Source organism: Pelodiscus sinensis, chromosome 3 (assembly GCF_052426305.1).
Source record: "Pelodiscus sinensis isolate ZL-2025 chromosome 3, ASM5242630v1, whole genome shotgun sequence".
In the NCBI taxonomy this organism is placed as follows: domain Eukaryota; kingdom Metazoa; phylum Chordata; order Testudines; family Trionychidae; genus Pelodiscus; species Pelodiscus sinensis.
Genome location: NC_143054.1, coordinates 156,169,562 through 156,313,740, shown reverse-complemented (window position 1 = coordinate 156,313,740; position 144,179 = coordinate 156,169,562). Strand labels below are relative to the sequence as shown.

The 144,179-nt window shown below is 43.8% G+C and overlaps 2 long non-coding RNA genes across 4 annotated transcripts; both read left to right on the top strand.

Annotated features, from left to right (window-relative positions):
* The first annotated feature begins 24,880 nt into the window (after positions 1–24,880).
* Positions 24,881–93,734, top strand: LOC142828028 (uncharacterized). Of its 2 annotated transcripts, XR_012902942.2 has the most exons (5): positions 24,881–25,185; positions 47,192–47,265; positions 54,005–54,178; positions 84,431–84,520; positions 91,962–93,734. It is a non-coding gene; the product is annotated as an uncharacterized LOC142828028 (long non-coding RNA). The 2 variants fall into 2 exon arrangements; XR_012902941.2 differs by lacking the exon at positions 24,881–25,185 and having other exon boundaries at positions 46,648–47,265.
* Positions 93,735–105,024: 11,290 nt separating this feature from the next.
* LOC142828027 (uncharacterized) lies at positions 105,025–128,347 on the top strand. Of its 2 annotated transcripts, XR_012902938.1 has the most exons (4): positions 105,025–105,194; positions 109,305–109,424; positions 125,425–125,559; positions 127,822–128,347. It is a non-coding gene; the product is annotated as an uncharacterized LOC142828027 (long non-coding RNA). The 2 variants fall into 2 exon arrangements; XR_016349259.1 differs by lacking the exons at positions 125,425–125,559; positions 127,822–128,347 and adding an exon at positions 111,513–115,813 and having other exon boundaries at positions 105,027–105,194.
* Positions 128,348–144,179: the final 15,832 nt, after the last annotated feature.

The following is a 144,179-nucleotide window of genomic DNA, read 5'->3' as shown; positions in this document are numbered from 1 at the left end:
GGCTATATTAAAATGCATTTTCTTTGAGTGGATCCAGGTTATCAAATGATCTAGATCACCATGGATGACTGCCCTAACCTCATCATTATTAAGCACTCTGCCAAACTTATTATTAAGCACTCAGCCACAAGTTTTATCAGCAGTGATTTTATAGTTACTTCTAGACCATAAAAATGTTGAATAGCATTGGGTTTAGTACCGGTCTCTGACGAACCCCACTAGAATCATCTGCAATTAATTATGAATCCCCACTGACAACTGAAAGTGATTATAACCAGTGATTTTAACATTCCAGTCCTGTGAATCATTCCACCGGGTTTCAGTAATGTTAATTATCAAGTTTCTTCCCCTCTGTGAGAATTTCCAATTCCTCTTGCTTCTCTCCCAGACTCCTAAGATGGATATTTAAGGCACTGAAAAGCCTCCAAGGAAGCAATGCAACTTCAAGCACGTGAGAGGGGCCTTAGTGCATGTGAGGGAAGGGCAGGGGTGTCAATCTAGGTGGAGCTATATCTCAGTCATGAGGAGGTGACCCCATGGTGAACAGAGGACCCATAACAAGATCAGGTAGCTGTGTCTAACCTAGAACATATCTCCTAAAAATACATTCAACATTGATTTAAAATTTTGAGTGATGGGGAATCCATTGCTGCCTTACGCAACCCTCGCTCTTTTGTTCAGGGGTTAAGATACTTGCCTTGGTTGTTGGAGGTCCTGGTTCAAATTCCCCAGGTGCCTCTTCAGCAGGGGTTTGCCCTGGGATTTCCTTCCTCCAAGGTGACTATCCTTTATGGTGGGCCATCCTTGTCAAGAGGCTGTTGTCTTCTAGGGACAGAGAGGGGATTCGGGCAGGGATTGCTCACCAGTGACTCTCCCCAGGAGCGGGAGCTCCCAGTTCACACTGCTCAATAGAGCAGGGGAGTGCCCTGGGGTCTGCCACAACCTGAGCCTGTATCATGGTCATGCAGGATGGAAAGGGGGTTACTGCCCAGCAGCAAATCATTTCTCAGGGAGTATAAATGGAATTTGAACCAGCACTATTCAAGAGGCAAGCTTCCAAATGCTTGGACTACAGGGAGACTCACAGGCTCCTTGTGGCTCAATGACAGTGGCCCATCCTCAAAAGGAAACACTGAGAGAGCCAGCATATTGGGTTGCCTCCTGGCCTGGCAGTTAGGCCAGACACTTGAGAGGTAAGAGAGCAACAGGCAAGAAAAGGATGTGAACCCCCAATCTGCAGGGCTCGCATCAACCAGTTAGCTACATGGGGCTGCCTCAGAGATAAACCCCTGCACACCGAGCCCTGAAGACTGGACTTAAGGTCAGGAGGGGACATTGCCCAGCCATAGACAGGGGGCAGCCTTGTGGTCAGCCATGATTAATTTAGCTTTCTCAGATCAGTAATAACTTTGTGGAGCTTTTAAATGCCTGTTTTAAAGGCTCTTATATAATGAGGTCATAGAGGAGCACTATTGGAGTTTCTGTAATCTAGGTACATTTATACAACATTTTGCCTTATTAATTTAGGATGAAAAGTCTCTCCTTAAGTAGATGCTGTGAGGTTGGTAGAGTAGTTGCCAGCTCATGCCAAGGTCTCCATGACTCAGTGGGACACTGACAGACACATACCTGGAGTCTGTCTGGCTCGTTTAGGGTTAATACAGTATTGCTAGAACAGTATAGGAACCGGGTATTGTAGGCAGGGGGAGGCTGGGCATCCCCAAACAGCCTAGTGTGGCTCCTCCCCCAGGCCAGTGCACTTCCCACAGGGAGTCGGGGTTGGATGCATTGCCTGCCCAGTGCTCTGGAGTCCAGAGCACTGGGGATGTGGGCACAGCAGCCGTGCTACCCAGGATCTGTGGTTGATGAAATTGCAGCATACTAGGGCTGGGGCCTTTCCTCTCAGCCCCAGCCAAGCAGTGCAGGAGTCCTGGGCCACAGCCGATATGTTTTGGGCTCCCGTGGGAGTGATGGTGGGGTAAGTGAGAAGGGCACAAAGGGAGGGGCCAGAGGGTAGCTTCTCTGGGCAGCTGGGTTACTGACAACCCATGGTAAGTGTTCCAGTGGCTAATTACCCTCACTGTTGAAGATTTATTTCTTGTCTTCATTCTCTAGCTTCTGCTGCCAGCCATTGAATTTTGTCTGCTAATCTGAAGAACATTTAATTGTCAAATTTCTGTTCCCGAGGCAGGTGATCAAATTACCCCCTTAACCTTCTTGTTAAATGTAACAGATTGTGTTCTTGAGTCACTTTCTATGAGGCATGTTTTCTAATCCTCTAGTCGTTCTTATGGCTTTTCTCTGAATCCTTGGCAATTTATCAACATCCTTCTTGAATTGTGGGGACCAGAACTGGACATGCTATTACATCAGCAGTCACACCAGTGCCAAACATAGAGGTAAAATAATGTTTCTCCTTTTACCTGAGTACCCCCTCTTTATGCATCCAAAGACTGGATTAGCCCTTTGACCACAATGGTGCACTGGAAGGTCATGTTCAGCTAATTATTCAGGACAGAGTTTTCCATCTTGTAAATGTGACCTACGCTCTTTGAGCCTAGCTATATAACTACTTTCAACCATATTAAAATATATATTGTTTGTTTGCACATTGCTCATCTAGGGTATGTCTACACTACCCCGCTAGTTCGAAATAGCGGGGGTAATGTAGTCATCCGCAATTGCAAATGAAGCCCGGGATTTGAATTTCCCAGGCTTCATTTGCATAAAGCCGGCCGGCGCCATTTTTAAATGCCGGCTAGTTTGAACCCCGTGCCGCGCAGAGTAGCTAGTTCGGATTAGGCTTCTAATCCGAACTAGCTGTACTCCTCATGGAATGAGGAGTACAGCTAGTTCGGATTGGGAAGCCTAATCCGAACTAGCTACTCCGTGCCGCGTGTAGCCGCGCGGCATGGGGTTCGAACTAGCCGGCATTTAAAAATGGCGCCGGCCGGCTTCATGCAAATGAAGCCCGGGAAAGTCAAATCCCGGGCTTCATTTGCAATTGCGGATGACTACATTACCCCCGCTAGTTCGAACTAGCGGGGTAGTGTAGACATACCCCTAGTGACCCAGATCATTTTGTATCTGTGACCTAATATTGTCACTATTTGCTGCTTCCTCAATATATGTGTATCATCTGCAAACTTGATCAGTAATGGCTTTATATTTTCTTCCAGATCATAGATGAAACACCTACTTCATGATGATTTCCCATTTACAATAACATCTTTAAAGCCATTAGTCCTGTGATGTCCAACACTTTAGCCACTAGCCACATATGGCTAATTGGCCGGTTGGCTAGTACTTTATAGCAGTTTACTGCTTCAGAACTGGTTGGACACCATGGTGTTAAACCATTGTTAATCCCTTTAATATGTGTTTTGTTGATTTTTTTTGTGTTCTAGTTTTTAATCAAAATATTATTACTAGGTCATACACTTTCCAGAAGTCTAAATATATTAGATTATATATATTATCAGTCAAACTTGTAATTTCATAAAAAAGTTAGTTTGTAAAGCTCATTATCCATAAACTCTTGTTGATTGGCATTAATTTTATTGTCTTCATTTCATTCTTTATCAATTGAGTCCTATAACAGCCACTCCATTATTTTGCCCGGGAGCAATGGCAGGCTCATAGGCCTATAACAACGCAGATCATCACTTTTACCCATTTAAAATATGAGCTTTTTCCTAGTGCTCTGGAAATTCCTCAGTGTTCCAAGACTTATTGCAAATCAACATTATGGCCATGTCTACACTACAGGGGAAATCAACACTGCCGCGGGTTCAATTTTTCAGCGTGCCCTTGTTGGCTCTGGTACACCTGCTCCTCATGAGGAGGAAGGGAAATCGACAGGAGCATTTGTTCCTGTCAATGTTCCGCTGTGTGGATGTCTCAGATACGAGTCCAGCTATGTAATTAAAACAATTGTAGTTGTGTATCTTAGGTTGACCTTCTGCTATAGCTTAAACCTGGCCCAATGGTCTTGTGAGCTTCCCAGCCAATTCTTGAATGGCTGCAAATTATCTGAAACTTCTTATTTTAAAATGTCTGTCTTTAGTATTTGCTGTTTATCCTCCGGTAGTCACAGCTGGAATTGATAGCATTTTATCAGCATACAATATTAACCAGAAGTATTTACTGGACACGTTAGCTTTTTTGCATTATTTTTGAAATTTTACTATTTCCATCTAGTAGTGAACTAATAATACTCTTAGGATTCCTGTTCTTCCTAATCTACTTTAAAAACCTTCTTTTTGTTATCCTGAACTCTGCTGACCATAAATTTCCAGTTGTGTCATTTTGCTTTCCTTATCTGTTTTCCTCCATTCCTCGCTTCTAATTCATAACAATGAATTGTCAAACATTATCTTTTTTTTCTATTTGCTATGTATTTTATTTACTTGTTTATATGGGTTCTTTCACTTCCCATCTATGACAGCCTGGCTTTTAACCAGTGTGGCCTTCTTTCTCAATTATAGAACTGTGCTTTTACATATAATTGGTTTGGACTTTACACTTGTGATGGGCAAATAGAGTAATCAGTGGCCAATGCCAAGTGCCTCAGAGGGGACTAACAGGACAGGTAATTCTGCTACGACTTTCAATCCTAGGCCTCTGGCATTTTTGTCACACAGTGGGAAATGGCTTGTTAATTTAAGTTGCTTGATACAGACTTTTTTTTTCATTAAACCAAGCACTTTTTTCACATGCAAAGGTATGTTTTTAAAGATATAACTCTATGAATTCAACTTATTTTACATCATCTTGTTAATAGCCAGGACTGCCTGGGTACATCTCTGAAGAACTTTCAGGAGCTTTGATTTTTCAGCTAAGTATCATCATGGGAAGAAGAGGCTCTAATGATTATGCCATACACTCTAAATTCCTGCTGGTGTATTTTTAGGTCTGCCATTAACACTGTAAGCTTAGCCTGTCATCTCTGCAGCGGGTGTTTAAGCTCTCCTGAAAATTGGTTGTGTGTTGGCTTCAGAAACCAAGTAAAGTAATTGGATTAATGCATTCAACTCCTGGGCCAGTCTGCCAAATTAGTCTGCAGTATGACTCTTCCCATGTGTTCTGACTGGCTTGTGATGCCAAGGTCTGCTGTTTCTACTTTGATGTAACCTACTGGCTATACCCAAAAATGGTGTGTAACTCAAAATACTCAACAAAAATATCCTGGGCTATACTAGATGACCTCTACCTCTGTCAAACACAGGCTGCAGTCAGGGGTGAAGGATGCTGAACACCCAAGATGCTTGGCCCTTTGCAAGGGACCCCAAAGATGCCCCATTCTGCCAATGGAAGGAGTGGGAGCAGTTTAATGAGTCTCCTTGTGCTCCCGGGAATGCAAGCTGGAGAAAACAGTGAGGCAACAACATGATGATAGGAAGTGGTGTTATTTACAAAGAGCTATGAAGGGCTAGGAGGAAAACGCTAGCACAGGAAGAGATTGAGAAATGGGAGGTAGTGGGTACATCTAGGAGATACTAAGGATTCAGGAAAAGGTTGGGGAAGAGAGATGGAAAGGGGGGGAATCAGATTTTCAGATAGGGTGATGAATGAGGGGTTCTGAGTCAAAGCAATGAGGTAACAGAGGAACAGAAAAAAGACATGGAGTAGCGGATGAAGGGAGGGTACAGAGAAAGAGATAAAAGACACAGAGGAAATGATAATAGGTAAAGAGGACATAGAAAAATGAGAATGGAGTGGGAAATGAAAAGAAAAAGAGAACAAAATAGAAAAATGGAAATAAAACATACAGATATAAGATTTTGTATTTATATTTTATTTAATATTTTGCTAAATACTAAAATGATTTTTTAGGAAATGTCTGTTTAACCTGTGGCACTCACTGACACAATATAGCATGTAGGCCAAGAATTTAGTTTAATCCAAAAAAGTATTGTGCCTTCATGTGTATGATGAGGACCTCCACAATCATATAAGATAGCAATGTGTTAAGCATATAAAGCAGGGAAGGGGAACCTTTTTTGGGTCAGGGCCGCTGACCACAAAAAAAAAAAAAAAAACAGTTGGCAAGAGACAAGTGAGAAGCACATAAAAACAAACAAAGCCTCACTGATGTGGCCCCCAACTGAGGAGAAAGTCACTCCCCAGATGCCCCTCGCACACCAGGGCCTAGAGGGGCCCAACCTTGTAGGTTGTGTGTGCTCCAGCTACAAGGTGGGGCAGCAGGGGTAGGGCCTGCAGAGCCAGTGCAGGTTCCTCAATGCTGGGTGGGGGGTATGAACCTCAGGGGCTGGAATCCGATCCAGGCAAGCTGAGGGCTGCATCCAGCCCCCAGGCCTGAGGTTCCCCGCACCTAATAGAAAGCCTTATGTATCAGGACCCAAACTAGCCATTAACTGACTCCGGTTAGGAAGAAATTCCTCAGCAGGCAGATTATTCCATCATTGCGATATGTTGGGTTTATTGCACCTCTCCTTAAGCTGCAATGGGTGGCTTCCCTAAATACAGTTGCTTCTGTGAGGGTATGTCTACACTACAAAGTTAGTTCGAACTAACGGACGTTAGTTCGAACTAACTTTCATAGGCACTACACTAGCGCTCCGTTAGTTCGAACTTAATTCGAACTAACGGAGCGCTTAGTTTGAACTAGGAAAACCTCATTTTACGAGGACTAAGCCTAGTTCGAACTTGCTAGTTTGAATTAAGGGGTCTGCAGCCCCTTAATTCGAACTAGTGGGAGGTTAGCCCTCCCCAGTTTTCCCTGGTGGCCACTCTGGCCAACACCAGGGAAACTCTTCTGCCCCCATCCCGGCCCCGGACCCCTTAAAGGGGCACGGGATGGCTACGGTGCCCGTGCCAGGTGCAAGCCTGCCAGCACCCAGCCAGCAGACCCTGCACCTGGTACGGATCGAGCCACCCACCCGATGCCCCCCAGCCCTCCCCCTCTTCCCGGGACCAGGCTGGCGGCTCCCGGGAGGCTGGCGGCTCCCGGGAGCTTGCCCGGGACCGCAAGAGGCGGGCACCCGCCTGGGCTAGTGCAGACATCGTGGACCTCGTCCACGATCTCCGCACTAGGCACAGGAAAGTAGCCGTCTAGGGCAGGAGAGCTGCCAGCCTGGCCACCCAGGAGCAGGTGTGCAAGAGAATCAAGGGGGTCCAGTGAGACCGCCGACCCTGAGCCCTGAGCTTACAATGGCCAACCTGGGTCAGACCAAAGGACCATCTAGCCCAGTAGCCTGTCTGCCGACAGCGGCCAACCCTAGGGACCCTGGAGGGGATGGACCAAAGACAGTGACCAAGCCATTTGTCTTGTGCCATCCCTCTCCAGCCTTCCACAAACCTTGGGCAGGGACACCACTCCTACCCCCTGGCTAATAGCACTCCATGGACCCAGCCTCCATGACTTGATCTCACTTCCCTTTAAACTCTGTTCTAGTTCTAGCCTTCACAGCCTCCTGCAGCAAGGAGTTCCACAGGCTGACTCTTTGCTTTGTGAAGAACAACTTTCTGTTACTAGTTTGAAGCCTGCTACCCATTCCTTTCCTTTGGTGTCCTCTAGTCCTTCTATTATGGGAACTAATGAAGAACTTTTCTGTATGCACCCTCTCCACCCCACTCATGCTTTTAGAGACCTCTATCCTGTCCCCCCTCCGTCTCCTCTTTTCTAAGCTGAAAAGTCCCAGTCTCTTTAGCCTCTCTTCATATGGAACCTGTTCCCAACCCCTGATCATTTTAGTTGCCCTCCCCTCTCCCAGCCTCTCTCTTCCCCTCTCCCACCTCCTTTTCCCAGTCTCCCCCAGTTTTGTTCGATAAAGACAGATTCCATTTTGGAAGACACGTTATCTTTATTTTGTACATCAAGAAGAGGGGCTAGGGAAGGGTAAGTGGAAGGAGGTGAGGGAGGAATGGGGCACGAGCCCCCGATGGGGAGGACTGGGCTGGCTCTGCGGGCTTCTGAGGGTGGAAGCTCTCCTGCAGCCCCCCAATTGTCCCCTCTCCCCAGATGGCAGCCTGCGGCAAGTGCAGCCGGGCTGATGGCCGAGTGCTGTGATGTGCCCAGTGTGGGCACTCAGGGCACTCCAAGCCAGGACTGCTTTGCAAGCGGGGCACCCCTGAGAACTGTCTGTCCGGGGTGGGGGTCGGGTCCCTTTAAGCACAGCTCTCGGCGAGCCTGAGACAGCAGCTCCACGCTCTAAGTCCTCCTCTGATGCCCTGCCGGCACTGCTTCCGGCCATCCTTAAGCCCGGTTCAGGGTCCACTTAATGTGGACATGCTAGTTCGAATTAGCAAAACGCTAATTCGAACTAGTTTTTTAGTCTGGATCCGTTAGTTTGAATTAGCTTAGTTTGAATTAACTAATTTGAACTAAGTTAGTTCGAATTAACATTGTAGTGTAGACATACCCTGAGGTATTTCAGTGTTACTGTCTTCTGAAATCCTTTCAACTGCAATGTACGGTTTATATCTGATCGTATTAAAAGCACGGATGAGGCATGGTGCATATCACAGTCATTTGGAATACAAAGTAATGGTCTAATTTAATTTAGCCAATCCTATGATATGGAAGAATTACATCTGCTACTTTAATCACGGTCAGGTATCATTGTTTCTGACAGGTGCTTGCAATCAGAGGATGCTATTGGAGATCCCAATGCTTTTGAGGAGGGGGTCCTATAGTAATAGTGACAAAACAACTTATATTCACCAATGTCTGGCCAAAAGGTGCAACCATTTCTTTAGGAAGTGCATCTTGTTTTTGGTATATATGCCTTTGTCACTTTTGAGATTTATTACATGTGGCTACATCTTACATCAGCACCGGCACAGTGTTACAGTCAGTTTGCTAAATGGAGGTTGTCTGTGAGTGCATGGTTCTAGTGAGCCATTGTCTGACTGTTTATTTCCAGGTAGAGTTGAATGTGTTAAATTTAGGGTAAGAATTTTCTGTCTTCTGAAAAATCCCAGTATTTCAGCTTGTGCAGTGTTTGAAAATGTTACCTCTGACCTATACAAAGGCTAAATGGAGTGTGCCAAGGTATTTGAGAGACCATCTTTCTTTCCCCATGCTACCAACCCAGTTTGGATCAGGAGAGACATATCAACTGGTATCCTTAAGTTTAGAGCATAAAGGACTGATGATGGCAGGGCTTTCTCCATAAAGACCTCTTTCCATGGTCTGGAAAATGTGTTGACCTTCAGAGGATGCTAAAAAGCCTTTCTCCATCTCTAGACTTCTGGTATGGAGAGCTATGCTCTTTGGATTGTAAATCCTTCAGGACAGGGATTTTCTATCTTCTGTGTTTGCATAATGGAGCCCCAGTCATAATTGGGGCTTCTGGTTACTCCCTTAATATAAACATTTATTATTATTATTATTAATAAATAAGGAGGGCTAAACTAAGGGCAGACTAGATTTTCTTCTTCTCCTTAGTGTGAGGAACACTGTTGAGCACACTTCATACAGTATTTTTAATATATGGAAAAGGTATCTTTGCCATAAAAGAAAGGCACATTTTTTATGTTTTGTATCAAATAAAATGAGCCGGTGGCTAAGCTTTAATAATCTGCACTCCCAACAAATCTGTTCTCTCTGATCCTATAGTCACTGTAGCCTCCTGGAGCAAGTGAAATTGTGCTGATTGGAAACTCTGATAAACTAGCTGCAGTCATCAGCTGACTATGTGCAGTTCTTCTGTTGGCATTAAGTTTCAACAATTTCCTGTGGTGACTTGGCCAAAAAGACACAGCCCAACAGTCTCACTTTCAGTGGCTCATCTTACTGAGGTCTTTTTGACCTTTGTTGCTTTGCTGTGATCTTTTTTTGGGTGTGGGTAGGTGGGGGGGGGCACATTGCCATCTTCATATTTTTACAGTCAAGTGAATTTGTCTCATTTACATATATGGCCCCTTTTTTTGACTAGTGAGAGATGTGTCCAATCATTCTCATGATCACAATAAGCTCTGCATGTTCAATGAGCTGCCCAGAGCTGGTAGAAAAACAGAGAAGAAATACTATGGAAGTTTTCTTGACTTTTTTATTTTCACTGAAACTTCAAAATGTTTTGAAATTTTCTAATGAGTTCTGGTCACCCCCATATCTGAAGGGTAGAGAAGAGATTTTCTCAGGCTCATGATTTCACTGTCAGGTTTGGGTTGTTTTTATTTTAAGTCAGTGCATCTCCTCGTGATAGCTCTGATTCATAAAAGTGTGTGGTTAACTTTAAGCACATGTTTAAATTACATTGACGTGAAAGGGACTGAAGCACATACTTAAATTCTTTCCTGAAGATGCTTTCCTGAAGGGAGGACTATATCTTAAAAACTGCTTAAAAACACCCAGTGCTAAATAACCAGGTACTGATCTGTTGTAAAAAAATAGCCCCCACCCCCAACCATTCCTCATTCATAACATTGGGGATGGGATCTTTTCTAGTCTTGTCTCTTATATGGCCCCTGCCATTGTAGTACGCCAGGTGGTACAGTCTCTCTATATATTTTAGAGTCTGTCTGGCTGTGAGTCTGTTTGTCTATTTGTTCAAGAAGTCCCCCTATACTGTAAGAGCTAGAATCACCATATTTGATAGGCAGCTTCCTTTGACCCTAACTTAAACCAAGGTTGGGTTTGGTTGTTCCTGGAAAATGGAAAATGCCAGGAATGGGACTATTTCCCACAACATTTCCCTCTGCCCTGAGTTCGGCACCTTCCACCTGCCTGGACTTCAGCACCCCCTCTCTCTTCCCTGACCCCTTCTCCCCACACCACCCTACCCTCTGCCCCTTTTCACCACCCAAACTCTCACTCCAGCCTTCATTTTCAAAAAATACATTCAGTGAAATAACATATGTGTATTTTTCATTTATTTAACCCCCCCCCCCCAAACCCTTCACTTACAGACCCAAGAAATGCCGGGTGCATCTGCTATTTACACTATAAAGTAATTAAGGACATTGGTCAATATAAAGATACACAATATGCATGCCTTTGTATATTCCCAAGGCACAGAATTTACTACAGGATCCACCCTTAGCTATAGATCTCTGCCCTAGCATCTACATTTAAAGTTTTTGTAAATAAAAACAAATCTTTATTTCAAATCCTTTTGGTTATGAGGATTCAAGGGAGATTTGCAAACTGGAGCCATTCTTTTTAGGTGGCAAATCTGAGGAATGATCCCAGAAAGAGGTGTCAGTAGAGGAGGTGTTGGAATAAATTGATGAATTGAATAGTAATAGCTCATCAGGACTAGTCTGTATTCAACCAAGAATTCTGAAGGAACTTAAATCTGAAATTACAGAATTACTAACTGTGGTATGTAACCTACCACTTAAATCAGCCTCTGTACATAGATGACTTCTGGATAGCTAATGAACTCTGATCTTTATTTTAAAGCTTCGGAGGGGAACTGGCAAAAAGGAATAATCTGGAACTGGCAAAAAGGAATAAATTACTTATTTCACAATTGAGAGAGGTAAATAGCAAGGTCACCCAAAGATCTATATTGAGGCATGCACTAAAGCTTCAGAGAGGTAACTGAGTTAGTCTGTAGGGCTATGTCTAGACTGCAGGCTTCTTTCGAAAGAGCCTCTTTCGAAAGATCGCGTCTAGACTGCAGGCGGATCTTTCGAAAGAGCAATCTGCTTTTTCGAAAGAGAACTCCCAGCGAGTCTAGATGCTCTCTTTCGAGGAAGCCCTATTTACATTGAAGAACGCCTTCTTTCGAAAGAGGAACTTTCGAAAGAAGGCGTTCTTCCTCGTGAAACGAGGTTTACCGCCATCGAAAGAAAAGCCGCGTTCTTTCGAAATAATTTCGAAAGAACGCGGCTTGAGTCTGGACGCAGGGGAAGTTTTTTCGGGAAAAGGCTACTTTTCCCGAAAAAAACCCTGAGTCTGGACACAGCCTAGCTGAAAAAAGTTAAAAAACAACAAAACTTAACAAAAAGCAAGACTATTTGTTGTTTTTTGAGACATGTGCTGTTCAACATATCCATGAGTCATTTGCCAAAGGGGGAAAATGATGAGATGGCAAAGTTTCCGGAAGATATAAAATTGCTCAAGATAGTTAAGTCCAAAGCCAATTGTGAAGGGTTACAAAATTGGGTGACCGGGGAAGAAAATGGGAAATGAAACATCATGCTGGTAAATGCAAAGAAATGCACATTGGAAAACATAACTGCAAATATACATACAAAATGATGGGATCTAAATTAGCTGTTACTGTTCAAGAACATGTCTGCTCAAAGTACAGTGGCAGTCAAAAAAGGTAATTAAATGTTAGGAATCATTAGGAAAGGGGTAAATAAATAAGTCAGAAAGTAACATAAGGTCACTCTATAGACCCATGTATACTCTCATCTGGAATACGGCATATAGTTCTGATCGCCACATTTCACAAAAGGTGTATTAGAACTGGAAAAGTACAGAGAAGGGTAACAAAAATTATTAGGGGTATGGAACAGCTTCCATATGAAAAAAGATGAAAAAGACTGGGACTGTTCAGCTCAGAAAATAGACAACTAAGGGGAGAGGAGGAATATGTTAGAGGTATATAAAATCCTGAGTGGAATGGATTTATTTACCTCTTCACATAATACCAAGGTCAGGGGTCACACAATGACATTAAGAAGCAGAACCTTAGAACTAACAAAAGGTAGCACTTCTTCACTTAACGCACTACCACAGGCTATAGATCAGTGAGAACACTGAATTGTTTCCTCAGCTCTGTTCCTGTGCGGCTAAATAAAGGTAGTGCACCATGCAGAGCTATGCACAGTCTATTCACCGGAGTTGTTTGACATTGAAACAATGTTTTGTTCCCCTCCTTTCTGTATATATTCAGTTCTACTTCCATGTTGCTTAATTGGGAATATTCCTTCACTGGAGTTGTTCCATTAGCCTGCCTACTTCATCTATAAACTCTAGAGCCAAACTTCTGCTCACCACCTTCTAGATGCCAAATGTTCAGTTTTCTATCTGGTCAATCACAGATAAGAACCTCATAAATGTCATTAATTGGAAAGCCTGCTCTGTAGCTACAAGTTTGTCCAGTTATGTGGGTCCTGCATCTATTTATACCTCAGCAATTTGTCATTGGGGTCTTTCAGCAGCTCTTTGGTACTTGCCATGTGAGTTGTAATGTAATAGCAGGGTCTGTTATAGGATTTCCTTCATCACATTTTAGAAACAGCAGGTGCAGTGTCAGCATACAACTTTAATAACAAAAGACAGGTAAGATTTTAAGTGCTTTGCACACCATACCCTACTCCTGGATATGTATCTGTTTTGCCAGATGATCTGACGACACTCAAAGGACAATCTATTTTGTGGTAATTTGTGTTAACTACATTTCAAATGGGATTGCTTACAGGAAGTATATTAATATTCATATACATACTATTATCCCCCTCTCCCTGCCAGTAACATCCCCTGATAAACAGAGTATGGTTATTAATTCAGCATTATCCATGATGATCATTCTCTTATGCTAGCCCCAGAATATGCAGTGTGATCATATGATCTGTAACCAGCACATGGACTACAGAAAGTTGGTACAATTGCTTCTCTGAGGTAAGGGAATGGAGGGTGTCTCACCTCAGAGGCTGTGTCTACATTGGTGTGATCTTGCACAAAAGCAACCGCTTTTGTGCCAAAACTTGCTGCCTGTCTACACTGGATGTGGGTTCTTGCGCAAGAACACTGACTTTCTAATGTATGAAATCAGGGCTTCTTGCGCAAGAACTATGATGCTCCCGCTCAGGAATAAGCCCTCTTGCGCAACTGTTCTTGCGTAAGAGGCCAGTGTAGACAGGCAACATGAATTTCTTGCGCAAGAAAGCACTATGGTTAAAATGGCCATCAGAGCTTTCTTGCGCAAGAGAGCATCTACACTGGCAAGGATGCTCTTGCGCAAAAGCACATCTCTTACACAAAGGCACATGCCAGTGTAGATGCTCTCTTCTGGAAGAGTTTTTGCACAAGAAATTCTTCCGCAAAAGAGTTCTTGTGCAAAATCATGCCAGTGTAGACGTAGCCAGAGAGAATAGCCTAGCTGCCAGACATGGAAGTCAGAGAATCTCCACGTGAACCTAATTAGGGTCTCGCTCACCTCAGAGGGAAAAACTGGCTTAGAGGAAATCATGAACTGTATGTTAGAATTTCCAGTTGCTCATTTGGGTCTTACTGCTCTCTTCCCAGGAACAGACCCCTTTATTTAAACTTGGAAAGATGAACTTTTAAAATCAGTAAATGTCTGTTTCAATCTGCACACACAATCCAATGACAAAATATTTTCATCAATATCAGCAGAAAATTACAGACAAGCAAAGTAAGAAAAACACTGCTTGAAAACATATTAAAGTCAAAATCCAGTTATTTAGACTTCTGAATTGGGATTGTTACAAATAGGCAAGCAAATGAATAGCAAAAACAGTTAAGATTTGTTGATCAAAGGCTATTTCATTCTGTATGTTTTGATGTGTGATGGAGACACTTAATGGCTATAACATTTAACTTGTTGAATGTCAGTATCATTTGTCATTATCTAACTATGTGATCCCCTTATAATTTCCTGCAATTTTGAAAATTTAAATTGACAGAAATTCTTAAAAATAAACATCATTGTTGCCGTTCATTAAAACAATAAAAGATTTAACCAGTCCTTTGAGGAAAGTGGAAGCTCGATCGCTTATCCATTTGGTATAAGGCTTTTTAATTATTTAGGAATCTAATACTGGACATGATGTTGGGTATGATTGTTGCTGAGTATGGTCATCTTCCATCAGAGTTGTGGACCCTTCGGTGGCTGATAAGACCGGTCCTTGAACCACAGATTTTATTACAGTGAGGACAGATTTTTCCAGGCACAGCAGGAGACGATTGACCATGACCAGAAGCCAATCGCTCCTTCCTCCCTGCGCCACTTCTCTTCAGTATGTTTGCGGGTAAATTCCAAATGAGTTACAAGTTTCTTACATTTTCAACTGCTGGGGTGGCGATCCTGCTGGATGCGGCTATCGAGCCAGGAGGAAAAGAGGCAAGATTATTTTTAGGGCACTTTTTCTAGCCCCTTCCCCATGTGGGCTGAGCAAAGTGGGTCCCAAAGAGGACTGCTCAGTCATGGGTGCAGCAGCCAAGATACTAAACCTGCCTCAGTTCTCGAGCAAGACGACTGAATCACATGCCCACTGCCTGTGTGTCACTTTGGGTATGTCCAGACTGCATCCCTCTTTCGGCAGAGGGATGCAGATTAGGCAGGTCAACATTGCAAATGAAGCAGGGATTTAAATATCCTGCGCCTAATTTGCATAAAAATGGCCACCATTTTTGCTGACTCAGCACTTTGTGAAGAGGAGTGAGCAGGAGACATAAGGGATCTGTTGAAAAAGGCTTTCTTTCTCGACAGATCTCCCTCTAGACGGCCGATTTTTGTCGACAAGATGCTGAGTTGGCAAAAACTGTGGCCATTTTTATGCAAATTAGGTGCAGGATATTTAAATCCCCGCTTCATTTGCAATGTTGACTTGCCTAATCTGCATCCCTCTGCCGACAGAAACACCCTGTGGATTTTCATTGACATATTTAAACCAATGTCATTTTCAAGTGTAGGTCCCAACTTAGACCTGAAAAGCTTGACATGGTTAGAGCCCTGCCTACCTGAGAAACTCCCTCTCTTTGATACCATAGCTGGTGAGGTCCGCTGAGGCACTTGGGCCAATAGCCCACTCACTCATATGGGAGTGATAAGGTGGCATGAGTTTTCATTAAGGAGTTCTCTGTTCTGGAATTTCCCCTTCTTCCTGTCAGAGTCTGGCTATTTGTATGTTCAGAGAATGTATAAAAGCGTGTCTGTTCTCCCAGGCTGTCCATGAGGAGGAAGATTGAAACATCTGAATGTGGGGGATAGTTCTGAGTGTGTGGAAAGGGGAGAATTTGGTTTGCGATGAAGTGGGTGTGTGTGGATATTGCTGAGTTTGAGTATGTAGAAGGGGGTGGGTATAAAATGCTAGGTGCATTGACAGGACACCTGTCACTTATGCTATTTAATTAAATTAATTTATTAAATCAGAATTACTGAGAGGCTGAACAAAGATAGTGATGAGACGCTAAGTAAAATGCATACTATTCCATTAGTAAATGGGAAGGTATTTAGGTTTTTCTACATGTGCACAATAGGAATGTACATGTTGAGATTGTGATGAAGTCTGGACTAGAGGGAAACAGTATATTATAATCCCCTTCTCAGCCCACGCTCCCACCCACAGATCTGACACAAGAAACCCGCTCAGTAATCCAAATAATTGTCACAGATACACTGGGCCACATTGTTTCCAAAAACTAGATGAAACACCCTTATATGTACCCAGGATGATTTACATGATGAACATCACATAATCCTGCAGCTGTTAACTCCACTTTGAATACAGCAGCAACACGTACTTGCTCCCAGGCATGATTATTTCCATGTCATGTCTTCTGGGTGCTACAGTCAACCAATAGGGTAAATGGAAGAGACGACTCACATTACTGCTGTAGGATCGAGTGATTCCCAGAAAACAAGCAGGAGAAATATTCATGCAATAGGATTATGTATATTACTATCATCAATGTACTGTTAATTTCCACTGCACCAGATATGCCTCTACCAAAGAGTTCAAGAAATGAATCAAGATATAGCCAATAGGTTTTATGGAAATTGCTCTAAACTCTGGTGCATTTACACAGCAAATTTGTGCTATGCAAATTATGTATCTTATTTCCATTCTGTTTTGAAATAGCTTATTTTGAAATTTGGCGCCTTTACCCAGCGCCAAATTTTGAAATAGCACTCTCTTTCAAGACATCCCTTAACCCTCATGGAATGAAGGTTACAGGGGTGCCAAAATAGTTCTCCCATTATTTTGAAAACTATTTTGAAATAGGCCTTCCTATTTTTTTTAAACAACCTAAAAATTTCTATACCAATGATACACATCTGTTTGCAGTTTTATTGGGCGCCAGATCTTCATAGAATCATAGAATCATAGGACTGGAAGGGACCTCGAGAGGTCATCGAGTCCAGCCCCCCGCCCTCAAGGCAGGACCAAGCTCCGTCTACACCATTCCTGACAGATGTCTATCTAACCTGTTCTTAAATATCTCCAGAGAGGGAGATTCCACCACCTCCCTTGGCAATTTATTCCAATATTTGACCACCCTGACAGTTAGGAATTTTTTCCTAATGTCCAATCTAAACCTCCCCTGCTGCACTTTAAGCCCATTACTCCTTATCCTGTCCTCAGTAACCAAGAGGAACAAATTTTCTCCTTCCTCATTGTGACACCCTTTTAGATATTTGAAAACCGCTATCATGTCCCCCCTTAATCTTCTTTTTTCCAAACTAAACAAGCCCAGTTCATGAAGCCTGGCTTCATAGGTCATGTTCTCTAAACCTTTAATCATTCTTGTCACTCTTCTCTGTACCCTTTCCAATTTCTCCACATCTTTCTTGAAATGTGGCGCCCAGAACTGGACACAGTACTCCAGCTGAGGCCTAACTAGTGCAGAGTAGAGTGGCAGAATGACTTCACGAGTTTTGCTTACAACACACCTGTTGATACAACCTAGAATCATATTTGCTTTTTTTGCAACAGCATCACACTGTTGACTCATATTCAACTTGTGGTCCACTATGACCCCTAGATCCCTTTCCGCCATGCTCCTTCCTAGACAGTCGCTTCCCATCTTGTATGTATGGAACTGATTGTTCCTTCCTAAGTGGAGCACTTTGCATTTCTCTTTATTAAACCTCATTCTGTTTACCTCTGACCATTTCTCTAACTTGCTAAGGTCATTTTGAATTATGTCCCTATCCTCCAAAGAAGTTGCAACCCCACCCAGTTTGGTATCATCTGCAAACTTAATAAGCGTACTCTCTATCCCAATATCTACATCATTGATGAAGATATTGAACAGTACGGCTCCCAAAACAGACCCTTGCAGAACTCCACTTGTTATCCCTTTCCAGCAGGATTTAGCACCGTTAACAACAACTCTCTGACTATGGTTATCCAGCCAATTATGCACCCACCTTATCGTGGCCCTATCTAAGTTATATTTGCCTAGTTTATCAATAAGAATATCATGCGAGACCGTATCAAATGCCTTACTAAAGTCTAGGTATATGACATCCACCACTTCTCCCTTATCCACAAGGCTCGTTATCCTATCAAAGAAAGCTATCAGATTAGTTTGGCATGACTTGTTCTTCACAAACCCATGCTTGCTATTCCCTATCACTTTATTACCTTCCAAGTGTTTGTATATGATTTCCTTAATTACCTGCTCCATTATCTTCCCTGGGACAGACGTTAAACTGACCGGTCTGTAGTTTCCTGGGTTGTTCTTATTCCCCTTTTTATAGATGGGCACAATATTTGCCCTTTTCCAGTCTTCTGGAATCTCCCCTGTCTGCCATGATTTTTCAAAGATCATAGCTAAAGGCTCAGATACCTCCTCTATCAGCTCCTTGAGTATCCTGGGATGCATTTCATCAGGACCTGGTGACTTGCTGACATCTAACTTTCCTAAGTGATTTTTAACTTGTTCTTTGTGTATCCTATCTTCTAAACTTACCCTCTCTCTGCTTGTATTCACTACGTTAGGCATACCTCCAGACTTCTCGGTGAAGACCGAAACAAAGAAGTCATTGAGCATATCTGCCATTTCCAAGTTTCCTGTTACTGCTTCTCCCTCCTCACTAAGCAGTGGGCCTACCCTGTCCTTGGTCTTCACAGAGGAATATTTAACTATAATAATTCAGAATATTTGTAAGTTTGCCCTCTTCAGCCCAAAGGACATGAAATCTACTTTAACTAATGTCTGAGACCCAGTGATAGGCTATCACAGTGCCTTTTGAGTCTACAGATTTTGTCTTGGTCTCTGAACTAATGAAAAGTTGTGTCAGTGTAGAGGTCTAGCACAAGTGAATTCTAATCCAAGCATGGAAGGGACTCCCAACTACAGCCCACCCCATTGATTTTTCTAAGGTGCATATTATTGTGGTGTCTGTGTGACATCATCAGGGTTGGAGACTAAAGGTCTGATGCCAGAACCAGACCTTTTGTCCTATTAATGAAAGAATAACCAAGAGAGGCAATGCACTTTCTCAGATCAGCCAGTAAGAAATTGACTTACCGTGTTGAAGTGTGTAGGGGAATCTAATTATATGAGGTGTCAGCTTGAGACTAGATCTATCTGACATATGAACCAAAAAGGAAAAAGTTCAAATCCTTTCCAAATGCTACTTGCAAAACATTGTGGGCCAGACTGAGCTCTCTTTCTTTGTGGAGTCATCATCTCAGGCTGCAAATAATCTTGTTGATTTATTACTCATGAGTTAAAGGAGCAAAGATCTGGCCCTATCCTCTTATCCTAAGAGAGAGTCTATCACCATGCATGCTTCTTTGTAAATACTTCTGGAAATGGCTCTATTTTCTGTGGAAGAACATGTAGAAATGCTAACGACTTAAAGCTAACTAATCCTGCATAATCTTCCCGGTGCTATTTTTAAAGCAATGGCTGTACATCAGGACATCTAGTCTCAGGGAGTTTTGCCATTTTATTATTCCCTCAGCCTTGCATTGCTGCCAATTCAGAGACTGTTCATGACCACTTCAAGTTGCTATTAAGACATTGCTTTATTCTGTCTTTCTGCTCAGTCTTTATAGACTATCAGTTCTGGAACAGGGTGTTTGCTGTCATCTGCCATCTGATAAACCCATTCACGGCTTACAAGATAAGACAACACGCTTGTATTTGAATATGAGGCTCTGGAGTTTTGCAGGATCAACGTTCACAGCCTATATCAAGAGAGTGATTGTCAACATGTTACAAAAGACATGACCTTCAATGGAGCATCAAACTTCAGCTGAAAAGCAGGCCCAACCGTGTGTCAAAGTACAGTAGCATAAATAAGATATTGGCCATAGATATGCTGATGACAGATGTAAGTATAAGTATAAAGTGTGTGTTCTAAAAATAGAATAAATATAGAAGGTGCTTGAAGTGCCAGCTATCTGTATAGTAGATGACCATTGGAATAAAATAGCAACATCATCTCTGTTCACTGTGAAAGTGCAGTATTTCAAGACAACCTATTTCCGAGGGATCAATTAGAAACATAGTGGCACTACATGCAGAGATACTTATTATAGCTCTTTGTGCAAAAACATGGTTTAGGACAGAAAGTGAAATGAGAGCTACCTTTAAAATATTGATGTGCTATCCATTTCCTGGGAGTGTGTCTGAAATACATTTCCTCAGTACAGTTTTCACCAGGGTTCAGAAACATCTGTCTTTCATCCTCTGGATCTTTTTAATAATTTTCCATTTGCTAATGAATTACTCTTTCACTTTTGTGTGGGATAGAAGCTGGAGTGGATTTACTGTTAAACAAAACTTGCGGTGGCACAGGGCCCCCCGACAACAGTGAGGCCCCCAAAGTGTGGGAGCGCAGCAAGGCTCTAGCAAGCAGTCTGCCTGCACGCCATGCCGCTGGCCCCACGTGGCTGCTGGCACGTCTCGGTGCACCCCTTGTGGGGAGGTGCACACTAGGTGTCCGTGCACTGCACAGTGTATTTAATGGTAAATCTCCTGCCCATACCCCTACTCCAGCCCAGAGCCTGGACCCAGCATCCAAGCTCCCTCCCAGGGTATGTCTACACTACAGCACTAATTTGAACTAACTTAATTCGAATTAGTTAATTCGAACTAAGATATTCGAACTAGTGCATCTAGACCTAAAAACTAGTTCGAATTAGCATTTTGCTAATTCAGACTAGCATGTCCACATTGAGTGGACCCTGAACCGAGGTTAAGGCTGGCTGGAAGCAGTGCCGGCAGGGCATCAGATTAGGACTTAGAGCATGGAGCTGCTGTCTCAGGCTAGCCGAGGGCTGCGCTTAAAGGGTCCCGGCCCCCAACCCGGACAGACAGTTCTCAGGGGTTCCCCACTCGCTTGTGTAACTCGATGAGGGACAGCAAAGCAGTCCTGGCTTGGAGTGCCCTGAGTGCCCTCACTCGGCACATCACAGCACTCGGCCATCAGACTGGCTGCACTTGCCGCAGGCTGCCATCTGGGGGGTCAATCAGGGGGCTGCAGGAGAGCTTCCACCCCAAGGAGCCCACAGAGCCACCGCAGACCTCCCCATCGGGGGCTCGTACCCCATTCCTCCCTCACCTCCTTCCACTTACCCCTCCCTAGCCCCCCTTCCTGATGTACAAAATAAAGGGCCCGTGTCAAACTGTCAAACCTGAAAACTCAAGCTGTTGTTAATAAGGGTCCTGCAGGAGATATTAGCTCTTCCTGCTGGATTTGCATGGCTGTAAACGATTGGAACCTAGTGAATAATTCCCTTGATGTTGTACATGAAGGAGTACAACCCACTCACTCTTTCGTAGGTACGTTGGCTCTGCAGGGCGCAGAGTAGTAAAGACAAAATCATTACTTTCATCACTGAAATCAGACATGAGTGTAAACAAACATAGGGAGCAAATTTTTGATAGGAAACGCTTCCTTTAAAATCAGCGTTTCCCAAACTATGGGCCGCGGCTCGGTACCGGGCCACAGGAAAAAAATACCGGGCCTCAGTGTGGCTGCCGGTAGGGGAGCAGAGCGGGGTGAGCTGGGAGGAGGTGGCAGCAGGGAGAAGGGAGAACAGGACGCCGGGAAGAAGAGTTGAGGGCAGCGGGGCTGTCCCGCGAAGATCAGGGCAGGCGGGTGGGCGGCCGGTGGAAGCAGGGTTAGGGGTAGCAGGGCTGTCCCGTGGAGATCCAGGTGGGTGGCCGGCAGAAGCAGGGTTGGAGGCAACGGGGCAGTCCCGCGGAGATGGGGGGGAGGGGGCAAGCAGGTGGTCGAAGCAGGATTGGGGGCAGCGGGACTGTCCTATGGAGATGGGGGGGCTGGCAGGGGGCGGAAGCAAGGTTGGGGGTAGGGGGGCTGTCCCACGGAGATGGGCGGGGGGCAGGTGGGCAGGTGGCAAAAGCAGGGTTGGAGGCAGTGGGACTATCCAGCAGAAATCGGGGAGGGCAGGCGGAGGAACCAGGGCTGGACGGGGGGCGGGAGGGTTGGCCAGGGGAGAACAGGAGGAAGAGGACGGGAGAACCAGCTATGGGAAGCAGCGCTGGACGGGGGCAGCTGGGCTGGTTGGGGGGGTCATTGGGGGAGCAGGGCTGACGGGGGAGATTGCTGGGAGGTGGGGGGAACTGGCCGCTGGAAGCAGGGCTGGACGGGGGCAGCAGGGTTTGACTGGGAGATTGGGAAGAGAAGGGGGGGGGGGACAGGACTGACCTGGGCACATGCAGACCCTACTTACCCTGGCAGAGGAGTGAGTCTGCCTGGGGATTCCATTTTGCCCCCTCCCCCCACATACTCTCCCTCCAGTAGTTGCAAACTGCATGGCAGGTAGACACACTCAGGCAGCTGGAGCACATCTACTATCCAGGCAGTTCCCAGCTAAGGGCTGATACACCTAATTATAATAAAACTTACCTAATTAGAAAATACCAGACATTTTATGTCTCGTAATTTCTAAATTTGTTTCTCAGACAAAACCCTCAAATACCACATTGTCCGGTACAAAACCAGACACCTGGCAACCCTACCCCTCCTTGCACCCTCCCTCCTAGACAGCTACCCCTCCCCTAGTCTGCTCCTGCTCCCACCTCCTGGAGTGCCCATGCGGCACCGGGTCCCCCAAGCCTTGGCCCAGGCTGGGCGGAGGATGCAGCCGGGTGAAAACTGAAAATTTATTAATTTTTCATTCTTTTTTTATATATGTTTATATTTTTGGGCTGCAAAAAACAGTACTGAAAAAAACGGGTTCCAACTAAAGTAAAAAGTTTGGGAAACCCTGATCTAGCCAGCTTTCTAGCCATCTTACAGTCCATTCATCCAATCCATATTCCCTTAACTTGCTGGCAAGAATATTGTGTGTGACTGTATCAAAAGCTTTGCTAGCACTGGCACTGGGAGCTTTGGGAGGACCAGAAACAACTTATTTGAATATTCATCGTTTGCTTAATGAATATGCAAATATGCAAATTAATGTTACTGGTCCCCCAAAAGCTTGTGAATGGATTTACTGGTCCCTGTGTCAAAAAGTTTGGGAACCCCTGCTTTAAAATAACCATATTTCAGAGTAGAAGCACATTGTAAGGACAATTTACTCAGACTGTGTCAGAAACATCAGGGAAGTGAATTAGAGCCATGGCTACCAGCATCGGTACCAGCTTCCATATGTTGTACCAGCTTCCAGCCTCCAAGGGTATGTCTACACTACCCCGCTAGTTCGAACTAGCGGGGTAATGTATGCATACCGCACTTGCTAATGAAGCCCGGGATTTGAATTTCCCGGGCTTCATTAGCATAAGCGGGGAGCCGCCATTTTTAAATCCCCGCTGCTTCGAACCCCGTGTAGCGCGGCTACACGGGGCTCGAACTAGGTAGTTCGGACTAGGGTCCTATTCCGAACTACCGGTACTCCTCGTGAAACGAGGTGTACCGGTAGTTCGGAATAGACACCCTAGTCCGAACTACCTAGTTCGAGCCCCGTGTAGCCGCGCTACACGGGGTTCGAAGCAGCGGGGATTTAAAAATGGCGGCTCCCCGCTTATGCTAATGAAGCCCGGGAAATTCAAATCCCGGGCTTCATTAGCAAGTGCGGTATGCATACATTACCCCGCTAGTTCGAACTAGCGGGGTAGTGTAGACATACCCCTAGTGACCTCAATTGCCATATCAATTCATGGCAGGACCCAAGCCATGTGAGGCTTTTTCATAGAATCCTAGGGCTAGAAGAGACCTCAGGAGGTCATCTAGTCCAGCCCCCCTGCTCAAAGCAGGACCAACCCCAACTAAATCATCCCAGCCAGGGCTTTGTCAAGCTAGGACTTGAAAACCTCTAGGGATGGAAATTCCACCGCCTCCCTAGGTAACCCATTCCAGTGCTTCACCACCTAATGAAATTTTTTCCTAATATCCAACCTAGACTTCCCCTACTACAACTTGAGACCATTGCTCCTTGTTCTGTCATCCATCACTACTGAGAACAGCCTCTCTCTATCCTCTTTGGAACCTCCCTTCAGATAGTTAAAGGCTGCTATCAAATCCCCCCTCACTCTTCTCTTCTGCAGAGTAAATAACCCCTCAGCCTCTCCTCGTAGGTCATGCACTCCAGGCCCTAATCATTTTAGTTGCCCTCTGCTGGACCCTCTCCAATGCATCCATGACCTTTCTCTAGTGAGGGTGGGTGGGGAGGGGCAGAACTGGATGCAATACTCCAGATGACGCCTCACCAGGGCCAAATCAAGTGGAATAATCACTTCTCTAGATCTGCTAGAAATGCTCCTCCTAATGAACAGCAATATGCCATTAGCCTTCTTGGCTACAAGAGCACACTGTTGACTCATATCCATATTCTTATCCACTGTAATCCCCAAGTACTTTTCTGCTGAACTACTGCTTAGCCATTTGATCCTCAGCCTGTAACAGTGCCTGGGATTCTTCCATCACAAATGCAGGACTCTGCACTTGTCCTTGTTGAACCTCATGAGAGATCTTTTGGCCCAATCCTCCAATTTTTTTAGTTCACTCTGGATCCTATGTACACTCCATCGTATCTACCTCTCCCCCAGCTTAGTGTCATCCACAAACTTGCTGAGGGTGCAATCCATCCCCTCATCCAGGTCATTAATAAAGATGTTGAACAAAACCATCCCTAGAACCAATCCTTGGGGCACTCCGCTTGAAACCGACCACCAACCAGACATCGAACCACTGATCAATATCCATTGGGTCCCACCATCTAGCCAGCTTTCTATCCACCTTATACTCTGTTTATCCAATCCATAGTTCCTTAACTGTACATCACTGTATGACAGCATAATGGGGATTCGAAGCCAGAGGCCTTTAACCTTGTATGTATGAGGTTGATGCACTTTGAGTTTTTCATTTTGGATGTTTAATTCTGCTCCTCTTTGATGTTTAGAAATAACTCCAGAGAAAACAACCACACTGGATATATTTTTCTTTTTAATATGTCAACAGATGATTATTTTATTTTCAGTGCATCCATGAACAAAATTAATATGAGGAGGCCTGAGGGTTGGCTGCTCTGCAGTATGCCTTTAAAATATCTCCACTCTGATAGCCATATGAGTCATCTTTCAAGGTCAGTATCCTGTTCACTCCAGCTGGTCTTTAAATAGTCCTTTTATAGGGCACATCAGTATCATAAAAGTAATCACCTGTGGGTAATGAAGGGCAAGCTGGCAAGCATGTAATCTAGGCATTTGTGTTCTTTTTTCATTACCGTGGTCTTATTTGTTTCCATGCACCTTCTAAGTCATAGACAGTTCCAGCTCGGGAGTCTCAGGCTGGAAGCACAGACGAATGACTACCTACATAAATGCTATTGATGCCACTGCTTAACCATCTGGATGGCTGATGTTTCTATATGTAACATCTGGGTAGCCTTAAGACATATTGTCTTCCCTGCAATGCATTCAGCAGTCCTCTTCAAGCCTGCAAGTGTATTCCAGGACATTGCTTTACTGATTCGTTCATCTGCAACATGCTACCACTGTCAAAAGGTCACCTTTCCCATTATAAATATGAAATATGACCTTCCTTTCCAGGGGCTGCCTTGGAGCCATCGCTGTAACATTTCTGGAGAAATTAAAAAGGAGAGAATGAACAGCCACAGCTGTGAGGTGCAATCTTTTTGACAGAGATGCAACAAACAGTTCTGTAATTGTTCAGATGGTGCTACAGTTGGGGTGTTTATTGCTCTGGGTATAGAAAAGCAGATATAATCTCTCTTCTTTACAGTGTCATTTGCTTTCCTATTTGGATGAGCTTTGTGATACTCAGTTCTCCCATAAACAGACCTCTTACAACACAGGAAAACATAAGGAAAAGAGAGCTAGGAATGACCACAGATTGTGCTTTTATGTGGTTAGAATTGCTGAAAAATTAATTTCCTTCCAATATTTTCATGCTGAGTACATTTGTCTTCATGGAAAGGAGACGATCTTATTGGGGCATCAAAATGACTAGAGAAAGCAATGTTTAAGCAAATGAACAACATAACTGAGAAACAAAAGCATAATGACCTTTCCCCCTCAGAGTGCAAAAAGCAACATAACTAGAGAAAATCTTGACAAAATATATTTGTAAAAAGTTTTGTTATCACTGGCATAATATAGGTCTCTAAAACAACATTTAGAAGGTGCTGAAGTTCTCTATGCACAACATTGGTGTAACATGGGCAATGTTTCCCTCCAAGCTACCCTACTCCTGATGGCAAGACAATGAAAGACAAGATAATGACGCTGTCAATCCTTGGAATGATAAGGTCAAAGAGGATGTTTACTGTGGTGCATTTTTTTGACAAGGACACCAATGGTAACTGGACCAATACCACCAACTTTTAGTCAGCACCAGTTAGAACTAGATTTCAACAAGCACCACGAAGGTGAACAATTCTAGTATAATCCCCTGTTCCTCAACTCTTCTGCCCAGACAGTCTTTTGAAATAAGGAGTCTTGTTATGTCATTCTAGCTAAGTTTCTTCTTTAAATTTCCCTAGTCTCTGTTGTTTAGTTATCTAAATGGTCAGTGATAATACGTGTGGTAAGACTTTCCTGTAGCCAGCCTGCTGACTGATAAGTGAGGTGTATAACTCAAGGTGCTGGAAACTTTCAGAACTTGTCCCAGCACCAGAGTACAGTATGCTGTGTAGTTTAGTTTGCAGTGTTTCAAGGAACTTTCACATTGCTCTGTCATGCAGACATTGCTGTATAAATGCTCTGCCAGTGTTGAGTTTTCCTTTCACTGCCATTCCCATTTAATAAAATTATGCAAAGTAAAATTATGCACTAAGTATTTACAACAGATATTAATGAAACATAATTTGGTGAACCTACCAGATTCTCTCTTGGGTACAATAATCCCAACCACCTTCATGCAAATTTAATACCATCTTTTTGGAGCGTGGAGGGAAACCCCAGACAGGCTCAAGCTATACAACTTAGAACCAGATTTTGCTCTCTTATCCTTCCACTTAAAAAAAAAAAAAAAAAAAAAAAAAAAAGTTTGGAGGTGCTGAAATGGAAGGGTTTGGTTTAATCCATTGCAGAGCTGCAACATTTGGATCTGGCTCTTGATTTGGGTTCAGAACTTCTTCCTCCCATCTATTTAAGCCAAAGTGGTGTGTTCATAACTGTGAAATTCTGTGCTTCTCCCTGTGGTATTTGAGTGTCAATAAAAGGACACAGAGCTAGGATCAGGCCGAAAGTCTGTATTCTCTGCTCTTCTCTAATACTGTGCTTTCAAAGGACAGTTAATTTCTTCCACGTTAAAACTGTTTTTAAATATTAAGTGATGCACTAGAGTAAGCTGGGACGTATTGCTGGGCCACACCAGGAAAATTTTATTTTGAGACAGTTGTGGCAAAGAGATGGTGTAACAGGCCGGCAATTCTTGCCTGGAAGCCTCTCCCTTTTAGTAGGTGATGATCTTGATGGGAAGTGTTAAGTGGGCTTTGCTGACTCACTGATGCAGCTGATTCATTATCTCATTCATAAATACGAGACTTAGGACGAGCTCTTGGGCAGATGAGTGAGTGTGGGTTTGGGACAGATAGTCTGGTGAGGGGGAGTTAAGTCATAGGGGCCGCTAGGGAGATTGGGAGGTTGGAAGTACATGTGGTATTTATTTTCTATGTGGATGCGTTTGGTAGAGCACTCTCAATGTATATATTGAACTGGCTCTGTGAGTGTATAGGATTTGTTACGGCTGTCACCGAGGTGTGGGGAGTCTCTGCACCCTGCATCCCCATTCACAGCCAAATGCGACTCTCAGCCAGGACGTAGACCCGAAGGTTTATTAGTCAACGGGGACACAGTGTAGAACAGATTTGTCAGCACAGTACCCAGAAGCAGCCAGTATACTCCATCCTAGAGAGAGGGGGCTCAGGGCCAAAGGCATCCCAAGCAAGCTGAGACTAAAGGTACGTCTAGACTACATGCTTCTGTTGCCAGAGGCATGTAGATTAGGCTACCAGGCATAGGAAAATGAAGCGACGATTTAAATAATCGCCGCTTCATTTAAATTTACATGGCTGCCGTGCTGAGTCGACAAACAGCTGATCAGCTGTTTGTCAGCTCAGCGCGGTAGTCTGGACGTGCGGGTGTCGACATCAAAGGCATTTGTCGACCACCCAGGTATGCCTCCTGGGATGAGGAAGGGTATTCCTATCGAAGGGTATGTCTACACTACAGCACTAATTCGAAATAGTTAATTCGAACTAAGCTAATTCGAATTAGTGCATATAGACCTAAAAACTAATTTGAATTAGCGTTTTGCTAATTCAAAATAGCATGTCCACATTGAGTGGACCCTGAACCGAAGTTAAGGCTGGCCGGAACCAGTGCCGGCAGGGCATCAGGTTAGGACTTTGTTACCCACCAGCTCTGTGATTCTTGGGGAACCAGAACATGGTCGCCTGTCAGCCTTGTGCTCTTGGGGAGTCAGGGAGTGACATTCATGGAAAACCATCCCCCCCCCCCTCAGGCCTCTGCTAGAATCAAAGACAAAGCAAAGAAAAGGCCGGGGAAGACACACCTAAACTGCTTCAGACAAGGGTGATACAATTAAGGAAACACCCCAACCTCATTTACATTAAAGATGGAACAGAGGGACATCTCATTAGCATACAGAATGGAGAGCAGCTCTTCCAAGGCAGGAACCGCACTGAACTATGGGACACCGAAAGCAGAGAAGCACTGCCTGATGGGAAATCCCTGCTCCAGATGCTAATGAACCTAAGCCTGCTCACACCCAAATTAGTCATTATCAGACCAATTCTAGTAATGATCCTATTGACATCTAAAATACTGAAACTGCCTAGTTGCATTGTGAGCTCGTTCAAGGAACATCGCCCATAACCAGGTGTGATCAGTCTCTATTGTCTCTCCTCTTTCTCTTTGAACTATCTCTATAAAACTCCTATCCTTGCCCCAAGAAAACTGTTCTGATACCTGGACTTAAACTGCATCAGTTCCATTGAGACTTCTTCATCTCCTGTCTGATCGTGCTGGGGGCTCTGTTCTGCTTCTCTCCTGCCCTCTGGACCCCCGGCTACCATCATCATCTGGGAACCCCGATCAGTGCAAGCTCCGTGGAGTGGTGAGGTCTCTCTCTCTCTCTCTTTCTCTCTCTCAACTCTCTCTCTAAGCATAGCCTCCTGACCCTGCCCTGTGTAAACTGTTATATGGTTACCTAACATTTGTAATCAGCTTCAGTTTAGATTTAATATTGTAATTGTTAGATTTAATATTGTAACTGTTTGATATCTATTCACTACTCAGAAATAAATCACTTTCATTGTTAAACTGGTTGCTTCTCTCTCTTTCTTTCTCTTTTGCTCACTCTTCCTTAAGGGGTGTTGTTTTGGCTTCCCCATTCGCTCTGCAACAACGCTTCTTGTACCCAAGCAAAAGATCCCTGTAGTGCCCAAAATCCTGTGGGGTTTGCTCATCGTGTGGTTTACCAGTGAATGACTGTGGTGTGAAAGTGGGGCTAGGGGGTGCTGAACCTGGGGCTTATGAGGATGGCAGCTTAAAGTGCTGTTTAATCCAGCCCACGGAGTCCAAAGGCACATGAGGGTGCAGTGTGGCATTGCTGTGAAACCCAGCCAGCTGAGTCCAGGGACATATGAGGGGGTCAGCTTGTGAGTGCTGAGTACCCAGTCCTCTCAGACGTGCTCTGATTAGTGGGTGTGAGTGTCTGTGTGTGTTGCTAAGGTGGGAAGAACCCCATTCTGAGGAACCTAGTTCCTGCAGGAGAGCTCCAGTGGGAGGGGGAATTGGCAGCAGGGAGAATTCAGCTCCATATGAGAGCCAAAGTAAGCACCAACAGCACACTGATAGAACTGTTAACCTTTCCCCAGTCCCATAAGGGTAACCCTGATAAATGAGCATACCCCAGAGTATTGGGCAAATCTGGTAACAAATTGGTGGAGGAACGTGGGCAGCACGTGATCCTGATCACGGGGTACTTGTTGAGTAGTTGCTGCAGAGTGGGGAAACTGAGGCACAGGTTTTTTTTTGTTTCCTCTTTTCTCTTTCCTTTTTGTTGTTGTTGTTGTCTTTTAGTGAGCTGCTTCTATCATTTCTATAGACTACTTGGTAAAGTTCTGAGTAGTTGCTCCAGAGTGGGGAAACTGAGGCAGCGGCCTGAGTCAGTTTTTTTTTCTATTTTTTTTTAATCCTTTTATTGAGCTCCTTGTATTATTCACATAGAATACTTGAAAAAGTTCTGAACTATGCTTGGAATTATTGTAGCTGAACTGTGCTTGGAATTAATGTGGTAACTGGTCAGAATTGTGCTTGGAATTATTGTAGAATTATTGCAGAGTTGTGCAAATAGGAATTAATGTGGTAAAGTTTCTGAATTGTGCTTGGAATTTTTGTAGAACTGGAACTAGGAATTAATGTGGTAAAGTTTCTGAATTGTGCTTGGAATTTTTGTAGCTGAACTATGCTTGGAATTATTGTAGAACTGTGCATTTAGGAATTTTTGTAGAACTGGAACTAGGAATTAATGTTGTAACAGTTCTGAATTGTGCTTGGAATTATTGTGGGACTGTGCAATTGAAAGTTAAATATTGGGCTTGAAAGTAAATGTTTATGAGTTATATTGACTGCAGGTAAAAGATAACTAGTGAAATAAGGAAAGTAGAGATGTCTGAGAGAATCCCTTTGGCTGCTCGCTTGAGACAGGAGAAAACCAATAGGTTAGAGAGATGGGTAATGAAGAAGGGGAAATGTCCCTGGGAAAGAGGATGTTTTAAGGGTGTGGATCCCCTGCTTGAAGCAAGTTTGAGCTTTGAGCAATACTGCACAACCATTAAACCACGAGGTAGTGCAAAAGATGCAGCTGCTGCATGGGCATTATTTTATGCATGTCTGGACATGGCCGAAATGGTAAAGGGAAGGCAGGAACTGGAGCTGGAGAAAAAGCAGTTACAACAGTGTTTGGATAAAAGTGAGATGGATGGATGTGAATTTATAGCAGAAAAGCTTAAAATGGTGACTTTACTTAGAAATATGCAAGAGGAAAGGGACAAGGCCAATATGGCTGCAGAACAGTACAGAAAAGAGTTGTCTCACACTAAAATGTTGTTAGAGGAAGCACGAGCAGCAACTCGCTTTCTAGCAGATGAAAACAAGGCAGCTAAGGCAGCAGCCAGCCATCAGAAGTGTGAGGCAGAGATCAGTAAACTACATGCCCAACTTAGTGCCCATAAGGGGGTGGTAGCAGCTGTAAGGTTAAGAGAGGACTGTGATTGGGAACCCCCTACAAAAATAGAAATACTCCCTGATACTGAACCCCAAGCCCCATTTAACCCCCAGTGGTCTCACAGGCACAATGTTGCCCCTGTTTCCACAAGGGAAGTTAAACACATAGTTGCAGGAACTGACCTTCCCACAACAGAGCTAGTCACCGATGTAACAAGGTGGTCTCCTAGCCAGGCCAAGGCTATTGCTGAGAGGCTGGGACCACTGAACGGTGACACAGCTGTGGCATGGATGGCTCGCATTTGGCAAATGTACCCCTCTGCTGATGGCATGGACCTTACCCAGTTGGCTCAGTTATGTGCTTCTCCTGGTGATGCAGATGCTCTGGACATAGGCATAGGTTCATGGGAGCGGACTGCCCCTGGGCCCCGGGAATGGATGATAAGTGCTCTCAAAATATTACTGCCTGCTTCTTCCCTTAAAAAACTCTATATTCTGGAAGAGCAGAAACCTGGAGAGGCCCCTGAAGCTTACCTAATTCGCAAAAAGATGCTGGCAGCTCTCTCTGATTCATTGCCCCAGACAGAAGAGAACGGAATTATCACTTACCAGTATCAGGGACATGAATTGGTACAGAGCACATATGCAGGTCTAAATTCCCAGACAAAAATGACCATGGGGGCTGTGGATTTGGAACACCTTACATGGAATGAGCTAGTGGCAAAAATTAAACAGGTAGGAGATTTGTTAAGAGAGACTGGTGTTTTAAAAAAACAGATCAGCAGAAAGACTAACTGTGAGCCTGTACAGGCTATTACTTTTGCAAATAATGGTCCCCATTCTGCCAGTCGCACTCCCAGTGGTAGTCCCCCTACTTCCCACCGTATTGGGCAGCGCCGACCCAAGGAGACCCTTAGGAATGTGATCTGGATGGAGCTAGTAAAGTTAGGGGAAGACATGAGAAAATATGATCGCCAGCCCCTCAGCACTCTAATTAATGCTTTGTCTCAGGTTACACGGAGAACAGAGTTGATGGAGGGAGCTCCACCTCGGCCCACTGCTCCAGTGAGGAGTGAGTCCCCAACACTCACTCCCTGTCAAAACCAGAATCCTGCCTCCTCTTCTGAGTGCAGGCTTTCAAGGGAGTCAGCTGATCAATAGGGGTGCCCTGTTCCCCGTGGGCCTCCCCAGCTGATTGCAAGACTTCATTGTGACAGGTGGGGGAGACCAACTGTAAGGGCTACAGTGGGGAATCCAGGGACGTTAGCCCAGCTGCTAGTGGACACAGGAGCCTCAGTAAACATTCTGAGTCCTCGGTGGATCTCGGGAGGGAGACCCACCACTAAACAGGCTCAGCTCAGTGGGTGTGGGGGAGAAATCCAGGAAGCACCTGTTTGGCAGGATGGTCCCTTGCTAGTGGACAGACTACAGGGACAAGTAGAATGCTGTGCTCAGGAGGGAAAGGACATGGAAAGAACTGGAGACACTTGGGTGATTCACACCAAGGGGCATCAGAAAAATCCCTCAGAGGAAGCACACGGGAACAACAGAGCTGATGCCTTAGCCAAAGCTGCTGCTATCAGTGACCATACCAAAGACACAGACCAGGTGGAACAAACAGAGGCAGGAACTACTCAGGGAAAACCTTTAGGCCACGGAATAGATGCCTTAGAGTTAGGTACTTTTCAAGATGGGGATACAGAAATTCAGTCCTTAGCCAGGAAAAGGAAAGATCACACAGGAAAATCCAGGATGGAGCAGGTTGAAGATGTCTGGTGGGCAGAGGGTGCAGGCAGTGAAAGGCACTGGATAGTCCCCAACCAGATACAGTGGGACCTGATTCAATTTGTGCATGATCAGGGACATAAAGGGAAACAAGACAAAAAAGTACATTGGGGAAAACCTCTGGTAGTATGGGAATTAGGCCAACCAGTAATGTACAGAAAGTTTTCAGCAAAACAGCATTCTCTGACACACACCCTCTGCAGGATTGTGAATTGGGCTAGCCCCAGTGTTGACCAGGTAGAAATTCTGAATTGGAAAAATGGGAAACCCTGGCAGAAATGGTTTCATTCTTCACAAATCAAAGAGTGGAAAGATAAACCACCTGACCTGCAAGGAATAGCATAACTGACTTCTCCACCCTGCCAGCCACCCTTCTTGACTAGCAAGAAGGAACAGCTTGGGGCTGTTAAAAAAAACAAACAAAAAAAAAAAACACATGTCAGCTAGGCTTGTCAGTGCCTACCCTGATGCTGAAGCAGGAACAGGCCAAAGAAGTCCTGGACTTATTATGGCCATTCTTATATAGGCCACTATTTCATGTTCACTCTTTAATAATAATTCCCGATTCTCCCCGTATATACGGGGGGAGTGTGGAGTTTGTTTTCTCTTTTCTGCCCTTTTACAGATCCTGAACAAGAGCCATGACAGCCCACTGTTGCCCCAGCACTATGCTGGCCCTAAGTATCTGGAGTCTGATGCTACCCAAGCTCTATGCTGGACCTGTGATCCCCCTGAATCTATGGAGGTGCCTGCCTGCTGAAATGGGAGCCACGCCCCGGCCCTGCAGTGTCACTATCAATTCCATGCTATTGGCAACTCCTCAGGGTACTCCTGGGAAAGTATGGCCAATTGTACACAGGTTGCCACTGGAAAGTCACTCAAGTTTTGCTATGAAACTAAGACCACGCCAGACTCCATCCCCTTATTCTGTAAGTTGTTGTGGTCTTGAAAGGGACACCTACCATCTGATGCCACTAATGACAGCCTTCCAGGTGGTGAAAGGTACTGAATAATCCTGGTTTCTTCAGAAGTTTGGGTACCAGCCATGCCCTTGCATGTCATCATTGTCACTGGCATCCAGACACCTCCATTACCCGCAATGGAGTTGCAGCGGTCTCTAATCACACCCACTGGCAAGAATATCACACGGTCCCTTGTAAACTGGGAACCACTGAACTGGACTGTAGCGGGGCATGACCTGATTCAGCAAGGTCCCCCAAACGGGGTTGTGGAGACCAAGCATTGGAGGAACATGATTGTTTCTTCCCACAACTGGGAAATAAAATCTCACTGTTCCTTTGATGTTATCTAGAAAGATGGGTTTGTTATTGTCTATTGTTAAAGCATGTGTGCGTGTAAAAACAAGATTGTACTAATTACATTTGTAATTATTGTACTATTGTATTAATTAATGGACATTGGATCCAACTCATGGTGCCTTACATTAATCGCAATTTCTGTGATATAACTACAATTGTTAGCTGCGATAGCAAGTTTACTGTGCCTATATGGACTGTACAGCATCTCAAAGCCTACCCTGAGTTATACAAAGAGCTCTCTCCCATTGCACTGGGAATGGGTCTCAATGTTATTAAGGTACTATTAAATCATCCCTCCTTACAGCATGAGCTTCAGAAGCTCCAAACTCTGGAGATCTCTAGGCTAGCAGCTACAGCTGCAGACACAGGCCATCACTCCTGGTGGGAGACATTGCTTGGGTGGAGCCCCAGTGCAACTGGTCTTTTAAATATTATGCTTCACCCCATTGTGGTGATCATTGGTTTCCAAATTATACTAGTAATTGGTCTGATTCTACTGGTTTGCTGGATCCAACGACTGATGCAACAACTACAATGGATTGAAGACCAAACTCACTATCATGGACTAAGGATGTGATGGGGATACTTGCTCAGCGCAAGCACCCCATCAACGGGGGGACTTGTTACCCACCAGCTCTGTGATTCTTGGGGAACCAGAACATGGTCGCCTGTCAGCCTTGTGCTCTTGGGGAGTCAGGGAGTGACATTCATGGAAAACCATCCCCCCCCCCCTCAGGCCTCTGCTAGAATCAAAGACAAAGCAAAGAAAAGGCCGGGGAAGACACACCTAAACTGCTTCAGACAAGGGTGATACAATTAAGGAAACACCCCAACCTCATTTACATTAAAGATGGAACAGAGGGACATCTCATTAGCATACAGAATGGAGAGCAGCTCTTCCAAGGCAGGAACCGCACTGAACTATGGGACACCGAAAGCAGAGAAGCACTGCCTGATGGGAAATCCCTGCTCCAGATGCTAATGAACCTAAGCCTGCTCACACCCAAATTAGTCATTATCAGACCAATTCTAGTAATGATCCTATTGACATCTAAAATACTGAAACTGCCTAGTTGCATTGTGAGCTCGTTCAAGGAACATCGCCCATAACCAGGTGTGATCAGTCTCTATTGTCTCTCCTCTTTCTCTTTGAACTATCTCTATAAAACTCCTATCCTTGCCCCAAGAAAACTGTTCTGATACCTGGACTTAAACTGCATCAGTTCCATTGAGACTTCTTCATCTCCTGTCTGATCGTGCTGGGGGCTCTGTTCTGCTTCTCTCCTGCCCTCTGGACCCCCGGCTACCATCATCATCTGGGAACCCCGATCAGTGCAAGCTCCGTGGAGTGGTGAGGTCTCTCTCTCTCTCTCTTTCTCTCTCTCAACTCTCTCTCTAAGCATAGCCTCCTGACCCTGCCCTGTGTAAACTGTTATATGGTTACCTAACATTTGTAATCAGCTTCAGTTTAGATTTAATATTGTAATTGTTAGATTTAATATTGTAACTGTTTGATATCTATTCACTACTCAGAAATAAATCACTTTCATTGTTAAACTGGTTGCTTCTCTCTCTTTCTTTCTCTTTTGCTCACTCTTCCTTAAGGGGTGTTGTTTTGGCTTCCCCATTCGCTCTGCAACAACGCTTCTTGTACCCAAGCAAAAGATCCCTGTAGTGCCCAAAATCCTGTGGGGTTTGCTCATCGTGTGGTTTACCAGTGAATGACTGTGGTGTGAAAGTGGGGCTAGGGGGTGCTGAACCTGGGGCTTATGAGGATGGCAGCTTAAAGTGCTGTTTAATCCAGCCCACGGAGTCCAAAGGCACATGAGGGTGCAGTGTGGCATTGCTGTGAAACCCAGCCAGCTGAGTCCAGGGACATATGAGGGGGTCAGCTTGTGAGTGCTGAGTACCCAGTCCTCTCAGACGTGCTCTGATTAGTGGGTGTGAGTGTCTGTGTGTGTTGCTAAGGTGGGAAGAACCCCATTCTGAGGAACCTAGTTCCTGCAGGAGAGCTCCAGTGGGAGGGGGAATTGGCAGCAGGGAGAATTCAGCTCCATATGAGAGCCAAAGTAAGCACCAACAGCACACTGATAGAACTGTTAACCTTTCCCCAGTCCCATAAGGGTAACCCTGATAAATGAGCATACCCCAGAGTATTGGGCAAATCTGGTAACAACTTGGAGTGTGGAGCTGCTGCCTCAGGCTAGACGAGGTCTGTTCTTAAAGGGACCTGACCCCCACCCCAGACAGACAGTTCTCAGGGTTCCCCGCTTGCTTGTCTAACTCGATGAGGGACAGCAAAGCAGTCCTGTCTTGGAGTGCCCTGAGTGCACTTGCCTCAGGCTGCCATCTGGGGGAGTCAATTGGGGGGCTGTCAGGATCCAGGAGGCCCTGCAGGAGAGCTTCCACCCCGAGGAGCCTGCAGAGCCACCCCAGTCCTCCCCATCGGGGGCTCGTGCCCCATTCCTCCCTCAAGTCCATCCACTTAACCCTCTCTAGCCCCCCTTCCTGATGTACAAAATAAAGGACACGTGTGTTCAAAAATAGAAACTCTCTTTATTTAACAAAACTGGGGGGGGGGGGAGCGATTAACCTCTGGGGAGACTGGGAAAAGGAGGTGGGAGAGGGGAAGAGAGAGGGGGGAAGAGGGGAGGGGGAAACCTGGGAGGAGGGAGCTGGAAGGGAGAAGCCAGGGGAACAAGGAGGAGGGAAAGTATAAAACTATGGTATGCCATATCTTCAGTACTGTGTACAGATGTGGTCTCCTCGCCTCAAAAAAGATATTTTGGCCTTGGAAAGGGTTCAGAAAAGGGCAACTACAATGATTAGGGGTTTGGAACAGGTCCCATTTGAAGAGAGGCTAAAGAGACTGGGACTTTTCAGTCCCAGAAAAGAGGAGACTGAGGGGGTATATGATAGAGGTCTATAAAAGCATGAGTGGTGTGGAGAGAGTGAATAAAGAAAAGTTCTTCATTAGTTCCCATAATAGAAGGACTAGAGGACACCAAATGAAATGAATGGACAACAGTTTTAAAACTAATACGCAAAAGTTCTTCTTCACACAGCACATAGTCAACCTGTGGAACTCCTTGCCACAGGAGGCAGTAAAGGCTAGAACTATAACAGAGTTTAAAGAGAAGTTAGATAAATTAATGGAGGTTGGGGCCATGGAGTGCTATTAGCCAGGGGGTAGGAATGGTGTCCCTGGCCTCTGTTTGTGGAAGGCTGGAGATGGATGGCACAAGACAAATTGCTTGGTAATTGTCTTTGGTCCATCCCCTCTGGGGTACCTGGTGCTGTCCACTGTTGGCAGACAGGCTACTGGACTAGATGGACCTTTGGTCTGACCCAGTACGGCCATTCTTATGTTCTTATGTTCTAAGCTCAGGGCTCAGTGTTGGTGGTCTCACTAGACCAACTTGATTTTCATGCAAACCTGCTCCTGAGTTCGCATGTGGCCTTTGGTGGCCAGGCTGGCAGCTATCCTGCCCTAGACAGCCACATTCCTGTGCCTAGTGCGGAGCTCGTGGACGATGGATGCCTCCCCCCAAACCTCGATGAGGTCCACGATATCCGCACTAGACCAGCCTGGTCCTGGGAAGAGGCGGAGGGCTGGGTGACAGCAGGTGGCTGGCTCATGCCATGCCAGGTGCAGGGTCTGCTGGCTGGGTGCTGGCAGGCTTGCAACTGGCATGGGCACTGTAGCCAGACCGTGCCCCTTTAAGGGCTCCAGGGCCGGGAGGGGGGTAGAAAAGTTTCCCTGGTTTAGCCCAGAGTGGCCACCTGTGCAACCTGGGAAGGGCTAGCCTCCAACTAGTTCTAATTAAGTGGCTACACAGACCTTAATTCAAACTACTTAATTTGAACTAGGCGTTAGTCCTCGTAGAATGAGGTTTACCTAGTTCGAATTAAGCACTCTGCTAGTTCGAACTAGCGGTTTACATGTGTAGCCGCTATTAAAGTTAATTCGAACTAACAGCTGTTAGTTCGAATTAACTTTGTAGTGTAGACATACCCTAAAAGAGATAAGATCCATGACCACCCTGTCTTTGAAATTCCATAGCTGAGGGTCCTATATAATGCTATTAACACACCAGTGTTCTACTGATCCTAACTGAAGTTGTGGATCATGAAGAGAATTGTGGTGGTCAGAACCATAATTTTCATTGGGGGGATGGCTTTAAAGCAAAGAAAGTAAATATCTGGATTCCTCATCTTCTCTCCTAATGCAATAACAAGCAATTTATATTCTGCTGGATAGCTAGTGTCACTCTTATTTTCTCTCTTGTTCTTTTCTTATGTATCTTACAAAAGTAGACAGTAGGGATTTTCTCAGTGCTGTTTTTTAATTTGACCTTCTGATTCAGGAATTTCTACATGTTGTTGTGCTTAAAAATGCAGAAGTATGACCCAAAGCACCACCCACACTCAAATCTCCTAGGTTCATTTGAGACACTTTAGTAAGATTTGATTAAAAGGGGAGTGAAATGGGAAGGTAGAAAATAGTGACTTTTGTGTCATTTTTAGAGGGTTAGAGAAAAGAAACAATGTTCTTTTTGTTGTAGGTGGGGGCAGGGGAGACCAGCAGCAGAGGTGATGTTCCAAAACCTTCACTTTATGAAGATCCTACAGACTGAGCTGCTGAGCAAATTGTATGCAAAATACACCCTGTAATCAGAGCCATCTACCCAAATGCAGAATATGCCTTGCATAGGGCACCCAACAATCTGGGGCACTACTTCATCTTAATGTCCAACACCTGCCTCTTCTTATCCCTATTCTGTGTTTCTGCTTTTTCCAAAGAGGATCTCATTAATTTAAAAGTGAAGAAGCCTGTCAGAGCTATTAGCAGAGCATTAAACCTGTGAAAGAGCCATTCAAACGATAATGAAGCCATTTAATAGGCATTTGCCAACCCCAGGTATATACTGTCAGTTTCTGAATTTACTGTGTTAGTCCACAAGACCTTACTTTAAAATTTGTTCTAAAAATATTTCGCTAGTGCGTGTTGCTGAAGATCATAAAATCACCTCTTTAAAAAGTTGTCATTCCCCCCATCCCCGCCGGCTGCCATCTGACACAGGGGCATCTGCTTAATAGTACCTCATAGGGTTCCATAAATACTAAATTTGGCAGTGTTTGTAATCTCAGCACTCCTCCTTCAACAGCTGTAAATCAGCATAGTTCATAGGTTTCAACGACATGGAGTCATACCAGAGGAATATTTGGCCCACACGGTCACCAGACTCAAACAGACATGTAATTCACTGCACTACAGTCGCACCAGCCTCGGAGAAGATCGTTAGTTCACTTTGTTAGCACAGCAGTTCTCAAACACTGCCCTGGGCTGAAGGCCTGAGGGTTTGGCTTCAGCCCCAGGCCTCAACAAGTGTAACGCTGGTCCTGGTGATTCCATTAAAATGGGATCACAAGCCACTTTGGGATCTCGACCCAGTTTGAGAACCACTGGGCAACAGCCTCCCTGTTGTACTTTCACTGCTGATGCAGTGGCACAGAAGGACTAAACTACATGTGTCAGGCCAGGCAGTGGGAAAGATCTCAGGTAGGTCCCTCATTTACATCAACGCTAGCTAATAAAGGAAGGCCTCCCTTTCACTTGTTAACCAATTGCTCACTCTAGACATGTGTATCAGCTGCTGTTGGAAGCCTCTCGTTGTGTTAACATGGTTGAATTTAATAATGATAGTTAGTGCTTATCCAGACCTTCACCCTATTCAAAGCATCAACATTAAGTAAGTCTCACGAACCCCTTGTGCTGCAACTCAAGTTGTCACTGTTGGAGGCAGGATACAGGTTTAGATGAACCACTGGACTGATCAAGTTCAGTAATTCACTCCATGTTCGAGGATGCAAATTACAGCATAGTAGTTCCTTTTACAGCTGGGGAAGTTGAGATACCGAGAGGCCGTGACTTGCCCAAGATCACACCTAGTCATCGGTGGAGCTGGAAGGAGAATTTGGCAATTTCTGGCACCTAGCCCCAAGAGTCATCCAGTGGCTGCCTCTTGAATGTGAATACAGATAGATGCATGGTCATTTTCCACCACCATCTTCTTTTGTTTTGCAGTCTCTCTTTGAGGTTCACGAGCTCCTCCCTAACTGAGTGCATTACAAATGTGAAGTTGTGTGTATCAACAGTGCAATACACAACTCTTAATAGCAGAAAAAGAGGTTCTGTTTCTATATGTAATGGCATATTTATATGACAAAATATCTCGAAGAACACAGCCTGGCCCTGCACTTAATCAATGGGGAAAGAGAGGCAAACAATTGACAGCTTTAATAAAACTTGCTGTCAGATTCCTGACTTGACCACCAGCAACTGTTTACATGGCCTCCACTTAATTACACTCTTGACATCATTTTCCCTTTCCTTTATTTTATGAAAACATACAGCCTCAGAACAATGCCATGAGGAAATTTAGGCGATACCTTCTAATATGGCTACAGGCTGAATGGCTTGCCCTGATCATGGTTTGCCCTGAACAGATGTGGAAGAGAAAAGCGGAGACCCTGAGTTATGTGCTAGTTACAATTCCAGTCCTTGTGCTCTCTGAGGGCACGGACTGCTCCAGAGTGACTGGCAACAGCGGTGCTAGTCTCCTTCACAGGGGACTGAATGGGGAGGATGAACTCTAGGCCTTGGCACTGCCCTCTTCTTTGCACTGGCCAGGAAGGAGAAGGAGGGGTAGGCTGCACACTGTTAAACCTCTGGCTTACATTCCCATGGGGGGACATCCTGACCACACTGAAGGCAGTGGCAAAGCTCCCACTGATTTCAATGGACCTAGGATTTCATTCAAAGCCCTTGAGGGAAGGACTGACTAGACAAACAGGTTGTGAGTGGCAGGCTATGCTGTCAGTCTGCCGATGCTAGCATGCTGCACATTCACTGTCCATATGGCCCCAGAGCATTTTGACCTACTCTTGGAAACAAGAATAGAATAAGGTGCACCTGGGAACTCTGCATGCACATCAACTTCATCTAGACAAGCCCTTATAGTTGCCTCTTGCTTATGCTGGATTGGACACTTGCATGATTTCATTGACTTCAGTACAGTTACTCTTGAGTTACACCAGTAGCGTGGAAGGAGGCTTAAGAAACAAACTGTCTCTCTGCTATTCAGTAAACATGTAGCTCCAGCAATGGGGGGTAAGAGGTGGGGCGGAGCTCACTTACCAAGCCCATGAATACAGTGGGACCAGTTCAGCTGACACAGACTGAACAGAGAACTATATACGTTGGAAAAAGAGGGTCGGTATGGTTGTGAGATTCCTGATGGAAATAATTGTAGAAGCTGTAGAAACCATTTCATATTTAGCTAGAAGCCATCTTGTATAACAGAAACCATTTCAGCTTTTCTCTTTGGCACATAGACCAGAGTGAACTTTCACCCCGTGAGAAGAGGCCTACAGAATGGGCTATTGGAATGTGTTAATTGGGCTGGTTGGGACAGGAGATGTACTCCCTCGTACCTGTCTGCCATCTTGTTGATAAGACTTTGTTTTTCCAAGTTTAATTGAGGATTTCTGTAATTGGATGCCCTGACGTCAGACTGTTTGGCTAAGGGGATAAAGATACTAGGATTGATTGTATTAGCCAGCCTTACTGGGCCCGGCTCTGCTGGGACCATGTTTGGCTCACTTGGCTTTACTGATCAATAAAGATGTCTGTTTAGCCATGTAAACTGAGTGAGGCTTTTGCTTTGACATAAGTATTCACCTGAGGAAATTCACAGGCAATGCTGTTTAGCTCCCAGAAAGTGCCCCCAATCTGCACTCTACATCAACCAAAAACTTTCAGAAACTTTCCAGACATCCTGGAAACATTAGGAGTCAAGGAGCAGAGAACTTGACCTACAGACATATGCAGGCTCCTTCTCACCAAGATATGCAAACAACACCCCACCAGATGGATCATTAAAAGACAAAGCTCTTTTACCATGACAGGGAGGCTTTAGGAGCCAGCTGGTTGCTATATCTGCAAGAAGGAAGCAACAGCCGCATTGTTACTCGGGTATTTGGAATGTGGTTGGCTTGGCAGCAGTTTATGTTTTGTAGTGTAAATTTCAAAAGCAGGTTATATTTTTCTCTCCATTAAGGAGAGGCAGTTTTTATTCTGTGTAATCAAGTGGCAGAAGGAAATGCTTATGTTCTCGTGTGATTAAATTTCATTCACTTTGTTTCAAGCCCTGTAAAAGATCTGATGCCTGGTTTTTTACCTATTTTCCTGTACTTCAAAGAAAAGGGCACATTTCTGCTGGAGATGGACAAAATGACTTGGCTGAACTGGAATAGAATGGTATTTAGAGGAGAGGTATTTATCTACTTCACATCCTCTGACATCCCTCCAAGGTAGTAGTGAGTGTGAATGCAGATCTCCTCTGCCAAAACAACAGACATTGAATTACTGTCATCCTGCCTTGTGCACCAGATCTGAAAAGACTGGAGGAGAGAATGTGTGTGAAGAATTAGTGGACGCACAGTCGTGTTCCTCATGCTAACGAAGAGACTGGACTTGGTTGTAATTAATACAAAGGGGATACTTTATTGAGATTGACGCATATTGGACTTGTAGTTCATTCTGGCTCTCTAGCTCTCAGACAGACATATTTTAGCATAGTTTATCTAGTGATGCCACACAAGAGAAGAAATACTGGCCCTACTAGAGTTGATGGCAAAACTTCCAATGTCTTTAAAAGGTCTGGATCTTGTCCAGAGTCTCTGTAAGTCCTGTCCAGGACTAAATAGTCGGGGGGGGGGGGGGTACCTCTTGATTAGAGATGGTTGGGCATTTTCCAACAAAAACATTTTTTCACCAGAAAATGTCAGTTTCTGAAAATGAAAACTTTGTGTGTGAAATAGTTGGTTTTGATGAGTCTCCTGATTCAACAATTATCTGCAAGTAAAAAAGAGTATAGAAATGTCTCATTTTTATACAGTTCTTGCCAGATGAAAAGAGTTTGTTTTTTCCATTTTGAAGGGATTGTGTTCTTAGAAAGTTTAAAAATTCAAAATATTTTAAAAGGTTGAAATAAAAAAAACCCTCGGAATTATCAAAGCAATATGTTTCATTTGCCAATGGGGGGAAAAAATCAGTCTTGAAACAGGATGGAAAGTTAAAAAACATTCAGGGTTTATCTAGACTGCAAGGCTATTTCGGGATACCTCTGGTATCCCAAAATAGCTACCCCGCGTCCAAGGAATGCGTCCGCTATTTTGAAATAATTTTTGAAATAGCAGTCACGATATTTCAGCATCCCGGTAAACCTTGTTCCACAAGGAATAAGGGATGTCTCAAAATAGTGCTTTATTTCTAAATTTGGCACCATGTTGATGTGCCAAATTTCAAAATAGCCTATTTTGGAATAAAATCTAAATAAGAAACGCAATTTGCATAGTGCAAATTGCGTATCTTATTTTGATTTTAGGGTGCAGTCTAGATGTACTCTCACAGTGTGAAAATTGCTCCTCCCCAACTCTGCTCTGGATTATACTGCAAGTAGTTTTCAGTGAGGGGCTTACCAGTATTTCAACAATGGTGGTACTTCTTTCACAAAAAACGTCCTCCTGAGATGGAGGTGCAATGGGAAAGCTGTGCAGGGACAGAGAAATCTACGTTAGTTGTTTTCATGAGTTATAAGGCCAAAAGGAACCACTGTGATCATCTATTCTGGCCTCCTGTAAAACAGAGATCATAGGAATTCCATCAATTCGAACTTCTTTGACTTATAGGATGGCTTTTAGGAACCCCCCTCCCCCCACATACTCTTGATTTAAAAATTGCCAGGGATTGGCACATTAATCCTGCCTGCTACAGATCCTCTGAAGTGCTTGCTTCAAGGCGCTGCACCAATTTCCCATCTTTCTCTGCAAAGTCTAGCCACCTATTTGAGGGCTGAGCAGCACGTGTTGTAAGTTTGGCATCAATTTGGAATCAATCGAGTAGCAGACTAGCAGTTCAGGTTTTGGCTGTTTGCCTCTTGAGAGAGGATGAGGGAATTCAAAATCCAAGCACTTGGTTGCAGCACTTAGAGGAAGGTCCTGGCCTGCATTCTGGTTTATCCTGGGGAACTCCTCCTCTGTCCCAGTCTCACCCTACTCTGGTCCCAAGCAAAGTCAGCATTGGTATTTCCTCCTGGCCCTGTCTTATTACTCATCTTGTCTAAATGGATAGTCTTTGGGGTGGGGAGAGTGAGGGTCTCCAGCAGGGCAGATAAGTCCTGATAGAGACTCTGCCCCATGCTCCAGTGCTAAATTACCCTCACTGTTAATAAGGATAGAAATGTAGCCGTGTTAGTCTGGGGTAGTTGAAGCAAAATGCAGGACAATGTAGCACTTTAAAGACTAACAAGATGGTTTATTAGATGATGAGCTTTCGTGGGCCAGACCCACTTCCTCAGATCAAATAGTGGAAGAAAGTAGTCACAACCATATATACCAAAGGATACAATTAAAAAAATGAACAAATATGAAAAGGACAAATCACATTGCAGAACAGGAGGGGGATGCAGAGGCGGGGGGAGGAAGGAAGGTAAGTGTCTGTGAATTGATGATATTAGAGGTAGGGAGAGTGGGATGTTTGTGAGTTAATGGTATTAGAGCTGATAATTGGGGAAACTGTCTTGGTAATGGTTGAGATAGTTCAAATGTTTGTTAAGTCCTTGTTGGCAAGTGTCAAATTTTAACATGAATGACAGTTCAGAGGATTCCCTTTCAAGTGCAGATGTAAAAGGTCTTTGTAGCAGAATGCAGGTGGTCAAGTCATTGAGAGAGTGTCCTTTCTGGTTAAAATGGCAAGAAACTGTTTTCTCTTTGTGATCTTGTCTGATATCTGTTTTGTGGGCATTAATCCTTTGGCGAAGTGTCTGAGATGTTTGTCCAATGTACATAGCAGACGGACACTTTCGGCACATGATAGCATAGATTATATTTCTGGATGCGCAGGAATATGTATTCTTGATCTTATAACTCACTTGGTTAGGTCCAATAATGGTATCAGCAGAATGAATATGTGGACAAAGCTGGCAACGGGGTTTGTTGCAAGGGAAGGTACCAGGGTTGGTATTAGTGTGGTATGTCCTGTGGTGGTTGGTAAGAATCATCTTGAGGTTAGGTTGTTGTCTATAGGAGACTATGGGTCTGTCTCCCAGAGCCTCTTTGAGTATGGTATCCTGTTCCAATATAGGCTGTAGTTTATTGATAATGTGTTGGACAGGTTTAAGTTGGGGGTTGTAGGTGATGACAAGTGGTGTTCTATTGTTGGTTTTCTTGGGTCTGTCTTGAAGTAGATTGTTTCTAGGTATTCGTCTGGCTCTTTCAATTTGCTTTTTTATTTCTCTGGGTGGGTAGTTGAGATTTATAAATGCTTGGTAGAGATCCTGAAGCTTCTGGTCTCTGTCAGTGGGATTAGAGCAGATGCGGTTGTATCGAAGGGCTTGGCTATAGACGATGGATCGCGTGGTGTGTTCTGGATGGGAGCTGGATGCATGTAGGTAACTGTATGAGTCGGTGGGTTTTCTGTAGAGAGTGGTGTCTAATTTTCCATTGTTGATTTGTACGGTGGTGTCCAGGAAGTGGATCTCTCGTGTATAATGGTCCAGGCTGAGGTTGATGGTGGGGTGTAGGTTGTTGAAATCTCTGTGGAATATCTCCAGTGTTTCTTGGCCATGCGTCCAGATCATAAAGATGTCATCGATGTACTGTAGGTAGAGGAGGGGTGAAAGGGGATGGGAGTTGAGGAAACGTTGTTCTAGGTCAGCCATAAAGATGTTAGCATACTGTGGGGCCATGCGTGTACCCATGGCTGTGCCGCTGATCTGGAGGTATATTATGTTAATAAGGGGCACATTATTTCCAGTCTCTATTTGTCTGTCTCTGTATTTAAAGAAAAATGTTTTCTCTTAACCAGTATTAAGGATAAGGCAACACAACTAAGCAAATAAAACCTCTTCGAGAGCCACTTAACTCTAGTTGCTTCTATTTTCTACTTGAAAAATACATTGAAGCTATACCACTGTACCAAGTGCATAATTCCAATTATGAGTGATGCAGAAGGCTTTTTAGCATGTAAAGGAGCCGTACCATAACTGAGAATGCGTCCCAAAGTGTTCAGTGCTTGCAAGACAAAGAAAAAAAGTTTATTTTTCATTTTTATTTTGCTAGATCATTTATGAATATGACCCTGAGCAACCCTTTTCACATGGTTATCATGAAAATGGAAATCATCTAAGATTTACATCTAAGAAATCATCTAGGAAATTCATGCCAAAGGTATAAACTTTCAACCAGTCTTGAGCCCACTGTCATGTTATCTGTTCTCTGGAACTAGACTTTCCACTTGAGTGGCGGATGGTACAGTTGTGCAATCATCACCTGCTGTTGGAAGTCTAAAATATTCATCTGGCCTATAAAGATAAAAATATCTTGATCACAATAATAAAACTTTTGTGGGCAATGAAAAATACCATAGCCAGAACCCAGTGTTTCAGGACACTTAAGCCAGAAGCAATGCCAACTGAAATAAGATGTGGAAAGTGCATTGATATTTGTATGGTGGTATTCTGTGCCCCTGCCTCCAGTTTCCTTCTTTGTTTTCCTGCCCAAGAGCTAGTTCAGTTATGAAGACAAAGACAAAGACAAAGCTGGGCCAAGTTCTCAGGTGAGATGCCACTGTCTGGGGACTGTGTTTGGTTACAAAGACATGTCATGTGACGAATTATACTGATCTAAATCTTTTGCCTCTTAGATCTCTCCTTTCAACACTAAATCCATCATGACATAAGAGCAGAAGCAATCATCCTGGAGATAAAGCCAGAGAAGGTAGACTACTATTATAAACAAATCTAATTTTCTGTTCATTAATTAGATATGATCAAAATTACAGACAAAACAAAGAGTGAAGCAAACTGGTATGATGCTCAAGGCATTTCATTCACAAGGGTCATTTTCAGATGGCTATTAGTTTACCAACATTTGGCACTTTTAGTTGGAATTTTAGTACACTTGTTGCTGGCATAGGAGTAAATTTTGGTGGTTGGGAGGCAGAAAGTTGAGCAATGATGGATTAGCTTTAGAGGATGAAAAATATTAACTTATTTCCCTCATTAGAAAAGTTTGCAAAGTTACCTTACAATACCCTGTAGTTGGTTTTAAATATTTGAATTGTAACAGGAACTTAGGGCCACATTTTTCAGCTGACATTAAATCAACATAGCCCAATTAAATGATGCCTCTTTACTCCAACTAAAGATCTGATCCATGGCTTTTAGACCATATGTGTTCTTTTTTGGTATGAAAACAGTGGCATTAATTTGGCTGCCTTACAAGGCTTCCAAGAAGGCTTACTCCATGTATGCAAGCAGGTTTTTGTTCGATCACAATGCTCCATCAACATACAATTGACCATTTGCATATATGTATATATAAATAGAGTGGACACATGCACTGTGGAGATGATCTTATAGTGTTACAGCAGATCTCCATAATCATCCACAAGAGACCTAAGTGAAAAAACATTCTTAAGATTTAGGGTTCTGTGTAACGTGGCCTGTGATGGTGCATGCAGAAAGAAGCTGGACTCTGAAGAAGACATCTCTCTGTCCATACAAAATGGAAACGTATATATGAAGTGAAGTGATATTTTTTTCCTTACTGACCGCATATAATTTGTAGTGCACAATATAGACCATTTTTCTGATGTCCAGCAAACACTATAACATATGGAATTTATTTGGCCCTTCATTTATCTTTGTTAAAAATAGGAATTTCCATGCAAAAAAACCATTCAGATTCCAAACTGAATCATTTAAGTCAAGAAATGATCCTGTAAATGGGGATTGTACAAACTTGACTCTGGAATCACATGTTTTTACACTGTGATAGAATCTTTAATCACAAATTTGTGGGCTAAGTTTTCCAGAGCCCATGTTTAGGAGGGCAATGCTTAGTGAACAAGGCAGCTGTTTACCGTTCATTAATTTGTCTTTGGTGTTCAATTTTTTGGCACTGTGCCTCAGATCCTATATACCATCTGTATCCTGCACAGAATGAAGCAGCAGTGCAGTGGGAAAATTGATGTGAAAATGTAATTAAAAGTCTTTATCATAATGCATATGCACAAGGAGTCTGAATTAATGTTGTGTGATAATGAGCATTGCTATAAAATCCTGAATGGATGAATGGATAGCAGGGTGTTCAGTTTATAAACAAGACAGCCAAAGAAAGACCTAACTTTCAAAGACCTAACTTGTACAGATCTGGTAAATGTGAGAGAAGCTAGCATCTTTTAATGACATTCTGGGACTTGGATCAATGGGAGCGTCTACACAGCAATTCCGTTATTTCGAAATAACTTCGAAATAATGGATGGCTTGTCCCGACTTCTGAAAACCTCATCCCACAAGGAATAATTCCTCTTTCAAAATCGGTATTTCAAAATAGCGGTAGTGTGGACGCTCCACTGCTGCTATTTCAAAATAGCTCCTCCCCAGGGCAATTCAGAGCAATTACTCTTTAGTGCTTCCTGGGGCTCTAAATCAAGGCAGTGCATCCAAAGTAGGGGAGCCTGCTTCGGACTAACTTTGAGGCTTCCCTGTAGTGTAGATGTGCTATTTTGAAATAAGCTATCTTGGAATATTTCTTCCACAATAGTTTATTTTGAAATAAGTGTGCAGAGTATACCTACTGTAGGAGAGCAGAGTGTGGCTTTTACTCTGTTACATTCTTCATCATCTCTGGCTGCTTAAATGGCCACTCTCTCTTCTGAAGGCCGATGCCTGTGAATGGTGTCAGTGGTTTGAAGATGGAGCCCTCCTTGTAATGGACTGGGACGCTAATTCGAACTAGTTTTTTAGTCTGGATGCGTTAGTTCGAATTAGCTTAGTTTGAATTAACTAATTAAGTTAGTTCGAATTAGCGCTGTAGTGTAGACATACCCTCAGTGTTTACTTCCCCACACTCAAAGCTATTCTGGAGGAACTGCCTTTATGATATCAGAAACTAGCTCAACACTCCTGGTCTTTAATCTTTCATCTCTCCGCTGAGAGTGCCAAAAGAAAGCCACATTTCTGAACATGACTGTTGTAATTCGAACATCTGTCTGGATGGAACCACCAACTGATTTCACATATGCATCTGACAGTTGTCAGATGGGAATAGCTTTTGGGTACTAGTACTGCCTTTGACCACAGTGAACCAGTTCATTATTCCCTTACTAATCTCCAGCCTAGACAATTTCTTCCTTCATGTCTTTTTGTCCCCACCCCATAATCAATTTTCCTTTTCCTAGATTTGGTAGCATGTTGAACTGTTTTGTTTTGATCTTTTTTAAAAAATGTATCTTTCTTTGTATAAGACAAATACAATTTATAAACAAAAAGTTGGTTCAAATCAACTCTCCCTAAACATTTGGTTTTAAAAATGTTGAAGCAGGATTATTTGACAATTCCTAAACATTCAATCACATGGCCAGGTGGCTGAAGCTCTTGAATTCTAGACCCACTCTGACATTCATTTTCTGCATAGTCTTGGGCAAGACACTCATAATACTCAGCTGCCTGTGTCAAAAGTTGTTGTTGAGGGGCTGTCAATGTTTATTCAACAGGTTGATTATATCAATCACTGTGGGTTTGGATTTTTATAAGTAATTATGGGTATGCCTACCCTGCAATATAAGTCCACGGTTAGTAGAACTCAAGTTAGCACTCCCTGGATTTGTTAACCTAGAGCTTAAGCATCTACATGTGTGTGTATCCCCAGTTTAGGAATTGTTGAACCCTGCATCCCGGTCTGGAGTTTCAGCATCTACACTGTTTTATTTGGACCTGAGTCTAGCCACCCATATCCCAGACTTCCTAGCACCTTCCCATGGGTAGCCCCTCTCCCCATTTGTTGGTGGTGCAGTGTGAGAAAACTCAATTATCCACTAAACTTGACTGTCCAGAAGACAAAAAATAGTTGTGCTGTGGAATTATGAAATACATTTCCAGACTCTCAGAGCACAAGTCCAGTAGGGCTGTGTCTACACTGAAAAGCAATAGGGTTTGAACCTTTGGTCCTGGCTTGTCTCAGGCTAGGATCCTGTATAGTCCTGGAACCCTGGTGCCAAGTCCTGGGTTAGATCAATTTCAGAGCGTCCATACTACCAAGCCCATTATTTCAAAATAATGAAATTTCCTCCAGGAATAACGCTTATTTTGACATAGTTATTTTGAAATAATGGTAATATGGCTGCATCACTGCTACTATTTCAGAAGAACTCCTCCCCAGAGTAATACAAAGTAATTGCTCCCCAGTGCTTCCTGGGGCTGTAACTTGAGGCTAATTTCGAGGCTCCACTGTAGTGTGGCCACACTATTTTGATTTTGTTATTTTGGAGTTATTTCAAATTTAGGTCTTTTGAAATAATTTCCTAGTGTAGAACATGCCTGGTGGCTATGTCTAGACTGGCCAGTTTTTCCGGAAAATCAGCCGCTTTTCTGGAAAAACTTGCCAGCTGTCTACACTGGCCGCTTGAATTTCTGCAAAAGCACTGACTTCCTACTGTAAGAAATCAGTGCTTCTTGCGGAAATACTATTCTGCTCCCGTTCAGGCAAAAGTCCCTTTTGCGCTAAGCTTTTGCGCAAAAGGGCCAGTGCAGACAGTTGAGATTTGTTTTCCGCAAAAAAGCTCCGATTGTGAAAATGGCGATCAGGGCTTTTTTGCGGAAAAGCACGTCTAGATTGGCCATGGACGCTTTTCCGCAAAAAGTGCTTTTGCAGAAAAGCGTCCGTGCCAATCTAGACGCTCTGTTCCGAAAATGCTTTTAATGGAAAACTTTTCTGTTAAAAGCATTTCCAGAAAATCATGCCAATCTAGACGCAGCCTTTGTGTGTAGCTGGAAGGGGGATTAGACTCCAGTCTGAGTTGACATCCTGGACTTACATTGCAGTATAGACATCCCCTAGATGACTCAGACCAAAAGACCCACTGATTTTCAATGAAACTTGAGCTCTTTAGTCTCCTAGGTGTTTTGGAAAATTCCATCATATATAAATAAAGTAATATATTGTCATGGTCATTAGGGATTTCCAGGATGTGTGTTCTATTAAGGCATTAGCGGGAGACACAAAAAAATCTGTATTCTGGTTCCCAGTTCTACCAGGGCTCTTGTGTGACCTTTAACAACCCGCTCAGACTTTTTGCACTTAAGTTCCCTAATTATAAAGTAGAAATAACAACACATTCCTACCTCACAATGGGGTTTTGAGGATGATGTCATTTGTGTATTTGATACTGTGGTGATAGGTACCGTAAAAATAATTGGACAGATGGATGGTAAAAACCATGAAATTCAGATTTTCCACCCATTTTTACCATAGAGAACAGTCAACACCACCTGAGCAATGCTGAGGGGAAAGCCTGCCATGTGTGCTCTTTAATAGGGATCCTAAAACTGGTGTAGAATACCAGCTACTTTGAGCCTGCTGGAAGGCATCGGAATGAGGAACTCTACCAATCTCAATGACTTTCTCCACCTGTAAGGGAAGTCATTCAAACCTTCCTATAGGATCAAGGCAAATGTTCAGCATTGCCTCACTAGATCATGTGCTATTGTTGCATGGTGTGGAGTAGCACTGTTTTGTGCTTATCACGTGCTTTGTAAGGATGAATTGAGCTTCTTGGAAATCAGGACACCTCTCATTCTGCTTGTTGAGCACATCACTGGTTATTACTATCCTACTGTGAAACAGGAAACTTCAAACCACTGTTCCCCTAACACACACACACACACACACACACACACACACACACACACACACACACACACACACACACACACACACAATTCTGGATACATTTCCTGTTCTCCCCACCAAAACACCTGTCTCCAGCTAACAGAGCATAGAAACTGGGGCTCAGTCAAAGGAAACTGATTTGTTATAGTTTTGCACAGCAGATTCATTTGAATTAGTGCTATTATGATGTCATAGTGTTTTTTACTTGCACAGATTCAGAGATCACTGTGTGTTCATTAAAATATGCATGAGACCCAAATGCTTCAGAATATTTAGGGCAAACGGTTATCAGTCTCAAACCAATGCACTTGTTATTTGTTATTCATTATTCTCCTTAATCAGACACCATGAATCTTGCTGCAAATAGTTTACATACAACTCAGAAGCTGAAGAATGTTAAACAAGGCCATTTGGGGAATACTTATGAGAAGCAAATGAATAGTTCAAGCATGTCTAATGAAGACAGGAGAAGGAGCTTTTCAAACCTATGGAGCTTGTGGGAGTTGTAGCCTTTCAGTTGATGATTAGAATTATAAAATTATTTATGGGGGTGCGACATGCACTCGTCACAGATAAGTTATTTTTCTGGCACTTACTGAGAGTTAATTAAGATAAATTGTCTATAATTAAGAATATTAGAAAAATCAACATTCATGATGGTAAGATAAGTACAGTGAATTGGTTCCCTGCATTGTTCATACTTGCAGACTTAGAAACAAAAATGAAAGCATAAGTAAGTGGTGTATAGCAAAGAATTGGTCCAGATGTAATTTACATCACCTCAGGGACCTGATGGACCTTAAAATTAGGGAACTAGGCTGCACCTTTTATATCCCTTCTTTATGTAACTGTTTGGATACACAATCATATTTGATTATCTGCCATGACCATAACCAGATTAGTAGCTATCCATTGTGGTACTTGAGCTATTGCAATTGATCTTTTGGTCATTAATATTAATAATATGCCTCAATCATTTATCTTTCTTATACATCATTGTGATCCAACTGCACAGATACTGCTTCATTACCATATTGCAGCCTTCCATCCCCTGGCTACTTCTAACTTGTGCAACTTGCAATGTAGTATACATATACCTTTGTGGTCACCTGCTTACTTGTATAGAATGAGAGCACATAAACTAATATCTGGCCTTATGTCCTCAGGCCTTGTTATTATAACAAAGTCTACTAACTCAAGTTCTCCTACTTCTCATTACAGGTTCAACAACTTCCATTATTATTTCTATGAGCAGGCTTAGCAAATAAATTATATTTTACCCCAAAATATGAAATTTCAGAATTACTAACTATGGTATATAACACACCACTTAAATTAATCTCTGTACTAGGTGAGAGAAGGATACATAATATAACACTGACTTTTAAAAGGCTACTGAGGCAGTCTTGGTAATTATAGGCAGGTAAGTCTAGCTTAAATACCAGGCAAACTGGTTGCAATTATAGTAAATAACAGACTTCTAAGACACATAGATGAACACAATATTTTGGAGAAGAGTCAACACGAGTTTTGTAAAGGGAAATCATGATTCACCAATATACTAGAATTCCTTGAAGGGGGTCAACAAACATGTCGACAAGGGGGCCCCGTGAATATAATGTACTTGGATTATCAGAAAGTCTTAGACAAGGTCCTTCACCAAAGGCTTGTAAGCAAAGTAGGGGGTCACAAGATAAGAGGAAAGGTCCTGTCATGGATCTGTAACTGACTAAAAGATAGGAAACACAGGGCAAAAATAAATGATCAGATTTCTTCTCCCTAGGTTCTTCTTGTTCAGGTTGTTCTGCTCTGAAGGCAACCAGCCACCAACAGCAGCATAGAAGTAAGAGTGGCACTCAGAGACATTTGTTCACATTTCAAAATCCACCAGAACAGAAACGGGAGGACCAGAAAAGAGATCATGTCTGGGAAAACCGGGATGTATGATAAGCTATAGGTAAGAGGCAATATGTTAATTGTATGTACTTATATAGGAAAAAAATAACTGATTGATATCCAAGGGCTCTTTTGCCTAGAAGGCAAAGACACAACAAGAACCAGTGGCTGGAAGTTGAAGTTAGAAAAGTATAATTGGAAATAAGATTAAACTTTTAACAGTGAGAACATTGAATTTGCTTGTTATGGGATATGCTTAATTCTCCTTCAGTTGGGGTCCTCAAACCAAGACTAGCTGTCTTCTTAAAAGGCATACTTCAGTTCCATCACAAGTTATTGCACTCAATAATGCCTATTTAAGTAGTAGAGAAGTAAGTTACTGGATGGATTCTATGATGTGTGTTACGCAGGAAGTCAGGCTGCAGTAGTCCCTTCCGGTCTTAACATCGACAAATCCATCAAAAATGCTTTTGCTAATTTTAAGTGCTTTCTTCAGCAATTATTAACTCCACATTGACTTTAATTAAGCTCTCCACAGTCTTACAGATGTGTCAGTATTTTCTATTTTGTATTACGGTACATGCCAAGAGATTATTTCAAAATTCATTTCTGTACTCCAGTTATGACATTCTGGTCAACCATTCACTGTAGAGCAAAAATTAAAATAAAATTAAAAAAAAAGCTCCCTAGAAACCATCCCTCATAGAACAGCCATAGACATGTGGCTTAGATTCAATTAAACTGATAGGGTGCACAGTTCAGAGCCAATTTAATTAGTTCTCATTTTATGTAAATGAAATTTCCAGTTGTAATGAATCAAGTCATTGCTTTCTTGCAGCAGTTTCTCCTTTGCATGCTTAGTACTTGTCCTGTCCTTGGTTCAAACTTTAAAAAAAAAAAAAAAAAAAAAAAAGGAAAGGAAAGGAAAGGAAAGGAAAGGAAAGGAAAGGAAAGGAAAGGAAAAAGAAAAGAAAAAGCCCATGGAATTGAAAGACTGAATTCAAAAACAAAATGTTCTGCTCTTACATAAGTGTTATGGAGATGCCACAATAAATTGCCATCTGGTTCTGTTTAAATCATTGAAGGTTATGTTGTGGCTAATCTATGACATAACAAATTTCAGCTTACATTTCAGATAAATAAGTGGGAAAAATAATAGTATCACATGTTTATAGACAGGGCAAAGGCCTGGGTGCAAACCTCCTGGCTCTTTGGGGTGTTCACATTCAGAATGTCGCAGTTCAATGTATTTCTAATTTATTTAGAATCTTACTCTTAGAATGACCCCAAAGAACTTTATAATTATATACCAGTGGGAATCAGTTCTTCCATCACCTCCGTGCAACCACGTCTGGGGAGAAATGAAGCAGCTGCCTAGCAGCACACAACAAACAATACATAACAGTGTTGGACATGAAGTTGGCGAGTATCATATCAAGCTGAAACAGCAGAAGTTGTTTAAATCAGTCTCTCTGGCTATTTCAATGACCCTCAGACACAATAAATTTGTCTTCACGATACCATTGTGAAGTAGAGATTCAGGGAAGTGTGATACCAGTTTTACAGATGCAGAACTGCAGCACATGGGGTCTGTCTACACTGAAGGTACCCAGGATCTGTCTAGACACTCTTGAGCTCAGATTCAGAAGATTGGGTGGGCTTGGGCTCAGATGGCTACCTTGAGTTACCTCCAGGGCTGCAACACCCATACTGCTATTCCCAGCATGCTTATGCTAGCTCCAAACTGCTCCCTGCTACAGTGTAGACATAAGGAATTTATGAACAGATCAAAGTCACACAAGGTGGATGAGATCATATCTTTTATTGGACGGACTTCTGCCAGTGAGAGAGAAGCTTTTGAACTTACACATGGCTCTTCTTCCACTCTGGGGAAGTACTCAGAGTGTAACAGCTAAACACAAGGTGGAAGCCATTGTTTAAACTTTAGAGTAAATAGTGAATACGTATTTCAAGGGGCTATTAAAGATGAAATGGCCCATTAATACCTCTCCAGTGACAGAGATGAAAGGAGAAAAATCAACAGGAGTAATGGAGGAGAATACTGAGTTGTCAATTGTTGTAATAACCCATAAATCCAGTGTCTCTATTCAGTCCAGTATTTTCAGTGATAAATTTAAACTCCCATGCTCATCTTTTGAAAGTATGGTGCAACTTTCCTTTGAGGATGAGGACTGAGGGGTCAGTTATGGAGTGATTGCTTTGTGAAAAGTGTTTGCCCACAGGTGATGGGCTGCTTTTGTCTTCTGTCATTTTTCTGTGTGAGTTCATTAAAGCGTAAATGGTTGTGTTTGGTTTCCCCAAAACTGTTATAGGGAAATCCAGTGCACTGTATGTGTAGGACCCATGCATTTGGAAAGATGGCTTGTCTGTGGTAGAACCAGGAACTCTTCTATGTGACTCAGCTGAGTCCCAGCATAGACTGTAAATCAAACAAAGAAGGATGGTTTAATAAAAAACACAGTAGCTAGGATGCCTGTACATGCTGTCATTCCATTGCTTCATGAGGTAGGAGAATTATTCCTGCTACAGAACAAGTTATCACTGAGCTTTTCCTCCTACTTGAAACCCAAATATACACCTGCTTTTACTCCATAGAATCAGTGTGGAGGTTGTGCAGTATGGAAGCAGTTCTCATCTTAACTCTGTAAATTTCCTCCTGAAGTTGAGGCAAACACATGAACCCATGCCATTCTTAAAGTTGGGCTTATCTTCTCAGTTGTATTATTGATATATTAACCTCACACTGGTTTAGGCACTTAATAGAGGCCAGCCAGCTTTCTTCTTTTCTTTTTCTTTAAAGGCATGTCTTCTGCTTTTGGCTTTTACTTGATTTCACTATTATTGGTAATCTTGAATGAGGAATGCTGACTTGGCTTTTTTTTAAATGTTAAACTGCATGAAGCATATGCATACTATATGGCTACGTCTACACTGGCCCCTTTTCCGGAAGGGGCATGTAAATTTCACCAGTCGTCGTAGGGAAATCCGCGGGGGATTTAAATATCCCCGCGGCATTTAAATAAAAATGTCCGCCGCTTTTTTCCGGCTTTTAAAAAAGCCGGAAAAGAGCATCTACACTGGCCCCGATCCTCCGGAAAAAGTGCCCTTTTCCGGAGGGTCTTATTCCTTTGAAGTAGGAATAAGACCCTCCGGAAAAGGGCACTTTTTCCGGAGGATCGGGGCCAGTGTAGACGCTCTTTTCCGGCTTTTTTAAAAGCCGGAAAAAAGCGGCGGACATTTTTATTTAAATGCCGCGGGGGATATTTAAATCCCCCGCTGATTTCCCTATGACGACTGGTGAAATTTACATGCCCCTTCCGGAAAAGGGGCCAGTGTAGACGTAGCCTATAGGTTGGTTCTACATAGGTACTGACATGCAAGGTTTCCAATATAGACCCCTCTTTGTCAGACCATAGTTACCCATTTGTACAGGACACAGAAGCTAACTCCCCACCATAAATGTGAATTTAGCTTATTTTCAGTATGGGACTACTAGACAGAGGGAGAAAATCTTACAAGCAACTTATATGTATCCACAATGGTGAGAAGAAAGAGTGTCTAAAAGCAAGGTTTGGCCCAATCTGCATTAGGAAAAACTCATGGAAGAAAATGCCTTTAAGAACAGTATGTGAAAGGGAAAAAAATTAACCCTCTCTACCACATACACATCTCAGGAAAACTACCATTGGGAGGAAGGAAAGAACTCACTGGTCTTCTTGACTAGCCATTCCCCCTAAAACAAGAAAATGTAGAAGTTTATAAACATCAGTAACTTTAGCAAACCAACTAATGCATCATATTTATTATCAATAAAATATCATCCTTAAATTGTTTGCTGTTGGAAAGCAGAAATTGGAGAAGCAATCAACAACCCTCTTCAAATGCATTGCCCCTCATCACAGTTGGGAAAATTAGAATGCTCTTAAAATATGAAATTCAAGTGTGTGCATTCTTCCAGAAAGAATGAATCAGACCTTTCCGTGTCAGGCATTCATTCTACAGTAATTCTTCACACTGAGCCCAGACTGTTAACCTTCAGCTAAGACTTGTTTAGTAACCAGTAAGAACTGCTGATAGAATCAATATCAATCTAAATGTTAGTTCCTACTCTGTATATTTGCTGCCAGGGCCTCTTGGTGGTTAGTCAGCCCTAAGGTGACAGCTCCCGGGAACTAATGGTACCAGTGCTTTCAATTGGCTGGCGAGTAGTGGGAAGGGTTGCCAACCCTTCAGGAGTGTCCTGGAGTCTCCAGGAATTAAAGATGCTGCTTTAATGAAAGATTGTGTCATGTGATGACACCTTCAGGAATATGTCCAGCCCAAATTGGCAGTCCTAGTCCTGGGAGCAGAGTGGTTGTTTTTGTCCTGTCAGAAGCAGTCATTTCAGATGATGGAACTGCTTTCATGCTAAGTAAAGCAGCATATAATTTATAAAGTAAAAGGGTTGAAATGTTCAAAACTGGCTTCATGTCTCAACCCGCTTTAAGGACAGATTGTGCATTAAGGCATTGGCCTGGATTTGAGGCTGCAGAAAGCCAGTTACTACCTGGGAAGAAGCATACCTCTAATTTAAGGAAGAACTGACCATGTAAAATTGACTCACATCTCTTAGGGTATGTCTACAGAGCAGGGCTATTTCGGGATACCAGAAGTATTCTGAAATAGCTACTCCACATCTTTTGAACGTGCCTGCTATTTTGAGATAGCATGTGCACTATTTCAAGACCTATTTTGGCATTTGTAACCCTCGTTCCATGAGAGTCAAGGAATGTTTCAAAATAGCATGTTATTTCAAAATTTGCACCATGTAGATGCACCAAATTTTGAAATACACTATTTCAAAATTCGATGGAAATAAGATACACAATTTGCATAGCGCAAATTGTGTATCTTATTTCGAGTTTAGGGTGCTGTGTAGATGCTCCCATAGGCTACGTCTAGATTGCATCCCTTTTTCGTAAAAGGGATGCAAATTAGATACAGGCAGTCCCCGGGTTACGTACAAGATAGGGACTGTAGGTTTGTTCTTAAGTTGAATCTGTATGTAAGTCGGAACTGGCATCCAGATTCAGACACTGCTGAAACTGACCGCCAGTTCTGACTTACATACAGAATCAACTTAAGAACCCCAGGCGTCCCCAAGTCAGTTGCTGCTGAAACTGATCAGCAGCTGATTCCAGGAAGCCCGGGGCAGAGCAACTCTGCCTGGGGCTTCCTGTAGTCAACGCTGGTCAGTTTCAGCAGAAGCTGACTTGGGGACGCCTGGGGCAGAGCAGCTGGGGTGCTACTGGACCAACCCAGCAGCACCCCATCTGCTCTGCCCCAGACGTCCTGATTCAGCCGCTGCTGAAACTGACCAGCAGCGGCTGAATCAGGACCTGGGGCAGAGCAGCTGGGGTGCTGCCGGGTTGGTCCAGTAGTGCCCACGGGCGCTGCAGGACCAATCGGCAGCGCCCCAGCTGCTCTGCCCCAGAGTCCAAAACAAAAGCCTGGTCTGCTGGGGGGGGGGGGAGCACACTAGCTGTGCCCCCCCCCCAGCAGACCAGGGACATGGGGAGCAGAGCCGCAGCGGCAGCAGGGTGCCACGCCTCTGAGGCTTTGCTCTGGCAAAGCCTCAGAGGCAGGAACCCCGCCACGGCTGCGGCTTCAGTCTGGGTGCCTGTGGTCTGCTGGGGACGGTCCCCAGCAGACCACAGGCACCCGGACTGAAGCCGCAGCCGCGGGGGGGTTCCTGCCTCTGAGGCTTTGCCAGAGCAAAGCCTCAGAGGCGCGGCACCCCGCTGCCGCTGCGGCTCTGCTCCCCATGTCCCTGGTCTGCTGGCTTCAGCTGATTCTGCGGCTTCAGTCCGGGTGCCTGTGGTCTGCTGGGGACCGTCCCCAGCAGACCACAGGCACCGGGTCTCAAGGGGCAGCAGCAGCGGTTCCCGTGCTTCTGAGGCTTTGCTCTGGCAAAGCCTCAGAAGCGCGGGAACCCGCCCGGTGCCCCTGGTCTGCTGGAGACGGTCTCCAGCAGACCAGGGGCACCGGAGCAGCTTACGAACGGGGCTTTCTCGCCCCGACTTCCGGGGCGAGAAAGCTCCGTTCGTAAGTGCGGATCCGACATAAGTCGGATCCGCGTAAGTCGGGGACTGCCTGTATATCGAAATTGCTAATGAAGCGGGGATTTAAATCTCCCCCGCTTCATTAGCATAAAAATGGCTGCTGCTTTTTTTCGGCACGGAGCTTTGCCGGAAAAAAGTGCCAGACTAGACGCGGATCTTTTGGAAAATAAAGCCTTTTCCGAAAGATCCGTTATCCCTTATTTTAAGAGGACGGTTCGGCAGCATGTCCAAATGCTGCTCAGACTCTGAAGCTCCTCTGGAAGATTATTCCACAGCCAGATCCCCTCAATAGAGAATGCTTGGGCTTCCACTCTGACATGCTACACTAAAAATAAATACAAAGATCATATGAAAGATGGAGAAGACTTTGTGTTTGGTATTGTCCAAGTGGAGGGCATTTGTTCTGGTAATTCACAGATTTATATTGCAGAGGTTTGATCCATTAATTGCTTTGAATATTAAAGCCAAGGCTTTAAACTGGCATGTGAAGGTGATTGGCAGCCGGGGGAGGGACTTGGGCATTGGTTTAACATGCTCCTGACAGCTTGAATCAGGGAGAAGATATATGGTTTCATTCTGTACTAGCCGGACTTTGGCTGGACAGACAGTGGTAATTCCATCCCCTTGTGCAGGGGGACTCTGGGGAAAATACAGGCAATTCACCTGGGTAAGGACTGATATGAACTTCAGTACAGTATGCATGTACTGGTGTGGTCATACCATGCTAGAGGAGAGCCCAGGTGTGCTGGTGGATTGCAAGGGCATGCAATGTTCTACCTCGTCTATGCTGGCTTCCTCTTCTGACCAGTATGAAAGGAGAAACAGGCCCAGCTTTCTCCCTGTTTTCGTAGAGGTGATGAACACCCAATCCTGTGCTCAGCAGCGCTCTGCATGCTGTTGTGCTCAGCTACTGCATGGTGGGGCTCTTACCCTTCTCACCCTGTCATGCACCTGCACAGCAGCTGGGCGCAGCGTGGCCCACAGCTGTTTCAGGTGCCACATACTGCACTAAAAATATACACAAAGATCACATGTAAGATGGAGAAGGCAAACAGAGCCACACGCATACTGACTGCATGCAGTGCCTTGAAAATGGGCGCACCCATGTGCAGGGGTGACGGAACGGGGGATCACAAGGGTCATACCCCTCCCCCCATTTTTTACCCACTCTAAAGGTGAATGATGGGTGTAGGGTGGAGAGAAGTGAGCAAGGGGCAAGGTCTTAGTGAGAAAGGGAGGTGTGAGAGCAGGATCTCACTGAGAAGGGGCATCAGAAAGGGGGGGCAGGATCATGGTTCAGATCCTCATGGCCCCTACATGTAGGGATCTTCTTCCACTCTTGGCCATGCAATGCAAACTTTATTCTTGGGGCTAATGTTTCCCATCTCAGACACTGAAGAGTGGCGCTCTGTCTGGGTGATTGAACAGAAATGGCTCGCTGGTCTCCCTAAGTGTGGATTATAATAACAGGGTGGGGTGCATGTGAAAAGCTAAATGCTCTGTCTTCAGTTGCCTGCTTCTGTTTATGCTTGATGGCATCCACACTGCCTTTTTATGTCTCTTATCCAGTCAGCCAGGTTGTGGGCTGCACATATGGTTTGCTAGATTCATCTAGACGTTAATCTGGCTTGTTGTATAACAAAACTTCCAACCACCCCAAAATAAGTCAGATTAGAATCACACAGTGTGTGCGTCTCATTCATTATCATGTCAGCCTTGAACTGTCTGTCTATGAGTCATATTCATTCTCCGGAATGAAAAGATCCTAAAAGGTGTTTATTTCCTTAAAGGCGATGTATTAAGATAAATAATACTTTCCCACTTCTGCGCTGAGATTTGATTAGCATATGTATAATACTGTGAGACATTTGAAAGGAGTTATATATGTGAACAATATTAATATTGTTACCTTCCTGGTTGTTGAAACAAGTATTGTACAAGAAAACCTACTATATCAAAAGTTATACTAACAGTTGAAATTTGTTTATTTAATTAGCTTGTTTCAGTTTAGGGGAGTGAAATTAAACACTTTATTTTTGTGTTCACAGTCCTGTCACTTTGCCAAAATGTAGACAACATGCTATCTAAATGTTGGGCAAATAAACACAATGCCAATCCAGCTGTAATTTTTATACTCTTCCAAAGTTGCTGATATTTTCTAGGGAAAATGTCATAGGCTGCAAATGACAAAACTAAGGAAATGATGACATGCTATTTCTTTAGTTCTATTCCATTGTCATCTTTATTTATAGAGATTTGCAAGCAAATTGACTTTCCAGCCTATCCTTTCCTGGTATTTTTTTCTCCAGCTGAAGAGATTTGCAATCAAATAGACCTTTTCAAGGTTTGAAGCAGATTTGTCATTTTAGAATTTGTATCTCTTCAGCATAAACATATTTTTTGCCATAGGATTTATAGGAAACATATCCATTATCTGACATCCCAGTTAGCTGACTTCTTAAAGGTCTCATTCATTTTCTGTAGATACTTAAGCATCAATAGTTTCTTCTTTCCTCCACCCCATCCCGCCCCACTCCCAAAGTCTTACTGGGGCTCTGTGTGTACATATTTATGACAATATAACAGGATTTTTAAAAGAACAGGCAGTCCCCGACTTACGCGGATCCGACTTACGTCGGATCCGCACTTACGAACGGAGCTTTCTCGCCCCGGAAGTCGGGGCGAGAAAGCCCCGTTCGTAAGCTGCTCTGGTGCCCCTGGTCTGCTGGAGACCGTCTCCAGCAGACCAGGGGCACCGGGCGGGTTCCCGCGCTTCTGAGGCTTTGCCAGAGCAAAGCCTCGGAAGCGCGGGAACCGCTGCTGCTGCCGCTTGGGTGCCGGTGCCTGTGGTCTGCTGGGGACCGTCCCCAGCAGACCACAGGCACCGGGACCCAAGCGGCAGCAGCGGGCGGGTTCCTGCGCTTCTGAGGCTTTGCCAGAGCAAAGCCTCAGAAGCGCGGGAACCCCCGCTGCTGCCACATGAGACCCGGTGCCTGTGGTCTGCTGGGGACGGTCCCCAGCAGACCACAGGCACCCGGACTGAAGCCGCAGCCGCAGGGGGTCCCGCGCCTCAGAGGCTTTGCCAGAGCAAAGCCTCAGAGGCGCGGCACCCCGCTGCCGCTGCGGCTCTGCTCCCCGTGTCCCTGGTCTGCTGGGGGGGGGGGGGCGCAGCTAGTGTGCTCCCCCCCCCCCCAGCAGACCAGGCTTTTGTTTTGGACTCTGGGGCAGAGCAGCTGGGGCGCTGCCGATTGGTCCTGCAGCGCCCGTGGGCACTACTGGACCAACCCGGCAGCACCCCAGCTGCTCTGCCCCAGGTCCTGATTCAGCCGCTGCTGGTCAGTTTCAGCAGCAGCTGAATCAGGACGTCTGGGGCAGAGCAGATGGGGTGCTGCTGGGTTGGTCCAGTAGCACCCCAGCTGCTCTGCCCCAGGCGTCCCCAAGTCAGCTTCTGCTGAAACTGACCAGCGCTGACTACAGGAAGCCCCAGGCAGAGTTGCTCTGCCCTGGGCTTCCTGGAATCAGCTGCTGATCAGTTTCAGCAGCAGCTGACTTGGGGACGCCTGGGGTTCTTAAGTTGATTCTGTATGTAAGTCAGAACTGGCGGTCAGTTTCAGCAGTGTCTGAATCTGGACGCCAGTTCCGACTTACATACAGATTCAACTTAAGAACAAACCTACAGTCCCTATCTTGTACGTAACCCGGGGACTGCCTGTAAGTCCAAAGTATTTCAGCCAAGCGGTGCTTTCTAATTTCACTATTAAAGGTGGAGCAGGTGATGCCTATAGATAAGCCTGCCCCACATTTCTCATTATCAAACCTGTTTGCAGTTGCACATAAATTGCCAAAGTTTTATAATTTGCAATTATATTTTTCATAACAATGGGCTGCACATTAACTATAAGCCCTGATTCATTCCCTGAACACTACTCACCATGTGCACTGAATAAGGCCAGGGTGTGGAGGAAAATATAGCATGCAGTTATTTAATTAAAAAATGTCCCTTAATGCATATGCACAGAGAAGCTGAATTAAGATTGCCTCCACACCCCGAATTCTAGTATTCCTAATGTCAATATATTTGAGGTTGGACCGCAATGTTCTTTTAATGTTTTATTTTTATTTTTGTTATACTAGAGTGAATTTTTGTAGTAGGGAAAGTGCTAGACTGGGCACTTGCTTGGGTGCTTGCTGAACAGGGATGGTCTTAACTATATGCTTAAAGTTAAGTTCAAGTCCAGCACATTTATGTTCTTTGCTGAATGCAGGTCTGATGCAATGCAGGTAATTCCTGCCTGGCTATGAAAAGAAGGATGCACATAGTCTATTGAATCTGGTGTAGCTATCGGGTTTCCAAGGATTCCTGTTTTGTAGTCTTTATTTTCAGGCAGAACTCACATTGACTTTGACTGTAGTTCTGCCTAAGTGAGGGGTGCTTGTTTTGCCTTGGAATAATTTACAGCATGAGCTGCAGCTGTGCACTCTTCTTTACTCTGCCCTGCCAAACTTTGAACTAGAAGAATCGCCCCTAAGGATGAGAGGTAGTTTCAGTCTCCTGGACCTCTTTGTGGAGAATGCTAACAAGGTTCTTAACAAGCATAGGCCCAGTGGTATTTTTCTATGATGTGATCACCTGTCTACCAGGATCTGGGTTCAGACTGCCTATTCGTTTCACATATGCCTCTGAACAAATATCTGGTGATGACAACTGTCAGCCATGCCCAGTTTAGTCTGAATTCTCTGCTATGGTGAAAAGCTTCTTATCCTAGTATTTACTGCAGGTGAAATTCACCCCTCTTCTGAGTGCCAGAAGAATATCTATCCTCAAAATAAGGCATAAGTGCATATAAGCCTTCCGCATGTGCTTAATTTCCCTTCCCCTTGACTCTTCCTCAGCATTTCACTTACCTTAGCTCTGTGGATATTGCAGATATCATGGCAGGTTCTCAAAGACCTACAGATAGATCTGGGTCAGTACTATGTGCATACATTTAATCTTGTCCGGGAGGCAATTACCTGCATTCCACCCTCTAAAGAATTGCAGATTCTGAGTCCCTAGGAACATATTGCTTTCCATTATTTCTTTGTATTCCTTCTTTTCAGAAAACTCACTGTTGGGTTCTTTCTTCAGTGACCCACATAAATCAAAATTATGCAATGTATAAGGGTACATCCACGCTGCATGGCTATTTTGGGATTTTTTTGAAATAATGGGTGAGCTATTTCGGCATCCCAGTGACCCTCATTCCACGAGAGTTAAGGGATGTCTCAAAATAGCACGGTATTTCAAAATTTGGTGCTGTGTAGACACACCAAATTTCAAAATAGGTTATTTTGAAAGAGATCCAAAATAAAATATGCAATTTGCGTACTGCAAATTGCATAACTTATTTCGAGTTTAGGGTGCTGTGGAGACCTACTGTAAGATGACAGGCTGAACCTATGTGATCAAGGATACAGTCTTTGCCTTACAAATACAATCTGATAAAGCTTACACATGAGAGAGACATGTATCTATCCTTTACTGTGTGTTAGAGGGGAATTTCAGATAGCTTAATTCACTAAATACACCAGTGAAGGAAGATGTGGTGTGACTTTTGATCACTGCAGGGACCTGAGTAGGGAACTTAATATGGAAGAGTTAACAGTAACCACTGCAGTGGATAAGTCATAGTGTTTTAAAAAAATTTAGTAATGCATATGTAGAAGATGTCTTATAACAAGACATCTTCCCAAATATATGTATCATTTCTTCCTGACCCACAGTGTGACCTCAGTTCAGGAAAGCAGTTGAAACACATGCTTAAATTTAAGCACACGTTTAAAATTCTTTTAACAAATGGATGCCAGCAAGAATGCCACTAGAAAATAATCACCAAAGCTGGTTGCAACTGGTGAAAAATGAGCATTACATTTTGCACTAAAAATTATGCTATTTTTTTAACCCAGGATTATTGTGTGGATTCAAATTTTTCAATTTTCCTCTTCATTGTCGTATGAAATTCAGTGAGGCTACATCTACACTACAGTTCCCTTTCTCACATACACACCCTTGTACTAGATCTTGTTGAACTAGTCTGAGCATAAAAGCAGGATGGCTACAGTAACATGACTGGTGGCAGCAGATAGGATAACAAGTCTTGTGGATAAGGGAAAAGCAGTGGACATGATAAAGCATTTGATACGGTCTTGCATGACCTTCTTATGAATAAACTAGGGAAATACAACCTAGATGGGGCTATTATAAAGTGGGTGCATAACTGGATGGATAACCGTTCTCTGAAGGTGCATCTACATAGCACCCTAACCTCGAAATAAGATACGCAATTTGTGCTATGCAAATTGCGCATCTTATTTTGAAACTATTTCAAAATAGCTTATTTTGAAATTTGGTGCATCTACACAGTGCCAAATTTCAAAACAACACGCTATTTTGAGCCATCTCATATCCCTCATGCAATGAGTTTTACCGGGATGGCAAAATAGTTTGCCCGTTATTTTGAAAAATATTGTGAAATAATGGGTGGTTTGTGTAAACGCGGGGTAGATATTTCGAGGTACCTCATGCAGTGTAGACATATCCAGAGAGTAGTTATTAATGGTTCAGTCATGCTGGAAGGGCATAACAAGTGAAGTTCCTCAGGGGTCAGTTTTGGGACCTGTTCAGTTCAATATCTTCATCAATGATTTAGATATTGGCATGGAGAGTACTCTTATTAAGTCAATACTTATTAAGTATTGGACAGGTCTGAGCAGAGAGCATCATGATCCTTAATACTGACTCTTTTTATTATGGTGAAGCAGCAGACAAGACATCCTGCTTTTTACCTGGACCTGACCCTGTGTACAGAATGTTACTGGCACTGTGTCACAGCTCAATTGTTAAGTTTGCAGAGGATGCCAAGCTGGGAGGGCTTGTGAGTGCTTTGGAGGATAGACATCTATCAGGGATGGTCTAGATGGTCCTGGGTCCTGCCGTGAGGGCAGAGGACTGTCAGCCGATGGTCAGGGCAGTGCGTGGTATATGTGTGTGTGCGTGTGTGTTATACACCCGTGTCTTCAACTGCTAGGATCGAGATCCCTTCGCAGTGGACAGCCTAGAGAAGGCTGACAGGCGCCCCAAGGGTGTGCACGGAGAGCTTATTTCATCCGTGTCTTTAGCTGCTAGGACCAGGGTCCCTTCGCCGAGGGCAGCCTAGGGAAGGCTGACGGATGCCCCAAAGGGTCTGTCCCGTGGAGGCGACAGGACCCAAACGCCCAGCTCTCCCTCTCTGTGTCTGCCCTATGACCGGCTGGAGTTCATTTAATTGTGCTTGGTTCTGTTACAGCAACTGAAGGAGTCAGGTTAAAGCTTAAACAGTTACAGGTTTATTAAAGAAGCTTATAAATCATATGGTTACAATGGCTATTGCTCTATTTCTTAACTGCTAGCAAATATAGATCTTAAAAATGGTTACAAAGAAAATAAAGATAGAAAATAGAAATAATGGTACCAAGTGACAGCTTAATCTTTAAAGAGCTCTATGTCTATGTGTACACTTAAGACAAAGGACACATACAGTTACAATTTTTACCCCCTTCTGTGCCTCTCGACTCCAGTGTATCAGGCCAGGACTGGTCCCTCAATTCCTAGGAAAGACGAATACGATGTTGGTGTCCCCGTGGAACCTCAGGAGGCAAATCGCCTAATCCGACCAGCAGATAGATGGTAGATTGACGCTCAGAGTGAGTGTGCTGCTGGACCCATCTTCATACCCATAGGGGCCCGTATCCTCTTTCTTATCTAAGACGCCAAATTGTGTTGGTCCGTCTTTGTGACGCCAGTTCTTATAAAGGAGTTTCAACATAATTTACACTTGCAAGAGAGAGATAACTAAATTGTGAGTACTGGACATTCTTTACTGGGCGGGAGATTCCTCCCCCCGCGGACGGCTGTGTGATCGTATCGATATAGGTTTCAGTCAAGGGGACACCTCTGAAGTCTCTTGGTAAGCGATTAGCTCTATCACCCTCATATCTCTGCTTACAGTTGTCCAGGGTCACTGTGAGCTAGCATATCCGGGCCTCCTGTCAGGGCTTCAAAGACTATGCTGATTTTACTGCTCTGTGTGTGCCCTGTATGCTCAAGGCAAGCAAGATAGATGTTACCGGGGGGGGGGGGGGGGGGGAGGAGGAAAGGGGGGGTGTTTCCTGTCTGGCTATAGGGACTGGGCTTGATGATCTCTTGAGGTCCCTTCCAGTTCTAGATTCTGATTCTACCCTGGCAACCATTATCACTCTCCAGGGGAAGGAGAACAAGTCTGAACAGAGAGCATCCTGCTTTTTACCTGAACCTGACCCTGTATAAAAATGTTACAGACACAGTGTCATGGCTCAATTCCCCAACCTGGCACTTAGAGTGTAGATATGGGGACTGGCTAGCAGAATAAACTATGTGAGAACCTGTCTCTGTAACTCCCAGAGATACACTTGTCTGATCTCAATTTCCTGAGACCCAGAAAGAAAGAAGACTGGTCACTGCCACTACCAAGTGTAACTAAAAATATAAAATAAACTCTTTTCCAGGGAAGAGATCACTTGGAATCCCCTCCCTCAGGCAAAGCTCTCCCCTCTGCTCCAACCTCCATTTTGCTTGGAGTTGGGAAAACAAATGGAGATAATCCACAGAGAACAATGGGACTCTGCTTCTCCTGGGTAACTTAAGCACTTAGGTTTAAGGATAGAAAAATCAACTAATACCAATTAACCAAAACAAAAAGAAAACACGTTTATTATTAAAACAAGACTACTGATGCAAGGATAGTAAATAACTGGGTGTTAAAAGCCATGGACTGAAATAGATTCATGGAGAATCCCCAAGCTGTAATCCTTAGTTACCAAAGAGAAAAACCATTAACCAGCATGATTTCCAAATCCCCAAAGGAAAACAATAAAACCTGATGGACTATCTAAACTTTTTCCTACTTACACATTTCAGTGAAGTCAAGGAGCCTGTTCCTGGGAGAGTCCATCTCTCTTGCTACCTGGGGAAAAACTGCTGCTGACCCTAAAAACAAAAGGAAGGAAGAAAAAACCCTCCCCTCTCCATTTGAAATTTCTTATCTGCATTTCATTGGCTGAATGCCCAAAGACCCCAACCTCAGGTGCATCTCCAAAATTGCTTAACCTGGACACACTGATAATCTTGATGCTACTTAAAAGAGCAACAGAATAAACAGCATGCAAATCTCAGTGTTATCCTACCCAAGCTTGCTACTGAAAATTGGCCTCATAATAGCCAAACACATGTGAAAGCAAATCATGCTACAAACCAGCTTTGCTTTAGCCAAATTAGACATGAAATTCCAATATAAACCTAACAACCAAACTATACAGCACATTATAAACTAGGCTACCTACAACTAAACTACTTGGCAATCTAGTGATGGGGAAACATTAAGAGTTTCCAAATGTGGATGTTTATCTGAGCCTATGGAACAACCTGCATAGGCCATGTGGCTGCTATCCTCACCCAATCCCTCCACTCTAATCCACAGATCCACCTTATTCAGATTGAGTAGGCAGTCCCACACAGTCCTATTGACTTCAATTTCAGTAACACTGCTTTAGGCTTAAGGGAATACTGAACACAAGGTTGGTAGAATTTGGCCCTGTGTTTGTGACAGCTAGAAGTAAAAAGGCTTGACGTTGCTCTGTGATTTTGCTTTCAAATAAAGAGATAGGGTCAAATTTTCAAAAGCATCTAAATGCACTCTCAATCTCTCTGAAAGTATTTGGGATTTAGGCTCTAAAAGTATGTAAATATTTTTGAATTTTTCCCCTTAGCCTTTAAAAAACATACTAATCATGTCACTTGCAAGTATATTCTTCCCTCAGTATCCTACAGGTCAAATGTTGGAAGGTGGAATTCTTAGGTCGGTAGTTATACTTTTGCCCAATAGCTGTTTCTTATTCTTCATACACTTTTGCAGTACAGTGGAACCCATTTTATCGTGAAGTCATTTTATTTACTCAGCAACCTTGCCATTAGTACAGGCCTGGGTAAAATATGGCCTACAGGCTGGATCTAGCCCACCAAGCCTCCGCATCCGGCCTGCGGAGGCAGCGGGGAGCCCCAAGCAGCTTGGAGGGAAGGAGGGAAGTTTCAGGAGCCACCCTGCCCCCAGCACAATCCCATTGGCTGGTTTTTTGAATAACAGTCAGCCACAAAGAACCATGCCCCCTCTCCTCGGCTCAGTTATTCACTGAAGCACATGAACAGGAAAGTAGGCAGGCTGGCTGGGAAACATTTTAAACTCTGCAAGACTTAGCTCTGTAGGCAGGCAGGCTGGTTTGGCTGTTAACTGGTAAGTCTCCTGGCCACAGCCTGCCTCTGGCACTCCAGCCACTGCCTGCCCCAACTCTCTGCCTCTCCCCCCCCCCCACTCAACATACCCAAACCCTCTGTCCCCCTCTTGCACCCATACACCCTCCCAGATCTGGCACCCCAATCTCCTGCCCCTGATCACAATCCCCTTCTACCCTAGGTCACATCCCAAACCCCTGCACCTCAGTCCTCTGCCCTAGGTCACATCCACCTCCTTCATCCCAACTCCCTCCCAGATTCCAGTATCCCTCCTGTACCCCAGTCCCTTACCCCAAACTCCCTTCTCCACCCAACCTCCATCACAGACCTCACATCTTCTCCATTAATATTGTGTAAAAGTGCGGCCCTTGACCACTTTTCAAAATCTTGGAATGGTCCCTGGTCAAAAATTATTACCCACTCCTGCATTAGCAGATGTTCAGGCTAATCAGAATGGCACAGTGACCTCACTATAACGTGGTCTTTATATCCAAATTCACCATAAGAAACATCCGGTGTATAAGCCAAAAGTAGCTGGTGAAGCACTCCATAGAAGCTTCCTGGCCAAATCCAACAGTGAAATAAATCGGGGGAGTAAATTATACATAGGGAAAAAGTTCACATTCAAGTGAGTCTAAGTGGCAAACCAGAATGATTTTTACTGATCTGGAGTCAGTGCATGTTCAGAGTGACTGTACCGTAACAGTAAAACAGACTGGTGCAGCAGGAAAAATATCTTGCAGGAGGATGTAAGATAAAGCAGGCATCCTCTTGCATTGGCGTGCTCTTCTCCCTCCCATCTGCAGCATGACACAGCTACCATGGCAGTGGCACCTACTTATTTTAGAATTGACTTTGGCCATACATGATGTTAAGTCAGCATGAGTTATGTTGGTTTTATGCAACCAGTTAAATACTAGGTGAGTGTGAGTTGCCCTACTTTGCCACAGATAGGCACATCCATTTTATAGCTAGTATTGTTGTGTGCCTTCTACATTATCTTTAGAAGTGGTCAAATAGAGAGGAAAAATAAAATACAATTGAATACAAATAATTGGGTCACTTTAGTATTACTCATGACGCCTTTATTTGCTTTCTGTGACATTCAATCAGACCTATTACACAACTGTTCCCACCACATGGTTTGGTAGCCACCCTGAGACCACTGTGACATTTAGGAATCATCTAGTGAGAAAGCAAAAATGATACTCTGTGATATTAATGACCAATCACACACAAATTGTGAATTATTTTAAGTGCTCTTATAAAAATCAAAATCAGCAAAAAGAGAGACATTAGTTGAATATGTTGTTTGCTGAAAATAGTTCAGTCAGTTTGCATCACTACTGAAACTGGACTTTTACGACACATCTACAAGAAACTGTTCCTGTACACTGCACCAGCATCCTTAACCTACTCCAGGGTAAAGGTCACTTAAATGAAGCAATCTTTTACCCTATCCTTTTTTAGTGCACTGGGATCTTCCCAACCAAAGTGGCTCCCTGCTGATGTAGTGCCTGTCTCTCTAAAGGAACAGTTACCTAAGGCTGTGTCCAGACTCAAGGTTTTTTTCGGGAAAAGTAGCCTTTTTCCAAAAAAACTTCACCTGCGTCTAGACTGCAGCCGCGTTCTTTCGAAATTAAATCGAAAGAACGCGGCTTTTCTTTCGACGGCGGTAAACCTCATTTCACGAATGAATGTAAATAGGGCTTCTTCGAAAGAGAGCATCCAGATTCACTGGGTGCTTTCTTTCGAAAAAGCGGCTTGCTCTTTCGAAAGTTCCGTGTGCAGTCTAGACGCTCTCTTTCGAAAGAGGGTCTTTCGAAAGATACTTTCGAAAGAGGCTCTTTCGAAAGAAGCCTGCAGTCTAGACATAGCCTAAGAGAATGGACATTATTATGCTAGTCGCAGAAATCAATCAGTGCACATGTCTTTTGCAGAAAATATAGGCTATATATGGCAGAACTCATTTATGCATATAAAAGAGGTGCTTTATGATTCAGGGGCCAGCATCCATGGTCCAGATGCAACTGGAAGACAAACATGGTCCTATAAGAAAACACTCTGATTTTACCCTTAAAAGGGTTGTGTTCAGCAGATATTTACATCTGGAACTGGAGCTGCAAGTACAGAAACATCCCAACTGAGAAATATTTGGCATTCTTTGGGAGACCAGGAGAATAGCTTGTAAATTGGATCTTCAAAGAGACTTCACTTATCACTGCAAAGCAGAAATACCGGGTCTGACACTCAGTGGGCATAAAAAGAAAACACTCCTCTTTTGCGTGCTTTTCTGAGTGAAATGCACTAATATGGCCAACTGAGCAGCCACACTAAGTAAGACAAATGTTTCACTATTTTATAAGGAGAAAAACAGGAGTAGGAGGGATTAGAACTTAGAAAAAACCCAGAAACAGCCAACACAAATAGCATATAATTTTTATAATTGCATAGTGAAAACCTCTTTCCCTCTGTGAACAAAAGTAGAGTAAATAAGAACATAAGAACGGCCAAACTGGGTCAGACCAAAGGTCCATCTAGCCCAGTATCCTGTCTGCCAACAGTGGCCAATGCCAAATGCCCCAGGAAGAGTGAACAGAACAGGTAGTCAAGTGATCCCTCTCCTGTCATCCATTTCCAACTCCTGACAAACAGAGGCTAGTGATACCATTCCTACCCATTCTGGCTAATAGCCAGTGATGGACCTCTATGAATCTATCTAGCTCTTTTTAGGATCCTGTTAAAATCCTAGTCTTCACCACATCCTCTGGCAAGGAGTTCCACAGGTTGACTATGCACTACGTTAAGAAAACCTTCCTTTTATTTGTTTTAAGCCTACTATGTATTAATTTCATTTGGTGACCCCTAGTTCTTATGTTATTGGAACAAGTAAATAACTTTTCCTTATTCACTTTCTCCATCCTGTCATGATTTTATAGATCTCTATCATATCCCCCCTTAGGGTGCGTCTACACTGCACCATTATGTTGAGATAATTAGTGTTATTTCGACATAACAATATGAGCATCAACACAGCCATTCCGCTATTTTGAAATAATTTTGAAATAACTGATGGCGTATTCCAAAAACTGTAAACCTCCTTCTATGAGGAATAACACCTATTCCTAAATAGCTATTTCGAAATAAGGCATGTGTAGACGCTCCACTGCTGATATTTCAAAATAGCCCCTCACCAGAGCCATTCTAAGTTATTCCTCCCCAGTGCCTCCTGGGGCTCTAAATCAAGAAATCATGTCTACATTAGGGAAGCCTGCCTCAGACTAATTTTGAGGCTTCCCTGTAGCGTAAACATGCTATTTAGGAATAACTATTCCAGAATAACTTATTTCAAAATAGCTGTACAGTGTAGATGTACCTTAGTCTCCTCTTTTATAAACTGAAAAGTCCCAGTCTTTTCAATCTCTCTTCATATGGGGACTCATTCCAAACCCCTAATAATTTTTGTTGCCCTTATGTGATGTAGGCATAATTGTCTGGACTATGTAAAAGGAGATCAGGACTCAAGAGCAGTCAGATTTTAGGCAACTAAAAACTGAGTAGCATGGTTGGTAACAAAGGCCTAATCATTAGCCTATCCCGTGTACAGTGTGTAAGGAATGGCAGATGAGACAGACTGAATGGGTACAATTAGCTCCTAAAAAACTTTGTGTTACTATCACCTTGCTGATTTACAAAGCCATTCCCAAACTGCACTTTGTGGCCATGTAACATGGCAAACTGGGGTATAACCAATTGAAAAATCCCAGAGTATTGTGACCCACCCTCTTTACCGATACATATTGGCAAAAAGCAGCAGGTAATAAAAAAGTCTCTGGAGTCTTTAAATCATGCACAAAGTTATGCACACTCAAGGCAATAGGGGATACAACAGGAAAAGGGCAGGTGGAGAAGCAGTGAATGATGTGAGTGAAAGGAGCTGTGTGATCAAAGCCAGCAGAGATGACAAAGGGCAGGGATCTTCAGACAGAATAGGAAAAGAGGGTAAAGAAAAGGAAGGAAGGCTCTGTGTTACTTCCAACATGCAGCCAGACACTTGCCAGAGGCCCTCTGAGACCATTTCCATAGTTGTTTGCAGCCTGCACACAGTTACAATGGATTATGTGCAGTCAGCTAGCTACGTCCGTCCGTCCGTCTGTCTGTTGCAGACCCTGTGACCATAGATCAAAGCTTCCCTCTGTTCTGACTATCATGAGGAGTTAGGATTGTAAGGTACCTGGATACCCAGAGCCAGTAACCCTGGACACCACATGTGACACTCCCATTCAGATCTTCTAATTATTGCTGTACCATGCTCCAGTAACAAGCAGAATGTTCATACAGGCACACTGCACACTAGCTGACCTCACAACATGCCACCTCACACGACCTCAGAGTGAGTTCACGCCTTCTAGGAGGATGTTAGGGACACGTCCCTCACTTCTCCAAAGCAATTGATTTACTTTGTGATCTTTTCAGCTCTCATTGGGAGGGTAAAGTATATTTGGCTGCAGTGCTAGAGATTTTGTTATGCTGCTTTTAATGGTTTTCTAGGCATCTCATAATGTGGCCTTCTGCACAACTTGTCCTATGTCAGCAATAAAGAATCATACCGGCCTCAATTTAGCAAAGCATTTAAGCACATGCTTAAGTCTATCACATATGTGTAACTTTAAGTATGTGCTTCGGTCTCTCTGACATCAGAGGCAAACTTATGACTCAAAGATAGAAATTGTTGCTTTCTTCTATGACTGAATAAGAAACATTATGGTATTATCCCTACAGCTACTCTACATCTCTTTTAGCTTAATTATAGAGAATCTGCCTTAGGGTTACTTTTGCTTGGTAGTTGCTACAGCCCTCTCTGTTTCATTTTTGCTACAATTCTAAAGAAAAGTGACACAGATCTGTGTGTTCTAGAAAGCCCGTTTATATCTATTCACTCTCACTCCTCCATCTTGTCTAGAAGACCCATTACAGATGACCACAGGAGAGAAAATAAGCAAAGAATATGTTTCACTTGTTTCTTTTTATACTCAGTATGTTACTTGGCTCTCCGTCTCTTTCCTTCAGTTGTTGGTGTCCCATTTTACACAATTAGGACAATCTGCTTAACAGCCACGCAGTGTGGAAACATGATGGTGGTTTCACTGGGCTATGTCACACAATTTGCTTTGTCTATCTGTAAAGCACCAACCTGTTTTAAAACTGGATTTTGAGAAATTAGTTTGGGCTCCTTGAAAATCCTCCATTCGTGTCAGGGAAATTTTTTAAAAAAATGTTCATGTCTTACTTTCACCTAAACAAAGACACATAGGTAGGGATGTGATGCAAGTGGGAGAAAAGATATTTCTGAGGTGTCATAGCAGTTCCACAGTTTAGGTTGTATGTAGATTTGCTGCATGTGGAGAAAGATAGGATAGAGTGGGAAACAAGGTCAAAGCTGCTCTATGCAAAACTTCTGTGGGACGGTGAAGAATTTCAGTGTGATACAGAATGAGAGGGGAGCCCAGTGGGGCAACGCGAGTAGGCACTGATTACACCAACATAACAGCATGCAAAGAAGACAATTTTCTGTTGTGTGGATTGGAGAGGAGAGAGAGTGGCAACCATGAGGCCAGAAAGGAGAAGTAACAGTAGCCCATGCAGAGGCTGCTCAAGCTATAAGCAAAGTAGGCTGATGCCTATGCTGGCAGATTTCTTGGTAGAATGGTAGGGTGGCAGATTTGACATGGCTGTCCTGCTGTCATGGTGGAGGGCTGGCTGGGCCAAATTTGAGAGAATGAGGCCAGTGTTCCCTCTGAGCTGCAGGGCAACACAGCTTCACAAGTTATTAATCAGCCCTGCCCAGTCAGTCTGAGCTCTGAGCCTCTGGCTGGGTGGGGCTGATTAATTACCTGTGAAGCTATGTTGCCCCACAGCTTAGAGGGAATACTGATGAGGTGTGGTACACAGAAGCACTGAATAGGCTTCTGGGTCCAGGCAAGAGAAGAAGGCAGAAGAGACAGATATTTAGCAGAAGCAAGAGAGTGGAAAGCAGAGATTTAGAAGATGTTGTACAAGAAGAAGTGGCAGGGTTTTGGAAAATCTCAACTGTGAAGAGTAACTGAGGGAAAAATGAAAATGATCCTTTCCTTCCACCCCATTTGATCATTTGGGACCAGATCTTGACTTCTTCAGATGAATTTTTTATTGATAAATATTCACAGAACAACTTGGACACATTTTTCAGTCTATGATAGGTTCATACTGATGGCTTACAAATCACTCTCCATTCTTCATGGTTTGTGGATGCTCACCAAACCCACATAGGATTGCTTCTGTTTCCTGACTTGGAGACAGAAACCTTTTAAACAGGAAAATAAATAACTAGCCAATAATGGCTCATAATAGTTCTCCAGTATGAGTTTTTGTCTGAATAATTATTAATACTAAAATTCATAGGGATTTGGAGATACATAAACTTTTTTCAAGAATTCTCATGTTTTTCTGAATACTGACATGTAATGAATAATAAGGCGTTATAAAAAAAAGTGAATTCTGGTGAAATCAGGTTATTTCTTTGATCAGTTCTAGTATACAGCAAGCTAGTACTATACCAGAACATAAATCCCTTCGGCCTATTTTAATCCATGTTATTCATCTTTAAACTAGAGTTTACCTTATTCTAAAAGCTGAAATTCTGTCAGTAGGCAGAAAGACTGTGATTTTCCATATGTTATTTTCTAATTAAGGGCCCATTCCTGCTCCAACTGAAGCTGATGGAGAATGTCCCAAATCATATAGCTGCTCCTATATTTCAATAATTTCCTATGCCTGTTTTTATGGACAATGTCTTAAGGACCCTCAATACCTCTGTGAAGTTGGAGGTGTTTAATTTTACAGGGTTAGCAAAACGTAGCAACCCACATTTTGCCAGTGCCACAAAACAAACCAAATACTCACTTTGGAAAGGGTCGCCCTCGCTTCTTGGCTCTTGCTGACAATGGGTCCAACAACCATATGGTTGCAATGCATTTAAATCCTTTGACCTCCACAGCTTCTGAGCCTTGGGCTCCAGAAGAAATAAGTTAGGGTATGTCTACACTACAAAGTTAATTAGAAATAACAGCAGTTATGTCGAATTAACTTTAATAGCATCTACACAGGCAAACCTCTATTTCAAAATAAATTTGAAATAGTGGAGCCCTTATTTCGAATTTGGTAAACCTCATTCTACGAGGAGTAACACCAAATTCGAAATAGCTATTTTGAATTAAGTGCTGTGTAGACACTTAATTAGAAATAGGGGGCCTCCAGCCTTTCCCAAGGAGCCCTGGTGGCCACTCTGGGCACAACCAGAAAAACTTACTCGCCTCTCTCCCAGCCCTGGAGCCATTAAAGGGGTAGACCCTGGCCACAGTTCCTGTGCCAGTCCAGAGCCAGCAGTGGCCACCGGGGTCCCTGACCCAGTGGCCCCAAAACCTGAGCCAGCAAGCCACTGTCAGCCAGCCCTCCACCGCTCCCCAGGAGCAGTCTGCCAGCTCCCAGGAGCCTGACAGGGGCTGGAGAAGTTGGGCGCCTTCCTGGTCCAGGGTGGAGATCATGGACCTTATTCAGGTTTGGGGGGGATGCCCCAATGTTCATGATCTCTGTACTAGATGGAGGAAAGCGGCCGTCTATGGCAGGATAGCTGCCAGCCTGGCCACCAAAGGCCACAGGAGAATTCAGGAGCAGGTTAGCATGAAAGTCAAGTTGGTCCAGCGAGACCCCAACCCTGAGCTTCCCCTCCCCCTTCTTCCCCTTGCTTCCCCCTTCCAGCTCCGTCCTCCCAGGTTTCCCCCTCCCCTCTCCCACTCTCTCTCTTCCCCTCTCCCACCTCCTTTTCCCAGTCTCCCCAGAGGTTCATCCCCCCACCCAGTTTTGTTCAATAAATGCAGTTTCTATTTTTGAACATACGTGTCTTTTATTTGACATCAGGAAGCGGGGCTAAGGAGGGCTAAGTGGATGGATGTGAAGGAGGAATGGGGCACGAGCCCCCAGTGGGGAGAACCAGGGAAGCTCTGAAGGCTCCTCAGGGTGGACGCTCTCCCTCAGGGCCTCCTGGATCCTGACAGTCCCCTGATGGGCCCCCCAGATGGCAGCCTGTAGCAAGTGCAGGCGGGCTGATGGCAACGACCCCACGAGACACGAGCCAGGGGCAGCTCTGGCTCCATGTGGCCGAGTTCTGTGGTGTCCCGAGCGCGGGCACTCAGGGCACTCCAAGACAGGACTGCTTCGCTGTCCTTCATTGAGGTAAACAAGCAAGCAGGGAACCCCAAGAACTGTCTGTCTGGGGTGGGGGTAGGGTCCCTTTAAGCACGGAGCTCAGTTAGCCTCATGCAGCAGCCCCACACACTGAGTCCTAACCTGATGCCCTGCCGGCACTGGTTCCGGCCAGCCTTATTTTGCTATTTCAAAATAGCAAAATGCTATTTCAAAATAGTTTTTTGTATGGATGCGTTATTTTGAATTATTTTAATTCGAATTCACTATTTCGAATTAAGTTAATTCGAAATAGCACTGTAATGTAGACATACCCTTATATACAGGGCTCGACAAACAATGTAATCTAGTCGCCCGTGGCGAGTAGATTACACCCTGGAAGAGCCGGCACAGAGCGCAGAACCGTGCGGCTGGCGAGCGGGGCTCACCGCTGCTCGGCAAGTCCTGCTTCTACAGATGTAACCTAAATGGCTATTGGCCCTTGCCACCAAGTTACCTAGTGCTGCTTCTTCCCATAGAGATGTCTCCTCTGGGTGGGAAATGAGGTGGAAGGGAAGCCAGTATGATTCCAAGGAAGGGTGCTCTTTATTGTAATGCCTCTCAACATTTCTGCCAAGTTGAGGAGCATACAGAAAGAGGGTGCCCTGACTATGAGGAGTGGGTATCAAAGAAGGAGATGAGACCATAAGGGAAAGAGTCACTACACAAGCTTTCCTCGTCCATGGATCTGACTAGTCCTTACATTCATGTGCTTCTCCTACTCTTCTGAGTGAATGGTCATTAATCTGATGGTTGATTTGACAATGGCAGACAGACAAAAGAAAAGAAAACTCTTTGTGGTTATGCAGAGTTTCCTCCAGGCTACAGCAGGATTAGATTCTGAAGTCAATCTCTGCATGGTTGTATTAAACGCTAGGGCTGTGTCTACATTGGTGCGATCTTGCACAAAAGCAACCACTTTTCCACCAAAACTTGCTGCCTATCTACACTGGCCGCGAGTTCTTGCGCAAGAACACTGATGTTCTAATGTATGAAATCAGTGCTTCTTGTGCAAGAACTCTGATGCTCCCGCTCAGGAATAAGCCCTTTTGTGCAACTGTTCTTGTGCAAGAGGCCAGTGTGTAGACAGGCAACATGAATTTCTTGCGCAAGAAAGCCCTATGGTTAAAATGGCCATCAGAGCTTTCTTGCACAAGAGAGCATCTACACTGGCAAGGATGCTCTTGTGCAAAAGCACATCTCTTGCGCAAAAGCACATGCCAGTGTAGACACTCTCTTCTGGAAGAGTTTTTGCACAAGAACTCTTCTGCAAAAGAGTTCTTGCGCAAAATCATGCCGGTGTAGACGTAGCCTAGTAGTGTCAACCCCCATTTCCAAAGTGACACAGGCTGTTCCCAGATCCTTTGCCACACAGATAAGAAGCAGGGCAACTTGGTGAACAGTGCGCTGGGAGGACAGTTGGTTTCTATTCTTGGCTCTGCTATTGCTCGCTAGGTCATGCTGGGCAAATCATTTCACCACTTTTGTGCCCCAGCGTCCCCATATGGAAAATGGGGATGATGACAATGATCTTCATAAAGCACTTGGGGACTGACTGATGGAAACTGCTACATAAGAGCTAGGTTTTTTTTAATTGAAACATATAGGAACTGATTTTCCTCTTACTTATACCAGATTTACATTGACTCTCACTCCTGATTTTCACAGACCTTAATGAGATCTAAATCAGGCCATTTCTTCCTTTCTCTAGTGCTCCTTTTGAGCAGAGGGGCATTCTTTGGATAAAGGGTCACTTCTTACGCTGCAATGTCTGTCAGCTGGGAACTTTGCCAGAATAAGGATTTCTGAATGTAACCCAAAGAAAAAGAAGCAACAGCAGGTTTTTCTCTTAATGGATAGAAATATGAATTGTAATTACTTTCATCAACAGCTTCCAGAACAGTTGGTATTTTACAACAGTAATTTATTATATTTTAATTGAAATCATTCCATTTTTGTTTTCCCAACCATTTTAAAATGAGAGAACTAGCTGTAAGATGAAATACAGGAGCTTCCTTACCCATATTACACAGTAAAAGTAAATTAAAATTAATAATAGAGGTAAGAGTACTGGAATATTATACTATTTAAATTCACAAAGTGTTCTCATATTTTGAAATGATCCATTCTCCTACATTATTCATGAGCCATTGATCTAAGAATCTAATTGGATAGTTATTGACATTAATGGCAGGTATTTCAGTGTGTAATATGTACTTTCCTCTTACAATTAGCTCATTGCATGGCTATTGTTTCCTTCTGAAATATGATATTGCATGAGACTATGGTGCTCAGTAACAGAAAAGATGAGCATGCAACTGGGAAGAGATGAAGTGGTTTGGTTAAAATAGGAGAATATTTCATAAGTATGGAGCCTTCATCCCAGATCTAAATTCTGCCATTTCTGAGGCTTCAAAAAGTTCATTTAACTTTTATTATATATAGTTGCCTATTTGCAGGCTTTTCTACACTCTTGGGTTCCAGAAAGAAGCTGAAAAAGAGATGTACCAAAACTCTTCTCGTATCAATAGTGAAATTGTTCCTGTTCCTTACTTAAATATTGGAAACCGAATGAAAAAGCTTGTTTACATGAGATAGCTGGCTCCTTTTTGTAGAACCAAAACTTTTGGATATCTCATATAAGGCTTCCAATAAGAATGCAAATTTGTGGGTGCTTATCTGTATCACTTATGGCTGTTTCACTTATGGCTGTTTTCCACTCTCATTATATCTTGTATTAGATACACATTTTTCTGTATCACTTATGGCTGTTTTCCACTCTCATTATATCTTGTATTAGAGCGCAAACCCTTTGGTCTGATCTACACTTGAAAAATTAAACTGGTAAAAGCCCCTAAAATCATTGTAGAACACTGTCCATGTCAATAGAACCCACTATGGTTCACAAATGGTCTAGTAATTGTTTAGAACAGACTATCCTTTAGGTGGTTTAATCAGCAGTTAAAACGTAACTGGCTCAATCTGATATCATTTGGTACTAATGTGTCTTGGACAGGCTAGTCCAGTGTTTCCTTTAAGATTTTCCATCCGTGAATGGAGCGAGTTTTGACCTGTGCGCCAATATTGATGTCATAGGTGCATGTTTGGATGTGTGCCACTGTGACACCATCGGTTACTGCAGGGGCGGATATAGGGCAGGGCGAACAGGGTGGCCGCCCTGGGCCCCGCGCTTCAGAAAGCCCCGGCGCCGCTGCACATGCGCATGGCATCACTGCGCATGCGCTGTGGCAAAGTGGGGGGGGGGGCGGCCGCGGAATTATGCTGCCCGGGGCCCCACAAAACGGTCATCTGCCCCTGGGTTACTGACAATATATATATTAGTGTTTGCTGTGTGACAGGGCAGAAGATGGGGCAGGAGCTAATGCATCTGCACAGTCAGTGGGGCTTTCTTCCATAACAATTTAAATATATTGATCCCCCTGCCAGCCCCATGGCGCCAACTCCTTGCAGCAGCAGCCACCTGCCAGCCCCATGGTCCCATCTCCTGGTTGCAGCAGCCACCTGCCAGCCCCAAGGCCCCAATCCCAGGTGGCAGCCTCGGTCCTGGTGGCAGCCATCTCCCAACATGGCTTTTGCCACAGTGGGAGCCAGAGCAGTTGCCTCCCTCCGCAGTCGTGGCTGTGTCCCTGTCTCTGCCCCCACTCTCCACATGGCCCTGGGAACAGCATGCCACTCACCTTCCAGGTCCTGAAAGGTGAGTGCTGCTGTGCAGCTCTGTGAAGGAGGTGGGTGGGCTTCGAATTTTTGTGTGTGGGGCCATGTACCTTAGAGGGAACACTGGGCTAGTCTCTGCACTACTGTCCCACAATATCCTAGAATTCATGGCTTCTGGGGTCTGAATCAGGAACCAAGGGGGCATATGGTGGGCTCACCAGCCCTGCCCCCTTCTCCCCACGGTCTGGTCTCTTGAAATGCAGGCACGGAGACCTAGTCCTTTCAATGCAGGCCCCGCAGCCTAGTCCTTAAAATTGGATCCCCTCGTTGTCCAGGATCTGGGCAGAAGGGGTAGGGGGGTCTGGGCCCTCCCTCTCCACCGGGCCCCAACCCAAGGCCCTATCAGTGGCGGGTGATTCTCACCATTGGCTCAGTGGGGAGTCCTCCCCGAAACTTGCTGAGCCTGCTTGGCCCTTCTCTGGCCCCCGCCCTGGGTTGCTTCCTACCTCCTCGCCCTGTGGTCCCACCTGTGGATGCGGGTCTGGCAACAGCAGTGACATCGGCAGATGTGGCTCAGGAGACAGCAGGGGCTGGGTCAGCGATGGCTTCTCGGGAGGCTGCACAGTGCAGCCAGCATTGCAGCCTGGCTCGTCCCCGCATCAACAGCGTCAGGGGTAACTGGTTCAGCGCCTCCTGGTCCAGCTGCAGTGGCTGTGGCTCTGGTGTCTAGAGAGGAGCTCCTTCCCCTCCAGCGGCCAGCCCCAACTGAGCAGCCCGGCAGCCTTTTATACCGGGGCTGCACTGCACGCATGCCCAGCAGGGCTGCAGGGGAGGGGCGTATTCTACCCAATAGATGGGCTCTCTTCCCCCCTGTTCAGTGCAGGGCTGGCCAGCCCCATCACAGGGCACAGGTGAACACTAATAGGAACACCAGGGACATTGTTAACAGATTCAACATGGCTAGTATGGATGCATTCAAAGGACTGTACTTAATCTGATTCAGTACAAACCACCAGTTATCAGTGCTTCAGTTCTCTTGTGTAGACAAAGCCTGTGGAACATCTCTTGCTATATGTTTGTGCAGCATCTGGCACAAGTGGGCCCTGATCCTGCAACTTCTGAATGCTATTGCAATGCAAATAAACAATAGCTCCCCTTATGTTTATGTGGGGTAAGGATTATTTTAGATGACCCAAAATGCAAAGATTTGAACCAACTTTTTGAAAGTTCAAGAGTTTTGACCGATGGTTATGTTTCAGGTTCTTCTCTAGAGCCCTCTGAAATAGAAGGTTCAGTTCTCTATCTGTGGGTATTGAGTTTATTTAAACCTCAAACTCAGTGCCAAACAATTGAAACTTCTGTGTTTTACCTGGTTTTGCATCAGTGTAAAAGCACAAATTGTTCATCATTTTGATCAGAGATGGTATCTTGAATTCAAATACTTCTGAACTTGGGGAAAGTTCAGTTCTTCTTCTGTATTTAACTTTTTTTCAGTGAAATCATAATTTGCCCCAGTTCATTTGAGAGTTGATCCTAGTTTGCCAGGGCAGCAGGGGAACAGGGCTTCCAGCTGGCTCGCACTCCCAGGCTCTGGGGCACTCTGATCCAGCTACATCCTTAGTCCGACGTAGCCGGACCAGAGAGTCCCAGACTTCGGAGGTTCAACCTGTGTATGTGAATCACATTGACAACAACACAAGGAGCAGTGGTGCCTGCAGGATAACTGAGCGGTAACTGAATGCTGGATAATTCAAATCACTCACTACATAAGGTGAAAGCAATAGAATTAAGAAATCAAAAGCGATTAAGTTTTGCAGCGAATTTTTAAAAAAAAGTTAATATCTGTGCAACTTAGCAGCTGAATTTCTAAAAGCTGAATTCTACTCTCCCACAGACACAGAGGAACAACCACCAGGAATGGCTTCTTCCTCCATTAGGAAATTCTGTTTATGGGGAAATAGGCATCAGACGCCACTAGATAATGGTGAGTAAACTCTTACTTTTTCAAGTGACAGCATACATAGCTCAATATCTCCATGGTCAGATTGGTCATTTCTATTCTATCATGCATGGCAAAATGTTCTCACCCCATGCTCATATGTGCTTTCCACGGGAATCTGCTTGCTGGCAGTAAACCTCTGAGAACCTTTGAAAATAGGTCACTTGTACTCTGAGTTGTCATTGTGAATCAGGACAAAAATTACCAGGCTTCTGGCTAGGCAGTGGAAATGTGCATTTTGTACTAATGCACGTATTAGTCTTTTCTTGGAATAGGGCTCAAAGATGCATTATAATATACAGCATTCATTATCAATGCACTGCTTCAAAGTGGGCTGGCGTTATATAACCACCAGCAACCAATATCTTTCTCCATCTTTGTCTTGCCTTCATGTCCCCACTGAAGAAATATTGCAAAATTTATTATCATGCATTTGAATAAATATCTTGCAACAGTGTATGGAACCCCTTTTGGCACAGCTTGCTTTCCAATCAAATTAGGCTATATAAAAATGTAATACCTTTTTTTAAATCATCCAATTCTGTCACACCAGACTTACAGCAGTTAAGCTTACATAATGAACAATTCATTATCAGCTCCATTTTGAGATATCGAACTAAGACCATCATATGATACAACTAATTTAAATGTTTCTATTGCCATAGGTTGAAGAGTCTTAACCTTAAAATCCTGAATTGAATCAACCCTCTAATATTTTCCAAAGTACCGATGACTCAACCGTTCCCTTCTGAGTCATTGCAACTAACATTTTGTGAATAACACATCTTTAGGTTCATGGGGCATTTCCAAAAGATCAAAACAAGCTTTGTTTGGGCTCAATCCAAAAATGAAATTTTCAATTAATCAAAAAGTTGAGGAAACAATTATTTTGGGTCAATGGAAATATTTCATTCAATTAAAAATGAAATGTTTCCTTTCAATGTTGAACTTTTTTTCTTACATTTTTCATTAAATAAATAAAATTGAAGGACATTTCAATCAGATGTCATTTTGACCCAAAGAATTGAAACACTTCATTCTGAAAATGTCAAAATGAAACATTTAGACTTTTCAGAATTATTTTAAAAAACAATGTGGCAAAACTGATGTGAACTGGTGAAATGTTTCTGTGTCACCAAATCAATATTTTTCACCAAAAAAAGTTTCAGCTGAAAAAATTCAGCTGACCCCTCATGTCTCTCACATTTTGGCTAAGAAGTTGAGTATAAAGCACTACAGTGTTGAGCATAGAGTTTTTTTAAAAAAGAAAAAAAAACTAGAGAAATTTGACAGGCTGCTAAGAGCTTCACCCTAACCCAAAGATCAAAATGTCATGTGCTTCCAGAAAGAGATACCACTCTGGTTCAGGGAAAAGGAAATCTGAGTTTCTGCTGGGAACCTGGACATAAAAGGGCAACATAACACATTAAACATCAGGCAAGACAATTAGCCAGTGACAAGTCTGTGGAAAACAAATGAGTTATAAATGCAGAGCTCCCATTTAGAATGTAGATTCTTTCCAACAATCTACTGGAAATACTACCTGTACAAGTTACACTACATTTACAATCTCATTCTAGGGCATGCTGGTAATAGCACTGGATTGCAGAATTGGATGAAATCATGATAATTTCCGTTTCTGTTCTGCCAAAAAAACAATTTTCTGGAGTCAAATGCATGTAGGTTTATCTTGCCAAGTAAATCTCCTTAAATAACTGTGTTCTTGCCAAGCCTGGAATATCCAGTGGACTTTGGCACTGGTCTGAAGGTTTAATAGTTCAGACATATAGGACAGCAGGTATGTGTTACAGACCTAACATCAGATGGGAGCCAGAGCTTTGGCTACTGCACCCTTCCTCTATGCTCCTCCCAGGTTACCATGTGTGGTCAAAATTCTTCTGAAGCCTGAGAATGGATTTTTGGCTGGGGATTTCATCTTCCAAAAATGGTGGAGGGGACATTTACAAGAAGCCAAATACATCCTTTTGGTTCATACATTCCTGGCTCCATCCTTCCAAACTGCATGTATGTGATAGGAACTCACTCAATTTAGACTTTGTCCTAAGATCCTTTTATCATTAATGGGGCTCAGATAAAATTAAACGGAAGTAGCAGATGATTTTGATACAATATCTTGGCCCTAAATAGTGGCAATTGCAGGTATCTGAGCCCATTGCCTCTGATTTTGATAATGGTTTATTTGTGAACAATTTCACAGATGAAAAACAGCTTAGAGACTAACATATATATTAGTATTATGAGTTTTCATGGGCAAAACCCACTTCCTCAGATAAGAAAAAAATTCTTAAAGCTACTGTGTAATGTGAGCTTGATTTCAAACAAGTTAAAAGAGAAGGCACTGAACATCTGGGGTCAATCTTGGGTTATGAGAAATTAAAAGTATTGATTACAAGGTCCATGATAGACATTGGGTACATTGTCCCAGATTAAGGTATGTATGTTTTTAAGCATTGTCCCACATTAAGGTGTGTATGTTTGAAGTGTCAGTGAATAAGTGTTCTCAGGTATTTTATCATAGAGCAGGACTACTAAACACGTGGCCCGTGGACCGCAGCCCACAGTGCAGTTTGGGTTTATGTGGGGCTCAACATACGGCCCATGGGTGGGAACCAAAACAAAAAAGTAGTCAATATAATGGTCTTTGGATGATGTGCACTCTAGTAGCTAAATTCCTGGACTCTCGTTGCTCATGAAAAGTGCTGTCATATGGGTAGAAATTAGGTAAATATTGTATTTTATTAATATCAGCAGAACTGCCTTAAATGGGGCCTGTGCATTATGTAATCTTGCCTTAATCTTTGTATTCATGCCTGTCAGAGTGAAAGAAGCCACTTACAAACATTTGCATATATATTTGCATTTATATGCAACCACACTTAAGTTGCGGCCTTCGGCATGTGCTGTATCATTGTGCCCCCTGGAGCTTCCAAAGTTGAGAAGCCCTGCCATAGAGTGTATAGATTCAGGGTCAATGGTGGTAAAGCGGGTAGGTAACATCTGGTATTGCACTGGCCACTTCCTATAATTAAAAAAAAAAAGATTCTCTGGAGCTAGAGAATTCAGCTTATTGCTACCCTTATCTGCCCCTACTGGTGTGCACATGGTTCTTGGTTAATAGAGATATGCTACAACTTTCAGAGTAATCAACCTAACTCCTCCATGAATAATCCATTTTATTTTCCCTGATGAAGTATAACAGTTGACGAGAGGTGAAAGTATTGCCCAATGTCATTGAATAAATATGTCTCTCCATTTGTTTACAACTACTAGGAACTATGCTGGAGTACTTCAGTGTGAACTCGTTTGCTCTGTCCATTACTCATGTTTGCAAAAGGCTATGACTTTGATAAACATCAGTGATGTTTCTGGGGTTGAGGGCTGTGTGACACTGCTGTAGATTCAGTGGTTCACTGCTCATGGAAGTTTAATGATCACATAAATAGCAGATGCTATCGCTCCCCTGCTGCAGAAAGCTATCAAGCAAATTGATCTCAATGCTCTACTGCCTCCTTGGGCATATTGCAGATTTTTCCATGGTCTATTTTTGTAATGCTTCATTTAAATCTCTGCTCACATCCACAACTGGGAAAGAGGGGTCACATGGCTCAGCCCAAACAATGAATGGGGCTTACTATTAAAGGATCATTTGCTTTTTTCTCATAAAGGGAGCATGTCACAGCATTAAACTGCCTGGGCCAGCTTCAGTGAAACTAGCCAGTCCCAAGACCCTGAAAGACAGCTCAGGCACAGAACAGCAGAAACTCTGAAGTGCTTCATTCACGTTTATATAGCCTGAGCTATTGTGCCCATTTCAGCTATCTGTACTTAATGGTATCAGCAAAGGGGATAGGCGCTTACTTGGTCAAATTAGGTGGAAAATGAGTATAAACAGGGAAACAAAATGGAACAAAAACCTAGCAGACAGCATAACCTGCATTTAGGTCAGCGTGTGTGGCATGGAGCCTGACTATAGCTAGTTTTGAAGCCCTTCACGTGTTTAGCAGATTTCACTTCACTCTGGCAGAGGCAGCCAACCCTGAAACTGTAGTACATGCATTTGAAAAACACCGCACGTCACGTAAAAAGGAGACACGTGGGCAATATGTTTTAATCACTGTCTAAAAAAGGAAGGTGAAACCATAGCTATAGGGCTGAAAAATGAATCTTGGAATCTCTGGGGAGGGCTATCTGATAAGAGCCTGGAATGTAATTGGGATCTGGAAGAAAAGACTCAAAGAGGGACTCCTGGGAGACCCAGAACTCACCATTAACAAAGCAACTAGAATTTGCCAAGCAAAGGATGTCATCCATTGCGGAGTGAAGCTACTGGGAGAAAAAGTGCTCTGACACTGGAGACACAATAGTAAATCCAAGATATGACAAGCGTAAGCCTTCTGCCAGGTGGAACTGGCAGCAATAAGGGCTTGGTTCAATATCTAAGGGTACTTAACAATACAAAACTGAACCAGCTCAATCCTCTGCCCAGTAATCTGGGAAAATGACACACCACCACTGTGTGTCTTATTCCCCACTCAGAAACATTGTCTGTGTATGACAGAAGAAAAGTTTTATTAAAAGGGAAAGGAAACTGAGCAATAATTTGGGAAAACACCACAACCATGATTAAAAAGCATGCAACCATAAGCAAACACCTACCTGGGCAGGTTCACACCTCGCAACGTCTGACAAATGAATGGCCCTTTAACACTCCACTTCTGTTTTCTCCCTCTGCACCCTGCTGCTGTCTGTAGTGCTGCTCTACTCTGTCACAGTTGCTTGCTGTTCACAGCCACTAACTGTGATGCCAGGCTCTCGGGTGCCACCACTTAGTGTAGCTCTTTGCGATTTCACTGAGTAGTGGGGACCCTTTGTCCTGCTACCGCTTCATTGTCTTTCACTGCTGCCCCACACCAGGTATCAAGCTTAGCCCATTGATCTGCTCATCAGTAATTTCAGCTCTCCTTGTCACACCTCCCCCCAAGCTTTCTGAAAATTGACATATGAATATGGATATGCATAACGCAAAGATGCGTTATGCAAAACAGCTCATGTAACATACCATTTTTAAAGTTACACTTTGCTAAATCTGTATATCTTATGTCTGTGCATGTATCATTCTTATATGTGAAGTTAGAAATATAAAGTGTGAATCTGTTTTAATTCTTAATGTGCTAATGACGGCAATTATTCTTTCAGAACTTAATGGCTCAGTACTCAAACCAATGACTTGTGAATGGTTTTATTTTTCCTGTAAGCCCAAACTGTGGTTGGTACTAGAATGACATGTGACATGTGACCATGCCACTTGATACAGAAATCCATCTTGAATCTAGTACTTTTCCATGAGGATGGGGAGACTTACCAAAGGGTTCCTACCTTGGGGGAAAGTCTCTTTAAGGAATGGAAAGCAATAAGGTTTTTGTCTTCAGCTGGATTTTGAAATTGCCTCCCCACTCTGAGAGGATACACATGAAATTACCTGGAAACAAAAACTGTAGTGAGAGGGTGAAAGCAAAATTGCTGGGCCCAAGTCAGACAAAGATCAACTCTGGCTTGAGATAAGAACAAGGGTGAGAACTGCATCTTGAATAACTTCTCTTAGGGTATGTCTACACAGAAACATTATTTTGAAATAACTAGTGTTATTTTGAAATAACTTAGTCTGCATTTACACAGCAAGCAGTTATTTTGAAATAATGTCAAAATACTGTCAAACTGGAGGACTTCCTCTCTCCCTGAGATCCTGGTAGCATGTGATGCCTTTCATGATGACAGGACAGAGAGTATATTGAGTCAGGCCCAAGAGACAGAGGATCTGATCTACTGCACTGCTATGGCTGCCCTTTAGGGAAAATTGCCAACAGTTAGCGCCTTGTGATATCTGAGATCCCATTCTACAGCGGGACTGCTTCCTGGCACAATGGAGGCCTTCCAGGGAAGCCAGCAGATGCCATCTCAGAATCAGTTAGGACCAGACTGGGCCGGAAGATGGAGGCAGATGCCACAGCCCCATTTTAAGAGGGTGTGACTTATAGGACAAGGAAGAAGACTGTCGGGGGGGTAGCACCATGTGTGCACTGGAGAGGAATTTTAGGAAACAGATAGGGAAACAAGTGGGAGAGAGCACATGTGCGTTTGACAGACACATCCAATTGCTAAGACTTGCAAACGCCTCTGAAAAATTCCCATCTGTGCAGCAGTTTCCAACATTTGCTGTGCTCTCTGGGGAATATAAAGTCAAGTGGTCGGTACTTTAAAAGTCATTGGACTCCCCCCACCCCAATGTCTACTTAGCCTTTATTTTGTGGCATTTCCATCCTCTTCAGATTTGGCCCATTCAGGCATCTCCGTTTTCAGGGTGGTAGGCAGCCAGGCATGAAAATTGCTCACCAAATCGATGAACTGTGTAAAAGCTCATGAGACATTTGGTCTCCTGATGGATTGCAACAAGCTCCAGCGTGTTGTGTCATGATCTGCCTTGAGGACTGGTTGACACATGGGGGATGGTGTGGGAAGCTGCGCAGCCCCTTGGGAAATTGTTTTGCTTTGTAAAGCATAAAAAACCTAGACCTACTAAGTATTGCTCATAGATTATTCCCTCCCATTCCCATCTCCCTACCCACAGTAATCCATAAACCAGGGGGGTTGGAGAGTAGATTAAAATCTAAAATATAGCCCACACATTGAGAATTGACTGGAATTTTCCACAATTGCACAGAGATAAACATAAATACCTCAGAAATTGCACCAAGTTTTCCACTTACAAGTGACGATAAGTGGTTATAAAGAGAGAGAAAATCTGCTCTGTTACGCTAGTGTAAACTCACAGTAACACCACAGATTTCAGCAAAGTTAGTGCAGATTGAAAATGAAAGCAGAAATATTGCATCTATGAGGCAATATCTGGAATGCATTTGCTTCAGTAACTGCCCTATGTAAAATCAAGTGTCCACTTTTCCAGAGTGCATGTTAATGGTGTGGCTGGTTTTGCCTTTGTTGAATGTAAAGAAATGGGAAACCTTATATTGTTTCCCTCATGTGCCTATAAAGGGATCTTCTATATGGCCACACTGTTCATTTTATAGTGACTGTGTAAACAAGAGTCATATTTATTTTACATGTGCATACCCTAGAATGAGAGAAGTGTTAATTAGGTGGCATTATTAAAGGCAACGTTGAAGCTCATATTGGTTTGTAGTATTCTAACTTTATAGTATACTATCCAACTTCCTCTGCCCAAACCAATACAGACTTCAAAATATTTATTGATGAACAAAACATCACAGTAGTGAATTAGCCAGGGTTTCCTGTAGAAACAGGAGAGTTTGAAATGTGACATCATTTTTGGTTGATTCCATAAGAAAGTTAATTTATCCACTGACTCTGGCTTTCTTAAATGTTCTAGCCACTGGAGTGCAGCGTTCTCCCATCAGCATGCTGTTTTCATCTCCTTTCCTGCTCTGTGCCGCTATTACAACCTATCACTACCAGCTCAGGCTCCCAACACCCTCCTCATCATACACAAACACACCCGCAAACCTGGATTGGACGTGAGTCATGATGCAAGGTGTAGTAATAACACGGGAGCTGTACGCAAGTGGTGGTGAATGCTGAAAGCTTTTATTGGTTCTGATCAGCTGCACAGGAGCCCAGGGGGTACATGTTTCCCTTTTCTGAGCACTGAAATCAATCTTAAGAAAGATAAGAGCAGAAACCAAGAAAAAAAATTGAATTCCTTCTCAATCTCCCAAAGGGTTCTGTGAGAGAAAAGCAAATAGAAGGACCAGCCCTGACTCCTTTTTTTTTAAGTTCTCTTTGTCCTTTTGTGCATGTTTGCTTTTATCCTGCATATAAAAGAGTTGTTTGGCTTCCAGACAGAGACAGTGCAGTTCATGAAAAGGTAAAAATGTCAGGGTGTATTGTGGTAAAAACTACCCTGCTTAAGGGAGAGAAACAGTGTCTACTTCCCAGCTCAGATCCCCATTTCCATATCATCTGAATACCTTCCTTGTATTTATCCTCACCAGACTTCTCAGTGCTGTCATCCCCTGTATACAGAGCGGGAGGTGGGATACACAGACCCTCAGTGACCTACTCAAGGTCACACAGAAAATTTGTGGCAGAGCAGGGCGTTAAATTCAGGTCTCCCAAGCATAGGCAACTTGTGGTAGCACTTAGGAGGTTCACTGTCCCTGGTTCCCCTGCCAAAATTTTGATTGCTAAATGGGATGCCCCCTCATGTCCTCTCTCTGTTCTTCTGGGTGGCACTTCCTGCACAAAAGAGGAGCAGCTGTGACTGAATGCCAGTCAAACACTTCTATTTGCTGAGTGAAGTTCACCTCACCTCACCTGAGATTTGCATGTGGTAATCCTGGGTCTAATCACTAGCTGCAGACACTCACACTTGCTACTCTGTGTCATTGCCATGGAGTAAGAAGGCTTCTTCTGCAGCATGGAGAAAGGGGGTCACTTGCTGGTTTGAACAAGAGGAAACAGTGAATTCTTTGTAACCTGGAATGTTTAAATCAAGATTTGAGAACTTCAGTCACTCAGCCAGAGGTTATAGGTCTATTACAGGAGTGGGGTGGCTGAGATCCTGTGGCCTGCAATGTGCAGGAGGTCCAACTACATGCTCATGACCTTCCCTCCTGGCACTAACATCTGTGTCTAGAAGGTGGGATGGTCCAGAGAGGAAGAACGGTCTTGTGGTTCGAGCCCCAGATTGGATCTGGGTTCATTTTCTAATGATTTCAGAGATATCATGAGTGAACTTGGTCAACACCTTCATGTGTGACCTCAGTTCCAATCTATAAAGTATTGAGAATCTTCCTTAATTCCTTACTCTCCTCCTTTGTCTCTCTTGTCTGTTCAGTTTGCAGATTCTTTGGAGCAGTGACTGTCTCTTGCCATGTGTTTATACAGTGCCTAAGCCCAACAGGGCCTCTAGGAGCTACTGCAAGACAAAGCAATAACAATAATATATGTCATTACATTAGAGTAGTTCTCTCAGCTGTAAATCTCTCTCTGAAGTATTGAGCACATGTGGAGAACAGGCAACAACTCCCATTTTGTGTCCAACACTCTGTTCAAAGCCAAACTTAAAAAATAACAATTAGTCTGGTAGCACTTTATAGACTAACAAAACATGTAGATGGGATCATGAGCTGTCATCTGAAGAAGTGGGCTGTGCCCATCAAAGCTCATGATCCCATCTACATGTTTTGTTAGTTTATAAAGTGCTACCAGACTATTTGTTGTTTAAGTTTATCCTATACAGACTAACTCGGCTACCCCACTGAAGCTTTTGTTCGGAGCCAGTAATTTTTCCTTTCCTGAAGTGGCCTAAGCAGACAACAGACATGGGGTGGGGGTGAGAGATCAAGGGAGAGGACTGCTGTCTTCTCGTATGGTACATGGATCTACTGCTCTATCGTATCACAAACATGGTGGCTGTGTCTACACTGGCAAGTTTTTCCAGAAAATCAGCTGCTTTTCCGGAAAAACTTGCCAGCTGTCTACACTGGCCGCTTGATTTTCCGGAAAAGCAATGACGATCTACTGTAAGAAATCAGCCGCTTTTCCGGAAAAGCTTTGCCGCTCCTGTTCGGGCAAAAGTCCTTTTTCCGGAAAACTGTTCCAGAAAAGGGCCAGTGTAGACAGCTAGGTAACGCTTTTCCGAAAAAGCAGAGGAAATGGAAAAAAGCAGTTTGTACGCCTGGAGACCCCGTAGGAGCCCTGGATTTCCTGGTAACCCGAGCTCTTAAAGCAATCGCAGGCTGCTGAGCGCACGTGGCAGGAGCGTGCCTCAGGCCTGCGACCTGACCTCTGCCATGGTGCCCCTGTCCTGCCCAGCCAGCCTCACAAGCCAGCCATGGCAGTTCCTGGTGGAGAGCCCCCTGCACCCCCAGCTCAGGAGGCCCCCAGGGGCCAGAAAAGGCGGGCTCCCTCCTGGACCCCCCAGGGAGCTGGAGACCCTCCTGGACCTCTGGCAGGAGGAGGAGGGTCTCCATGACATCCGGTCCCGGCGCCGGAATGTCAATATCTTCATCTGGATGGCCAAGGCTCTGACCCAACAGGGACACCCTGCCCGGAACAGTGAGCAAGTCCGGGCAAAGGTCAAAGAGCTCCGGCTGGGGTACGTGTGCGCCAGCGAGGGCAGGGGGGCAGGACCAGACACCTGCCCCCATTACGACTGGCTGCACTCCATACTGGGCCAGCCAGCCACGCAAGGCCCGGACGTGCCCGTGGACACCTGCCAGCACCCCCCTCCCCATCATCCAAACCACCGAGGCGGGGGAGAGAGAGGACACAGCGGCGCTTCGGGAGAGGAGGCCAGCGTTGCCACCCAGCAGTCCCCCTCCAGCAGCTCCTCCGAGGCCGGGGAAGGATCCACTGGTGAGTCTTTGCAGTTTGCACTCACAAGGGCGGAGGGCGGGGGGAGGGGGAGCCAGGCACCCGGAGGGGGGAGGGGGAGAGCATGTCACTCAGGCCACGTGAGCTGCACGCTGCGTAGCATGAGGCAGCAAGCAGCACGTGCAACCACGTGCAGCCTGGTGACCGAGCGGCACATGGCCATGGCAGGCAGCTGCAGGGCATGCCTGGGACTGTGCTGCTCACAGACATTTGATGGGACCAGGGGGAAGGGTGGATGCCGGCTGGAACCGGCCAGGGCCCCAGGGTCTCAGCCCAGAGCTCGCACCTCCACCAAGGGTGCAGCACGGAGAACGGCACACTGTCCCATGCCTGGCTGTGAGGCATAGCCAGCTGCTCTTGGGTACAACACAGCGTCACAGTCCTGTGACCGTGGCCCCCACCGAGCCCCTCGCCTGCTCCCGGTGCCTTGGCTGGCTCCCCGAGGGAAGTCCCCACTGTGGCCACACATGTCCCTGGGCTATCCTGAGTTTTGCTGCAAGGATGGGACATTCCCCCACCCCCCAGTCACTCTTCTGGTTCCGTCCAGGAGATATCCCACGCGATGGGATCTGAGAGCCCAGACCACCTCTGCCAGATGTGCTCCCAGGCACTGTGTGGGGATGCATCTCTCTCCCTGTCAAACACCAGTGATTAACCCAAAGCTTCACAGTCTCCACCAGCAGGGAGTTCCACAGGTGAACGCAACACAAGCACCCTCCCGCCCTCCACGGGGCCAGAACACAGACCGGTGGTTACAATACTGGAGGAGGACTCTACTCCAGGGGTGGTCCTCCTTGCAAACATACAACACAGGGGAAAGGGGGGGAACCAAGTGGGCCCAAGCCACACAACTGTGGGGTCACCTGGGCTCAGGGGTGGAGGTCATGAGGTGTGGGGACAGTGGACGGCCTGCCTGACTGACCCATCCTTTATTCTCTTCCCTGCAGTGGGACCGAGCACAAGACCCTCCAGCAGCACCGGCACCCCCAGCTGGCCAACCCGGGAGGCGCAGGCTCCGACACCGGGACCAGCTGCTTCGCCGCCATGTTGTAGCGATGGGAGCAATCCAGGCCTCCATTCGCGAGCGCGTGCGGGGGACCTGCAGTGGTGGCAGGAGGCCTGGGGCGCCTTCCAGGCACAGTGTACAAGGATGGCCGACTCCATGGCCATCCTCACTACACAGTTTGTGCACGCTGTCCATTATGGCATGGCTGTACCCCATGCCCCCGCCATCCCTCCCGTAGCACTGCCCATGCCCCCTCCTGCCCCTGCAATGGCCCCTGCTCCTATCCCAGCTCCTGCCCCCGCAATGGCCCCTGCTCCTATGCCCCCAGCTCCTGCCCCTGCTCCTGCCGCCCCTGCTCCTATGACCCCAGCTCCTGCCCACCTCCCTGTGCAGCCTGCCCCGATGCGGCTTGCCCTGCATGTGCAGGTCCATCCCCAAAAGAGCGCTCACAGGGGCCACCCGTCCCAGTAGCACCTCCCCTTCCCCATCCCAGTTGAAAGTCTCCTCCCCCTCCCCCTTGTAAATAAAAAGTCTATTTTTCAGTTGATTCTTGTGTTGGTTATTGTGTTACTCGAGGTAACTATAAGAAATGATTTGAGATGCCAATTAGCCACCTATATTTAAAAGGGTTACAAACTGTGGACACCAAATTCTGTATTCTATCACCGGGGGTCCCTTTTTAAGTGGTCATTGGTTTGTGGCGCATAAATAAATACTGAGACTTTTCAGTAAAATTTAAACCACAAACTATATTAACATAGATAACAAACAAGCAAGAACGGTTAAAAGACGCACACTAAAGATTATGTAACATAGTCTAGACGCAGGGAGGACGATTGGTAGTGTTGCTGGCAACCTCAATCCTTTGGTCCTTCCGGGCGTTGGGAGAGGAACAGCCAGGAGGATCCCTCGACGGAAGATGACGGCGAAGCTGGCAACCTCAATTCTTTGGTCCTTCCGGGCCTCAGGAGAGGAACAGCCAGGAGATCCCTAGAAGACGACTGGAATCGGGTACGCTGACTTGAGCCTTCCGCACGAACCCAGAATCCTCTTTCCTGTTCTTCGGGACAGGCGATGGTGGCCTAAACCCTAGCCTAAACTAAAAAGAAAAACCCTAACTACGTCCGACGCACCCGACAAACAGTCACGATGATGGCCGATGTGCTTGGAACCGACGCTTTACAAGTGGGAGGAGGTAAGGGGAGAGGGTGGGGAACGGTAGGGGATGGGAGGGAGTCGTATGGGGAGACCCAGGCGACCCTACTACGGGGCTTGGGCGAACATGTCCACCAGGGCCTCTCTGATGCGCACCCCATCCTGGCACGCCTGGCGGATGGCAGCTGTGTGGGCCTGTTCGAACGTCTGTGCCTCGGCTGCCATCCATGCAGGGAGGAAGGCCTCCCCACTGCGCTCCACAATGTTGTGGAGCACTCAGCACGCGGCCAGTACCTCTGTTGCATTCCGCTCACCCATCTCGAGATGGGTGAGCAAACAACGGAAGCAGGCTTTCAAAGTCCGAAGGCGAGCTCCACCGGATTTCGGGCCCGGTTGAGGCGGTCTTTGAACCAGGCCTGGTTCTGGTCCAGCTGCCCCGTGTACAGCCGCATTAGCCAGGGCAGCAGGGGGTAGGCCGCGTCACCGATGACGCAGATGGGCATAGGCACATCCCCGACAGTCAAGTCCCGCCTGGGCAAGTAGGTGCCCACCTCCAACCTGCGAAAGAGTCAGGAGTTGCGGAGGATGCGGGCGTCATGTGCCTGGCCGGACCAGCCCCCGTAGATGTCCAGGAAGCGGCCCCGGTGGTCCACGAGGACCTGCAGAACAATGGAGCAGTACCCCTTCCTGTTCATGAAATGGCCCGCTCGATGCTCCGGGGCCCGGATGGGGATGTGGGTGGTGTCCAGGGCTCCCCCGCAGTTGGGGAACCCGAGGGCAGCGAAGCCGGTCATGGTATCATCCACGTCGTGCAGGCGGATGACTCTTGGGAGCAGGACGTCGTTGATGGCGTGGATGACCTGCAGAAGGGTGCAGAGAAACACAAGGGAACATATCACATACGGCAGGGGTGAGTGTGCGCGCCATTGGGCCCCCCCTTGATTCCCTCTGTCCTCACACACACACACACACACACACACACACACACACACACACACACACCAGGGCCCCCCACGCCCCACCCCCCCACCAGCGGGCCTGTGCAAGGGAGGGACGGCCCAAACCCCTGGACGACCCAGCCTGGACTCTTGGCTGCCCCTGGGCATGGAGTGCAGCACCCTCCCCCCACCCCACTCCCTCTGGGACTTACCTCCACGACGATCACACTGACGATTGATCTTTCCACCCCAAATTGCTGTGCCACCGAGTGGTAGCCAGCTTCCACAGCGCGATGGCGACCCTCTTGTTCACGGCGATGGGTGCCCGCAGCCAGGTGGTGGCTCTCTGTAGCGCGGGGGCGAGCCAGGCGCACAGCTGCAGGAAGGTCTGCTTTCTCATCCGGAAATTCCGGATCCATTGCTGGTCGTCCCATAGTCCGAGGACCAGCCAGTCCCACCAGTCGGTGCTTGTGTCCAATCTCCAGAGTGGCCTTTCCACGGTGGGGTGCTGATGCCCCCCTGTTGAGGGAGTCGAATGCAATCTCTGCCTCCTGGTCCACAAATAGCAGGGCACCAGCCTGCAGCATGAGCTGCAGGCACTTGCACACGTCCAACAGGGGCCCGAGCAGGCACATGGCCACCCACAGCTCCATGGCAGACAGGGCAGGGCAGAAGAAAGAAAACGCAGGAAAAAGCAGTTGGGGGCAAAAGGGTGGTGTCCCCAAAAGTCAGAGGGCAACCACCAAGCCTGCAAAGGGTGTCAGTCCCTGCCAGAGGTCCCAACGCACGGGAGCACGAGACAAACGGCTGTCCGGTGAGACCCCTTTAAGCACGTATATGAACGACGCTCCGGCCCCACCCCCGGAACGGTCTGGTGGCCTTTTGCCCTCTTCAAAATGGTTCCGGGCTTCTGCTTTTGTGAAAAAGCACGCCGCCAATCTAGACGCGCTTTTCCGCAAAAGCGCATTGTTATAACGATAACTCCGGGACCAATCTAGACGTGCTTTTCCGGAAATACTTTTAAGGGGGAGACCTTTTCTGTTAAAAGCATTTCCAGAAAATCATGCCAGTGTAGACGTAGCCACACAGTCTGGACTTGACCTGTAAGTGAGTCAAAGTGGTTCCTTTGTGATTCTACTCCAAAGAATCCTTACCTTTAAAAGATGTCATTCACAGAGTAGCACTATAATGTATCTTACTTCTCCAAGTCAGAGTGGCCTGCTTCACCTCTCCTGCCAACCACTTCCCCCATCTATTCTCTTTTGTTCCCAAAGGAGTGGCCAATCTGTCCTATATAGTCCCCTCCCCCGGTCCTTTCTGCCTACTTCTTTCTTTACAGCTCCACCTCCCTGCAGTGAACTGCAAAGGAACAGCTGCTGGGGAGGGTTTCCTAGTGCCTGAGGCTGGGGTGGAGGCAGGGAGAAGCAGCAATCGGGGTGAGGAACAGAGGGAGGTATTAAGATGCTGCCAGGAAAGGAAACGCTCAATGAAAAAGATACTAGTACCTGCTGTGTTGGCCCAGTCAACTGAGAAGCTGTTTTAAGCGCATAGAGGGGCACAAAAGAAGGCATAAAATTAGGAGTGGACGGCAAAGGCCAAAGGAGCATAGCACCAGATTGGAGTGAGGTTATTTAAAATGCATGAACTTTGCTCTCATATTTTTTTAATAAATGCAATGGCTGGCCAATAATCATGAGAGACGAGGTGATGTTTGCTGGAATCAGGGCCGGATTAAGGCATGGGCTAGCCGGGCAGCTGCCCGGGGCACCAACCTATGGGGGGCGTCTGATGGCAGCTGTCAGGGGTGCACAGTGTTAACCCTCACAGCGCTGGCCAGCAGCGCCCTTCCCCCCATGGCCAAGGGGCCCTGGCCGGCCAGGCTCGGCCCGCAACCTGCGCGCCAGAGGCAGTAGCTGGGCTGGGCCGGGCCGGGCACGTGTGTCCTGCCTCTGCCAGCTCCACACGCCCTCCCCCTCGCGCCGGGCGGGGGCGGGGCCGCACATGCACCCTGCCCCACGTGCCGGTGTGGGACCGGGCTGTGCATTCCCCCCTCCCCCAACCCAGAGCGCAATTAAACTGTCTGCCTGGGGCACTGGAATGGCTCGGTCCAGCCCTGGCTGGAATACACATGATAGTAGAGCTTCTGAAACTGTGTCTCGTGACTTTTTCTTTCCTGAAGAATATTGAAACTGTTTTTATTTAATTCTCTGAAATACGGTACATTTTCAGACGAAAACCAAAACTTTTTGGACTAAAACTATAAATTTTCTGTGGAAAGCAGACACTTTTCATACCAAAGGTTGTTTACTTAAAAACCTGATTTCCCATAAAAAATGTTTTGCTGGAAAAATTTCTGACTATCCCTACATGTCAGTCTATACTAAGATAAGAAAACTGTACCATGAGGGCCACCTGAAAGAATAGTCATCCCATGAGAAATTTACAGTGGGACTATGCAGTAACCAATGTAGGTCTTTAGAAGCAAATCCTGTGGTGAATGTCTCATGGGCTGATTAGACTTTTTAGTGGTCTTTAACGTGTTTCCTTCAGTCCTTTATAAATGACAAGTATTATTATTCTTATATAGAATGAATACAATGCAAAGGTTTTTTTCCCCCTTAGATATTTCCCAGAATCAAACAACCAAGAACGAACTAACTACTCAGCATCGGAGAATGTTTCCTGGAACTCAGTTCTGTGTTGGTGTTACTAAAATATTGTTACTCTGACCTGGCCTTTTTGTAAGCATTCCAGTTTACACTCCCATGGGGATTGAAACAATTATTACATTGCTACAGCTAGAAGCTTAAAAAGCTTGTAAGTGCTAGTGACAAGTCTAAGCAAACAAAATAGAATTTGGCTTCCAACACTGAATGTTTCCTTCCAACAAGACTGCTAAGTAAGTCCTTTGCAGCATTTTTAGTCTGGGCAATGGAAAATATTCCTCATGAAAGCTGCTTATTCTGTTGGAGAGCTAACTTTATCCAGTATTTAGCTGATGTTCAACTCCAGAGATGGGCTTTTGTATAGAAAAAGTCATTAGCGTTTGAGATGAGAGAGTACCAAGGGTCCCTGGAAAGGAAAATGATGAGAAAGGCTGATGGATGGATGGAGGAGTAAGTGGATGAACAGCACAAAGGAATTAATCATACAGACATTCTACATTGTTCATTTCTAAGGCAATTATAGTCTAACTGAATGTCTGTATTAGAGCTGTGTCGGTTCTACACACAGTGAAGTACTGAAGTATTATTTGGGGATTGCAAATGAATCCTAACCTCTTCTGAAGGGTCTTGATCTGTGATGTGCTGGAAATATCTTAATAGGCGGCTCCCACAAAAATTTCCTTCTGATAAACCCAGATACCCAGGGATTCTGCAATGGGGCAAAGGAGAAAGGAATGAGAAAAACTATTAATCTGTTTTGCCTTTTGCACCAAAATGCTTTTTATATGTCTATAAGGGTATGTCTACACTACAGCACTAATTCGAACTAACTTAATTCGAACTAGGCGTTACTCCTCGTGGAATGAGGTTTACCTAGTTCGAATTAAGCGCTCCGCTAGTTCGAATTAAGTTCGAACTAGCAGTTTGCTAGTGTAGCGCCTATCAAAGTTAATTCGAACTAACGTCTGTTAGTTCGAATTAACTTTGTAGTGTAGACATACCCTAACTGAGGAAAGAGGTGCCATGACTTGGCAAACAGATTTCTATAGAGTGCATTTGGTTGCTCATGTTCACACATTAATTCTGAAAATATACGGAATGTATCGATAACAAAGTGAAGTGTTCCACTTGTGCTGCTTGAAGTGAGCCCATGTGCATGTGTGATTGTGCAGGTTTATGGGAGGAAGAGCTGGAGGTATCTTTCCTTGGGAAGTATTTTTGATCATAGCTATCATAGGTGCTAGGTGGTACATTTTAAAGGCAAACGAATTTTATCTTCAGAAGTGCCTGGTGTAATGTTAGGCTGTGTCTATATTGGCATGATTTTGCGCAAAAGCACTTGCTTTTGCGCAAAAACATGCTGCCTGTCTACACTGGCTGGGAGTTCTTGTGCAAGAACACTGACATTCTAATGTATGAACTCAGTGCTTCTTGTGCAACAACTATGATGCTCCTACTCAAGAAAAAGCCCTCTTGCACAACTGTTCTTGTGCAAGAGGCCAGTGTAGACAGGCAACATGAATTTCTTGCACAAGAAAGCCCGATGGCTAAAATGGCCATTGAAGCTTTCTTGCACAAGAGAGCGTCTACACTGGCATGGATGCTTTTGCTCAAAAGCACATCTCTTGCACAAAAGCACATGCCAGTGTAGACGCTCTCTTGCACAAATACTTTAACGCAAAAACTCTTGCATTAAAAGTATTTGAGCAAAATCTTGCCAATGTAGACGTAGCCTTAGTAATGGTTTAGGGAAAATGCTCTCAGGTAGGGATGATTTAGCAGGATCCAGAGATGAACTCCCTCTGATTTTGTGACACAGTTTTAACAAGGGGCTCCAGAAAGCCCCTTCCAGCTCATCTCTGCTCTTAGTTCAGCCATCATCCTAGAGTCCACCTTTGCTTTTCAATGTGTAAGAGGGCTCCTGAGGCTGGAACTTGCATGTAGCAGATAAAGGCAGTGCTATAAGCAGGGGCGCCATTTCGGATTTTTTTTGGGGGGGGGCAACCTCTGCATGCCATGATGGTGGAGAGGAGAGTGAGAGCACGGGGGGGGGGGGGGGAGGGAGGGGGAAGCAGATTGAGGACAGAATATTCAGCAATCCTACCGAGCATGCTCAGTATAAGCCAAGCACCAAACAGAGAGAGGGGGAACCAAACCCATTCCCCCTTCCCCCCGCTCCCCACATGCATAACCTCTATCCAGGGGCTACCAAGATACTGGAAAACTCTACTTTTTTGGGCAGACAACTTAACAGTTAGCTGACAGGAGTACTATATCTAATTCTTATATAAAAGCAAGAAAATTAAATAAATATTAGACCCACTCAGCTCTAACAATATCGTATTCTGACATTTTGTGGCAAGTCACCGAAGGGACACTAGTTAGCCTTAGCATTTTAATGTATATTCTCACTTTGTTACTAACTCTGTGGAAAGGGAGAGACCCCATCAGGACGCCTGGGCTCTATCTCAGCCCTGGAAGCAGAGTGGGGTCTAGTGGGTTACAGCAAGGGAGCAGATATATTTCAGCTCTATAGAAGAACGTCACAATGGCCATACTGGGTCAGATCAAAGGCTGTTCTAGCCCAGTATCCTGTCTTCTAGCAGTGGCCAATGACAGGTGCTTCAGAAAGAATAACCAGAAAAGGCAATCATCATGATCCATCCCCTGTTGCCCATTCCCAGCTTCTGGCAAACAGAGGCTAGGGACACCATCCCTGCCCGTTCTGGCTAGTAGCCATTGATGGACCTAACCTCCTTGAACTTATTTAGTCTCATTGGAATCCTGTTATAGTTTGGGAATTTACACCATCTCCTGGCAAAGAGTTCCACAAGTTGATTGTGAAAAAATAATTGATTTGTTTGTTTTAAATCTACTGTCTATAAATTTAATTGGGTCCGCTGCTTGTGTTATGTTAGTGAAGGAATGAATAACATGTCCTTATTTTATTTTTCCACACTGTTCATGATTTTCTAGGCCTCTAACATATCCCCTTATCCTTTAATCATTTCTTTTTAAACTGAAAAGTCACAGTCTTGTTAATCTCTCCTTATATGGAAGCTGTACTGTACCCCTAATAATTTCTGTTGCTCTTTGTGTACTTCTCCAAAATACAATATATCTTTTTTTAGGTGGGTTGACCAGATCTGCATACGGTATGCAAGATGTGGGCATACAATGACTTTATATAGAGGCAATATGATATTTGGTTTTATTAGCTATTCCTTTCCTAATGTTCCCAATATTCTGTTAGCTATTTAGTTTTTAGACTGCCACTGCACATTGAACAGATGTTTTCAGGGAACTATCCACAAGGATTCCAAGATCTCTTTCCTGAGTGGTAACAGCTATTTTGTATCTCTAGTTAGGATTATATTTTTCCATTACTTTGGGATTAGTCCCTGTTCACCCCTTTTTCAAGAACATTTGTAAGTTTAACACAGTGACCCAAATGCAGATCCAAATGCACATCCCTGCAGCTCAACATTCATTCCTACTTTTTCCTCCCTTATCTTTTAAGTGGAGTTCCTGGCAATGTTTTCATGATGATCTAATGATCCTTCAATTACTGCAATGTCCAGCCTTTTGTTATTCTTAATCAGCCTGCCTTCCTCTTTTTATAACAAACTCCCTGTCCCAAAGGCAAAGCTGCAAGCAGCTCAAACTCTGTTGCATTTAAGAACTGCCTGTGGAGTCAGGGCATACAGTTTTAAGCAGACTTCAAGTATGAAATCTAGGGCATTCAAACTTGGGGGGGTGGCTACTGCCCCCTTTGCCCCATCATAAATGTCACCGTTGGCTATAAGTCAGCTGCACTCTGCTTTTCCCTGGTGGACAGGCCTGCCAGTGGTGAGTGGAGTCCCCCAAAGAGGGTGGGGATGGCCAAGGAACTGACAAGATCAGAGAAGTTGGAAGATGAGCTGATTCAGTGCACCTGCTAGGAGTCCTCCACTAGCAAGGCTCAAAAGGAGGTGCAGCTGCATCTTAAAGCTGCCCTGCCTCATTAGTTAACTGGTCTTGACAAGAACTTAGGGACACAGAAGATACCATTTGCACATCCTTGTGCTTGCAATGTTTAATGGAACTCTTTCTCTGACACATTGTTTCTCAGTTCATGCTTGGGATGAAAGTTCACAAAGGAGTTCTTTTCTCCTTGTGCCCTCTTCCTGCCTCTCCCCTCCCCCCCCCCCCCCCCCCCCCCCCCGCTGGGCCACCATACAGGGGCAAGCACCAACAGACCTAGAATCTGCAGGAGAGTTCTAGAAATGTCACAGAACATACTCTACCTGGCTGCGGCCCTAAACAGAACTACCGCACAGTCCTCAGGTGTCCGATTCCACTACTCATCACTTCCTACATCTGCCTGGGGGAGAGGGACTTTTGCAAAATCACATGCTCCAGTCATGTGGGACAGCTAGAGGAACAACATGTCTGTGTTAACACTGGCAGCTCTGTTAAAGGTAAACAAGCTGTTATTGCCTTTGACATTCTGACATGCCTTTTCATGGGATTACACAGAGACAACATGACATAAAGAACTTCAGTGACTGAATGGGGCCAGAGAAAGTGGGTTTTAGTTGGGAGAATTAGCGATTAGAGAAAAAAAATGGAAATTCATTACATAACTCTGAAGAAACAGGGTTTTTTTCCCCCATACTGATTTTACAACACATAGCAGAGAGTTCCCGGGGACAAGTTGGAAGTATATGGGAGTTCCTAATACAGCTTTTGTCCATTTTCCAAAACCTGTCATGGTTTGAATTATTATTATGTCACATCCTGAAGACTGTGCTCAGTTTTTATTCATGCCTTACTGAGGCAAAACTGAGTGGAAAAGTGTAAGGACTTCAGCATTTGATCTGTATGTATTACTTTATATATAGTGAAACTGACATATACACAGAACACTGTTTTATCCTGACTGTGAAGTCCAGTCTCCTCAATTCCTATCCTGGCTTACCTTTCTCATCCTCCCAGGACAGATTCATCTCTGATTTAACTCCACTAAAATCCACACAATTCTACTCAAATAGAGAATTACAGGAATAAACCACATACGAAGTTCTCAAATTAAAAAAAAATAAAAGTTATTTCCTTTCAGACTATTCGCAGAATGCTTGTAATTATACCTGGTATAAATCAGACCCCATATATTACAAAATAGTGTAGGAATTGAAGAGCTTTTACATACTCTGGTTTACTGCAGCATCCTGGAGTTTCTGAGGGATGAATTTGTTTAGAAGCATGAAACATCATTATGGGTAAATACATTATCTGCTGATGGAGGCCCATACAACTAGATGTCAGTGGTCTGAATTTTCAAGTGACTAGTGATTTGGGGTGCTTCTATTTTTGGGTGACAAGCTTGAGACACCTCAATGAATTTGATTTTCAAAAAGTGCTGAGTACCTTCTGTCTACAGATCAGGCCCCTTCTGTTTCATGTTGGACAGCCCAAAATCATTTTTGAAAATATAGATCACTACGATCTTCCTCTTTTTCTGCATACTGCGCTGTTGCTAGCAGCTTAAGAGGAAAGTAGGATTTGTAATTTGGAAGTTTCATTTCTCCCTATTATTGTGTTTCGCAATGGACACTTGTGAATATCCACAGTCTATGAGTAAAAAAACGAATCCCAGCAAGAAACACAGCTCAGGTAGCACCATCTACAGCCATTTTATAATGGGTTCTATGAAGCTATGTTTCCCATGATATTGTCTGCATTCCGCTTTCCCCTGTAGTTAATTATAACATTCAGTGATGCACTCAAGAGTGGGGATGGAGAAACAGTGCAGCCCTATTAGATTTCTTCTCGTCCTCCCCCTCGAGGTATAGAAAAAAGTTTCAATTTATTCATCAAGGTCTGAGTCATCCAGTAAATAATTCAATTCCTCATCTTCACATAATGAGCTGGTTGTATAAACAAACACAGCTTTTTATGTCAAGCGTGCAAATATGTTTCCCAATGTTTTGTAGGCAGAGAATATAATACAAAAGCAGAAGAGTAGGAGACCTAAATAAAGGGAAAGAGAGAGAGGGTATGTCTACACTAGCTTGGTAGTTCAAGCTAGGTAGGCAAATGAGGGCAACCGGAGTTGCAAATGAAGCCCAGGATTTAAATATCCCGGGCTTCATTTGCATCTTCCTGGGCGCCACCATTTTTAAATATCCCTTAGTCCGAACTCCGTGCCCGTGGCTACATGCGGCACAGAGTAGGTAGTTTGAATTAGGATCTCTAATTCAAACTACCGTTACTCTCGTGGAACGGGGATTAGAAATCCTAATTCTAACTACCTACTCCATGCCGCGTGTAGCTGCAGGCACGGAGTTCGGACTAAGGGGGATTTAAAAATGGCGGTGCCCGGGAAGATGCAAATGGAGCCCGGGATATTTAAATCGCGAGCTTCATTTGCAACTCTGGTTGCCTTCATTTGCCTACCTAGCTCGAACTACTGAGCTAGTGTAGACATACCCAGAGAGATTATGCATACTGTAAGGGTGCAGCTAGACGGCAGCACTATTTCGGGATATTTCTGGTATCCCAAAAATAGCTATTCTGTGTCTTTTAAACAAACCCATTATTTTGAAATAGCTTTCAAAATAATGGGCTTGCTCTTCTGACATCCCTGTAAACCTCATTCCATGAGGATGAAGGGGCATTTCGAAATGGCACTCTATTCCAAAATACACTCGAAATAAGTTATGCAACTTGCATAGCTCAAATTGCGTAGCTTATAACGAGCTATGGGTGCAATGTAGATGCACCCAAAGACTTTCTTTGAGAAGTGTTGGTTTTAAAATGTACTAGAGGCCTAGAATCAGAGGAATGTGAGACATTAAATTGCCCATTCAGCTGATTCCCATGGGATAGGTACAGAGATGTGACCGCAGTGAGATACATTCCATACATCTCTGGTAAAAAAGGGAACTTTTAACTATTATTTCTCCTTGAGGCCACTATATGTAGAAGTAGAACCCTCTGCTTTGTAATCTACAGCCATAGCAAACAGGCACTGAATTAATAAGCTCTTGTGGCCTATGAATATTGGTGAGCCTCATGATGTGGTACACTCCAAGAACTTGAAGTTTGAGATAAGCAACTAAGGATTTTGATGTGAATCTTCTGTGTATGTGAATCTTACTATCCCAAGGGTGTCATTTGGGGTGGGAGGGTGGGGCTCAGGGGCTGTAGCCACTCCCCCCCTAAATTTCCTACTGTATCAGGACACTGTCTCCTGCCTCCCCTCTAGCCAGCAGTGAGAGCAATACAGGAAGCTTTCTTCATTTACTCCTCTCTCCCTCCCCCATGAAAGGAAGGCAGACTCAGCAAGCACAACCGAAGACCCAACTCAGTTAATTGGCTCCTATCTGAAATCAGGAGCAGCTGGTTAGAATCAGAGCAACTAAGATACTGGTTCCATTCTTGGAATGAACAGAACTGCAGCAGCAAATGCAAAACACAAAGGGCAGCAGTCATACTGCTTGCTTGCCTTCCTTGGCTTACTCTTCTTCCCTCACCAGACAGCCAAATTCTACCTATGCTGCTGTTCCTCTCCAGGCTCTCCTTGCAACCCCTCAGCCACACTGATTGAAAAGGTAGTTCTCTCTCCTCTCCTCTCCTCTCCTCTCCTCTCCTCTCCTCTCCTCTCCGGGTTTGCCTATTCTTTGCTTTACCAACAAGAATGCAAAGGTGTATCTGGCAGATCCAGTAGCAGGGCTGGGAGCTTCCGCTGCACTTTTTAAAAATTCATTGAGACCAGCAGGCTCAGTGAGTGGTGGGTGGGGAAGGAAGGTCAGAAGATGATTGCTGACATTTTCATCATGTTCTGCCCTCATCCTCACAGATTGCTATGTTACAAAGGCTAGGAGGAGTAAGCCCCTTGTGACACCAGTAGATACAGGGCTGCTGCCCCCATGCACAATCAGGTTAGCCCAGCTTTGGATGCTTCAGTGCAAGCACAGCAGAGCTAAAGAATGACCACCTGAGATCTTCCCTGCTCTCAGGAAACTAACATGATGTGTTAAACCACAAACATTGCTTAAATTACACTTAAAACTTTTCCATTTTTTCCAACATCCCAATTTTGGAAGGAATGGCAATACCTCAGGATGGTCATCTATTCTTCCATGTAGTCTCACTTGTCTATGGCTAGGCCTACACTAAAGGGTGAAGTTGACTTAAGATACGCAACTCCAGTTACGTTAATTACATCGCTGGAGTCGAAGTGTCTTAAATCGGATTTTGGCGCCATCCACACAGTGGGAGGTTGAGGGAAACACACTCTCCCTTCAACTTCCCTTATCCTCATATGAGCAGGACTACCAGCACCAATGGGAGTGCCTTCTCAGTTTGAATTTGTGTGTATTCACTAGACCTGCTAATTTGAACCCTGGACTGCAGCAGCTTCAATCTTCTCTGTAGTGTAGACATGGCCTATGAGAGTCTTTCCTTTGACTACAATGGGCTTTGGGTCAGATTACCTGGTAGGGCCCACACAGACTGTTACACACAAATGCTGTTTCCTCAGCAGGGTTTCAATTGCATGTTTTAATTCTATGACTTTTTCCCAGAACACCTTTTTCAGGAGCAGCTGGGTTTTTACATGTACAGATGCAAACAAATGCCACCCTAATCAGCCATCCATTTATAGTTGTGTGTCTGCTGTGCTGTACGCCCTTCTGTTCCAGCTGGTAAGTCTTAGCTCCTGTTTATTTACTCTTTAATATTTCTGAGGATGGCACAAACTCAAATACCTTCAGTGAATGTCATGGAGATAATGTTTATACCCGTGGTCCCCAACACGGTGCCCGCGGGCACCATGGCGCCCGCGGGGGCATTTGCATGCACCCGCCAGGTGCTCAAGGCTGGCCTGGCCCTGGGCACATGGCGCGGCGCTTGCGGGGAGCGTCGGCCCCGGGCGCGCAGCGCTTGCGGGGGGGAGGGGGGGAAGCGCCGGCCCCGGGCGCACGGCGCTTGCGGGGGGGGGGGAGCGGCGGCCCCGGGCGCGCGGCTATGGGGGGGCCCCGGGCGCATGGCTATGGGGGGGCCCCGGCCCCGGGCATGCGGCTATGGGGGGGGCGCCCCTGGGCGCGCAAGTGTCTCCACCCCCTGGCGCCCGGCGGGCGAACGGCCACGCCCCCTGGCGCCCGACAACCTCAAAAGGTTGGGGACCACTGGTTTATACTCTCAGATCCTTAGAGTAACACACAAGGAACCTCTTTCTAGTTGGGAATATAATTTATTTTTTAGTAATTTATTTACTTTTAAACATTCCTGAGAGAAATTAACTACCTCATTCGCCACTGCACAATTTTGACCATAAGTATTGGTATTTGGTATTTAAAAAATACCAGTAATGGCAAGGCTAAGCAGATTTTAAGCAGATTTTATTTATTGCTGCTAAAGATAGCATATTATGTATCAAACTTGTGTTAAGTCTCTAAAACTGACACCTCAAGATTTTGGATTGGAAATAGCTTGCTGTTGATTGTTCTAAATTTACAATAAACCTAAAATGTTGCTTTAATTGGTATTTGTTGTATTTTTTTTGTTATAAAAGCATTAAAAACACAGTTCCTGTCAGTTAATTTTTAAGTTATCACCTGCAAAAAAAAACCCAGGAGTTTTCAGGTGCCTAAGTAATCTCTGGAATACAATAATGGTTAAAGCTGTTCTCCCTCTTCTCCCACAAATCTGAAATGATGCTCACCCCCCCACACCCCACACCCCATCTCGCTTACTTTGAGTCTGCAAACCTCAGCTAGGAACAGTGCTCACAATAATTATTTTAATTAATTAATATCAGCCTTAATATGGAAGGAATGTCCAGTCACCAAGTACAATCATCTTTAATTTCAGCTCCTTCCTGAATCTGCCTTGTGAATGGGGCTATTGGATTTTCTTTTGGGATGAAACCTGTGTTGATGACGGATGGGTTCAAACAGAACTTTTTAGTGCAGGTTTCAAATTTAATTAGAGAGAAGAGTGTTCAAAGCTATGGTTTTGGTGTTAACTGGTGAGTGTGTAGTGACACACACACACCAGCAACTTTTGTTGAATGTGATGCACAAATATCAAGAAGATTCATTTAAAAACAACAAATGGTCTGTTAGCACTTTATAGACTAACAAAACATGTAGATGAGATCATGAGCTTTCGTGGGCACAGCCCACTTCTTCACATAAGCTTTTGTGGCTGTGCCCATGAAAGCTCATGATCCCATCCACATGTTTTGTTAGTCTATAAAGTGCTACCAGACCATTTGTTGTTTTTTAAGTTTATCCTGTACAGACTAACTCGGCTACCCCTCTGAAGCTTAAGAAGATTCATGGCAGTTTGCAGTCTTGACTTTCACTGGGTAAATACTAGTACACGCACTTGAAAGAAGGCTACATTTACCAAAACCTAAAGCTCATGAGTCTGCTCATCTGCTCAATGAGGAAAGGAAAAGTCTCCACCTTCTGCAAAGGAAACTGCAATATTAATCGAGAGCACCCTCTTGTGTAAAAGTATAACTGGAACCTCAAAAGAGAAAGAATGGCTGCCCTGTGAACACTGGACAGCATCATCTAAGTTTGCATAGCCCAGAGACATCCTAAGTCTCTGCTGGAGCTAACTCAACTGCCCTTGCATTTTTCTTATGTGGTCCCTTTTTTGATAGCTCTGTGAATTTTTCTTAGTATGAATGCTTGAAAATACAGTAACTGCAAAGTAAAGATAAGCTGAAATGTATAATGCAAAGTATAAAATGATTTTGTCATTTATTTCTCACCAAGCAGTATCCCTGGGGTATGAATATCAACATAGCAAGTAGAAGATCCATGCATTGAAATGCATATTGAAAATATTGACACACCTCTCATTTTCAGGTGAAGTGGGTTGCCTCTTGTGGTTTCTCTTTGTTCTACATGTCTCTACAGTATATATCAAAGACTACATGTTCAGTTGTATGCCAATAATGTTAGCATGAAATATTAAGAAGTTTAGGATTTTTAAAACATCTCATTTTAGTTGAACATATAACACAAGCCATGGAAGTCTCCTAAATAATAGTGAAGAAAATGAACAATAAGGCACATGCATAGATCACATGAACAGGTGCAACTGTGATTGAGATGTATGGTTTGATGACAGATGCGTGTCCATAGTAAAGCTGTGCTTCATATCTGTACATTCAGGAAAGCTTTTGAATTCATCATTCGATGAGAACTAATGGAGAGAGAACACGGTCTGATTGTCAGAGCATAGCGTTGGTATCTTAGGGTACGTCTACACTGCAAGGCTATTTTGGGATACCAGCGTCTTTTGAACGCGTCCACTATTGCGAAATATAGCAGACCCACTATTTCAGCCCTGTAAGGGATGTCTCGAAATAGAATGTTATTTCAAAATTTGGCACTGTGTAGATGCGCCAAATTTTGAAGTCACCTATTTCAAAAGAGAATCAAAATAAGATACGCAATATCTTATTTCTAGCTAAGGGTGCATGTAGACGCACCTTTAATTTCCTCATTCTTAAAATGGAAATGCTACAGCCCTACTCTCCTTGCTGCTGTGAGATTTAATGTTTTAAAATGGGAAAAGTACGTGAGAACAAGTACTGCAAAAGCACAAAATGTTAATTTTTATTATATAAGGATGAAATCTTACTTGGTTGACTTTCAAGAATTTGGAGGTTTGTGTTGAATAATCACTCAAAATCTCCTGTGGTCTTATCAGTTATTCTAAATTCTTGGGCCTGAAGAGAGGAACGGGTTATCTCATGAGAACAGATGCTGATGCGTCATGTAACTGCTTTGGCAATAAAAGGAGGTGTTTTCATGAAACTTCCTGTGTATTGCACCTTCAAATGTGGAGGAATTGGTCCAGCCGGGAGGCAACTTCATTTTGTGTTTTAGATCAGATGCAAAATATTAAAGTGAGTTCCTCACCGAAGGAGGATTTGTGAGTGTTCTTCCTTTGTTGCTTTCCTTAATTCAGAGGAATATATCTTTTGCTCTTTGTGTGTGTGGGGAAAACATGAGCTTGGTTGAAAATTCAGATGATAGGGGTTATTTGTAGGTTAGCATTTAAAACAAAGTACTGGGAGAGTCATTATGTTCCTGACTGTTTCTGCTTAGATCTTGAACCAATCTAATTCTCTATGGGCTAAACTCTTCCCTCTGCCTGCCACTGCCTCTGTTTACCCATTGGCAAATGCCATCAGTAAAAGTTACCTCCTTTTGTTTGTAAAGTATTTTCTTGTAGTTTAGAAGAATGGTGCAAAGAAATTTTATTATTATTATTGCAAGTTATTTTACAGTACTAATATCAGCCCTCTGTGGGACAGATATATTCACCTATATGGATGACAGTGTTAGAAGAAAATTCCCCATACCAATTAGTTAAGGTGTGCTGAGCACAGGAAGAAATCTTTTAAATACATCTTCATAGCAGAATTAAGGAATGACATGGTTGTGTTTCTCCATCCTGATCTGTTTCCCCCTTCTCCACTCCCCTCTTTGGTCTGGCAGTGGTTCTGCTGAATATTGATGAGACTATTGTTGGTCCAACCACAAACAGTTGTTTCCAGGTAATCACTTAGCACCGTATCAGCACTTAGCAGTCCCAATGTTCCTGACTAGAGGGTGACAAATTGAAAGGACAGACATGGCATTGATGTATTGCCAAATGGGTAGAACCCAATAAACAATGACAAATTGATTAATTGAGTGTATCCCCTCCTATTTTGTTTCTTTCTAGACAAGAATCATTTTAATGATGACTGAGCTAGGAGGAAAGATGCAAAGCAGCGTCAAACTCAGAGCGTTGGGTGCAAGCAGCTAAATTGGTAGTGGGGACAGGGAGTGAATATTCAAATTGAATACAGAATACCTGGTGTTTGGAGGCAATTATATCATCCTGAATATTTACACAGGTTCCACAGCAGCAAGGCCTTCTTCAGCAGCTCACCCTCCGTTCCAGCAGGATGTCACATTGTTTGTCAGATATCCAGATTTTCAAGGTGAAGAAATGGGACATTTGTCCCAGGGGAAGGGAGGTATACACAAGAGGGTTTGGACAATGACTGCGTCTCTCAGTCCTTTGTCTCCTTCCTCCCATGATGACTCACTACATCTGGTACAAGAGGAAGGAAGGTGTTCTATATCTGCATAGCAGTTGATGAGCCAGAAATCACCTCACTTTTAACACTATTTGGAGCCACTTTGTACACAGCTGGCAAATGCTCCTGCAGAGGATGCAATCCAAAGGTTCTTTCCTGTCCCCCAAAAATGCTTTAATCAGCTTCCTCTTCAAAATTCTAAACCTGAGATCTGGTCCACATCTTCCCCTCCCCCACAATAGCACTTTGGGTTATGGAATCTCTTCTTGGGGTCCCAGGACTGTAGCTGCCCCCCTGTAAGATACTCTGCCCCAGGATCAGAGCCTCTCCTGCAAGATCACCTTCCAAGAACTGAGAGTCTTTCATGGGATTGCAAATTTCCTCCTGTTGGATCCAGATCCCAGGGCAAGGACTGTTCTTTAGGAAGCTCAGAACCATTTTTTTCATTTGCTTTTAGCATTGTACAATCTTCTGTTCAGTGCACAGTTGATATGTGGGCAGGGAGAAGATCTGTTGGTGAACCCTCCAAGACAGTCTGTTCCGGAGCAATTAATCTTCAGAAGCAAGGGGGAAGGAGCAGGGTGAAAGAGGAAGGAAAGCCATGTTAGTTCAGAAAGCTATTACTAAGCTTTGTATCCACATGTAATGGACTGTGACTGCATAGGCAGACAGTCGGTCATAAATTCTAAGACCAGAAGGAACCATTGTGGTCATCTAGGCTGACCTCCTGCCTAACATAGGCCATAGGACTTCCCACAATTTTTAAAATACAACTGTAACTGGGGAATCATCAGCAAGTGGGTGTATATCTACTGAAGGCCACTGGCACTTGGCCCTATACTCTTTAACATTATCATCAATGACTTAAAAAAACCCCATAAAATCATCACTGATAAAGTTTGTAGGTCACACAGAAAGGTCAAGGTCAACATTCCTAGGCTCTTCAGAACCAAAAACATGAGTTTCTGCCACTTGAGTTGAAGGACTGAGTACCAGATTTTTCAAATTTATTTAGTTTCCTAAAGAGGCACACAGGTGCTTAGTGGGATTTTGAAAATCACCTAGCCCCCCACTGAATCAAGAAGAGTTTGGTGTCTAGAAGCTTAGGAGCTTTTCAAAATCCCCTTAGATACCTATTTACATCTCTAAGTACCTATTGAAGCACTAACCCTGACTAACTCTTGATCTGGAGTAAGATTTCACTGGGTTCAGTCACTAGATGGAGACACAGTCACATTCACAACACCAATGTATTAAATACACATGACCCTATTAGATAAGCACCTGAAAACTGTAGGATCAGACCTGTCATTTGGGGTGTATTTGTGCAATGAGTACCACAGCTGTATACACAGAAACACCACAGGGGTCATCAGAGATAGAAACTACTTAGGTCCTTCAATATCAAGTGCACAAGTTCCTTTCAATTGAACTAAAGAAACAACTTGTCCACATGTGATTAACTTGATGGCTCCCCCTCATTGGGACTAGAAGGAGATTGGGGTCACAGAAACTAAGCTCAGGTGTAACAAACAAGCAATTTTGAGTGTCTCAGCTGCTTTTTATAGAGATACAACATAGTTTGTCATGTCATGGAGTTCTTTGGGGAAGTTATCAAATACCTGAGGCTGTATAGTTGATTTGCCTTTAGATAAGTAACCAGTCCCTCTTTAATGATGACTTAAGGCATACCTACAGTTAGAGAACCAGGGGAAAAAAATCTGAGAGAAGAGTGTAACCTCTTCTTAATTGATTTGGCCAGCTTCAAGAAAGGCCAGTTAAACCTTATTACAAACACAGTTGGTGGAGGAAGCTTGGGTCATCAGGAAAATGCAGACACCTGAGAGAAGAGAGCAGTTTGATCCTGTCTGTATACACAGCTAAAACAAAAGACAGAACTATGTCTTTTGTTTCTGCTAGACCAGACTAACACAGCTGCATCTCTATTACTATATACGCAGCTAGTTTCTCACTTTTAGGGGGAGGGAGATTATGTTTGGGTTCAAGGAATGAAAAATATTATAGAGATTTCTTTTTTCTTTTCAGAAAGAAGCAAAAAATTGCTAGGGTCAAAACTATTTGGCTAATTTGGCCAAGTGTTGTGTATGATGGATTTTATTTCAGGCAACTTGCCTTCTACTGGTGGTGTAGCACACATCCTGAGCTAAGTGTCTGAATAGCATTTTATTCTTCAGAGGAGTTTCACTGAATTACTCTATGAACTGTTACTCCAGTGGGGCATTTAGTATTATAAAGAGACACTCAAGTAGCTTTAAGTTGAAAGTGTAGCTAGAGCTCATGGTGAATATTTCCTGACTTCTAAAAGTAATCTGGTGGGTGGGAATGGGGAGTCTGCTAACAGAGGACATGTACAGAGCTAGTGTAGTGCTCTCATGACTTCTGCTCAGCAATAGTCAACTACACAAATCTTGTTTGGAGACTGTTAAGAAGCCTTTGGTCTGTATTATGCAGAAGGATAGATTAGTAGATCATAATAACCCCATTTGGCCTTGAAATCTAGGGAATCAGTTCCCAGAGTTGTTCCTTAATCAGTGGATGGTTTTTATTCATAGTCATGTTATCATTTCAAATACACTTAGAAAGAGGGTGAAGAAAATAGCAATATTTGCAAGGTAATCAAATCAATAGCAACAGCTTCTATAATTACTGGAGGGCACTCTAATAATGGCTTGCCTTAGTAAATGATAATGTACAGTATGCTGAAGACAATGGGGGAAGGGAAGTTTGTACAAATACTTTGCTGTCCTTTAACTGACTAGCTTCTGAGCATTCACAATCTTCCAGGAAACAACCTCAGAGGAAAAATAATGTTAGCTGTGAGATCCTTTAAAAGCATGCTATCAAAATCCACAGCTGATGATGAGACAGATGTAATAGTTGAGAAATGAGAAATTAAATATTGAAACACCACACAGAACCAGCCTGAGTATTTTTGGTGTAGCCTGTTACATATGCATTTTTGCCCTTCTCTATTAAAATAGATATAACACACAAGCAATTCTGAATCCCATTTGTTACACATTGGGCACAAGGCTAACAAGTGTGAAAAGAGCTTCTGAGATGGTTCTTTAAGACATTTCCCAATTTAAGTTATGTGAGAAAATGAGAGAGAAACTCTTTGAGTCTTTTTACTGCTTCACATCTCCTGCTACAAGAGAAGTAGAGCCAAATACTTGAGTTGGGCTGCTGGTGTACTTGCCATTACTACTTTTACAGCTCAGCAGTGCATTGCTAAACTGAGAGTGGGGGGTTCCTCAGCTGCTGGAGGGTTGGAGGCATGTGCTGATTATCTTGAGCACTCATGTAGAGTCTGATTCACCATTGCCCTGCAATGTATAAGCCCTTAGCTACCAAATGCTACCAAATCAGAACTGTAGCACTCTGCATGAAAGGAGAGAGAGACAAACATGGAACAGTTAGGGGCTTGGTTTGCATATGGCTTAAGTGTATGTGAAAAACTTGTTGCATGTTTTCAGGAAGAACTTACTCTTCATAAAACTTGGTGGTGGTTTGTAAACCCTCCATTCCAACAACTGGATCAATGCCTCCGTTTCAAATAAGCACAAGTATAAATACCAAAATATTAAATGTAAATCAGAGAAAAGGGAAGTTAAGCCAAATGCAGGATGAAATGAAAAAGGGGCCAACAGTTTCTAGCTGAGAGAGCCCCCATCTACTTTTTACAGCAGTCTCAGGAGTTTTCATGGTTTCTAAACATTCTGCAGAAATCCCAGTTTACGCCTAAGGCTATTACCTTGTCATATATTTCATGATCCTCTTATGTTGTGAAGATACACTAGAGAAAATGACCCTTTGCTTCAATGTGTAGTACTTGCAATGCACATTGCAGCAATTCATTACTCCAAAAGGGTGAGCTGAGATTTGAACAAACTTTAACAAATATTTCCCTATACTCCTTTTAAAAAAATTGTCTAGCAAGTGCAATTAATCACTGTTCAGGGACGCTATCTGTTAAAAGTTTAACAAATATTACCACCTGGTGGGCATGCTGCATTAGTGCAACTCACAGCAATGTGTGCTACAAAGTACACAAGTAGATTTTCCTATTAATGAAGACCAACCCTTCTTCAGTCCCTTTTTCTGGGGAGATCTGGGGAAACTGAGGCCTAGCTCCTGATCTGAACTTTGAGTTTTCTCTGTAACTGGGTGGAATGGGAAACTTGACTCCAAATAGCTCCAAGCTTTGAAGAAGTACAAACCTGGATCCAGTTATTTGCAACTTAAGCCCATCTCTAAGTTTTTACCAAAGGTGTTTCTTATGGACCAGTTCAGTTAAAATTACACATTAAGACATAAAGAAAAAATATTTATTTTTCATGGGGCAAATGAGTATGAAAGCAAGTCATTGGTTTGTTTATGGCTTCTTGGAAATTTTCCTGTGAAGGAATTAAACAGAAGCTCTGCATTATCTCCATTTCTAGGTATTTTTTAAAATTTTGTTTTTTAATATGATTTTTCATTTTCTTTTAAAATGCCAGACCAATCACCTTAGCAGCTAATGCTCTTCCTAAGAACATGATACAGTACAGATCCAATACAGTTGTCTAGTCAAAAAAATTCACATGCAATTTTTAATCAAAATCCCAGCCCCTAAAAATGACATTTTTACAATCAACTTTTTTTCTCAGCAAATGCTACTTAGTTTACAGGCTTTACTTTTCATTACCGATCCTGCAGTCACATCTTCCAATTGCAGTGTACACCCCCCCTCAAGACTCCTGTCAGCCTTTGTATTTACTTGGATGTTTATGGCTGGTGAACAGCCTTTTTTTTTTTTTTTTTTACATTTCAGAATGTTTGCTGCACAGAGCTAAATAGGTTGGTTCAAAATACGGAGGGATTATTATGATTACTTCTTTCTTTCCTGAGTCGTTTCCACAGTTCCCAGGGAGGAGCATGTTCCTATTATTTCTAGGCCCTGGCCTACACTTAGGGAGTTATTTCAATATAACTCCCCTCATTTTGAAATAACAAGCGGAGCGTCCATACTACCAAGCCATTTATTGTGAAATAACAGGCTGATTATTTTGAAATCTGTACTCCTGCTCTCCTCGAGGAATAGCGCTTATTTAAAAATTGTTATTTCGAAATAGCATTAGTGTGGACGATCTGGTGCTGCTAATTCAAAATAATTGGCCTCCGGAGGCCTCTTATAGCAGGATTTCTGACCAATCTGGCCACACCTGGCATCTCCATTGCCCCCGTTCTCCTGTGAAGCTTAAAACTCCAGGCTGTAGGAAAAGGGCTTGTGCCATGTGATAACCTTTGCAAGCCCTGTGCCACACAGCAGCATCCCAAGCAGCCATGAGCATCCCCAATACTCCCCCAGAGCCTTCCACAGCTCCCAGCACTCCTGCTGCTGGCCAGGGATGCAGGAGAGCTCTGGCCTGAGATGGTGCAGAGACCCTGGACCTCATCGAGGTCTGGTGGGAGAAGACCAACCTCCAGGATCTCCAGACCAGGAAAAGGAGTGCGGACATCTATGAGAGGTATGCACAGCAGCAGGAACACCAGGACAGGATGAGCCGGGCCTGCGGTCCGGGCAGGTCCTCATCCTGCTGGAGCAGCATGCTGGCAGTTTGGAAGTACTGCATGATGAGGCTCATCACAAGGCCCATGAGCCTGGCACTGCTCTGCAGCAGCTCCAGCATCATGCTTTGAGTGCTGTGGCATCTGCAAAGGCAACCAACGTGCACTGAGTCTGTTTGTGTCCTGCGAGAGGGGGAGGCAGCGGAGGATCGGTGTGTGAGAAACATCCGTCGTGAGGAACCCATGAAAGCACGCACTGCATCTTGCCCGAGCAACCAGCCACAGGAAGTGTCCGCCTTCCTGGTGCCCTCCCCAGAGTGCTTCTGGGGGCTCTAAATCCGAGGCAGGCTCCAATTAGTGTAGACACTCTATTTCAAAATGATTCTGACTAATTTTAATGTTCCCCTGTAGTGTGGATGCGCTATTTTGATTTTGTTATTTCAGGAGTTAGTATTTCAAATTTAGTTATTTCAAAATCATTTTCTAGTGTAGACATGACAATCTCTGCCTACAGTTTGTATTGCTGGGCTATTCATCTTAGTTCCCCATCACTTCCATGACCTTCTTTGTCACGTTGTGATTTTTTTGCACGTTACTACTTGCAAACTTAAGCAGAGGGCTGGTTCACGCTAAGCCATGAGGCAGAGTTTGTCTTCTAAGAAACTCTGCTTCTCCCTCTAACAGGAAACATTAAAAATAATGTGTTGTAGGTTATCCTGACTGTGCAGGTATCATAATGAAAGTTAATTGGAAGTGATTGAAGGCCTGCCCTTACAAATGCTTAAGGGTGTGTGTGAGCTTACTGAAGACAAGAGCGCTCTTAAATGTGTACTGGCATTCAGATAGGGACATTAATGTTTACAAATAGAGCTGAACAATTATTTTCAGCTGATTAATTGACTTGATGCAAACGTTAATTTTTGTTGACTGAAGCTGATCTCTAACGGGTTTTGGCCATTCATAAAACAGCCAGCGGAGGAGGTAGCGGCACTCTGATGGGTTGGATCACAGAGATTCCCTTGAGACAGTCACATGATGGGCTGATCATACTACTGAGCCCAGCTACCTTCCCTCTGGGGCACCCTACCACCCTGTCCTGATGAGCTAAAAGCTTTGGTTTCCCCCAGTAAGGCACAGAGTTGGGGTAACAGCCCTCAGCAGAGTAACACTGAGAACAGCTCAGCTTTGGGAAGGATCAATTACAGGGACCTGACAGCACTCAGGAGCACAGTCCCAATGGGACCCAAACTCCAGATAAATTTATCTTCCTCTGCATAAAAGTTTTATACAGAACAAGCTCTTAAGTTTGCTCTCTTTATCAATGAAAGAGAGATATGCACAGCTGTTGCTCCCAAAGGTAACAATTATTTACGCTGGATTTAATAATAAACCAAAGTGATTTTATTAAGTATAAAAGTAAGATTTAAGTGATTGCAAGTGATAACAGACAGTTCAAATAAGTTACTGAGCTAAAATAAAACAAAACATGCCTGCTAAGCTTAATACACTATGGCTACATCATGCCTACTAAGCTTAAAACACTATGGCTACGTCTAGACTGGCATGAATTTCCGAAAATGCTTTTAACGGAAAAGTTTTCCGTTAAAAGCATTTTCGGAAAAGCACGTCTAGATTGGCAGGATGCTTTTCTGCAAAAGCACTTTTTGCGGAAAAGTGTCCGTGGCCAATCTAGACGCGATTTTCCGCAAAAAAGCCCCAATCACCATTTTCGCGATCGGGGCTTTTTTGCGGAAAACACTACTGTGCTGTTTACACTGGACCTTTTGGGAAAAAGTCTTTCGGAAAAAGACTTTTGCCCAAACAGGAGCAGCATAGTTTTTCCAGAAAATCACTGACGATCTTACATGAGATCGTCAGTGCTTTTCTGGAAATTCAAGCAGCCAGTGTAGACAGCTGGCAAGTTTGTCCGCAAAATCATGTGATTTTGCGGAAAAACTTGCCAGTCTAGACACAGCCAATGACTACATCTAGACTGTAAACCTCATTTTTTGAGGAATATAGTATCTCCAAAAAGGGTTTATTTTCGAGAGATCTGTGTCTAGACTGCCACTTTTTTTAAAAAAGCTCCGTTTAAAAAAAAGCAGCGGCCATGTTAATGCTAATGAAGCATGGGATATTTAAATCCCTGTTTCATTAGCAATTTCGACATGCCTAATCTACTTCTCTCTGTTGACAGAGAGGTGTAGTCTAGACACAGCTTATGAGAATTAGTTACAAATCATAACTTCTCACCTTAGTTCTTGTTTCAGGAAAAGTCTTTTTCAGTCCAGAGCTGTTCTTTCTGACCTGGATCCAGCAGCGCCTCTCTAGAGTTCTTGTGTTTTCAGGTCTTTTCATATATCCTCTTAGCATGGGAAGAAGTCTGTGAAGCCCATTGAAGATAATCATGGTTTGCTTACAATAGAATTTTCCCAGGGCAGAAATTCTTTGTTCAATTGCCCCTACCCCTATGGAAAAGTACAAAACTTCATATGGATTCCATCACTAGGTGGCATGGTTGCATGTCTTTTTAAAACTAATCATAGTCCAGATTTACAGGAAAAACAAGACTATTCACAGAATATTGTCTTGAGCACCAGGCCATTAACTTCTTTGAGTACTGCTAATGGACTTCACTAGCACATCTAGCAATATAAATGGGTTTATACTTCATATTTCTACTTCACATACAAGAATGATACATGCACACAAATAAAATATACACATTCAACAGATTACAAGCTTTTCAATGACAGATTACATGCCACCTTTCGCTTAAAGCATATTTGAGTTGTGCATATTCATATTCATATTCAAAGTCATAGGCATCACCACTCCATTCTCCCCCTCCCAACCCTATAGCCTTTAGCTCAGTTGTTTGGGCACTCACTTGAAACATGGGCACTCAGGTTCAAAAGTCCTGCTCTGGGCAGCCCTGAAGTAGGTTTTTTTAATTTATTAAACATTCCAAGTTCTCTTTACCCCACAAAACAGGCAGATAGCAGCAGTGCAAGTTTCCTATTGTGTCCCCTGCCTATGTGCTTCCTACCTAGCCTGAAGAGGCCACCTCATACATTCTGCCATGAGGCTCTCTTGGTCCTCTGAGACAATCTTTTATCCACAAAGCCACCTAGAAAAGCTCACTTGAAATGGGAAGCATGTGACAGATGGTGTAGTTTAATTGCCAGATCTGGGCCTACCACTAAACTCATCTCATATCGTGATTTGTAGCAAACCTAACACATTTTCACATTGAAATGAATGGAGACCAAGGAGTTGGCTTTAGGTTAATTTCAAATATACTGTGTCAGGCTACAGGGGTATGGCCTGGACCCTGGTGAAGAAGGGATCAAAACTCCATCTCAGCTTCTCCTTCCTCTTGTGACGCAGGAAATCATTGAGAAGAAAGGGCTCAGCTCAGACTGGGGAGTTTGTCCTGCCTGGCTTGCTTTCTTCCTTCCTTCTCTTGAGGAAGAAGATATAGCTGACTGTCATTGGAGCCAACAGACTCGCCAGGTCCCTGAAGGGTGGGGCGGGGGGGAGGGAAGGGGGAAGAGAACAGCTACCCTACCCTCAGACAGAAGGGGCAGAACTGGAGCTACCCTCCCCCAGAACACCTCAGAGCCACCCCAAGCATTCCATGCTTCCCCCAGGCAGCCTTCAGCATTGCCCAAAGCAAGCTGTGTAGGGCTCCAGCAGCAATTTACAGGGCCCAGGGCTCCACCTGACACCATTGCCATAGTAGCAGTGTCCAGAGCCTTAGGGCCTTTTTAATCAGCAGGCCAAAGGGCAGTAGCCCTTTTTGTCCCGTTCCTCCACCCCACCCCACCGCACCTCACCCATCAGCAAACCTGCTGACTGCAACTGTTATTTCTTTTGCTGACTCATTTTGCTAACTTACATATGGTACACTAATGTGTAGAAATTATATCGTTGTTTGCTAAATGACAGTATGTTACTGTGACAACATGTGTTTTGATTAAAGCCAAGTCTTTCTCTTGGCTATTAATGGTACCACAGAGTACATGTGTACAGTGATTAACAAAAATTTCAGTTACTTTTGATGTAGGGATTTTCATGCAAGGTGGCAGGCAGGTGGGACTGAGTATTAAATAGCAATGCTGGCATGTGGTTTTGAGGGAACCTAAATAGCATATGAAGGGATCCAGCTCTGATTGTATCACCAAGTCTCCTGGTTTTCATGCAGCCATGTTGCTTCTGCCTTCCTGCAGCTCCCTCAGATGGGTTACCTGACCCCCTCCTCACCCTCAGCTCGCACATGAGAAGAGGTACATCTGTTTATAAGTTTCTGCAGCCTCTGATTCTTCTAAATGCACTGGAAGCCAGGAGAAGGAGCCAGAATGAAACTGTAGGGAATAAATGGGGGCAATTATAGAACTCATGCTCTGCTGGAGATAAAGGAGGCCAATAGTTGCAAGAATGAGAGTACCAACCAGGGCACAATTCCAATCCATATGTGCCCATGTAATGTCATGTGCATGGTATTGTGAGGCCTGGTGGAGATGTCTCAGCCTGCCAATGATAACAAGATGAACAAATGACCTGGGACTGAGGACTGTCAGTAGCCAAGTTAATGGCAACTTTATATGAATTTCTTAAAATGCTGAAACCAGGCAAAATTTTAGTGTGGTTTGTTTTAAACCAAACATTTGGCCCAGGTTGGTGAATTTTTTTTTTTGGTTAGCCTGGGCTACAGTCCTTTATGAGCCCCTTTCTTCCTGTGAAAGGGCCTTATGGTTTTACTTGAAATTCTAATGGCCCACTAATTAGGTTTACCCTGAATTTAACACTGAAGTTACGAGTTCATCTGAAACCTGTAATCAAAATCAGTTTTTATGCAAGCCAAAACAAAGAATTAATCAGAATGGAACCTCCTGCAAACTACGGACAACAACCTTCCCATATCTCCAGTGATAGTCCCTGACAAAATGGACTGTATGTAATGGAAGAAAACAGACAAAAAAAAAATCTAGAGAAGGAAAAATTAAGGCTTCCATGAATGTTAGTCAAATATCAATCAAAGTTTGGGTTTGGTTGATCTTTTGTGTGTAAAAAATAGCTTTTTTGTGAAAACAGGAATTTCTCCAGGAAATGTCCATTTTTGACTACATTGTTTGGGTTTTTGACAAAAAAAAAAAAAAGAACCTGTTAACTAAGAGAGGTCTGGGTGATAAATTTCCCAAAAAAGGCCAAGACTGAAACATTTCCAGTTTTGAGTGTTTTGATGTATCTACCCTCCATGTTATCCCCCAATAAAAATGTTAATCAAAAGTTATTAGCACAGAAGAACTTGATACGGTAGATCTGGGGTAAAAGTCATGGAAAGGGAAATAAAAACTTCTCAGTAGCTCCTCCATTGAACTTCCTGGTTTCACAGTTCACCCCTGGATGACTTTTGGAGGGTGAGGAAAAGGCAGGATTAAGTTAGTGGTCTCTCTAAGGGTATGTCTACACTACCCTCCTAGTTCGAACTAGGAGGGTAATGTAGGCATACCGCACTTGCAAATGAAGCCCGGGATTTGAATTTCCCGGGCTTCATTTGCATAAGCTGGGAGCCGCCATTTTTAAAACCCCGCTGGTTCGAACCCCGTGCAGCACGGCTACACGGGGCACGAACTAGGTAGTTCGAACTAGGCTTCCTAGTTCGAACTACCGTTACTCCTCATTTCACGAGGAGTAACGGTAGTTCGAACTAGGAAGCCTAGTTCGAACTACCTAGTTCGTGCTGCGTGTAGCCGCGCTGCACGGGGTTTGAACCAGCGGGGTTTTAAAAATGGCGGCTCCCCGCTTATGCAAATGAAGCCCAGGAAATTCAAATCCCGGGCTTCATTTGCAAGTGCGGTACGCCTACATTACCCCGCTAGTTCGAACTAGCGGGGTAGTGTAGACATACCCTGAGTGTCTAGCCTTGTCTCATCCTGTTGCTACAAGGATATTTCAATATAACAATGTTTATCTTGTCACTAGTCTGATGCTGTTCCACCTTCAATGTGCAGATCCCTCACTGGAGGGGAGTTTCAAGCCAAGTCAGTGCAAACCTGAGGACATAATGCGGACATTGGGCTTTCACGCAAAGGCTGTTCCCTGCAGATCTCAGGACACCTGCAGACTTCGAAGTATTTCAAACCCATGTGAGTTTCCTGCCATTTCTGCAGCTTTTCTTCTTGTAGAAGAAGAGAGAGTTAAGCTTTGTGGTTGCTTTGTCCCAATGTATGTGGTATCTGTGACATACTATAGAAAGTGTTTTCAATACCCTCTAATTGCAGTCCTAATCATAGTCCTGATGATCACAGCAAGTGATTTCATGACCAACATTTTGAAAGGATGGATATTTGGGGGAAGGGCCATAAAGAGAGGCCATTTCATCCTATAGCAATAAAGCGCTGCGGGAGGGATTTGGGAACAGACAGAAGCACAACATGGTAAATATTAACAGGAAGTTGTGTGTGTTTCTCTGGTGATAGAAACATGGCAGATTATTGTCAGGATACCTCAGAGTTTTACTTTGATTCCCCTTCTTCCTCATTTGCACAATATTGCACTGAGAAATATTCATAACATTTTAGGCCAGAAGGAACATATGTCTATGTCATAGCGCAATCAACTTCACCCAGATACCTCTGTAGGAAGCCCACTTATTTGTGTCTGACTAAAATGTCTCTGCCAGAAAGATATCCAGTCTTGATTAGAAGACATCAAGAAATGGAAACTCCTCCCCTGCCCCCCTGCCTTGGTAGTTAGCGCCAGTGTTTAATCACCTTCTCTGTGGAGACTGTGTGCCTAATTTTTAATAACAATTTGTCTGGCTTTGGCTTACAGCCATGGATTCTTTGTGCCTTTATCTAGTCCGTTAGTAGCTATTTCTCCCCCTAAAAATACTTCTATACTAATCAGGTCACCTCTCGGTCTTTTTTGGATCAACTAAACAAATTGGCTGCTCTAACTCTGTCCCTGTTGGGCATTTTTTCCAGCCATCTAATCACTTATGTGGATTTTTTCTACACCCTCCCAAACATTTTTCACTTTTAAAGTGTGAAAATAATGAGGAGTTCTGTGGCACCTTAAAGACTAACGGATTTATTTGGGCATAGGCTTTTGTGGGCAAAAACTGCTTTGTCAGATGCATGGACATTTAAATAGGCATTTTAAAATGTGGACATTAGAACTGTATGTAATACGCCAGTTTCAGTCTCAGCAATCCCATTTTCAAAGGTAAAATGGTTCCAAAAAACATTTGTTAAAGGAAGAACTCCCACTACCCAACAGTGGTAAAAATTATTACTCATAATGTAATCACTTCTATTATCTTCTTCCTAAGCTATTAAGGGTTGATTTATAGCTGTCAAGAATGTGTGTGAAAATATTTCTGAGAAGCCATTATTCATGGATGCTGGGAATTTATCAGTGTTTATATGTTTTAATTACACTGAAACATTTGACATTCACTATAAAGAATTTAGTTTTCTTGAGGAACCAGCTGAGACAATTTAAAATGGGGGCATGGAGAATTTTAAGTTTCTGAAAATTGCAGCAAAGAATGTTTTAATTGGCATTAAATATACAACAGTATGTGTTATCTCCAAGTTATTATGGTATGTTTGCTGGTATATGCAGAGATGAAGGATAATGCCTTCGAATGCCATTCCTCCATGCGTGCTTGAACGAGGATGTGTTACATTGTATAGTATTGGTGTTTGGCTTGGGAGAAGGAGAATTTAATATTCACCTTTCTAGTTTGGGGACCAAGAATATATCTAAGCTCTTTCCATTGGTAACATTATCCTTGACCCTCTTTGAAATCCCCAAAGCAACTGTTAATAGCTCGGTCCCAGGAAAAGCGATACTGTATTCCTAGCCCTTGTGTGGGGCCAGTTGCTTAGCGTCGCAGTATATTTTGTGAAACAGTTGGCAGACTGATCAGATTTGCTCAGCTAAATGAATTAAGCAATCATACAATACTGCAGAGAATATGAGTGAGGAATTTCCATATTACAGCTCTTGATACTCCCACCTCGCAGCCCTGCTACCACAAATACAAGGCTTTGGCTGAGCAGGCAGTAATTTGATATTAAACAAGGTTCTTATTAAGCAGATGCATTGAAATAGTGCAGAGTTTTAAGTTGCATTAGTCAACTAAATGCTTTTTATTAGTGCTCATTAGGATGAGGGATAACTCAGGGATGAGGATTCATTAGCCAAGGACTGACCCTTTGAGGTATGGTAATTAAACAGCAACAAGCTTGTGAATAGGAGCTGGGCCACACACAGCAAATTCTGTGAGTCAGCTGTTTGGGCTGCCTGGTGTGATCCTTGCAAAATAGGTCAGTGAAGAAATTTAGAAATTTAGGGCAGAACTGCAAGATGGAATGAAATTTGTTTCCCTCTTTCTCCAGGTGTTAATTTAACAAAGCGCAGTGGCCTGTAAAAGAAAAACAAAACAGATGTTTCAACATTCTCCTGAACCAAATGCCTGTCTGAATAAATGGAAATAATATCCTTTTGCTTTTAGAACAACTTCTGTGCTCATTCAAAGACTAGACAAATCCATAATTCTGACTGATTGCAAGTTTGATTTTTGTTACAACCTCATTTATAGCACGTCACTCAGTGAACTGCTAGATAAGAAGGTTCTGTGGGAAGCAAGTCTAAATGGAAAAAAGGAGTTCAGGAGAGTTTGCAGTTCTTAAAGAGACATTATTAAGGGCATAAGAGTAAACTATTTCAATATGGAGGAAAGTATTATGAGAGACCAACCTGGGTTAAGCTGGAGAATTTCAATGACCTGAAACTCAAAGTCATACAAAAAACAGAAACTAGTTCAAATGATAAAGGATGAATATAAGAAAAGAAAAGAAAAGAAAAGAAAAGAAAAGAAAAGAAAAGAAAAGAAAAGAAAAGAAAAGAAAAGAAAAGAAAAGAGGCCAAATCACACAGCTAGATTAAACTCTTTCAAGACATAAGGGATAACTAAAAAACATTACAAGCAAGAAAAATACCAAGGACAGAATAGACCTATTACTCAATGAGGCAAGAAAGAGAGGATTTAAAAAGAAGCATCAGCAGCAATGAGCATAGTATTAAATGTCTTCTTTTGTTGTTGTTGTTGTCGACACTGATAGGTTAGCAGCAACCATCATTGTAGTTGGGGTGGGAGCTGAGGCTAAAATAGTGGAAGAGTAAGTTAAAATTACCTAGACAAGTTAGATGTCTTCAAGTCAGCAGGGCCTGACAAAATACATCCTAGAACACATAAGGAACAGGCTGACGAGATCTCTGAGCCATTAATTATTCCCCTTGAGACCACCTGGAGGATGGGAGAGATCACAGAAGACTAGAAAAGGGCAAGTATTGTACCTATCTATAAAAAGAGGAATACGGACAACCCAAGGACTTATAGACCCATCAGTTTAATTTAGATACTAGGAAAGATAATGGAGCAAATAATCAATCTGTAAGTACCTAGAGTGGGTAGGTAATAAGCCAGAGGTGGTTTGCCAGGGATAGCCCCTGGAGAGTTATAGGTGCTTTATTTACCTATGTGTCCACAGGTACAGCCACTTGCAGCTCTCATTGGCCATGGATCGCTGTTCCCGACCAGTGGGAGTTTTGGGATGCGGCATAGTCTAAGACACCTCCTGAAAGAACAGATCCATCGGTATCAGATGGGGTAGGTTCTTACAACTAGAAACTCCCTTCCATTTGGATTGAGAAACCATCAATAAAAGAGTCTAAAACCTCTTATTGTTCTGCTGTCCTCCTATGAAGCTGAGTTATGCAAGAGTACTCCTCCCATCAACTGAGTGTGCAACTCAGAGCACATTGCAGAAGAAGGATAAAAACTTCAAACAAAGAGAACTAGGAACTTTCATGTTGCTAGGACTGGGCATAGGCAGCAGGACATTTCTAGGCATAATCAAGAGATCCTTAGCAGCTTGACATTGGTTAGCTCTGAACGGACAAATGGAACTTCCTGATTACAGAAGCCTATGTCCACCTTTGAAACCTAAGGTTGCAACTCATTTGTGTATCACTTTGCTTGTTTTAATCTTTCAAATGACTTCTTAATTTTATTTTCCAATTTAGTAAATCTTCATGTAGTTTACTATAGGATTGGCTACAGGCATTGTCTTTGGTGTAAAACCCAATGCATAATTGACTAAGGGTAAGTGCCTTGCCCTAAGCTTTGGGAGTATTAGTAACCTGAATATTGTAGTGACTTTTCATGTAAGGAGCCATCTACCAAAGAGATGCCGGGTAGTAAAACAGACTAGAGTACCCAAGGTGGACTGTCTGTGATTATAATAAGGCTGTTAAAGTGCCTAAGGAGTTTACATGTGTTCACTTGTTTGGTGAAATTGAAGGTTAACCATCAAAATCCAACTTGCCCCACTGCCAGGTATATTGGCCAAACTGGACAGTCTCTACGGGAAAGAATTAACAGACACAAATCAGATATCCAAAAAGGCAACACACAGAAACCTGTTGGAGAACACTTTAACCTGCCTGGGCACTCATTAATGGATCTCCAAGTCACCCTGCTGTTTCAGGCCAATTCCACAAGCCAAATACACAGGGAAGGGTTGGAACTTAACTTCATTTACTAGTTGATTCCTATAAGAGAGGAATGAATAAAGATATTGTCTGACTCACACACTACCTTCCACATCCTAATGACTTCACCAAGAAACCAACCAACCAACCAATCAATGGGTATTTATAGAGGTGCAAATTGTTCTTATCAACCTCTTGTAACTTGAACAATCTAATTCACTATTTTTCCCCTTTTTTCCTTTCTCTCTTCCTCTCCCCCCGCCTTCCCTTATTTATTCTTGGATCTGGACTTTTAATACTCCAGTCATCTGAAGAAGTGGGTTCTGCCCACAAAAGCTCATGACACCATCTACATGTATTGTTAGTCTTTAAGGTGCTGCTAGACTATTTGTTGTTTTTTAAGTTTCTTAATCAACTTGGGGTTTGTGCATTTTTTTAATAGTCTGCTCTGAGATTCATGCTTGCTCTTACATCACTGTTGGGAGCATCACAGTTGTTATAAAGAGGAATGTGAAAAGTTATTCTCCTTATATACTGAGCACAGGACAAGAAGCAATGGGCTTAAATTGCAGCAAGGAAGATTTAGGTTGGATATTGGGAAAACCTCCTCACTGTGAGGGTAGTTAAACATTGGAACAAATTGCAAAGGGAGGTTGTGGAATTTCTGTCATTGGAGGTTTTTAAGAACTGATTAGCTCAACACCTAATGTCAGAAATGTTCTAAATAATATTTAGTCCTGCTGAGGGATTGGACTAGATCAAGGTCCTTCCCATTCCTGCATTTCAATGGTTCTGTTCCTGTTGAAATCAGCAGTAAAACTCCAATGACTTCAATGTCAGTAGAGTCAAGCCAATGTTGAATGCTTTTGAAAATCTCATCCTATAGGTAGTGCTTGGTGGCAGGTATAACAAGAATTTTCCACAATTAAATTTTATTAATTCTTGTGAATAGTTTAGCATCAGGATTTTCATGGAAATTTGGTTGGTCTCCTCAGTTGTGTCTACTTAACTGCCTGGCAGCCTATAAGCCAGTCCTGAGACAGACAGAAAAATCTCCTACTTCAAAACTAGAGATGAGTCTGATCCCCAACATGTGGCTTTAGGTCAGGATCAAGGATTTTGGTTCATCCCACTCTAAGTTAAGAGCCAGCTCCAAAATTCAGATCTAGATTTCAAATCCATGTCAAATCCAAGATCAGATTTGCTTTTGTATGGATTTGACTGAGACAATACAAAAACTACTTTATCATCCACAACTACAAATACAACCTAGAAGGGAATGAGAGAGACCCAGCTCCATAGTAATAACTAAATAAATGGAACCAATTTATGTATGGAACTGCAAAGAACCAGTTTCTCTTGTTGCAGACTGTCTACACATGGGTCCGAATTGATATAATTATTAAAACTTACCTGTGACATTTTCGCCATCAATTTCAAGTTTCCAGTTTTAATCAAATTTCACTAAGGCTACGTCTACACTGGCCCCTTCTTCGGAAGGGGCATGCTAATTTTGAAAGTGGGAATAGGGAAATCCGCAGGGGATTTAAATATCCCCCGCGGGATTTAAATAAACATGGCCGCCGCTTTTTTTCCGGCTTTGGGAAAAGCCGGAAAAAAGCGTCTCGATTGGCCATATCCTCCGGAATAAGAGATCCTCCAGAATAGGGCTTTATTCCGGAGGATCGGGCCAGTCTAGACGCTTTTTTCCGGCTTTTCCCAAAGCCGGAAAAAAAGCGGCGGCCATGTTTATTTAAATCCCGCGGGGGATATTTAAATCCCCTGCGGATTTCCCTATTCCCACTTTCAAAATTAGCATGCCCCTTCCAAAGAAGGGGCCAGTGTAGACGTAGCCTATGAGTTCATGAAGTTCAAGAGGCAGGGTAGAAGCAGGTTCTTGGGGGGGGGGAAGGGATGGAGTGGGAGTGGGACCTGGAATGGATCAAGAACCCCTTGGCAAAATGAGAAGTCCGCTACTATGACTTCATGTATGCACCACAGTTGTAACAAGAGTGGTCAGACTTTCATGGCTCATTCAATGTACTCTGTGCTGAGCAGTTTCAAGAATATTGTCCTTTGCTTTAAGCAGTGTCTCATCTCATATTAAATATGCCATTTCTGAAGTGAAGACCCCAGAGGATGAGGTTAACATTTGTTAATCCCAAAATATTGATAGCAGTAGAAATCAGTCATTGGAATGTTTATGGGAAACAAACACAAACAGGGCATGAGCACATCTAAAGTAAATTCAGTTTTAAATTTGAGTGAATATATATTAGTTGAGTCAATTTGTCTAGCTCTAGTAGTTACCTCCTCTTAAGCCATTGCTAATCTGCTTTTTAATGTTTCTCTTTCTGCATGTGTTTCCCCACTTTTTCCTTCTTGTCTAAGTCTAGACTGCAGCGCTCTCCTGGGATACTGGAGTTATTCCGGAAGAGCAAAGTTGCGTCCAAGAAACGCATCTGCTTTTTTGAAAAAAAATTAGAAAAAGCGGACGCGCTCTTTCACCATTCCTGTAACTGTCAGTGCACTTTTTTCTGAAATTTGGCACCATGTAGACATGCCAAATTTCAGAAAAGCCTCTTTAGAAAATAAATCGGAAAAACATACGCAATTTGCATACTGCAAATTGTGTATCTTTTTCCACGTTAACACTGCAGTCTAGACGTAGCCCTTGGTACTGGTATTTGAAGTTGATACTGTTGCAGGCCTGGTATTAAAATATTGAAGTGATGAAACTGGATACCCCTAGCCATTCCACCTTCCAAGTACTTTGGGGGTAGAGGGGTACCATTATACCCCAGCAACACTATTGTGATATCTGGTGGGTCACATTGCCTGATTATAATATCAATGGGTAGTCTCAGTAGCCTAGCTGGTCAGCTATTTCAGTGTTGTTTCCCTTTGCTCCTTGGCACCAGACATGCAACACTTTTTATATACTGAATTATTTATGGACTTGTGATTATTTAACATAAATACGTCAAAGTTACAATGCCCTGGTTGGCCATAAAGGAGTAAAAATCTTTCTTTAATTAAAATTACACGGTCCGTGTCGACTTTCCTTGGACCTAATCTTTTAAAACTGAGTTGGGAGTTTGAATTCCAAACCAAATACATGTGATTTAAGCAAAGACTAAATACAGAGCTCTCTTTCACTGCAACTGGTCTTGGAAGCCAATAATTTTATATGTTCTAGGGAGGTTTATATTATATGGGAGAGTTTACAATGGACTTCATTGAACAGTAGACCACAGTGGCAGTATTTTTTTATAAGCAGGACCTAATAAGGAGGAAGCAATGCATAATTCAGATTGTAAGTGTTCCTGGCTAAAGACAAAAGCTGAAGGGGCATCGCTGATGTTTCTGAACATGCTCTTATGATCAAACTGGTTATGAAGGTGCATGGGTTTGTTTCTAGAAACAGCTGTCCTTTCTGAAAAATTACTGTATCGCTTGGCATTGCAGCAATATACTGAACCAGCATGTAATTTAATTACCTGACCACCCGGAGAGTTCCATGAATCAAATTCAAGCCTGGTGTAAGCGGGTGCCACTACCACGGGAAATTTTATCCACTTCTACCAGAGCTAACTCTTGTCCAATGTTTTTCCCTGTTCCCCAAGAGCTTGATGCTTATGGTGAGCCATTTCTTGGGACTGTTGACTTTTCAATACACAGAGCACCCTAGGGTTTATGCAAAAACTATTTCCATTTTTGACTAAGGAAAACATCATCAAGGAACAGCAAAAGTAAGGTCTCCGTATGAGAGTACCTGTCTCTGGGCACAAAATGACTTCTGATTATTGCACAGAAGAGCAGAAATGTAAAGGTGCACTTACCAGAAAACAAAATGGTATCCCTTTGACAAGCTACATACAGCATAGGAAGAAACTGTGTTCATTAGAGAAATATGATGGACTTTCACAAAGGTGGCTAGCCTCTGTCTGCTCTATTACATTTGTAAGTATATGGGGGGGGGTTGTGTGTGTGTGTGTGTGTGTGTGTGTGTGTGTGTGTGTGTTCTGTCCTCTTCCGTCCAGTTTTAGAGTGGACCAGTTCCAGCAATTTTCCTTATTTGTCAAACAGGGAATGCCTCTTGAACTGAGATGGGTCCACTCGCTGGGTATTACTCAATAATCTCTGCCTATATGAGGTGTAAGCCTGCCACTCTCATATCATGTCACATTCCCAATGAGTTACTAGATGCACAAGCCAAAGAATCTTGCCCAGTGATTCTTGTATCTTGAGGCCCACAGAATTGGGCTGAGCTAGAACCTGTCTTTCAGAAAAGGTAGCCAGTGGGTCTGCTCATGGAGAAAAGGAACAACTCTGTGTATGGAAGAGTGGTGGAATCAGGCTGGTTGTTTTGGGATCTGCTGCTATTGTTTGTATCTTTTTCATGGAAACCTTAAAAGAGTTCTCAAAGTGCTGCACAAGAGTTCCATGAGTCTTTGAAAGTCCCTTTGAATTAGGGAAGTGCAATCTCCATTTTATAGTGGGGGCTTGAAGGAGCACAGAAGCTAAGCCAAAAATGTTCACCCTTGAGTATCTAAGGAGAGGAACACTTTGACCATGTGGACTAGCAAATCCGTGGCAGAGGTGAGGACATAACTCTGGCTTGCCTTCCACCCTTCCAAATCTCTGCTTTAGTTACTGGAGCATGGTGGGAGGCCAGTGGATGCATCATTTTATAAAAGTAAGCATGAGCACCGGGGGCAACCCAGTTCTCAGCAAAGTTTCCATTTTAAAACGAATCCCTGCTAAATATAGCAGCAACAAAATTTAGAAACATTCAAATGTTATTAAATAGTTATGCAGTGAAATTCTGCTGCCAACTTCACACAGAGTTCCCACTGGCTCCAATTGGAATTGCCCACACATATCTAATGACAGAATGTGGCTCTAAACTGATTAAGGATGTAGGGAGATCGGGGCTCAGCGACAGGTTCAAGTTCAGTTCGGTATGGAAAATCCTGAACTTGAAGTGTGACCTTCCAGGCAGGCCTTAAAGTAAGAAAACAAGCAAATAAACAAAATCAGTGCTCCCTCCCATACCAGAACTCTCCAGCCTCATGCTGGGATTTAGGAGATCCCTCTTAACTGAAACAAAATTATTTTTAAAGTAATCTTTATCCCACCCAGGAGAATACTCTACACATAGCTGGCCCATGACCAGGGCTTGGAATTCAGCCACCCGGGCCAAGTGTGGGATTGCTCACTAAGGAAAAAGAGCAGCAAGTGACATATGGATACTTTGCTGCAAGAGCTTAAAAAGAATCATCTAGCTGACCCACAGTGGTTTTAAGCTCTCCTGCTAAAGGAGCCATGTAAAAGTCTGCTTTCCTTGCGCAAGCCATTTCCGAAAAGAGTAAAATATCATTATTTTTCCCCATTCTCATCCATGTTATAGGATGGGCAGTCAATTTTGTGGTTGTATCTGTCACTTCCTAGTTACTAGTTGCTGCTGTGCAAAGAAGAAAAAGTGCTTATAATGTGTCATTCTATTGTCACGAGAGGGTTACCCAGTTAAAAAACACATTGCACCACAAAAACCAGCTCAATCCATTTTGGTATTTGACAACCAAATTACATACAAAAATGCTGCAAAACAGCCAACTTCTTACATACTACTACTACCCTGACCTGCTCAAAGTTCAGAATTATGACCAGAAATGTCTTGGCTTTTTACATGCTGTTCTTTTGCTTTTGGAACAGTAGGAAAGAGCCTGCTTTAACAATATAGCACTTGTACAAATCAACCTGAGAGTGACAGTGAACACAATCAATAACAAATATGTAATTTCTCTAGCCCTTAGAAAGGGAAAATGATCTAGCCAACTCCTAGACATTCAGCAAATAGGATGGCCAACATATTTAATGAGTGGCTAATGTCCAACATTCAGATAAATGGACTCAGTTTCTCAAAGGCTCTGAACATCCATAGCTCCCATTGGTACCAGGATTCTTAAAAGATGTCTGCCCATAAGTACTTCTTGGAATTTCCCTATAAACCTTTGGGACAAAAGAAGTCTTTGTTAAAGATTCCATGCCCCAAATCTTCCATTACTTGTTGGGGGGAGGGGGTGGTGCACTCCCACTCTGTCTGTGAAACAGCTGAGCAACTTTATTTCATCCCACTCCCCAGTTTTGAATGTTCCCACACAGGAATCTTTACAAATGCTTTTTTCCCCCCTATTTTCCCCCTCTTTGGACAATTCCATTTGAGCACCATCAATACGCAGCACTGTCTCCAACACTAATCAAAATAGCTCTTCCTTCAGACCTTGTACTCCTGTCAGATAGCCTTACCGTTGTTGGAGGTAATAGTGAAGGCAAAGTGTGTTTATTTTTTCTCCTGATTCTTCCAATGAATTTCCCCTCACACAGTGCCCATTTCACACTCCACAAGTAGCCTTGGAGGCCATTTGCCTCATTAATGGGGGCACACTGAACCCATTCCAGCTGGCAACTACTCAGATCACATTGAACTCAGTCCTGGGGCCCTGAATGATAACAAAGCAATTGATATTAAGAGAAGGAAAACTATCAGCTTAGATACTATGGGCAGATTGTAACTTTACAGTGCTCCTTTAGTACAGTGTAAATCACCTCCCCAGTAGCCAACAAGGGAACAAATTCCCCCTTCGAATCCACATTCCCTCTTATGCTTCCTCTTATTCTTCTGGCGGAGGAGATTCCTGCCAGTAGGCCAGCTGGCCAATGACCAACCAGTAGGGGATGGAGCCATGACTCCTTCACTCCTTACCCCTTCTTGCCCATGTCTTGACAGTTGGATGTGACTAGATGTCTTAGCTAGAAAGGCACCACTGCCCTTTTCTGAGGTCCCAACTTCTAGACAGAGGATCAAATTCTGATCTTGGATAAATAAGCTCAACCTGCATTGACTTCAATGTGTTTTGGGCAAAGCATAGGCACTCCTTAATGTTCACCTGTGTCATGAAATCTATGAGAATTAAGGGGAGGAAATAAATGAATGCAATTGTTTTAGTAAGCAAATGCAATATTGAAGAGATGCACTTCCCTTCCTGCCTGGTCTCCCTTGTCTTTCATCTCCCCTTTCCCTGTTTGTGCCTCACTTATTGCCTCATTTTGAATTTAGTTTATAGGTTTGGGGGTGAGGAAGGGCAGCTTTCTGAGGGACACAGCTCATTTGGGAGAGCTGAAAACATAATTTAATAAAACAAAATCTGGCCCTGGATTTTTTGATTTTTCCCTGGGCATACAAGGTCTGTGAGCTTAATATATTTCCTGAACCTTTTGCTCTTCCTCATGGCAGCTGTGGTCATACCTGTGCACTCAAGGGACATTTGGAAAGTCTTAGTTTATATGATCCATTAAGTTTTCAGTGTAATTGCATGGATTCTGTGAGAGAGCTACCAAGTATAATCTATACTGGTCCAGGTCAGAGCTCATAGTTATGTACCATATGTATCTAATGACAAATATAAAATTTCATCTAGAATTTCTAATTGCTTTACAAATATTCTCAGGATCTGAACGAGGGCAAACCCTGCCCAGTATACATATTTTTAAAAGTGAATTGAGTATTCCTGAGAAGTGCAAAATGGAGAGCAGTGAAAGCAGAGCTCCTCTTTCTATCCACATTGTGGGTATAATAGAAGCAATGGAAGTGCCAACTTCCCTACGCCATCTTGATAATGTGCCTCAGTTGCTAACCCTGACAGTGGTGCGAGAGTAGTTCATTTTCCACCCAGACTCAGGGCAAGTCTATACTTAACTTCATTGATGCAGCTGTACCAGTTTAGCACTTTTATGAAGATGCCTTAAGCTGATTTGTGAGAGCTCTGAGAATGGTATACTTATTTCAATATAGGTTTGTAATGTTGACCAGACCTCAATTTTTGGCCTTTCTCTGCTGAGAAGCTACCAATGATGGTACTAATGAGAACAGATGTTGTGACCAGGTTTTCAGATGCTGATACCTGACCATTGGGAACTGTGAGAGAGCCCACCAACTCATTTCACATTAGCCAGGAAGAAAGTAGAAAAACTGTTTTAAGCAAACAGCACGAAAGTAGCAAGTAAAAATATACATACATATAAAACAATTGCCTAGTATTACTTTGTTTATACAGCTGTGTTACTCTACCTTTAACATTTAGTTTCTTGGCACATATTTTAGCAGCTTCATTTTTAATAGCTATATTAGAGGAGGGACAAAAATCATTTAGGAAAAAATGGGCGACGATATACAAGATTTCCCACTTTAGCCATCGAGTGGGTATTGATGGTGCTCCAGAGTGAATGTATTCCATTATCATCATCATCATCATCATCATGTCTGCTGTGGGCTGTATAAGGCACCCATCACTTTAGTGTCAACTGAACATGAAAGGTTTCAAGTTAAAATAACAATTGGAAAGTGAAGAATTTGCCTTCTTTTTTTCTGATCTTCCTTTTTAGCCGTGAACTCCATATTCTATCCATCAAGATACATTATAATGTCCAGAGTCTTTTTTACAGTAGAATCTCATGAGTTTACACCTCATTAATTCACACACTTTATTATTGACATATAACACTGGCTTTTTCAGCAAAGATGAATCAGCAAAGTGCTGCAGTGAATTTTGGTATCACTTAGACTTCATGTGCTGCACTTACTAATAAATGATGAAGTATACATGAAAATTAAACATTTGTCAAAAAGGAACAAAGGACTTGTTGTGATTCTGCTTATCTTTGATTTTTAATTGTGTTCACTGAGTATGGTTGGTTTCCAAATTCAGCCACTCTCAAAAGGTTTCTGAGTCTTTCCTATCAGCTAATGAGGTTCCATTACATATTTTAAAATAGAATATTTACTGATACATGTTTTTTGAATGAACATTAAGGTATTCACTCGCATACTCTCTCATGCACATCTCAGAAACAAGGATGCAAGCAAATAAAGCCCATATTCTTTCTGCATACAGAACCATAGGAAATCCAATTTAATCTAGGAACTCTCTGCATTTTAGTTTAAAACATAAATTGATAGGTTTACCATCACTTCCATGTGGAGATTAAGTATTACCGCTGCACATTCATTCTCCAGTTTTGTTTCCATTTTAAATAGCATTTTACTATTGTTAGCAGGGTGCTTTGGTCCGTTTTCTAAATAATTTTCTGAACTCATGACCTGGAGCTTTCAAGGAACTGATGTAGCTGGGCTGGAACTCTCATGGCTTGAACTTGATACTAATTTGCACACAGCTGCAGTGTGTCCACCATCAACAGCAATCCATCCCAAACCCCAGCACTAAATAAATAAACAAACACCCGATCCCCAAACACACAATTGTAATCAAATGAATATGGCACTGTTCTGAACTGTGGCCACTAGGTGTCCATCTTCTCACAAGCAGCTTTTATTCCCAGCCACTGATCTCAGGGTACATGGAGCTATATACATTACACTTACTTTTTTTTTTTTTTCAAAAGAAAAGTGACTTGTCTTCAAGTTTGCAGTAAGGGGCTTCACTCTGCAGATACAGGCTGACGGCTGGATGCACAGAACTACCTATCTGGGCAATTGTTAACTTTGATTTTATGTCCACCCTCTTTTAAAAGGTGCTGGGAATTTACAGGAGCTGTATTGGGACATGAGGATGTGTAAAGCCTTTTTCTTTCCCTTTGGGGAGGGAGACAGGACTGAATTTGTGGTATATTAGTTTAGCTCTTATTCCCTTGTAACCCTAGCACATAAACAGAAGTCTATAGTGCAAAACAAATCTAATTTTGGTGCAGACTTCATCATGTGTGTTAATGAAGGTTATGAGGTTTAACTTGAATATATAGCATTTCTTTGCCTTCTCCCCATGCATTCATCAGACTTGAACATCTGAAAGTGGGACTGCACATTCATCATCATTTACCCCTTTTTTGTCCTGGACTAATTCCTATTTACCAGCATAGTTAATAAAAAAAGAGGTGGGATTAGCTTCAGTCCTCTAAATATTCCCTCAACTCCACAACACACACATACTCTCTGATCTGCCAGGCTCATGCAGTTCAACAGCAACTTAAATGCTGAAATAAAATTTCAGTTAAACTCCGACAGCTTGAACTAATTCCAACCAAACAGCCCACTTCATCTCACCCCGAACAAATATAAACTGAAAGACACTCTCTGTTATGTATATTAGTGAAGGTTTCCCTCCTCATTCTGTCTATCCATCTCTATTTATCTCCCTTCCCTCTGTCCCTGAGGAACAGCTGTCTAACTGCTGGAATGTTCACATTCATATAAATCTGAGACGGTATTTAATATCTTTTCCTTCATTGATTTCCTTTTTGTTCTCTCATTTTCATGTCCTGTTTCTTTTCCCCCTTTGCTACTTTACTCTTCTCCATAGAAATCTTTGTCAAGGCAGCTGGATTAATATTTTAACGCTGAGGTTTTTGAAGTAGCTAGATTCTCCAGCAGCAGGTATTAATCCTGACAGGGTGGATTCAGTCCTTCTTTCTCAGGTAAAGTCCAGGCTTTTTACTCTATAGAGGTTTTTTTGGGGTGACGGATAATTCTAGTTGCTCTCCATAGACATTAACACCCCATTCATCTTTCCATAGGAGTAAGAATTTGTTGAGCGTTGTGCTGGTTCCCTATCTAGTTGATGCCCTACATCCTGGAAATTCTCCACCCCTAGGGAGAATTTAGAATTTAGTGAAGCACTTTAGGATTGTAAAATATTTTCTGGCATGTTTTTAAAGAGTTTTCTTCTCCTTAGCATGTAAAAATTATGCCCACCAAGTCTACACCTTCAATTTTGCTGTTACAAAATGAATTACAGATTTTTCAATCAATCCCCACCTGAAAATGAAGCAAATTTTTGACAGAAATGAAAAAAATTGTATTAGAAATTTTTCATAGGAGGAAAACATTTTCCTGACCAGCTCTCATTAAGATGATTTGGTGTGAACATCTTTGAGCTGCATGATATATGGCACAGGAAGACAGAGTTAGTTCCCTGAGCAACAGATTTCTAGGAGACTCCTTACATAAGGCCAGCTGAATTGTGGATACCTGTTGGGATTGAAGGGTGATGGGTAGTTCACTCCATCTGAAAGAGCTGAAGTTATTTTCCATTTTTCAGGCCTCTGGCCTGAATAATTTTGCACTGTAGATCAGGGCCACTCCTTGTGGGCATTGCATCCAGTTTTTGTTTTAATTATGCAACCCACAGACTTGCTCCTTTGTATCAACTGTACCAGCATCCTCTTTTAGAAACAAGTGTTGGGAAGAAATAAGCTTGTGTTGTGTCTGAATATGGCTGGATGATATAGATTCTCTAGGATAGGGCTTCTCAGCTGAGTGTTGGGAGTGAAGCCTTGCTGGGCTGCACCTCGTTGATTGAAACAGCAGCAAAATCCCTGCCTCACTAGAACCCAGCAGAAAAAAGGAAGGATCGTCTGTCTCCTGATGCTGATGCTTCTTCTCCCTCCTGCCCACCACCTAGTCCAGGTTCAGCTTCTTAGTCTCTACCTACCAATTATTAGTAGGTAGAGACTAAATGGTGCTATCTAGGAGCTGGGGACAAGATGGGGGGAGAAGCCCCATCCCCACAGTCGTATCATCCCTCCTCACTCAGCAGAACACCAGTCACTTGCCAGCTTCTCACCCCACTACACCCCCACACTTCTCATTGTTTTTTCACGACACAAATCAGCAACAAAAATCCCTGGGATAAAATGGGTCATGAGATGAATTTAGAACTATAGACCAAAGAAAGATGAGAATGACTTCACAAATCTGTTGCTTTTCCCCTCTTTTCCTCTGAGGAGAGCTATATTTTTTATCCAAGTGCCCAATGAAATATATCCGGCTTTGTGACAATATCATTAAATTGATTCACCCAGACTTCTTGGAGGAGGCAGTTGAAATATGTTTACCCTTTCTCTGAGGTCTTGTAGTCAAAATAGGGCACTAAGGGTACTAAGTTTATCCTTTCTCTGAGATCTTGTAGTTAGAATAGCTGACCATATCATTGACGATGCTATCACTCTTAAATTTTAAGGGAAAAGACACCAAACTGGCCTGAGACAGTTTGTGTCAGTAATAATACTTGTACACAGAAGGTGAGATTTCCCAAAATGCTCAGCCATGGCCTACGTCCATTCCCACTGGAAGCAATGGGAGATGTACTGTGTACTGTAATGCAAGCAGCCAAGCCAATAGCAGAGTTAAGCCTTACATTTTTGAAAATCCCCTTGAACTCAATAGGGTCACAGCCTTGACCCCATCCAGGGTCAGAGTGAGGCCAAGCTGCCTCACTACCAACAGGCAGAGCTGGTTAGTAGTCCAGCCCAGACCCTGCTTCAAGGTGGGGCAACAGCCAGTCCTGGTACTTGGGCCTATGCGCAGGCCAACAAGTACAGTAATTCCTCATTTAACACGTGCCCGCTTAACATGTTTTCACGATAGCACGATTTTTTTTTTAGGGAACGTTTTTTGAATTACATGACCATCCCCAGAATAACACGATTTCCCCGACTGGCCTGTTGCCAGTGGCTGCGCGGGGCTTCCCCCGCCTCTCTGCAAAGCGTCGGAGGGTTTGCCGCTCGCCACGCCATTCCCCGGCGACCCCCTCTCGCCAGAAGCAGTGCGGGTCCCAGCAGACCCGTCTCAGGGGCATACTTCCAACCCAATCCCCCTCACCTCTCCTCCCCTTCCCTTCCCCAGAGACAAACACCTCCCCTCCCTGCTGTAACCCAGTGCCCTTTCTCCCCCAACTTTATGTCCCGGTCCCTACAGACACCACCGCCTGAAACGCAACCCCCACCTTTTCCATTATTTTCAATGGGAAAATTGACCCCGCATAACACATTTTCACTTAACACGATCATTTTCTGAAACATCTCTATAGTGTTAAATGAGGAATTACTGTAGTCAATATGCCCTGACCCTGGTTCAGAGTGGGGCAGCAAGCAATTAAAGTGCTCAGGCCTATGTTCAGGTTGAGCTGCAGTCAATAGGCATAGGTCCTTGTTCACAGTAGGACAGCAGACCATTCAGGGTGTTCAGGCTTAGAGACAGGCTGAGCAACTGTTGGGTCTCCTAGCTAGGGTTGCCAGATGGTTTAACCAAAAATACTGAACATCCCCTCCCTCCCCCCAAAAAGACACTGTTGAGAAAAAAACTCCAGCATGGCCCCTTTAAGGCCTTTGGAACCAAGTAAGCGGGGGGAGGGAGGACTTGGGGGGGTGGTCTGGAAGGGGCTCAGGGGCTGCATCAGGGAGCCCCGAGGCTGGGCCCGGTTGCTGAATGTGGTAGGGTTGCCAGGTGTCTGGTACTTTCACCTCCTGGCAGGGTTAAAAATCAGAAAATACTGGACATTTTAGGTGTCCAGTATTTTCTGATGTTTTTTTACCGAACAGGAGGTGAAAATACCAGACTGTCCAGGTCAATACCGGATACCTGGCAATCCTACTCCTAGCTCTGGCAGAGAGTCAGGAAGTACAGGCAGTTTGCTCACAAAGAGGAGGAGACAGTCACCCTGAGGTGCCACCGTGTCCCAGCCCAGGGCCCTATCAGTGGCAGGGCTGCCAGCCACTGGGTCAGTAGGGATCCTAACTCCAACATACTGATTCAATTTACTTCAATCTCCTCAGCCAGATCAGGGTCAACTATCCCTGAGCTACTTCCCAATTCCCCCCAAGGGCTTGGTACCGGGTCTTGAGGGAACAGGGACTCTGGCAGGTTTCCATCAGCTCGGGGTCTGGGATTGTCAGCGGTCATGGCCAGTCTTCCTCTTCCTGGAGATGTCTCTCACCTCAGCATCTCGGGAAAGGTGTCTGGCTCCTTCAGCGGCTGGGACTCAATTGAGCTCTTAGTTTCACCTTTATATTCTGGCCCTGCCCCCTCTGCTTCCTGGGGGTGAGGCTGGATTGCTCTGGCCCTGCCCACCAGGGTATAGTGGGGAGTTCTTCTGCTTCCAGGCCAGAGGGAGGCCAAGCTGCCTCACTACACTCCTTCACACTGTCTTTTATGTCTAAGGATCTCAAAGCTCTTTACTGTTACTGTGAGGTTGATTCAGTTCCTGTGGAGCCAGTTTTACATTAGTGCAATTCCACTGTCAGTGGGTTCCCGCCTGATTTACACCAAGGCTGTGTCTACACTGGCACGATCTCGCACAAAAGCGGCCACTCTTGCACAAAAACTTGTTGCCTGTCTACACTG